We start from the raw sequence: 144179 nt of genomic DNA on the forward strand, positions 1-144179 counted from the left end.
TGAGGTGAGGTGAGGTGAGGTGAGGTGAGGTGAGGTAAAATAGGGTTTAACGCTGCGTCCAAGATTATTGCACTTATTTAGCGACGTGCATGCACGTGTGTGTGTGTGTGTTTGTGCTTGTACTAGTCCGGACTGATGCCGATTATTAGTGCTAGCCCACTGATATACCGTGTCGCAGTTTAACATGAATACCCCATTCAGACACAGTATACTGACTCAGAGCCGACCAGTCCTTGTTTTAGTCCCAGACAGGGTAACAACAAGTACCATCTTTTAACGTCTTTTGGTATGACGCCGCCGGGGATCGAGCCCCGGACCTCTCCGGTTGGACGCTCTACCACTAGACCACGGAGGCGGTCGCCTCTTCAAGAAGTGACCCTTGTTTTATCAAAGTGGAGAGGCGGTCGGGTGGCCTTGTGGGTGAAGCGTTCGCCGTGATATTGCTGGAATATTGCTAAAGGTGGCGTAAACTAAACTAAGTCAGATTATCTAAGTAGAGATCACATATAATGCCAGGTCAACACTTGAAACCTTATCTGCTCTGACGAGAGAGGAAACCGCATTCATGTGACGAGCGGAAGGTCGGTGGTTCGATTTCGGGTGTCACTCTAAAAATCGTCAAAAGATGGTACGCTTGTTGTAACCCTGCCTGGCGCTCGGCAATTAGGGGATAACACAAGGGCTGGTCGACTCGGAGTCAGTATGCTGTCTGAGTGGGCTATCCATGTTAAACTGCAGCCACACACACGTGCATGGAGGTCGCTTATATAAGCGCAGCAATCTTGAACGCGACGTTTCAGACCATTGCTCCTCACCTCACCCACCTTTGGAGTTATATCAACAAGCTTTGATCTCAACATTCCTGCATATTTGGTGGTAGCCTTGCACGATTCTTTATAGTCTATAACATCATGCACTGCGCCCCTCGGCCACATTACCTATCCAACTAAAAGTCACATGCATACCACTCAGAAATATTACCAATACGAGGGCAAAATGGGGATTTTATTGCACTTCATTCTGTTTGGCGATATGTGCAGTGAGAGGTTATCTCCCATGAAGACAGATATATTATTTGCCAAACAGGCCTGGTCCTAGTTTATATTGATGGGAATATACTGCTTGGCAAATATTTCTCTGCCTTTATTCGTGTTGGAATTGGCGACACCTTCAGAACTATTATTTTGAGCGAATTGAGCTAAAAGCCTATTTGAACAGTGAGTGAGTGAGTGAGTGAGTAGGTCTGAGTGTGTATGTGTGTGTGAGTAGATGTGCGTGTAGGTGAGTGAGTGAGATTCAAGCATCTATATCTGAAAGCACGAGAGATTGCCATTGCGTGGTGTAACGTACGCACTTACAAAAGTAATAGTCCAGACATTTCACGACAGAAGACACTAGAAACGGACGTAACACACTGGGTCCATGTGGGGAATTGAACCATGCAGGGTCTATAGGGCGTGGCGAGCAAGCACTTCAACCACGACGCTACCCAGCCTCGTTCATCCAAGAAACGAAGGGTGCATAATGACCACAAGAATGTAAGATGTCAGCATTAACCCCCGAGCTTGCCGCAGAGGGTAATCATTCATATACTTTTCACCGCTATTTTGCTTTTTACGCCCATTGGAATCTGTTTCAATCTCACTAAAATCAGACCTTAGTGCTCGCTACCGCTAAACAAAGCTTAGCGGTAGCGAGAACTGAGATCTGATTTTAATGAGAAATTAATTAATTCATAAACGTTTGTTAGACATGGGAAACATGTCTACACACGTCAAATCTCATGCATTGTAGCTCTATCAATCGTTTTGTATTATAATCGCATTTTGGTTGTTCTCCATCTCCGAACTTTGATTTATATATAGGCGCAGCCCCGAGTGGTGTTTTCTCGCTGTAGTGTTTTATTGTACGATAAACAACTCCCACTCGTCGTTTATTGCTTATATGAGATATCAACATTACGTACAGCCTCTTTAAGGATGTTAGTAAAAACTATACGCTTCAAAAACATTTACCCGTATTTATAAAAATGATGACTCACTGAATAGAATACCACCGCGGCAATAGGGGTGGGATGTTAGTTGGTTACATTTGGCCTTTCCCGCATTTTCTCCAAATTTTTACGTCGATTTTCTGTACTTTTTCTCCCAATACCGATTGTCATATCTCTCTCACTTTTGGATGCGATCGTTCGGCCATTGCGTTCATCTCCGTTGCCCAGATACATCTATGGGAACAAATTACTAGACACTTCCCTCCCCAAAACAACGTCGTCCAATGTTACGACGTCATCAAGTTGCGAGGGTATGTTCGAATCACCAGAAATGACGTCATGATAGAACGCACCGTTCTTTACGATTTATCGCGTTGCTATCTCTCTCACTCTTTCTATATTCTATATGTTTATATCGCTCTCTTTCTTATATATCTATGTCCTTATTATATATTGAATTATATATATCTCCATCTCTCTCTCTCTCTCTCTCTATATATATATAATGATTGAAGATAAAGTGAGAAGTTACTGATAAAAGAAATGGAAATGGGTTAAGGGCATTTACCATGATAAAAATGGCGATGAGATACATTTCAATACCTTGCAAAATCAAAAGCTTATACAATTCCCAATGATCACATTCTCTTGATAATGTTCAGTATTGAATGATCGTCATCTTAAAACATCTGTAACGAAACGATATTATTGAACAAGATGTCTGCGTACTACGTAAATGCTCTTAAAATAAAAAACCCTGACATATCTGTATTCAAACCCGCCGCCATTTCCACTCGTCAGCAAGGTGCGTTCAATATTGACCAATCAGCGCCTTTCTTGTTTTATGCTCGGAGATGCGGAGGGAAATAAAAATGGCCGACAATAACATGTCTGCCGATGGCTACACAGGAACAACGGGTGTTTCTGGGGATGATAGCGGAAATTTGGATGTCGGGGAGGATTTCGACCCAACCTCTGCTGATGTGGAATGCGTTGAAGAACAGGTCGACCAACTGACTGCCCCAGATGAGAATTTGTAAGTGTCGCATTGAGCTTCCGCGGAAAAGATTTGCAAACTTCAGTCGACATTATTTTAAAAATTATCCGGGTAGTCGAGGCCAAGATAATAATTATGAAAAATTCAGTTCCTGATATGGACTTGAGATTTTTATTTTATATGATTTCTGACTATATTAACATATAGTGTCGTTGTTATGCGTCAATAACGGTGGTTATTGACATGACTCGCAGCTCTTTAAATGAGTTGCCTGAGGTGCAAAGTAGACGATAGACATATCGTCTATGTATTCTCGTGCTTGGTAGCCTAGTGTTGCACTGTCATGACAAGTCATAGTATATTCGTAAGAAAATTCCCCTTTTGTTCTTACTTTGAGATGATAAACAATTGTATTCATGACATCTAGCTAATTACGGATAGGGGCTGAAAAACTCGCAACTTGGTCTTTCATTTTTATGGGGCATCAGACATACAACATCATCAGCCTTTAAGTAAAAACTGAATCACGTAGAAAAAAGCAGCATATATATTATGTTTTCACATGTTTCTTGTGGAATGTTTTGCCTAACACTGAATTAGCCCAGACATGATGAAGTACACTTATCAGGCTATGAACATGAGCAGGCTGATACCCTTGATTGTGCTTGGTGAACACTATTTATTCCAGTATAAGAATATGACTACAAACAAATCAAACACTATAGCAGAAGAAATAAATCATATCAAATCAATTCAGCAAATATATATTTAATTTGTGATATAGTTTAACTTTTGCAACATTCTAGATAAACATGATTAATACATTTCAATGAAATAGTTTGAGCTGTCATGAATCTTCGTTATGATTTATCAAAATTACCTCGATAACATTGATGATCTATCAATCTTTTGATGGATCTACATTTCTTTGGCGTATTTTACATAAACCATTCATCTTCTTCGTGTCCATTGATCATGTTGATTGCATGCCACTGCATACTGACAAACTCTTACTTCACTACAATCACAGTCTGAAACTTTAGCCACAAGTCATAGTCTAGTAAAATTCTGTTTGGTCTAGTAAGCTTAGTAAAGTTAGTAGTCAAGATAATAACTCTAAAATCTACTGATGCTAATAGGTTTGCACAGACAGCAATCAGGACCTCAATGTTTATTTATGGACATTTGATTCCATGTTGAGACATCATCCTTGAATATTCCTGCTTAATTATTTTTCTGGAGTTATGTTTTACTGCTAATTTGGGTGGTGGGCTCATTTGCTTTCTTAGTTTGCTGATCAAGCAGAAAACACATTTTACCACCTGTCTCTGCAGTGATATTGATGCAATAGCATCCATTCTCTCTAGTTATAATCATGATAATTATACAGTTTATTGATGTATGATTCTTATCCTAGTTCAGTGATTAGCAGGGATGACATATTACGTATTATGAAACATGCAGGCTTACGTAATTTTACATGTGATTGACTTACCAACATGACCAATATGTGGACTTATGAATATTAACATCTGTTGAGATTTGACTTTCATCTATCATACTGCAGGTGACGTTAGGAATTTTTTAGACAAGCTGTATATCATGTATATATTTGTAGATTATCTATTTTGCAAAATGTGTATATACAACACATCCAAACTGTGAGGTATATTTTGTGGTCATATATGATTTTATAGATAAGACACAATATAAACTTTTTAAACTCACCAGTTGTAAACATGGTGAAGGCACTGTCAATTTTATGTGATCTATTACAGCAGATTTTTGTTGCTAACCATACTATTTTTGTGAAAGTACAATATTCTTATACTGGGATGTCTTTGAATTCTTCGCCCTTTACCATGCTTACCATGCTACAACCCTATGGCATGTGTTTACTCCAAATTACAAATTGTTATTTCAATTTACCTATGTCGCATTGACAGTGTACTTTTATTTTTCTGTGCCTACTTTAGAATGTATAATCTGACTATTAATGAAGATGGGGTTAGCTTTGGTTTAGTACTTCTTTGTTCTTTCAGTGTGATGTTTCGGTATAGGTGCTATAATGATCACTGGCTTATTAGCAAACATGGGTGGCTGGGCCTACTGATTCTGTTTTTTAAAACATTATGTCCTCTCCTCATCCCCGTCTGGTAGCCTAGTGGTTAAACCATACGCTCGTCACACCAATGACCCGGGTTCGAATCCCAGACATGGGTACAATGTGTGAAGCCCATTTCTAGTGTCCCCCGCTGTGATATTGCTTGAATTGTGCTAAAAGCGGCGTAAAACCATACTAACTCACTCACTCTCCTCATCCCCAAGTATCTTGGAATGGTGTTTGTTGTTTGATGCAACACTCAGCAATATTCCAGCCATATGATGGCGGTCTGTAAGGAATTGAGTCTGGACCAGAAAATTCAGTGACTGACATCAAGAGCATTGATCTACTCAATTGGTATACAATGATATGCATCAACCAAGTCAGTGAGCCTGACCACCTGATCCCGTCAGTTGCCTCTTACGACAAGCATAGTCGCCTTTTACGGAAAGCATGGCTTGCTGAAGGCCTATTTTACCCCGAATCTTCACGAGTTGAAAGTTCAAAGTGCTGCAGCAATCCTGACCACCTGACAGCATTAGAAATTGAAGCTGGTCCTGTAGTCCTTGCCAAACTGACCAATAGTTAAGGTATCATAATGACCAGTAGAAATTTGACGTTTTTTAAGGGTTTTGTTTTATGTTATCATTATAAGGACTAGTGGACTAAAGATCATGAGATGTTAGTTTCTGTTGCTGATTTTGCATTAAACTTGATGGCAAAGATATCCCACTTCATATTTCTATTATGATATCACTGCAACCGCTGCCTAATCTGGTTAATCGCCTCTTACGACATAGTCGCCTCTGATATCATGCTTGGGTTGCTGAAGACCTTTTCTCTTCCCAGATCTTCATGGGTCGCTGGAACGTAATGGTTTTTGTTTCATCACATTTGAGAATATTGCTGTTACTGGTTATTTTTGGAGTCATTTGTTACACAGTAAGGATCTTGATCCAGGCTTGACATGTTATGTTGGACTTTACGCTGTGGCAGGTGCTACTCAACCCCAATGTTTCGTATATTTGACTTAGTTTGAGACTGAATGAACAGATGTGAATAATACCGGTACCCAGTTTATTGATGATAATGTTTTGATGATTTTGTATTTATTCAAGAATGATTTAGTGTTAGAAACTGGCACTAGTTCTGGCCAAACTGCCCAATAGTAAAGGTATCATAAAGACTTGTAGACATTTGCCATTTGTAAAGGTTTTGCTATATGTTATCGTTATAAGGACTAGTGGACTAAAACTGTTTGTTTCTAACGCTGTAATTCAGATATCTATGATCATGATGCTAGCAAATTCCATTGATATAGAAATAGGAATATGAGGAAGATATGTCAGTATCATGATTATCATATGTGGTCGTTTAACTTCCTTGGTACCTTGTGTATATATCTATATCAGCTGACACATACATAGTGTATGCAATGAATGATGTGTGTTGCCAATCTTACCTGCATATGGTGATGATCATATATCATGTCGATTTGTCACTTTATGAATGAGAGCGCCCCGATTCTCTGTGAAGAATTGCATCCCTCGGGCACGCCAGAAACCTATGATTTTGGGTTCGAATCCCGGTTCGCCCCGATTATGTTTCTAGGTTTGTCAGCACCATACCCGTGCTTGTGGGTTTCATTGAAGTGGTAAATGTCTGAGACCTGCATCACTTCAGGCTTTCCTCCCACATTAAGCTGACACGCTGTGATATAACTGGAATTCTGTTAAAAGCGGCGTTAAACCCAACTCACTCACTCACTCACAAAATCTCAGTGTAGCTAAAAATTATAACTCTTTGGCTCATTTCAGCAATCAGCCATTAGACATTGTGCATTATTTCGTACTTCCCATTGAAAAGTGGTTTAAATATTCCGCTAGTTACTCTAACATTCTCTCAAGAGCCAAATAGTTGGTTGTTAGAAAAGTAGTTGGAACTATGGGTTTTCTCATGAGGGCTATCAATGAAGTATCATGTTCGAGACAGCTAGTGGAGAAGTGTTTTGTTTGTTATCTTAGCTGGCCACAGTGAATCTTCAAGACCTAAGCTGTATCACAGAAGACTGGGAGGAAGGGATTGCCGACATGGCAACTTTATATTGCAGTGACCAACTGGTGTTGTGTACACTGAAAAGTTGGAAAATATATCTCTGCTCATACAAGACACATGAGATACATTCTCTGCCTCCCCAAGATGCACTTTTCCTTATCATTGCTTGTCAGCTGACAGGGTAAAGCTAGATGTTCAAAGATTGGTTGGAATTATTAAAAGTTTTGTGTTCTTCCTAACATGCCTAATGAAGGGTGGATGTTGTCAGTCTTACAGTCCATGAACCTCTTATTTTCCCTTCTACCCGCCCCTGCTGTAATGCATAGCCCCAGGTTCTGAAACTCCCATTGCACTGGAGCTCCTTTTCAATTTAAATGGATCTGCTTGTTCCTATCCAAATTATGTATTTTTCGAGACTAAGTGTTAGTCTAAGATGGATGAGGTTTGCTTCTGTTTGGGACTCACTTGAAGTAGCACATGGTCCCAGTTGTTGCTCGCCCAAGCCAGTTGCCGTGACAACAGCAGCACTTAGAAATTTCACCCCCCCCCCCCGAAGATCCGGGGTAGAAAAGGTCTTCAGCAAACCATGCTCTCAGTGGAAGGTGACTATGCTTGTCGTAAGAGGCAACTAACTGTATTGGGCTGACTTGGTTAATGCATGTCTTTGCATCCCAATTGCATCGATTGATTCTCATGATGTCAATCACTGAATTGTCTGGTCCAGATTCGATTATTTACAGACCGCCATCATATAGCTGGAATATTGCTGATTCCGACGTTAAACAACAAACAAACAAACAAACCAAACAAAGAAACTTTGAACTTTCATGGAGCATGAAGCTGAAACTTTAATTGATGATCAGCAATAAAGTATCATTAAATCTTTATGATAAAAATACAGTCTGATCTTGTAGCATGTGTCATGGTCATGGTAATACTGAGCATGTTATTTTGGATAGAACGACTAAGACCTGCATCACTTCGGGCTTTCCACCCACATTAAGCTGACACACCATGATATAACTGGAATAATGTTAAAAGCGGTGTTAAACCCAACTCACTCACTTACTCACTTATTTGGGATAGTGGGTAGGTCATTCATGCTAAGTTTGGTCAGGTATTAAGCAAGGGTTTTCAAACTATCTCTTTGCTTCATGATTTCATGTTTCCTGAGTTGCTGTGCAGCTGTGATGTACCTGATATTGCATCTAGGTTTCAGAACTGTTTGTTTGTGGTGATAGTAACATGATACTTCTGCCATCAATATGATTCATTCAGATTTGTTTTTGGTCATGAATAATTGATGAACAAATAGGAAAATAATTGATCATGTGGATGCGTTTCTGGACTAACTGGATTGGTTTGAAGCATCAACTGACCGAAAAGTAAAAAGCATTTGTTTCATTATGGAAGAGGGGTGGTCGGTTAGCCTAGTGGTTAAAGCGTTCGCTCGTCACGCCGAAAGACCCGAGTTCGATTCCCGACATGGGTACAATGTGTGAAGCCCATTTCTGGTGTCCCTCGCCGTGATATTGCTGGAATATTGCTAAAAGTTGCGTAAAACCATACTCACTCAATCACTCACTCACTCATTATTGAAGAAAATATTTGGTCCGTCATGTCAAAATGATAAACATGCTAAAAGTGTAAATGCACAGGTGTAAAATGGGGAGGGTGGACAATATTATTGATCAGCTGATTTCCTCGGACATGCAGAAGTGTGTCATATGCTGGAGAGGTGCTCTTGTTACTTTATAACATCTGATAGACAATAGGGAAGTAGTGTAAGTTTAAATGTTTATTGTGAAACCTGTCATCCTCGCATTATGGGTTTTCAGTTGCTGAAGAAACATTCCGAGTTTTCTTGGTAATCACATTTACAACAAAAACACCTCTCACCTGTAACAGACAACTTTATCTTAAAAACAAGCCATCATCCGAGTCTTTACATTGTCGGTCTGATGTCACACCCCTTGTTATAGTGCAAGAAATTGCCATAAACATGGCCGTCCGAAAACAAATGATGTCTGAAAAAGCCATAGCCACTGATATAATATTCTACAAGTAAAATTTCATATACATCCCAGACCCCAGGTTCTCCTTATGTTTCTTCAGACACGGAATAACTGAATACCACCTCCACCCCTCCCTCTCTCTATCTCATTCATCCATTCATTCATTTACCAGGGACAGATCATCTGTAATTTTGAGTAGCACATTGGCCATTGGTCATGTTGGTTATTCTCTCTTTCTTTTATCTCTCACTATTTCTCCTTCCTCCCATCTTCATTAAATAAAAAAAATAAAGTAGTTCATGATTGTGATAAAATATATATAAATTCTGGAATTTTAACAGTTCCTGACATTAATGATAGCTGTACAATGTTGTGTATTTAGGCAGTACATTTGTTACACAAACGTCATTCTGTAAATAGCAAATACCTGACGTGATTGGCAGATTTATATGAATGGACCCTGTCTGTTGCTTCATGTTATATATAAATATGTGTACCCTGCTTTCAATGGTTGAAATGTTCAGCAATGATTATCGGTAGACATAATAATAATGATAATGATAATAATAATGGGACATGAAAATATATATATATTGGGCTTTTGGAAGTATTCTACAGTTGCTATGCTACCCAGCAAGTAAATCTGTACATATCTCTGTGTGAATGAAATAACAGGTGAACAGTTTTTTCCTGGTGGAGTAACAGGTGCTTGCAATGAGTTGATGTAGTATTGTGTACTAGAGTGCTGGCTTCAATCCAAGGCTCCAACGCCCACTCAGTGGACTTCCTGTTGATCAGCTTCTATCTTCTCTCTGCCTTCCCAGATAACATATAACACAACCAGCACATTAAACCGCCACAGTTATCAGGTTACTGCTGAACCAACGGGGAACTAGCAGGACTCACATCCATAAACAGAGATAATGATAATACCAATGGTGTACACAAAAATAAGGAAAAAATAGACATTTGGTGCTGGAAAGGTGCTAGAATTTAAAGGGATCTTACTTTGTTATGGTTTTCGGGTCAACTGCAGTATTTGGGTCATCAGCAACTGTAAACGATGTAGTCGCAATGTTTTCAGAAAAACTTTAAATGATCATGTTAAATGTAAGACGCAAAATCTGGAATGATACGTATGTACTTGTTTTCAAGAGTGCCCAGGTCACACACAAAGATGTTTAGGTGTGCCGTACAGACATTTTAAAATGTAAAGAAGAAGAAATTCTTTTGATCCATATTAAACTCGTCCATTTTACTTTTGTGAAAGTACATTTATCACTGTCTTCATGTGATAAATAGCAGCAGCAGCACACCACACAGTATTTAAAAAAGACTGTATTGTAAGTGCTGTTCAGGTACAGAGAACCTTCTTGGACTGGACTGCCATTATGATTTTCATTGTGCCATTGGTGCTAGATCTTCTAACACTGGCAATTAATAAAGAATTTCTACGTTGTTTGATGTCCTGTCACTCCAAGACTTAATATCCTTAGACATGTTAATAAATGATTAATTTCCTTTGAAAGATAAAGCTAAAATATGTACATCCTTTCTTTACATGTTCGGAAATACAAAATAGGGGATAAGTCACACTTCGTATACTTCATGCTCATATTACAGTATTTTGAGATGAGGGTTATGACGACTATCCACAGACTTTTATTCTTAATTTTGAAGAGTGGACATGGAGATATGGTACAGTCCTCATGACTGACTGCTGACAAAGCCCTTTATGTCCCTTATCTTTAGCATTGTTTACAGAGCTCCAGATAACTTTTGGTGTTGTGGGTATTTTACCCATGCATTTTAAAATCATTGGGTGTCAGTAATTCTATCTGCGTATTCAAATTTCTGTTACCCACTAGTTTTTACACATGTGGGTATTTAAGTTAAATATTTAAAAACACTATTCATCTAGTCCCTGCAAACTGGTGTCATGTGGGTTCGAGAGCTTTATAGGACTCAAAAATACCACGATACTTCCACAAGAAAGTGTGATGGCAAATGATCATGTCATCGTCATCGTGGAGTTTGGCAAGGTTGACGGAATGCCCGTTTATAATTTCAAAATAAGTTGCTGATTTGCTAATTGAATACGCAGGGTTACTTCACAATATTTTGATGATACACACAAGTTTTATTTTTGTAGCGTATCTGTAATGTTCGTTGCGTATTTGATACGCTTGGATTATATTTTACTGTGTATTTCTGCATTTCTGATGCGTATTTCACGCAGATACGCAGCTTATCTGGAGCTCTGTTGTTTAGCAACAAGCCATAGGCCTCTAAGTTTAATTTTTTACCAAGTAGCCATATGGCTACAAGTATTTTTTTCCAGGTAGCCAGTGGTAAAATGAAAAAGTCAAGCTAATATTGTAGGTAGCCAAAAGCATTTGAAATTATCTATTATCAAATAGCTATTATAATATGTACAAGTCATATCACTAGTCTTGGAATTGTATATTAGTGGAAACTGTACTTGATTTTGTTACTTGTGACTCAAACAATGATGCAATTTATGTTACTCGATTATATAGATATATCCTAGCTTATCCAATGAGCATTGTCAACCAAAATAAAGTACTAATTACTTTAATATTTATGTATTTTGGTTCATTGTCGACTTTAGGAGGAATTATTTGCGAGTACAATTATAGGCAGATGTGTTCCCCAAGATCAGCTGTTATGTATTTTTGTGTCTACAGATGTGTAGCAAGAGAATTTAGTCAAGGTAGTCAATTGGCTACCTCTGAATTTAAGACAGTAGACAAACTGAAATTTAGGTCGCACAGGTGATCTTTTTAGTCGCAACTTTGAGGCCTGAGCCAAGGAGATATAATCTGAATATGGTAACCTTTAATTGATCCTTCAACCTGTTTAGGTCAATTATCAATATTTCCTACCGAAACATCAACACAGTCAATTACAATGTTCTTGTACAGGGAATTCCATTGTGATGGTTGATTGGGGTGGTGGGGTAGCAATATTCCAGATATATGACAGCTGTCTGTAAATAATCAAGTCTGGACCAGACAATCCAGTGATTAATATCATGATCATCAATCTACACAATTGGGATCGATGACATGCATCAACCAAGTCAGTGAGCCTGACCACCCGATCCCGTTAGTTGCCTCTTACGACAAGCATAGTAGCCTTTTGCAGCAAGCATGGGTTGCTGAAGACCTATTCTACCCTGGATCTTCACTTCACGATGACTGTGCTATTGACACTCAATACAAGTGACGTAGAACCCTGAAAATGTTTGGTGAATGTGACACAACAGATGCATTTCCTTCTTGCTGTTTTCCAGGAATTAGGAACCTTTTCTTGGATCATCCCTTTCAGACAGCGAAGTTTACTATTGATGCTACTATGATCAGAAGTATGCAACTCAAAAGAAGTTAATGAAAACCCCATCGTTATCCCCCCAGTTAAATAGTTCTTGTTTAACCTAGACCAGGCTAGTTGGGAGCTGGGGCTGTTTGATTATTTGGGATTTTTTATCCATTCATTTTGTTTTGTTTTCATGATTTTTCATGATGAAAACAAGTTGTTTTCCGTTTTCTGAGTGGAACTCCAAAACTGTTAAATATTTCTTGTTGAAACTTGCTATCTAGATCAGTCTCGTGGCGAACTCGTGCCTTTTGATGATTTGGGATTTTTACTTTTTATCTGAACTGAAGGTATCCAGTGGCAGTGAATCAAAAGTTGGGTACAAGTAGCCAAATATGTCATCTCCTGAGTGATGACTCTTGTTTCAGATTACTTAATGTGAAATCGTCTTGGATAATATTGTGTTTATTGGAATATTCATCTGTTGAATAGAATTACATCTTGTACATACGCTATTTAACATGTTTAAACTGTTAATTATCCTAACCATGTCATGTATATGTGAAATGGATTAATATTTCCTGTAGTTTTCATTTTTTGTTCTCATGCAAGGGGACCCGTAAAGATCCGGGGTAGAATAGGTCTTCAGCAACCCATGCTTGTCGTAAGAGGCGACTATCGGGATTGGGTGGTCAGGCTCGCTGACTTGGTTGAAAAATAAGGCAAATAAGCAGAAAAATTACTCCGTTTGCATTTATATGGTTTAACAATCTATAAACATAAAAAATTAGACATCAACATCCAAAAAGAACTCGAAGTTCGATGACATCTATAGGGGCCAGATTTCAACAAACACAGTATGAGTAGTAACTTTGGTAATTAATAATTACATGTACTTACTATGTTCAGGAAAGCATTCATTTCAAGCTGTTCCATGGCAAGCCCCACAAACCCCATGTTATTTTAGTAAGACGCCAAAAATGGCATCTGAAAAACTTAGATACCGTAACTGAGGAAGACGATCATGCACATCCATTACCAAAATGGCGGTAATATGTTGTAAAATATTTTAGAAATATTCCAGCAATATTACAACAGGGGACACCAGAAATGGGCTTCACACATTGTAACCATGTCGGGAATCGAACCCGGTCTTCGGTTTGATGAGCAAACGCTTTAACCACAAGGCTACCCGACTGCCCCTGGCATGCTTAGGCTGAATGCCTGTGATACATAATACCGTATTCGACGTAATAAGCCCCCAGTGCGCTCTCAAAATTAGAAATAGGGGGCTCTTATTGGAATATTATTTGGGTGAAAAAAACAGTGTTGAAAGATAAATTTCATGGTTTATTCTGACAGCCTGAAATGTTTATATACGACAGATATATTATTCCAGAATTTAATTGCCCATTATTAAGGGTGCATATAACACACAAGTGCGTATTATACGCGAATGAATAAGTCTTGTGTACATTGATCAATCGGAAGGGGTGCTAATTGGGATTGTTCACTTGTCAAAATATTAGCAAATATCGCCGTGGGGGCGTATTACGTTGAATACGGTACATGTAGAACTTGAACTCTAGGCTTCTCCATCATGACTATATGAAACATGTCATTTTAGAATATGTCTTATTGATTACCAGCAGAGCCTGTGACTATACCAAACCTCATGAAGGTACCGATAGGGAAGAGAAATACCCACCAAATAATTGGAAATCTTTCACTGTTCCTGTAATGTTTAAGTCTCTATCAACCAAGCGATTTTTCTGCTAAATCTTGCTGTGACTCAGGGTAGTTCAATACCAGGAAGTGAATAAACAGGGTGTGTTTTAATGTGATTGAGTATTATCAGTTAAAAATTGGATCTGACTGTAGAAGTGATAGAGGTAGATGAGGTTCACTTTTTCCTATGCTTGTGTGATGTTAGACATTCAATGGAGAACAGGTAGGATCAATGTCCCACTGAATATACTAGGGCCGGGATGGGTAACTCGGGTACCGGGGTCGGGTGAGTACTGAGAAGGACCCGGGTACCCACAGAACTACGAGGACCCGTGGTTGGTCTTTTGATATATTGTTTGATGACAAAAATGATCTTGAACTATATGATTACACTACAAGTCACTCATGTTCGCATTACTTTCTGACTATGCACCCAGACTTTTATTTTTATATGTTTGAATAAAGATAAAACTTCTGTCAACGTCAGTGTATGCATGACCAGATCGATTTATATATGTATCTAAATACATTTTGTCCAGGGCTACAGTTAAACTGTTCCCAATCGGACATTTTGTACCTATCTCTTGAGACCAACAGCGGTACCCGGGTAGGGTTGGTAATAGGTGAAGGGCATCCGGGTAATAAATTTGGACTTGTCTCAGCCCTAGAATATACACATGATAAATAACAGGAATGCAAATATAAGAATATTAGAGTTGAGGGAGTAATTATGGGTTTCACTCATTCTTATAATACTATTTTCTTCAAATTTAAGCCTTAGGCTTAAACACAAAATTACAAAGGTGCTAAAAAACAGATAATATTTTATGACCTATTTAGTAAATTCAGTCCTCCAACATTTAATTTGAACCAGCTTTGAGACGTTTTGTTTTGCCTTTTTTAAGAGTTGTGTCCCTTAGAGGTGCCAGACTCCTGTGATCATTGATTCAAATCCAGATTCACCCTGATGGTGATTATCATTATTGGCTTGTCAGCGCCATACCCGTGCTCGTTGTTTTCGCCAAACTGATAAACATCTGAGACCAGCATCACCAGAGTATACTATGTGAAGAAAAGTATTTGCTATCTCCCTGTAAACAAATATGTTGGAGTAAGTTAGTGTATTTGTGTTTTTGAACAAACTCAAAGGACTTATCTGTTACATTAAGTTACAGGTTCTATTTCATCAGATAGGGGGACGGTCGGGAAGCCTAGTGGTTAAAGCGTTCGCTCGTCACGCCAAAGACCCAGGTTCGATTCCCGACATGGGTACAATGTGTGAAGCCCATTTCTGGTGTCCCCTGCCGTGATATTGCTGGAATATTGCTAAAAGCGGCGTAAAACCATACTCACTCACTCACTCATCAGATTGGATTAGGACTGACCTGTCTCGGGACTTACAGTATTCGACGTAATAAGCGCCCCGCTCTAATAAGCGCCCACGGCGATACTTGCTAATATATTGGCCAGTGAACAATCCCAATTAGCACCCCTTCCGATTGATCAATGTACACAAGACTTATTTATTCAGGTATAATATGCACTAGTGTGCTATATGCACCCTTAATTGTGGGCAATTAAATTCTGGAAAAATATATCTGTCGTATATAAACATTTCAGGCTGTCAGCATAAACCACAATATTTATCTTTCAATTCTGTTTTTTCCCACCAAAATAATATTCTAATAAGAGCCCCCTATTTCTAATTTTGAGAGCACTCTGGGCGCTTATTACGTCGAATACGGTATATATTCTTTTTAGCAACTCAGGGCTGTGGTCATGACTCATGGATGGACGGACGGTCCAGTGGTAAATTCTCTACTCTAGAGGCCTGGGTACCATTGTACAAAACACCCTTAGCGCTACGACTCTCATAAGTCTATGTAAGGTGTGCGAGTTATGATCACCTTGCCCCTAAGATCACTTTGTACAACGGCACCCAAGAACCATCACCTGATTCATCATGTTGCCTCATGATTGGACCATGGGTGGCCCAGGGTGACAGGTCCTACTCTTGTGGTCATACCACACTGATAGTGACTCATACCATGACCTCATGATGAGGTGACAGATGGTTCTGTGGTACAGGTTCTGCTTCAGTGAACAGGATCTAGGTTTGGATCTGAATGTCTTTCAAGTAATGATCCTTGGTTTGTTGGTACAATACTCGTGTATCTGGGTTTTGAATAATTACTTGGATCTGTCCTTGCACATAAAGTGTAAATATTCCTGTCACTGTTGAGAATAAAGTATAGTTGCCCTTCACTGCAACCTGTTTTCCTGTTGACTTTGGTTCATGAGAGGTCGACTGTACACTAAATCTGCTACTTTCCTTCAGATTGGAGTGAAACATTCAGTGTTTAGTGAAATTATAAAAGATCTTATGTTCTATATACAATTGGTATAACCAAAAAAATGAAATGTAATTTTTGTTGTAGTTCAGGGAATTATTACCCTGATTACATGATAATATGAATTATGAACATGAAGATAGCAACTGAATTATTGAAAATATTGTTTCATTGTTTGATTTGACCATGTCGACTTGATCATGTTGATGAGTGATCATGGTGATTGTTTAGATGGTATTATGATAATATGTTTTCAAGTATATTTGAATGTCTGTGACTATAATGTAAACTTAGAGATGTCAAGAGTGGACTTTACATCAGTTTGTAATATTTACAGTGTAGTAAGGATGATATGTTTCTTATGATGGTCTCTGACGATGTTGACGGGACTGGAGTGTCAGAGTCGTCTTAGGATATGCAATTTTCTATGCAGAGTTGCTTCCCTTAGACACACCGGAAACCTATGATTGTGGGTTCGAATCCTGTTTTGCCCCGATTATGTTTCTTGGTTTGTCAGCACCATACCCATGCTCGTGGGTTTTACCAAAGTGGTAAAACGTCTGAGACCTGCATTACTTCAGGCTTTTCTCCCACATCAAGCAGACACGCCATGATATGACTGGAATACTGTTCAAATCGGCGCTAAACCCAAGTCACTCACTTTCTCACTCTGACAATGTTGACATATGCACCACCATTAAATCCCTTTCTTTCCTCTTTCCTAATGCAGCCCATGTGATTACAGAGAGTAAGTAATTTGTATTGTATATGCACTTTTTATGTCAGAGGCATACGTTTTGGTTTGTTTTATTTCCATTTTTGTTGCACAGTGATTTTGATGTTGTATAAACACTGATAAAGAATACTTTAATGTACTAAAACACAATTTTCTCTGTAAATTATTCAGCATGCATGTATTTGGTTTATTTAGCTTCCATGAAGCAAGCTTATTTCAAGTTTCAAATTATCCATGTCAAGCTGACTGAGCATCATTGTGATCATCGTCACCGCAGTTATCTGTCATGCCTATATTTCAGCTGTTATGTATGTTTTTTGTTTACGCCTTACTAAGCAATATTCCAGCTATGTGATGGCTGCCTGTATGTAATTTAATCTGGAACAGACAATCCAGTGATTGATATTTTAAGCAATGATTGACATCATCTGGATATGATGACACAATTAGATGTCACCTAACCTGACCACTCGATCCATTAAGTTTCTCCCAGCATAGGTAGCTTTAGACTATTCTAATCCAGAATACCAAGGAAGCCAGCTGTTCATAGTTTATCATGTTTATCTGCACTGTATAAGGTTGTCATCGTTTATCATGTTTATGATGTTTATTGTCGACAACATTGTAAGAAATCTGATTCTTCTCATGATACTTTTGGGGTCGTCTAGGCAATGCAATTCACTGTGCGGAGTCGTCTCCCTTAGCTGTGCCAGGCTCCGCTGTCGTGGGTTTGGATTCTAGATTATGATCGTGAGTCTGTCAGCACCATACCTGTACTTGTGGGTCACACCAAGATGGTAAACATCTGTGACCTGTGTTACTTGGTCATTCCTGTCTCACATTAAGCTGCCACCGTAATAGGACTGAAATACTGTTCAAAGCGGTTTTGACCTCAACTCACTCACTCACTCACTCAAAGCTTGTTAACAGAGGCATTGACATTAATTGAGATTTATTTTGTAGAATAGATTTACATTTTGAACTTGTGGAATGAAACTTAGTTTAGAGAAACTTTTACTAACCTATGTGAAAATGATGACTTAAAAATAAAGATTGTGTTTTAACACTAACTTGAAATAGAGTTATCATCGTGCTGTGAAGACAAGGATTCAAGAATGAAGTGCTTTTTAACATAAAGATGCATATTCAACCTTTGCAAGTTGCACCACTGCATGAGGAAACTGAAGATTCCACCTAACAAAAAAAGCATTTGAAAAGAAATCTGATATTGGAGCGATTGATTTGTACCAAGACACTGTCAGCATTTTGTGTGAGTTTTTGTCATGGTATGTAGTTACTTGTCAGCCCATCTTACCATGTTGGGCATATGTCGTCTGAAGCCACTTGGTTCTTGGAGCTGAAATTTTCTGAAATTATCCCTTGAAATAACCTTTGATAATATCTCTTAAGTTGAAGCAAACTTAAAATACCATTCTCTTTTTGTGTTTTGGCACCCATTTAGTAGAATTATTTAAATTTGAATAGTAATAAAATGTTGTACATCACCTGAATGGATGCTGGGGATGTAAGTGTACCCGTGAAGATCCGGGTAGAGAATAGGTCTTCAGCAACCCATGCTTGCCGTAAAAGGCAACTATACTTGTCGTTAGAGGTGACTAACGTGATGGGGTGGCCAGGCTCGCTGACTTGGTGATGCATGTCTTCGTATCCCAATTGCGTAGATCGATGCTCTTGATGTCTATGACTGGATGACTGCACTATTGCTGAGTGTGCCATTAAACAAACAAACTGTCTGCCTGTTAATACAGTTCTCCTTTCCAAAGGAAGTTTTCATTTTGGAAATTTAATAAAGCCTGCCGTGGCACTTGTCAGCAATAAAATGTGTGAAATTAGTGGAATATCCAATTTTATCGTTGTTACCATATTTATGATTGATATGAAGAAATGTGCTCCTTTATGTGTTTGCTTGTAATCTGAGATACTCCACCCCCACTGCAATTGGTTTTCTCAACCAAGAGCTCTGACAGATGTTAGAGACTTCATACCTGATAAACCTCCTATATATCCTTGGGGAATGCTTTTGACATATGATTGGATGACATTAAAGGTCAAGTTCACTCCGTATGAACTCGGTGTCAAAAAAGCTTGTGTACAAAATAATTTGAGTATTTATAAATAGAATTTTATGAAACTTAATATGCATGATCTCTAAGTGGTGTCTCGAATGCATCAACTTTTGGATCACTTCTGTTTGAGGTCAAATGATAAAATATGGTTAAAATTTCACAACATTTCGGAATGATTCTTAAAAAATCAACACATCTAGCAATAACTTCAGATAGACTTGTGAAGTAAATACTTGAATTCAGAAAGTACTCTTTTCATGGTATGGAGTCTTTACCTAAGTTTGCAACAAGTTCTTGCATGTGATTGGATGAAATTGAAGGTGATGGTCAGTGTGTGAAATATGTTGGTGGCCAGGTGAGCTAGCTTGCCATAGAAACGATTAGCCAGTTTCAAGTTTCACAAGCTTAAAAATGCTACAGTTTATTTTTTTTATCTAGTTTTGGGAGAACTTCTTAAAAATTGTAATCAACTAAGAGGTGTGCATGAAAGAAATCCTTGTTAAAATTTCAGTAGCCAGTTGGGCTATTTTGCACACTGGTCAAGGTGACACAGACAGTTCATGGTTGAGATTGTGAGTCAGGGTTATTATGCTGGAAGAGGTTATAGCTTGGTTAATAAGGTAGCTACAAGCATAGGACATTCTGTTCAAAGTTGATCTGCATTGGGCTCATGTTTTCCCCAATCAGAAGTGCTTACAACTGCTTAAAGGGCAAGTTCACACGGAAATGAACCTAATTTTCTTGTACTTTTTCCACTTTTTATCACAATTAATTAACATATGTTTCGCATTAAAACGATTAATATTTTTCACATTTACCAAGTGTTCTATTTCCATAACAAAAACACCATGGCTTATGCCCCTTGCAATATGACGTAATTGGTGCCAATTGATAAACATTATGACGTCATCATGCTTTGTTAGAGCCGCTTCACGTGGTGTAGGTACAGGTGTGTGATTCTAGCGTCTCAGATGCCAGCCAGCATAGTGTTATGCTGAGTCACCACTACGCCGGAGTGTGTCGTAGGCCATGTTGTTTTACCGAAAACTTGTACTTGATATCTTTTGTGTTCAGAATAGACAGGGACCCAGTTGAATTGGCACCAATTATGTCATAATCTAAGGGGGATAACTCAGGCCTGTTTAGCTCGAAAAACGAAGGCCTCATAACGGCATATCATTTTCACACTATTGTGAGCTTCCTACTTTCACTGTGAAAAAAATGAGTGTATATTTTCAAACACAGATACTAACTAATTCTAAAATTGCGTTTTGTTTAGAAAAAGAAAGAAAGTGATTATTGCGTGTACACTTCCCCTTTAAGTGTTTGTGGGTTTGAATCCTGGTTCGCCCCGATTATGTTTCTAGGTTTGTCAGCACCATACCCGTGCTGGACGGTTTCACTGAAGTGGTAAACATCTAAGACCTGTCACCACTTCGGGCCTCTCACATTTAAGCAGACACGCCGTGATATAACTGGAATACTGTTAAAAGTGGCTACAACTGCTTAAGCTGCATTGGGCATGTGCTTTCCAAAACAGGAAGTGATGTCATTAAACCGGAGTTGCTGATAACATTGTTGTTAAGGTAGCTTGTCATCGTATCCCAATTGCATGGATTGATGCTCATGATGTCCATCACTGGATTGTCTGGTCCAGACTTGATTATCTACAGATCGCCGTCATGTAGCTGGAATATTGCAGAGTGCGGCGTTAAACAAAAAACATGATGAGAAAGTTTGGGATTACTGGAGAAGGTGGATATGTGTCAACTAATTTGGCATGTAATGCAGACACCTGTCTAGTGGGGAATTGCTTCGTTTCTTTGTTGTTCAACACCGCTTCCAGCTCTATGATTGCCGTCTGTAAACAACCGAGTCTGGACAAGACAATCCAGTGATTGACATCATGAGCTTTGAGACCAAGGGAGGTAGAAAAGGGTGTCAGGCAATACACTAAGCTGAGTAACGGCAATGACAACCTCCCGCTGGATACTCTAACAGTCTGTTACCTCTATCCATTATGTTCTTACATAAATTGAAAGAAACATTATGACACAAACTTTTAATAAAAATCATAATCCATTCTATTTTCAATTTATGTTTTATGACAAATATTTGTTTGTTGTTTAACACCGCACACAGCAATATTCCATCTATTTGATGATCGTCTGTAAATAATAAGTCTGGACCAGACAATCCAGTGATTGACATCATGAGCATTGATCTAAGCAATTGGGACGCAATGATGTGCATCAACCAAGTCCCTGAGTCTGACCAGCCGATCCCTTGAGTCACCTCTTACAGCAAGCATGGGTTGCTAATAATCAATTCTAACAGTTATCTACACAGGTTAAAATATTTGTATGAACTTTGAGAAAGTGTTCAAATTCAGAGGAGATTGATGATAACCTCACCACACATACTTCCACTTGACATCTTCATCCACTTGATCTCACTTTCAGGAAATGAATAGTGATGAAATGCCGAGTAAGGCATATTCAAATGAGACAGGTCTAGTCAACCACTATGTTTGACTGTTGTGTTATCATTGCGATTCCAATGTGTCTTGTTTTTTTCAAACTGTCAAAATCCGCGATACAATTTGGTTGCCATGGTTACCACATGACACATGTTTTGGCACTTTTGTTCTACAGATGACTTGTGTTGGTGGGTAGTTTTGCACAAAATGTTAATGTAAAAAAGCATTTTGGGAAGGTATGGCAGTGGTAGAAACTAACATTTTTAGTCCACTGGTCTTTACAGTGATAAGATATAGCAAAACCCTTAAATATGCCATACTTGTGATACCATAAGTATTGTGCAGTTTGGCAAGGACTACAGGACTAGTGGAAAATTCTAACGCTGTATGGGCAGTCAGGTTGTCTGAAGTACACCCTTGGTTAACATGCTAAGAATCCATTTGACATTAATTTTGTGTACAGGATAAATGTAGCATGTCATTTCTAGTGCACTTGCTGAGGCATGTGATTGCATGTCAGTGAACATCTGAGTGGCTGATTTTGAAATAGTTTTCTTTTATCAATGACCATGTTTTGCCTAAGCCAATTTTCCAATTAAAAATGGGCTGGTGGGTAGCCTAGTTGCTGAAGCGGTTGCTCGTCATGCCAAAGACCCGTGCTCAATTCCCACATGGGTACAATGTGTGAAGCCACTGTGGTGTCCCCTGCCGTGATATTGCTTGAATACTGCTAAATGTGTATAAAACTATACTCAGTCAATGAAGCAAGATGTTGGCAATTGCCTTTTATATTATGTGCTGTTAGACTGTATTCTGTAGTTGTACATCATGTGCACTGTGTATGTTTAAATATGCCAGCTGCCACATTAAGTGATGTGATGTCAGGTGAGCTACAGGCTTGATAGCCAAGAGTTCAGTACGATGTGAGGTTTTTGAATTGCTTTCCCTAAGGGAGTTGAGGGCAGAATAGGCCTCCTGTAGACACTTGTAGACGAGGCATATCGACCCTTGAAGATTCCGGGGTAAATAGGTCTTCAGCAACCCAGGCTTGCCGCAAAAGGCGACGATGCTTGTCATAAGAGGCGACTTAAGGGATTGGGTGGTCAGGCTCACTGACTTGGTTGATGCATGTCATCGATCCAAATTGCGTGGGTCGATGCTCATGATGTCAATCACTGGATTGTCTGGTCCAGACTCGATTATTTACTGACCACTCTCATATAGCTGGAATATTGCTGAGTGAGGCATTAAACAACAAACAAACCAAACCAAATGAGGCATATCATAGGAGTTGACATTGATAATGATGTTGTACCTGGCTGATTATGTGTTTCCATAAACTGACAGTGTGGATTGTTGCTCATGCTGTCAACCATTATTCATTGATATCCAACCCTTGATATTAGTCCTTCTAGTGCGTAGCACAGATTGAGTTCATGAATTGTTTCATACACAATGATTTTGTTCCTTCATACATGAAATATAAAGTACACACACAAGTCCTGTGAAATGTTGAGTTTGGCGCTATGGGGTAAAAAATATCTTGTCCTGTAACTATAATGCTGGTAATAATTGTACACTGAGTTAGGTTTTTGCTTACCTGACCTGTTTGGAATTGTAATTTCAATATGGCTGCATGGTAGCCATCTTTGATTTAAAAACAATACAAAACTTCTCCTCCTAAACATAAACAAGATAAAGGTCCAGAAACCTGATAGATTGTTGGTGAGATGTGATTCACATCACCATCATGTCTGACTGATGGCAATCACTCTTCAGTATTTACAAAACTAGACATGAGATACAAGGAATTGGGCTCAAGTAATATATGACCCAGCGAGTGTCATTCATTGTTTGAAACAAATGTCCACAGACAGAATCAAAGTAACAAGATGCTTTGTCTTACCTTCTATTGAAATATTAGCTTCTGATTGGTTAAGGACTTGGCAATTATTTGCCATGTAGCCTACTAACAATAATGCCTGCTGAGAAGTCAACCTGAACACATCTTTGGTTGAGTTTCAGAAATGAATGATGTTTATCCGAGTGCATTGGGCAAAAGGAAGTAACTCAGTTTGTTTTCGCCATTTGCTGTTTTGCTAACTTGCCCGATGGGTACATCACACCATATGCCCCGAGAGACCGGTTGAAACTGATTATGTAATCAGAGTTAAAATACAGCCTGAAAGTTAAAATACCAAATTAAAAATAAGTACAACATAAATATGCTGTATTTCATGCAGTATGTTCATAATACATGAGAATCATTAATTCCCTGCTTCGATATCCATAATGCATTTGAACTGGCCAGTATATTCGTACAGCACTTGCATTTTGTGAGATATGATTGTTGCATCCAGTACATTCATAATGCACATGCTTAGAACTAATGCATGAGCTTAAAACTTGCATTGCAGAAAGTAGGTCAGTGAACTGTCAGTTTTTTACAGATAATCTACAGTTGAAACAATAGAGTGACCAGTGCCATCATAGTATTCTTTTGATGAGTACATTTAGCTATTTTCAGCTTGATTGTTAACCTGTTTGCCTGTGTGTCTTGTACAAGTGAAGCCTGACGGACGGGGCACTGCAGTGATGTCAATAACTGAAACAATGGTGGTTTAGAAAGAGAAGAAGAAAGCGTTCCTTTTTTTCAAAAGAATTATTCCCTGATTGAGTTTTACACTGTGACCTATCAATCTGAAAAAAATGACCAATTGACTAAAATTAACTCAAAATCACTGGTAGTTCCAAGGTTTTTTTTAGGCATCTTGATTGGAAATTGTGGCCCTCATGTCAGCCATGTTGAAAAACCCATCTATGTCAATAGGTCAGCCATTTTTGTTCAAAACGGTATACAGTGTTCCCTCGTTACTGCGCTCTTCAATATATAGCGCGCTGTAAAGCATGGCTCCCACAATTTACTAAGATTTTCAATAAACTCAAGTTTTCAAATGACGCGATGTTTTCCCCCATCTCAAAAACATTATGACGTAACACTGGAAATACCAGTCAACAAATCCGAACTGAAGCATGTTAAGTACGCAATTTGATCCTATTATTATAATATCTGGTAATTAAAAAAAAATTTCATTGTTTATCTGGACTAATGTTTGCAATATATTTTTTTAATTATATTCAAAATTTTATTCAATAATTATGATAATGTTTACAATAATTTCGGCAAAAACATGTGCGAAGTGATCGGTAGATCGCACAACTCACCGTTATTTACAGCAACCACGGTCAGATTACCGCTATTGACGCCCTTGAAATGAACTTTAGTTGCAACATGTGCAAGAGAATGGATACGCATATCATAAATGCCGTACCATGACTTGCTAAAAGCCATATTTGAGGCAGTTTGACTATTAAATGTCAACATAACATAACATTTTCGCAATCAAAATACATGTAGCAAGTCCCTACGGTGACTGGTCAAAATATCCTGCATACAATCTGTACCAAAGTGCTACGCTTATGGTTCTTATAATTTTAAGTGTATATGGTGGAAGCTGCAACTAAAAAACCACAATATTGGAATATATTATTCCTGATAAAATAATAATTTCAGATACAATTTCTTCCGACCATTGCATCAGATTTCTTTAAAGTGGTATCACTGGGTACGTTTTAACTGAATCACCGGTAGATTGGGAGGAAACGTGTGCACAGCTGATTGCTATTTCCGGCTTAGTTTATGAGAAAATACACATGGTAATCTTAATCTCTGCATATAATGCCTTTGAGAGCAGGAAATACATTTTAAATGGTAAATCATCATGTTTAATGACAGCGTTAGAAACTAACAGTTTTAGACCACTAGTCCTTATAATGATAACATATAGCAAAACCCTTAAAAAGGGCAAATTTCTACTGGTCCTTATGATACCTTAACTATTGGGCAGGTTGGCAAGGACTATAGGACTAGTGCCAATTTCTAACACTGAATGATGTTTTATATCAAATTTTATACTTTTATTGACCAAGTTTGTTATGCCTGTTTATTCACCTGAAGGGATACGATGTGTTTTGTATTTTTGAAAGCGCATATTAATGCTCGATAATTCTTTTTTTACACTATGAATCATAAATAACTTCTTTTCTAATCTTTTTTGAAACTCTGAAACGTGCAACATAGACCGTGTTAGGTAGGCAGAGCATGTATACTGTTTTGTTGGTCACCTACCACCTACGACTCGACCTTCATTAAACCGCTGATCATCTATAACGCTCATCAATTATTTGGACCCCGAAGGTAGCTTTGTAGCAAGGGATCACTGTATGTGTAGTTAGTAGTTCGACTCAACACATATTTTTCTGATTTTTTTTTTAAAGTTATATTTTTGACCCTGTTTGCTGATGCTCAATTTTTCTTTCAAAATGCATTTTCTCTGATGACATGAATGCTGAAGGTTGCATAGATTGTAAATGATTTCAACTAGACAAATGGTTTAAGCTAGGGCTGGGACGGGTAACTCGGGCACTTGGGTCGGGTGGGTCCTGAGTAGGACCCAGGTACCCATAGAACTACCTGGACCCATGGTTAGTCACATGATATATTGTTTAATGACAAAAATTATCTAGAACATCCACGGTTACACCAAAAGTCACTAATGTTCCCATTTCTTTCTGACTATGCACCCATTCCTTCTGATGTTTGAATTAAGATAAAACTTCATGCAGTAAACTTCAGTGTAGGCATGACCAGAATGTTTTACACATGTATCCAAATACATTTTGCCAGGGCCACGGTCAAACTTTTTCAAATTGGACAGTTGTACCTACCTCTTGAGACCTACAGCGGGTACCCAGGTAGGGTCGGGTAATAGGGTGGTGGGTACCAAGGTAGGGTCAGGTAATAGGGTGGTGGGTACCCGGGTAGGGTCAGGTAATAGGGTGGTGGGTACCCGGGTAGGGTCGGGTAATAGCGGTGTGGGTACCCGGGTAGTAAATTTAGACTCAACCCAGCCCTAGTTGAAGCACAGCAGCTAAAGTCCCACAACCCTTCTCATTGTTCTGTATCACCTGAGACCAGTTGGCCACCATGCCCCAAATTTGGTGGAGAATTAAGGCATAACACATGAGGCAAGAAGCTGATTTTTGGCCAAAACATGCAGGAATAAATATTTTAAGTGTGCAGATTTATTTCCATTTTAATTACCGTATTCGACGTAATAAGCGCCCCGTTCTAATAAGCACACAGCGATATTTGCTAAGATATTGGCTAGTGAACAATCCCAATTAGCACCTCTTCCGATTGATCAATGTACACAAGACTTATTTATTCGCGTATAATACCCTGGGCGCTTATTATGCCAAATACGGTATTTTTTTCTGACAATCAGTTGCCAGTCAAGTGGCTAGATTGTATGCCGAGTACTGATTGATACACTTCCTGTAGATTGGTGAATTATGGGATGCTGTTATGCAACAACTGATATGTGTGCAGTGAGTGAATGTCCTTTATCACTGCAGTCAGCAGCATTACAGCGATGTCACAGTGGTCTGTAAATAGTTGATTCTGGATAGGGTAAACCGATGGTGAATGAATGTAAAGTGACCCATGCAAATTAGGATGTGATAACGCACAGTCAAGTCGAAGAACCTCACCATGTGATCCCAACCCGTGGTGGTTCAGGGGGTCTAGAGGACCCCAGCTACCCATGCATGAGGTACTGCATGCTCAGTGACTTGGTTGATCACAGAGTGCCTCCGTGGTATAGTGGGAGAGCAGGAGGTCAGGGGTTGGATCCCCGGCTGCGTCATTCCAAAAGACGTTAAAAGATGGTACTTGTCGTTACCCTTCCTGGCGCTCTGCATTACTGGAGATCACAAGGATAACAAAGATTGGTCGGATCAGAGTCAGTATACTGTGTCTCATTGGGGTAGCATTATTAAATCAGTATTAGTCCAGACTAGTACAAAAACAAATGCTGATCTACAACTCCAAACAGAACACTCCTCAAGCTGTGGGGATCAATTCAGCCCTTAAGTCCCCACATGCTCATTTGGAGAACATTTGTTTCCCGGCTTAGATCATTCAGTACTGAGTGCTGTCATAACTTGTGTATAAGGGGTTTATATTCATTTGAGTTTATTGATTAAGTTGTCTGGTGGTAGATTTTCCTTAGTTTATAAAGATAATTGTTGTCATGTTATTTGACTTGCTGTGTTTTCATGGCGACCCTGCATGATTGCTGTTGTGAATGACAGGAATTTTGTTTGTGTCCTTCCTGGTAGGTGCTTCAGTATTTGTCTATAAATCATATTAGACCAGTCCGCTTGGTGTGATTGGTTGGTTTACACGGTTAAGGAAATAAGAACATACTCCAAACATTGATAAAGACTCATGGTAAAGAATCTTAGTTACATTCGATGAGGATGTCAAATAAACCTCCAAACACCCATTAATCTGAGTGCAGCTTTGAAATTTGCGTACACCTGCTCCTGGACCTGTGGAAAGTATGGGAGTTAAGAATTATAATGGCTTAGATATATGTGATATACACAGATACAACCATAATTTGTCATGGATATGCCTATGATAAAGTATTGGGGTTATAATTATTTAGATATACATCCGTACTCCAAGCATATGATTAAGTCTATGTCAAAAACATACTCACTCATTCTCTGTATAACGAGGGGCGGTCGGGTAGCCTAGTGGTTAAAGCATTCTCTCGTCACGCCGAAGACCCGGGTTCGATTCCCGACATGGGTACAATGTGTGAAGCCCATTTCTGGTGTCCCCCGCCGTGATATTGCTGGAATATTGCTAACAGCGGCGTAAAACCAAACTCACTCACTCACTCTGTATAACAAGCAGTAAAATCACCAGAAACACTGGATACCTAGCTGCATCATGATATGTGACTGTGGCCTTAGATAATTAGATCTGACCAGACAAGCCAGTGGTCTGTATTATGAGCAATGATCCACATCTTCGGGGTATGTTGTCAGCTATCACCCAAGTCACCAAGTCTGACCTCCCAACCTTTTGTGTTGCCATATTCCCCTTGTGTGTCTTAATCTGTGTGAAGAATTGGAAAAGATAAAACAAAGGTACAATGCACAGTTGTTAAAACATATGCTCTCTGTCAGTGAGAGCAGTATATTAATTTGCCTCTTATCTTCAACTTGGTACAATGTTTTATTCTGAGTGTACACAATATAAGGCTATTCCACTTCTGGGCCCACTTGCATAAAGCGATCTTAGCACTAAGATGATCATAACTCCCATTCTTTAACATAGGCTTACAATAGTCGTAGCGCTAAGATCGCTTTGTGCAAGTGGGCCCTGGTTAAACTGACGTTCTTAAGTGTAGAAAGGACAAAGTTTGACTGCATGATCGTTCACGAATATCTACGACCCATCTCAGTAAACAAAGCTAAGACATTCTGGCCATACTTGATGTTAATGTATTATGATGCGCGGTCATTGTGACTGACTTAATGAGGTAGTTCTTAACAGACCTTTCTCATCTAATGATGATGTTATTTAAATATATTTGAATATATTAGAAACTGCATAAGATGTCATTGCAGAACAAAGTGAGCATACATTCACTCATGTCACCTCTCAGTTTGAGGAGGGGTGGCCGGGTAGCCTAGTGGTTAAAGCATTCGCTCGTCACGCCGAAGACCCGGGTTCGATTCCCGACATGGGTGCAACGTGTGAATCCCATTTCGTGTGAATCCCATTTCTGGTCCCTCCCGCCCCCCTGAAATTGCTAGAATATTGATAAAAGTGGAGTAAAACCATACTCACTCACTCATTTTCCTTTTGAGGAACTACTTGATTCCGTGATACAGCTGGTTCTTGTATGGCCGCCCGTGTAAACATGAAGTCACACATACTAAAACAATATTTTGTATAGATCTAGATCCTTCGAGGTATAAAATAGTGATGTGAAAAGTTATGGGTATGGACTTTCCCTTTGTGTGAGTTCATTGGAGTATGAACCTTCATGGAGTGAGGGCCAAGCAAGCCCTGACATTCATACAGTTTGGCCCTCACTCTATGAAGGTTCATACTCCAATGAACTCACACAAAGTGAAAGCCTGTTCCTAAATATAGCTGGCCCAGTCGTCTAAGGCGCCGCAATTCGCTGTGCAGAGTTGCATCCCTTGGGCACGCCAGAAACCTATGATTGTGGGTTCGAATACCGGTTCGCCCTGATTATGTTTCTAGGTTTATCAGCACCATACCCGTGCTCGTGAGTTTGACTGAAGTGGTAAACGTCTGAGACCTGCATCACTTCGGGCTTTCCTCCCACATCAAGCTGACTTGCATGCCGTGATATGCTTGGAATACTGTTAAAAGCGGCGTTAAACCAAACTCACTCACTCACTCCTAAATATAGCAAACAATAAACCAGAATAACAAACTGATGAGCCGACTGGGACGCTAATTGTTCAGTTGGTTCCAACTGTTACTGGTCTGCTAGGCTGCACTCATCAAAGTTCCAACTATATGGCGGCAGTTTGAAAGTAATTGCGTCTGGACCAGACATTCTAGTCATTGACAATAGGAGTATCGATCGACACAATAGGATACAATGATATGCATCAACCAAGTCAGCAAGCCTGACCACCCACATCTTTCCTGGTCGGGGCTCACTGATCATGAGGATGTTTTTGCACATCGCGGGAAGGGCTTTATACCACAAGACAGCCATCTTTCCTCAACCAGACAAATAGGGGGTGGCTATCATTGAAAGCGCACGAGTTTGTACTGGGCCTGCTGTGAAGGGAATAAATCCACTGTTTTGGAGTCACATGACAGTGGGGGCGGTCGGGTAGCCTAGTGGTTAAAGCGTTCGCTCGTCACGCCGAAGACCCGGGTTCGATTCCCGGCATGGGTACAATGTGTGAAGCCCATTTCTGGTGTCCCCTGCCGTGATGTTGCTGGAATATTGCTAAAAGCGGCGTAAAACCATACTAACTCACTCACATGACAGTGATCCACATTTATTATATATCATCGAGTTTCTATATTTTCCTCCTCTGCACATCTGATATGTATCGGATAAGATAGATAAAACTGATGGTGATGCGTGCAGACAATATGAGTGGTTGAATTTATTGGTAACAGATTTACACCTGTGTGTATAACTAACTTATACCCGATCTGGGCGGTGAAAAACATATATTTACCTTTTACTCCAATTCATTTCAAATTCACTTTAATCAGTTGTAAACAGTAAGTGAACATGCCGAAACATACATAAAATATTCACACAAAAATTCATTGCAACAAAAGTTTTCCGACACAACTAACTTCATGTTGTTAGAGATAGTTGTTGGAATAACTTTTATTTTTAAGTATTTTTAGATACACATTCCTGTATTGCAATATGTTCTGTAATACTTTGCCAGCATGACAGGGAGTGCGGATCTGTAACTTTATCATAGAAAGAAATATGTCACATGTGACATCTTCTGTTCAAATTCAACATGTTCAAGAGACCTATGTAATGTGATAACTTTCTGATATTTGCACGTGCATTTTAGCAATTCTCAATTCTGAATGGTTGGCTGAAGCAATTTGATGTCACAGTGTTTCATTGTTGAGAACAATATGTATGTCTTTATCCATTGTTCATGACGTCACAAATTGATAACATTATAACTTTAGTTAAGTTTCTGGGTTGACAGTTGATATGTTTTTTTGTTTGTTTTAAATGACAAGGTATTTTTTGGTATTTAATGATTTTAATTTTATGTTTTATTTGTATATTTCTTTATCATGTTTATTGTTTATTTTTAAAATGTGTCAAATAGTGCATATATGATGAGTTTTAAGTACTGTCCTAGCTTGGTTTGTGAAAAATATGCTGGTAATAATAGATGTGTCTTTTCTGTGATGAGATATGTATTGACTTGATTAAGATGTTTGACAATTTGCTGTCAGATGGTACCATGGGCGTCTGGATCGTCAGACAGCGGAGGTGCGTCTCCAGGAGGCCAGTAAAGAGGGGAGCTACCTCATACGGGAGAGTGACCGCAAGCCTGGTTCCTTCGTCCTCTCCTATCTTGGCAAGGCCAATCTGCTGACACATTTTCGGTAAGTCCTCTCCTGTCTTGGCAAGGCCAATCGGCTGACACATTTTCGGTAAGTCCTCTCCTGTCTTGGCAAGGCCAGTCGGCTGACACATTTTCGGTAAGTCCACTCCTGTCTTGGCAAGGCCAATCTGCTGACACATTTTCGGTAAGTCCTCTCCTGTCTTGGCAAGGCCAATCTGCTGACACATTTTTGGTAAGTCCTCACCTGTCTTGGCAAGGCCAATCTGCTGACACATTTTCGGTAAGTCCTCTCCTGTCTTGGCAAGGCCAATCTGCTGACACATTTTCGGTAAGTCCTCACCTGTCTTGGCAAGGCCAATCTGCTGACACATTTTCGGTAAGTCCTCACCTGTCTTGGCAAGGCCAATCTGCTGACACATTTTTGGTAAGTCCTCACCTGTCTTGGCAAGGCCAATCTGCTGACACATTTTCGGTACGTCCTCTCCTATCTTGGCAAGGCCAATCTGCTGATACATTTTCGGTTTGCCACACTACAGTTGAACACATTTTAGAGTGAATCAACAATTGGTGTTTGTATGACAAGGTTATTTCAGTTAGAGGTAGCATATCTAAATTCTAACACTCTAATTTGAAAACACAGTAGATTTTATTTGTTTATCAAAGTTTGAGGTGAGGTGTAGTGAAATTGGATTTACAGCCCGTACAAGAATATTGCACTCATATGACTTGTTTAACAAAGTACATGCACGTGTGTGCTTTCAAAATACAGTGAGATGCCATGCTGCAGCCGAACATGGATACCCAACTGAGACACAGTAAACTGACTGAATGTATAATCTCCTTCTTGCCATGCACCAGGCAGGGTGACAAGTACTGTCTTTTAATGCCTCCGGCCATATGACACGGCCGGAGGTCATAGTCTGAAATATGTGTTTGTTATACATTTCCTTATGAACAATAATAAAGAGAAATGTTTCCTGATTGTTAGAATCATCGCCATGTGCGGAGACTACTACATTGGAGGCCGTCAGTTTGAGTCCCTGTCTGATCTGATCGGGTACTACACACAGTGGTCATGGCTCCTGAAGGAGGAACAGCTGCGCTACCCCGTACCCCCACCAGAGGTAGGCCACACCCACACAACCCTTTACCCTTATCAGAGGTAGGCCACACCCACACTACCCTGTACCCCCACCAGAGGTAGGCCACACCAACACAACCCTTTACCCTTATCAGAGGTAGGCCACACCCACACTACCCTGTACCCCCACCAGAGGTAGGCCACACCCACACAACCCTTTACCCTTATCAGAGGTAGGCCACACCCACACTACCCTGTACCCCCACCAGAGGTAGGCCACACCCACACAACCCTTTACCCTTATCAGAGGTAGGCCACACCCACACTACCCCGTACCCCCACCAGAGGTAGGCCACACCCACACAACCCTTTACCCTCATCAGAGGTGGGCCACACCCACACTACCCTGTACCCCCACCAGAGGTAGGCCACACCCACACAACCCTTTACTCTTATCAGAGGTAGGCCACACCCACACTACCCTGTACCCCCACAAGAGATAGGCCAAACCCACACTACCTTCCTCCCCCCCCCAGAGATAGGCTACACCCATGAGAGATAGGCCACACCCACACTACCCTGTACCCCCCCACAAGACATAGGCCACACCCACACTACCATGTACCCTCACCAGAGATAGGCCACACCTATGAAAGATAGGCCACACTCTCACAACCGTGTACCCCCAGCAAAGGAAGGACACTGTCTTTTGAGTTTATTTTGTGATTATCAGGGTGGAACAATGAAGGAAAAAGGGTATGTCATGTTATTTAATAGCTCAGGTAAGGAAAACTCAGAAATAGGTGACTAAATCAATAGGCTTTGTTAGAGCTTTTCAACGTCATAGTCTGTAATGCACATACTTGAGCCACTGTTATTTTGTAACCCATGAGGAATGTAGTATAATCACATAGCAGGCCTGGCCAAAGCTGGCCCAGTGGTGTATGGTGCAGCGTGCAGCGTGCAGCAATTCTCTGTGCAGAGTTGTGTCTCTTTGTTGTGTCAGGATCCTCTGACAGTGTATATGATTCCAGATTCACACTGATTATAGAAAACTATGTTTATAGCGAACACGCTTATTACGAACTGACCGATGAAACAAACTTAATTTAAGTCCCGGCCATTTGTTGTATATATGCTTTGTATATCCTTGTAACGAAGTATGGTCGTTACGAACTAAAATTGGTGGTCCCTTTGTGTTACTGTATGTGATCCATGGTTTCTCGACATCATATCTTTATTCCTGGGTTTTAGCAAAGTGGTACACATGCTCATCACACAGACATGAATGCCAAGTTAGTTTAATGTTATGTATGTTTCAGCCCGTGGATGATCGACGGCGAGTTGTCGCCATGTTGTCCTACAGGAAGATCCCGGACACAGATGAACTCAGGTCAGTTGTGTCACGGACTTTAGTCACCTCACCTGTCTGATACTGTTTCATATCTTCAAGACAGACGATGCAATACTGTCTGGTGTCTGTTTGCAGTCTAGGTTGAGTCATTGTAATTGGTTCTGCTTTGAAACTTGGACGATGCTTTTATGTACTGTTAAACCTTGTTATCTTGAAACACATTATCTGGAATGTATCGATATCTCGAACCCCGTTACTTCAAACATATCAATATCTCGAACCTATTATCCACACTGCCTCACTACATGCATGCATGCATCCATCCATCCATCCGTCCGTCCGTCCATCCATCCATCCATCCATCACATACATACATACATACATACATACATACATACATACATACATACATACATACATACATACATACATACATACATACATACATACATTGTTCTTTCATGACTTCATTTCTGGAGATTCGGACATGTGCTCTCAACTTGACAATCGGTCATGGGAAATACCCACCTGTGCATGAAATGGACTTGTCCAATATTGCTGAGGTCAGATTCTATAGAGGGAGTCATCATTATTAAAATACTGGTAATTATATGTAAAGCTTGTATATTTTATCATTATTCTTAGAGAGGCTGTACCTAGAATAGACATTTCATATACCTCATGGTTTATTCTCCCTGCAGTGTTTTATTGTATGATAAACAACTCAGTGATTGAAGTTCTGAAGTTTTTCATGTCCCTGCCTTGAATGTAGATTTGATCATTCCTTTGTGAAACTTCAGTTTTGAGAAAGGCGACACATTCATCGTGCAGAATGAGCTTGAGAATGGCTGGCTGTGGGTGACGTCAGTGAAAGATGAGGAGAGTGGTATCATCCCTGCCGCACTGGTTGAAGACCTGGTAGGTCCAGTCAATGTACTACAATTTCTTTATCAACAGGAAGTTGTCAAAGGTGTCAAATTTCAAATCTTTAATTCAACTGACCCGTTATATGACATAGTTTGGGAAAGGTCATAAGGATCTAATGTTAGTTGATAGGAGTTCCTTTCCAAATTGGGGGCACTGGTGGCCCAGTCGTCTAAGGCACCGCGATTCGCTGTGCAGATTTGTGTCCCTTTGGCACTCAAGAAACCTATGATTGTGCTTTCAAATCCCTGTTCGCCCCGATGATGTTTCTAGGTTTGTCAGCACCATACCTATGCTTGTGGGTTTCACCGAAGTGGTAAACGTCTGAGACCTGCATCACTTCAGGCTTTCCTCCCACATTAGGCTGACATGCCGTGATATAACTGGAATAATGTTTAAAGCGGTGTTAAACCCAACTCACCCACTCACCCTTCCAAATCTACTATATATAAAACCTCCTCGTGGGGACCTGGGTTAAAATAGTTTCTTAGCGGTCCATCGCTTGTTCTGAGTGGTGTCAAAATTAGATCAGGCTTGGTGACTTTGTTGGCTGCATATCACTCGAACCTGATGGGATTGAACAATGCTCCTAATATCAACCACTGGTTTGTTATTAGTTTGCCTTGTACTGGTAGAGTGTAAATCACAAACTACAGCCCCAAACTTCACTCACTCACTCACTCACTCACTCACTCACTCACTCACTCACTCACTCACTCACTCCGTGTGTTTCAGAATGGGACAGACGATCCAGTTGACAGGTGTCCATACTTCCACTGCAATATCACGAAAGATGAAGCCGTCACAAAACTGGGTCATGGTGAGTACTGGTTCACATACCATGTGTTGTCTTTGTGCAGGAATGTTTTTTGCATTTAAAATGTGTACAATAAAAATACAAATAATTGAGACCTGTGAAGATCATGCTTGCCATAAAAAGGTGACTCTGCTTGTTGTAAGAGGCGACTAAGAGCATCGGGTGGTCAGGCTCGCTGACTTGATTGATGCATGTCATTGTATCCCAATTGCGTGGATTGATGCTCATGATGTCTGGTCAAAACTTGATTATTTACAGACCGCTGTCATATAGCTGAAATATTGCTGAGTGTGGCTTTAAACAACAAACAAACAAACAAACAAACAACAAATAATTGAGAGCCATGCAATTTTCAATATTGATGGGATTGCCAGCTGTGTGTTGTAAAAACAGCACCTAGACTTACAATTTCTTTAACTTTTTTCAGATTATTATTTTTCATTTATATCAGGTGAATAGAAAGCACTGTAACAATACATTGTTCTGGTTACATAGTATGACACCATTGATGCTCATGAACAAACCACTAGTCTCAAGTCTAATTATATTTTGTTCATTCAGGTAAGTTAAGCCAGTAAATGTCCATATATAAACACTAAAGTCTGCTAAAATTGATGCCATGAGACCTATTCAGCCTGTGTAGAGTTCATGCTTATTGTGTTGACCTCTTGCTGGTGGCAGACATTGCTGAACGATGAGATCCGTCCCTTATTTCAGCGGGAGCTGGCAGCTACCTGGTGCGTCCGAGTGACAACTCTCCCGGGGCACTCTCGCTCTTCTTCCTCAGTGATATGGTCAGACGCTTTCGTATTGAAAAGAAGGGCAAGAAGTTGTTTGTAGGAGGGCGCTACTTTGATAGGTACATCTGTTTAGACTTTCTATTTTTTAGGTGAAATGTAAGAGGAGAGTCAAGAAATGGAAATTCATAATCCTTTTTTGATAGATTCTGTGGTATTGCTCATGTTATGTTTATTGTCTAAAACACAAAACAAGTAAAATATAGATTATTTTTTAATATTTGTATACTTATCCTGCATTACTCCTAAATAGGTTTACTGCTTGATCTTGACAGAGAATTCGATTCCAGACATGGGTAGAACGTGTGAAGCCCATTTCTGGTGTTCCCCGCCGTTTGCCAGGTGTTACAGGCAATGACTCCTTGTGCTATATCAGTCTAATCAATATGAAAATATCAGCTGCCAATGCGTGAAAACTGTCACATGAAAACTGTCACTAAATTTGTTGAAACTATTCTGATGTTCCCAACCTAATTCTGTTGTTTTCACTTCACTTAGCCTGGATGGTATTATTGAGCGGTACAGGACAGAGGAGATAGTGGAAGGGTACAAGCTGATCAACCCAGTATATAGGGTAAGTCTTGATGCCTACATCCAGGTACTCCTTTCCAACATTCCACCAACTTTTTCCAAAATCCCAGTACACCTTCTCAACATTCATCTAAATCTTTCAAACATCCAAGGTCACCTTTCCAACATCCCAGGACACCTTTCCAACATTCATCTAAATCTTTCCAACATCCCAGGACATCTTTCCAACATCCAAGGTCACCTTCCAACATCCAAGGACACCTTTCCAACATTCATCTAAATCTTTCCAACATCCCAGGTCACCTTTCCAACATCCCAGGACACCTTTCCAACATTCATCTAAATCTTTCCAACATCCCAAGACACCTTTCCAACATCCCAAGTCACCTTTCCAACATCCCAGGAATTCTTTCCAACATCCCAGGACACCTTTCCAACATTCATCTAAATCTTTCTAACATCCTAAGACATCTTTCCAACATTTATCTAAATCTTTCCAACATCACAGGACACCTTTCCAACATCCCAGGACACCTTTCCAACATCCCAGGATACCTTTCCAACATCCGAGGACACCTTTCCAACATCCTAGTACATTATTCCAACATTCATCTAAGACTTTCCAACATCCCAGGACACCTTTCCAACATCCCAGGATACTTTTCCAACATCCCAGGACACCTTTCCAACAAAACAAGTACATCATTCCAACATTCACCTAAATCTTTCCAACATCCAAGGTCACCTTTTCAACATTCATCTAAATCTTTCCAACATCCAAGGGCACCTTTCCAACATTCATCTAAATCTTTCTAACATCCCAGGACATTTTTCTAACATTCATCCAAATATTTCTAACATCCCAGGACATCTTTCCAACATTCATCTAAATCTTTCCAACATCCCAGGACATCTTTCCAACATTTATCTAAATCTTTCCAACATCACAGGACACCTTTCCAACATCCCAGGATACCTTTCCAACATCCCAGGACACCTTTCCAACATCCTAGTACATCATTCCAACATTAATCTAAATCTTTCCAACATCCAAGGACATCTTTCAAACTTCCCAGGATACCTTTCCAACATTCCAGGTCACCTTTCAAACATTCATCTAAATCTTTCAAACATTCCAGGACACCTTTCCAACATTCATCAAATCTTTCCAACATCCCAGGACACCTTTCCAACATCCCAGGACACCTGGCAGTGATTAAAAAAACCACCTGATTTATTTGTGTTGTTTTCAGGATAATATCGACGCATTTGATGGTCATCTGGACAAGCGGTTAACTCTGTCTGAGAGGAACACACTGTATGCATCTATCATGAGGTCAGGACCAAGTTTGCTGAACAATCGTGACGACCGCATTGAGATGACAGGTTACCTGTACAAGAGAAGTGAGTTGCCTCCCTTTGACTTAGCACCTCTGTGTCAGGTGAATACTGTATTTATATCATTTGATGTTTTTATTACATCAACACATATTTTCTATTCCTCAGTATTATCTTTGTATCATAGTACCAGTTGTTAACATTTAGGGATAATTTAGGACCTAACAAATGTTATATTTGGGATAACACTTTCTTAGTAAAGTACAGATTTACTAAGAAAGTGTTTTATCATCCCAAACTGGCTCCCACAGGAGATATCGCTTGTCATTATAAGTGACATCATTGGTTACCATGATGTCACAATCAAATGACTTCACTAATGGCTCTGCTACTGAAGCTGTTAGCAGTACTTTTTACACTTAAGACGCTGCTAATTACTGTCTACAAACTGAAAAAGTTGGAAGTAGGATGTTGGATGATAAATAATATCTCACCCCTGTGTCTTTTGATAGCAAATATATCAACACTCGTGGATAAAAGTGGAGTTTTTCAACTTTTATCAACTCGTGTGAGATATCCCAAATATAGCATTTGTTACATTTGACCACTTGTGTATTCATAGCTTTCGGCCATGGGAGCTGTGCCAATTTACGCTTGTCAGAAGGATACACAATCTAAGTGATCTAGACTACTAGTTGTTGGACTTTCATTTTTGTGGAAGCCTTGGTGGCTGAGTGGGTTAGATCGCTGACTTTGTGTGCTGGCGATTAGTTACCTCAATCTTGCAGTGTGGGTTCGAATCCCGGACGGCACTCAATACCCCATAAATACAAGAATCTATACTTTACAAAGAAAGCGTTATTACAAATATAACATTTGTTACATTTGATCACTTTCTAAAACGGCATTGTGTATTCATAATTTAGGACATTCCTTCATTGTTATTAAAGTATTGTTTACAACTTGCAGGTGAGAAGACGAAGAAGTGGAAGTACTTCTACACAATGTTGAATGGAACAGAGAAGCATCTATTCCTGTTTGAGAATGAACGAGTGAGTGTTACCATGGTTAAGGTTGAGACCAGTTGCTATAGTGGTTACTGACAAGGGCCTCATTTCTCGAAGCGGCCTTAGTACTCCAACTTTCAAAAGTATGATTATATATTGGAGTTACAACTGTCTCAGAGCTCAGGGAGCATTGTGGAACAGGGCCGATGTGTCTTGACCATGAGTTGTCTCCCCTTGTCCGAGTGAGTGAATTAATGCTGTTAATGCTGCAGTCAGCAATATTCTAGACATGTTATGGCAACTTGTAAATAATCATCCTTGGACCATGCAAACCAGTGACTGAAAGCATCACCAACGATCCACGATTTTGGTATGACATGCCTGATCCCTATTTTTATGTGAAGATCTGGGGTAGAACAGGTCTTCAGTAACCCACGCTTGCCGTAAAAGGCGACTGTGCTTGTCGTAAGAGTCGACAAACGGGACCGGTGGTCAGGCCGGTTGGTTGATGTATGTCATCTATACCAATTGTGTGGAATGATGCTCATGATGTCACTCATTGGATTGTCTGGTCCAGACTCGATTATCTACAGACCGCCATCATATAGCTGGAATATTGCTGAGTGCGGCGTTAAACAACAAATAAACAAACGAACAAATTTCATCATCTCTTATGAGCTGCATAGGACAAGCATAGGACTGTGATCATTGTAGTGTTGCTCTGTGTAATGAATTTCTCTTTTCCGGGAATGTTTCTCTGAGGAGTTTTATTTTGCTACTGTTAATTCTAATTTTGTCAGGGTGGTGGGGTAGCCTAGTGGTTAAAGTGTTCACTCCTCACACTGAAGGCCCGGGTTCGATTCCCCACATGGGTACAATGTGTGAAGCCCAGTTGTGGTGTCCCTTGCCGTGATATTGCTAAAAGCGGCGTAAAATCCAACTCACTCACACACTCTTATTTTGTCTCCAACTGTATAAATGAGGCCCTGTGGTTAATGTGTTTGTCTCACTGAACACTTGAGTTTGATTCCTAACATAAGCAGAGTTCGAAATAAGAGGGGGTCCTGGGGTCCTTAAGATTTGCTCCTATAGTATTTGAATCTAGGCACCCCTAAATCTTCAACGTTTATCATTATGTCTATCATAAGGATGCCTTGACATTCATGCTCAAGTTCGAACACTGATCACTATACCACGTTCATCCATCTTTGTCTTCCCAGCCGTGAAATAATTCTAACATGCTAATAGATACTCTCCATCCTAGCTAGTTTCAACTCTTGTTGACTATTTCAGCGCTCGAGACCAAAGGACTTGATAGAACTTCAATACAGCTGTTTGTATCCTGTCCATGACAGCTTCTTTGGAAGGTAAGTCAAGATTTATCTGGCCGTTCTCAGAGGGTTGTGGGTTCGAATCCCGGTTCACCACCATTATGTTTCTAGGTTTGTCAGCACCATACCCGTGCTCGTAGGTTTCACCAAAGTGGTAAACGTCTGAGACCTGCATCACTTCAGGCTTTTCTCCCACATTAAACTGACACGCCGTGATATAACTGGAATACTGTTAAAAGCGGTGTTAAACCCAACTCACTCACTCACTCACTCACTCAGAGGGTGATATTCGGCACTAAGTCTTCAGGAAATGTCAATGAAACTGTCAAATTAGAATTACTAATGATCCAAATCAGGTTATTATGGTTGTAACTTTGGCGAGGTCACTTATTTTTTACTGATATAGGGAATATGCTTGAATATTTACTTTTACATAATTGCAGTAAATACAGTATTGAAGTGTTTCTGAAAAGTAGCAAAAAGCTGCTCATGTTTTTTCTCTCAATTTGTCTTCCCTTGGCACTTGGGTAAGGATGTTTCACTGTTGTAGTAATGATTTGTGTAAGTGTATCAGGCAGATGGCATATGGGGATTTGATCAACGTACATCCGGAATTTGTTTCTGTCTGTGTATATTTCAAACCTGTGATCCATCGTAACACGTGACTGTGAGTTGCAACCTGCAGCTTTGACCCCTGAAGGATATGTGTGTTCCTCTTAAACACCCAACCCATGGGGACGCCAGGTTAGAATCCATCTCCTGCAACCTATACTAGTTGCGAGAGGCGACTTAATGAATCGGGCGGTCAGGCTCAGTGATTTGGTTGATTGTTTGTCATCATACCCCGATAGCATGAATGGTTGTTCATAGTATCAATCACTGGATTGTCTTGTTCAGTCTCAATTATTTACTGCTGTCATCAAGTTGGAAAAGTGACGAGACTTGGTTATTTATAGGCATCTGTGCTACAGTTGGAATAGTGACGAGACTTGGTTATTTATAGGCATCTGTGCTACAGTTGGAATAGTGCTAACTGTGGCTCTTTACCACCTTCTTTACCTCAGTCAATAGCAGATGGACCTCAGTGGTTGTACTAATGGGTTTCACTTTCCCACATGCATTTGTTTTTTTCTATTTCAGACCCTACTGTTTCCAACTGGTGTCCAACTACAACAATAACCACGTACAGACATGTTACCTCTGTGCTGACAGCGGGGATGTCGCACAGGTCTGTTGTTGTCATCAGTAGCAATGATTTAACCACTATCCAGTGTTGGATAGTACAGATGTATATATCAGCTTAATAGAATCATTAAGATATATAAAAACTTGATGCTTCCAAATTTACTACCCGGGTACCCAACCTCCAATTACCAGACCCTACCCGGGTACCCACTGTAGGTCTCAAGAGATAGGTAAAACATGTCCGATTGGGAATAGTTTGACCGTACTCCTGTCAAAATAAATTTTGATACACGTATAAACCGATCTGGTCATGCATTCACTGAAGTTGACTGATGGTTTATCATTATGCAAACATATAAAGTCAGAAGGAATGTGTGCATAGTCGGAAAGAAATGTGAACATTTATCACTTATAGTTTAACCATAGAGGGTAGTCCTGTGGGTACCCGGGTCCTACTCAGTACCCACCTGACCTGGGTACCCGATTTACCCGTCCTAGCCCTAGCTTCCATCATTAAATTAATGACCCAACCAAAACATCTGAAGTAAACTTGTATCAGTGAAACAAACAAGAATATGCACTATAAGAAAATAGCTTTATTTTGATGCCATATCACATGCCCTGCTTTTGAATACATACTGTTGAAAAGTAAGGGGTGTCCTTAAGTTTGCCCCTGTAGTGTTTTGAATCTGTAATTATAACTATTCAAAGTGATCGATTCGATTTTTTTTATATATTTTTATCTAGATATGGGGGCCATTTGTGGTATCCAGGGTTTGTCATTCAAGTTGATATGAAGTTTGACGGCCAATGGTGATCTTGTTGGCTTATGTTTTTCAAAAAGCTTCTCCTGACACTCAGTTGTGTTTACATTGTCAGTCATTGTTTGAAACTGAAACACCACCACCTTGCGGGCTATTTATGGTCAGGGTGGGGATTAAAGCCCAACTCACTTGCCCATACCTGTCCTGGTCATATGGATCATCATGGAGACTTTTTACCCACAGAGATGGATCCATGCCCTGAAGCCCTACTGTAATAACACACCTGTAAAACGGCCAAGGAGCCTGAAGGAGCTGCACAGTCTGTCAATCATCATATATGAAGCTCACAAACTTCACAACAAGTATCTTAACCACCCCTATGCCGTAGTCAGTCTCAACGAGGTGAAGGTCGGCAGAACAGAGGTCGGCGAGTCAACAAATCCTGTCTGGGAGCAAGAAATTGATCTGGAGTAAGTTGTGATGATTGGATATGGGAGTGATCAAATGATAGGTTTCTCTCTCACAGATCACAGAGCATATGTTTAATAAAACATCCAATCCCCATTCCATCCCTATTCCCATTCTCAACTATCAGCAAATATTCAACCCATTCTTAACTCTTGGAGACTGGAGGGTTCACTAATAGGTGAGGGGAAATTGGGTTTAACGTCGCGTCCAAGATTATTGTACCGGTACTTATATAGTGACGTGCATGCACATGTGTGTGTGTGTGGCTGCTCGTACTAGTCTGGACTGATGCCGATTTATAGTGCTAGCACACTGAGATACCATGCCGCAGTTTAACATGAATAGCCGACCACTCCTTGTTTTAGCCCCTTAAATCCGAGCGCCAGACAGGGTAACAATAAGTACCATCTTTTAACGACTTTTGGTATGACGCGGCCAGGGATTGAACACTGGACCTTCCGCTCTCCGGGCGGAGGGTCTACCTCTAGACCACAGATGCAGTCTACTAATACTTGGTGTTTCACTTACTAAATATTTTTTTAATTATACATATCTTCATATATGAAATACACACAAGACAATGTCTGGTCGACGCAGCTTCGCAAATGACCCAAAGGATAATCACCGCATCCACAGGCCTAGATTGCTGTTACAGGTCATATTTTAACACTCACCCTTTCAATGTGTCTGGTTGTATTTTCAGTGACATCCCGAATGATATCGAAACATTTTCTGTGACACTGTATAACAAGGTGAAGAGGGCAAAAGAAACAAAAGTTGGTGAGTATACTTATCCGGGTCCATCCCATAATATGGAGATTTCACTGCACAAGTGATCTACAACTGTATTGTAACATGTAGGTATAGACATTACCGTGAACTAAATGTGGGGGCGTTGTAGTGTCCTTTGTCACCCATATCTGTCAGCGTTATGATTGCATCCAAAAGTGGGAGAGATATGACAATTGGTATGAGGGAAAAGGTACAGTTAATCGACATAAGGATTGTGAAAATATGCAGGAAATACCAAACTGGACCTGTACGGAAAAAGGACTTGTCCGACATTTCCAGGTCGGACTCTATTTAGGGAGTCGTCATTATTAAAATTTTGGTAAATGTTTTTAAAACTTGTGCCTTTTATCAACATCCTTAAATAGGATGTACATGTCGTTGATATCACAAAAAGAAATAAACAACTCGTGGTTATTGTTTATCGTACAATAAAACATTGCAGGCAGCTCCCCTCTTGGTTTTTCTCCCTGCAGTGTTTTTTTGTACGATAAAAGACTCCCACTTGTCTTTTATTTCTTAATTAAACATGCTAAATGTATGGGTGTTGCTGTGACATATATCAGCGTGGGTGGTACTGTTATCTGTCAGTGTGGGTAGTACTGTTATCTGTCAGTGTGGGTAGTACTGTTATCTGTCAGTGTGGGTAGTACTGTTATCTGTCAGTGTGGGTAGTACTGTTATCTGTCAATGTGGGTAGTACTGTTATCTGTCAGTGTGGGTAGTACTGTTATCTGTCAGTGTGGGTAGTACTGTTATCTGTCAGCGTGGGTAGTACTGTTATCTGTCAGTGTGGGTAGTACTGTTATCTGTCAGTGTGGGTAGTACTGTTATCTGTATCCGATGTTGTGTGCAGCGGAAGTGCAGATCCGGCTGTCCCAGCTGGACACGCTGGACCAAGTGGACGACTGGTTCCCCCTCCAACCAGCTTCCCCCAGCATCAAGGGGGAGATGGGCAACATCAGACTGAAGGCGCACTACCTGCACGAGATCATCATGCCTTTAGAGGAGTACACAAGTCTCAAAGAGGTACCAACTTACTGCTGTATCTTGCTCTGATTGTAACAAGGGGGATCAAACAGATAACTGGCCATTGCCAAACCAAATGTAAACCCTGATCAGTGTTCATGTTAATATCACCACTAATACCATTTGAGGGTTTGTAAGATCCTAATTTAAGTGTACCGAGAGGACATGAGGCCATCCCATTAAGGGGCATGTCAGAATGACCTTTTGCAAACTTTGAAATGACTAACAAGAAGTCAGCATAAGCCAATCAGAAAGCAGCTTTCTCGAGCTATACCACACTAGTTTCAAACTGGTGACTCCCATTCCAGACTTTGCTCCGAAAAATATTTTTACAAATTTATCTTTTCAAAATTTGAAAACTGAACTAAAGAACATTCTGGAATGTCCGTTAGCTCATATATGACCTAGATTGTATGGCAGTACTACCCATGGGCAGAGCAAAGCCTCTTCCCTTCAAATGTTTATCCCGGTGAAGCGAGAGATAGACAATGATTTTGACAGAAACAGTTGTACAGCCTACTGTATCAACTTTTTTTAATTTAGATGATTAGAAAAAATACATTCTGACTGTCCCTTCCCTGATCTGGTAAGCGACGCTATGATTGTTCAGATGAAAGGTCATTCTGATGTGACATGGAATGGGATGTCCTCAGTTCTTTGTTCAGTGATGGAGAGAAATGAGAAATGTAAGTGTTGAGTTAATTATAATTGCATTCTTGTTTGGTTTTCAGCTGTTGTTGGGTGATAACTATGAAAATGTTATAACATTATCAAGAGTATGTGCCAAAAATGAATGGTTGGGTCTGTCCAAGTCCTTACTGAGGGTCTTCTGTCATGAGAAGAAGGAAGCCAGACTGCTGAGGACACTCAATGATTTAGAGATAGACAAGGAAGGTGAGCTTCTGTACCTGTCCATTGATTAACTTGGTAAAGTCAGTTTGTACAGTAGTCACATAGTGTGAGTTTGTTGGCCTCCTTATCATAGGTAATAACAAAATAGGTCACCTACAGGGGTACACGGGCCAACGGGCCGGCAGTTAAGTCAACAACTGACCTATCGGTCAGCCTAAGTTACTGAATTCCTGGTTTGTAAAGAAAACAATGATTGCCTATATAAACTTTAAAATAGAAAAAGCTCCCAGATTGATGATTTACAGGCCACCTTGATCATGTTGATATTACCCATGAAGATCTGGAGTAGAATAGGTCTTCAGCATCCCATGCTTGCCGTAAAAGGCAACTATGCTTGTCGTAAGAGGCGACTAACGGGATCAGGTGGTCAGGTGTTCTGACTTGGTTGATGCATGTCATCGTATCCCAATTGTGTAGATCAATGCTCATGATGTCATTGACTGACTAGTCTGGTCCAGACTAGATTATTTACAGACCTTCATATAGCTGGAATATTGCTGAGTGAAGCGTTAAACAAAAACAACACAAAAAAACAAACAAAGTCTGGTCCAGACTCGATTATCTACAGACTGCCATCATATACAGACTGCCATCATATAGCTGGAATATTGCTGAGTGTGGCGTTAAACAAAAAAAAACAAAACAATCAAACAAATTTCATCATCTCTTACATGATGCATAGGATAATCATAGGACTGTGATCATTGTAGTGTTGCTCTGTGTCTTGAATTTTGACTTTTCCGGGAATGTTTCTCTGAGGAGTTTTATTTTGCTACTGTTAATTCTAATTTTGCAATGTCGCAATGACTGTAATATTGCTGACAGCGTTGTAGAACAAAGAACAACAGACCAAGACAAGGTTCATCCGTAAAACAAAATAATAATGTAAAAATAAGATAAATGGAATAATAAGTGTTCATGTTGATCTTGAAAGAGAAATAATGAACTGTCATTCTCACTCAGTTATTATATGTTGCTTGCTGTGACCAGTTGAAGTGTCCCAGCTGTTCCGAGCGACGTCTCTAGCCACGGCCATGATGGACCAGTACATGAAGATGACTGCCACCACCTTCGTCCAGATTGCTGTCAAGGACTTGGTACAGAAGATAGTTGACAGCAAACAGTCATGTGAAGTAAGAACATTTCCTGAATAAATCTTGAAACATTCTTGTTTAGATGATGACGATGTGTAGAATTATCTTGACCTGAAGTGTTGCATGATGTAGAACAAGTGGATACATCATCACATAGGACACATAGAGGGGTGATTAGGTAGCCAAGTGGTTAAAGCATTCTCTTATCCAGGGACAGCCACTAGTCATTCTGTGACTAGCGAAAATCTTCAGGCACTTGTTGATTTCTCTTGAAAATCTATCTATTTTACATGAACTACTACATGTAGTCTGAAGTGAACTGTGGACTACCCGTAGTTGTATTTGACCAATGGGGTCTACCACTGTCTACCACAAAGGGAATGTATGACTAATACGACAGTTGGTTGGTTTGTTGTTTAACGCCGCACTCAGGAATATTCCAGCTATATGACAGCGGTCTGTAAATAATCGAGTCTGGACCAGACAACCCAGCGGTTGCTATCATGAGCATCGATCCACGTTTTTGGATTGATGACATGCATCAACCAAGTCAGCGAGCCTGACCACCTGATTCTGTTAGTCACCTTTTACGACAAGCATAGTCAGCTTTTACGGCAAGCATGGGTTGCTGAAGACCTATTCTACCCCGGAATCTTCACAGGTCAATATACGACAGTAATAAGTGGGTGTTGAGGCCTGGGAGTTACAACAGTCGTAGCACTGGGATTGCTCTATGTAACAAGGCCCTGGTTTTAATTCCCCAGATGGTTTCATTGTTTAAAGCCAATTTTGGGTGTCTCTGTCCTATGATTCTGTGGGAATACTGCTTAAAACAGCACAATATTAGGGACCCGTGAAGATTCCGGGGTAAAATAGGTCTTCAGCAACCCATGCTTGCCGTAAAAAGGCGACTGCTTGTCGTAAAAGGCGATTAACTGGATCGGGTGGTCAGGCTCGCTGACTTGGTTGATGCATGTCATCGATCCCAATTGCGTTGATTGATGCTCATGATATTAATCATTGGATTGTCTGGTCCATACTCGATTATTTACAGACCGCCGTCATATAGCTGGAATATTGCTAAGTACGGTGTTAAACAACCAACCAACCAACCAACCTATATTAGGACCCTATGTGAAGGGGCTGAAAAAATCACCAATAGAAACCCTTGATTACTATAGAAGTCAACTAATGAACATTGTTTTATTTCACTGTGTGACCTGGTTGACAATGCATTCGCTTTGCAGTTACGTCCCTTGGGCATGCCAGAGTCCTATGATCATGGGTTCGAACCCGGTTCACCCTGGTTGGTCAGGACTATATGTGCCCGTGGGTTTCACCAAAGTGGTAAATGTCTGTGACCTGCATCACTTCAGGATTTTCTCCCACATTAAGCTGACACACAGTGACATAATATGGATACTGTTCAAAGTGGTGTTAGACCCAAATCACTCACTCACTCACTCACTCACTCATGTACAATGCATCAACAGTGAGGAATCACAGTGTTTGATCGCAAAGGCTGCAAATAATATAGTGTATGCAGAAACAAGGAGAGTCTGTAGCATCTTCATCTTCGATATGTGCCGTTATGTCAGATAAGTGATTGAATGAGAATTATTTCGTTTTATCTTCATGAGTTGACTCGAGTCATCTATGACTTTCAGCTTAATCCAGCATTTCTAGAAAACCCGTCAGATGCCAAATCTAACCAGGAGTATTTTCTCAGCCTCCTCAACAATGTCATAGAATCCATCTTCAAGGCAACAGAGTACTGCCCCACGTAAGTTACTAGCAATATATTAACTCTTGTAATATAAAAAGTAAGTGATTACTTGAGGGTTTTTGCACTACATTAAGTAGTAAATTTAGATACTTTTCATAAAATATTTTCATTTGGTAGTAATGGGTTTTGTTTTAGAAAAGAGCTGATTTAAAGAATATACTTATTTATTGACCCGAGTGTGAGTCCTAGTATAGCGAGTAGGGAATATACCATCATGCTTTTCACAAGATCGGAATATAATGGGGATCTGGTGTAACATTATTATGGACTGGCTGATTGATAGTTGCTCATACTGTCAACCACTGGTTTGTATGGTCAGAGTAGATCATCTATAGGCTGTTGTGATATTGTCGTAATATTGCTAACTGCAGTGTAAAACAACATTTGCTGACTCGCTATTCAATGATAAAGTGTCGATTTAACCAGAGTGTCATGTTTCAGGGTGTTGAGGTAACCAGAGTGTATTGTTTCAGGGTGTCAAGGTAACCAGAGTGTAATGTTTCAGGGTGTCGATGTAACCAGAGTGTAATGTTTCAGGGTGTCGAGGTAACCAGAGTGTAATGTTTTAGGGTGTCGATGTAACCAAAGTGTAATGTTTCAGGGTGTCGAGGTCACCAGAGTTATGTTTCCGGGTGTCAATATAACCAGAGTGTAATGTTTCAGGGTGTTGAAGTAACCAGAGTGTAATGTTTCAGGGTGTTGAGGTAACCAGAGTGTCATGTTTCAGGGTGTTGAGGTAACCAGAGTGTAATGTTTCAGGGTGTCGAGGTTACCAGAGTGTAATGTTTCAGGGTGTCGATGTAACCAGAGAGTAATGTTTCAGGGTGTCGAGGTCACCAGAGTGTAATGTTTTAGGGTGTCGATGTAACCAAAGTGTAATGTTTCAGGGTGTCGAGGTCACCAGAGTTATGTTTCCGGGTGTCAATATAACCAGAGTGTAATGTTTCAGGGTGTCGTGGTAACCAGAGTGTAATGTTTCACGGTGTTGATGTAACCAGAGTGTAATGTTTCAGGGTTTTGAGGTAACCAGAGTGTCATGTTTCAGGGTGTTGAGGTCACCAGATAGTAATGTTTCAGGGTGTTGAGGTAACCAGAGTGTAATGTTTCAGGATGTTGAGGTCACCAGAGAGTAATGTTTCAGGGTGTCGAGGTAACCAGAGTGTAATGTTTCAGGGTGTTGATGTAAATAGAGTGTATTGTTTCAGGATGTCGTGGTAACCAGAGTGTAATGTTTCAGGGTGTCGATGTAACCAGAGTGTAATGTTTCAGGGTGTCGTGTTAACCAGAGTGTATTGTTTCACGGTGTTGATGTAACCAGAGTGTAATGTTTCAGGGTTTTGAGGTAACCAGAGTGTAATGTTTCAGGGTGTTGAGGTCACCAGAGAGTAATGTTTCAGGGTGATGAGGTAACCAGAATTAAATGTTTCACCAGAGTAATGTTTCAGGGTGTTGATGTAACCAGAGTAATGTTTCAGGGTGTTGATGTTACCAGAGTGTAATGTTTCAGGGTGTTGATGTAACCAGAGTAATGTTTCAGGGTGTTGATGTAACCAGAGTAATGTTTCAGGGTGTTGATGTAACCAGAGTGTAATGTCACCAGAGTAATGTTTCAGGGTGTTGATGTAACCAGAGTAATGTTTCAGGGTGTTGATGTAACCAGAGTGTAATGTTTCAGGGTGTTGATGTAAATAGAGTGTAATGTTTCAAGGTGTTGATGTAACCAGAGTGTAATGTTTCAGGGTGTCGATGTAACCAGAGTGTAATGTTTCAGGGTGTTGAGGTATATCTGTGGCTGCCTTCAGAGGAAAGCCCAGCAGAAGTGGCCTGATGATGAAACTGTCAAAACAAGGGCTGTCAGGTACGTGCATACACCAAGAAAATACCATTTCGTATGAACATGCTATTTATGTACAAGTGTCAGTTAGCAAACATCAGCAACTTTGGTCAGACACTGCATTCCTGATAACCTTTTGTTCTGTGGGGATTTTGGGTTAGAATTGATCCCTAGCAACAGATGCTGGTCGTAATCATAGACTGGGTTGTCTCAGGCTCCACTCTGTCATTTACATGTGCCATCATAGCTCGAATATTGCTGAGTGCGGCATTCACACAAAACAGCAACAGTTAGCCAACATGTAATCAGTAACTGAAGCCTACACTGTTGTTTTCAAAGATTGCAGGGACTTGTTGACAATAGTAGTCAGTAGTGTATCAGAGAAACTAGGTATCGAGGACGATGTTAAACAGTTGTCAACCTGAATGATCCACAACTTCTTTCATTATGAAGGGGCAGTCAGGTAGTCTAATGGTTACGGCATTTGCTCGTCACGCCAAAGACCCGGGTTTGATTCCCGACATCTGTACAATGTGTGAAGCCCATTTTTGGTGTCCCCCGCCATGATATTGCTAGAATATTGCTAAAATCGGCGTAAAACCCTACTCACTCACTCTTTCATTATGATGATTACTTTTACAGCGGTTTCATCTTCCTTCGGTTGTTGTGTCCTGCGATCCTGACCCCAAAGTCTTTCAATCTTGTCTCAGGTAATAAAACATTTTTTTGTGTTACGATAGTCACCGACTTACAGACAGGGAATAGTGCCAGGGTTGATTGTTTGCTTGTAATCATTGACAGAACTTTCAGTGCATTGCAATTGTCCCTGGCCCTGTGACGTCTATGCCACCTTTATACATCAGTAGTCCGCATCGAAAGGCTGCGGCTTGGAGTATGGAAAAAATAGGGCCCAATGCAATGGTGATCATGACTTACTTTAGCTGCCAGGATGATCTGCTGTTCATGGCTTTAAATCTCACACTCAGAATAGCTTGGTGACAATAGGTAATTCTACACCAAGTACCCATCCTTCGGAACTCACTAAACCAGCATCAATGTTCTGGTCCAGATTTCATTATTGCTGCGGGTGGTCGGGTAGCCTAGTGGTTAAAGCGTTCGCTCGTCATGCCGAAGACCCGGGTTCGAATCCCGACATGGGTACAATGTGTGAAGCCCATTTCTGGTGTCCCCCGCCGTGATATTGCTGGAATATTGCTAAAAGCGGCGTAAAACCAAACTCACTCACTCACTCATTATTGCTGCAATTTTGCTGAGTGCAGTGTTAAACAACAAACAAAACATATTTAGTACATTGTGAATTCGTATATTAGAATGTGTAATAGTTGTTCTTGTTCTCTGTTTTCTTTAGAAAATCCGTCAGAAACAGCTGCACGGAACTTAAAGTTGGTTGCCAAGGCAATACAGAACTTGGCCAACCTTGTGGAGTCCGGCACTAAGGTAGTGTATTGTCAGGCCAGGGCGTGATGTATTCCTGGGTCCAAACCACAACAGACAGCCTCCGTTGTCTAGTGGACAGGGCATCTGCCATTAGAGAGGAAGGTCGTGGGTTTGAACCCCGGCCGAGTCATAGTAAAAGACGTTAAGAGATGGTATTTGTTGTTATCCTGCCTGGTGCTCGGCATTAAAGAGCAAAAACAAGGATTGGATGGCTTAGAGTCAGTTTAGTGTGTGTCTGAGTGGGGTATTCATGTTAAACTGCAGCATTGTGGGCTAGCACTAAATAATTGGTAATAGTCCGGACAAGTACAAGAGCAAGCACAGACAGACAGACAGACAGTCAGACAGACTCTCTCTCTCTCTCTCTCTCTCACGCACACAACACACACACACACACACACATGCTGTAAAACACCATTTTAGTCTGTAAGCAGAGTTTAATATTAAAGTAATGTGTGCTTCAGAATCTATTTATTGTTCCATTACAAGTATAAAAGTATGGCATGTTTGATTTTATGATGAGTTGGAAGGTCTGATAACAGCCAGGTTTGTCCGCAGGAATCGTACATGGAATCGGTCCAGCCTTTCATCAAGAAGAACAAAGAGAGAGTGGTTCAGTTCTTGGAATCACTATCTGTAAGTCAGCTAATTTAACCAATCAGTATTAAGGCAAAACTTTCGAAGTGGAATAAGATAATCTAAAGTGAACTGTATTTACGTGCTCACCACAAAAATTTGTGAGTATAATAGGTTAATTGGCAAAACAGAAGGTTACTATAGATACTGTTGGAGGCAGCATTAAACCAACTCACTCTCTAATGTGTTTTCTTGTAAACTATTTTGAGCTCACCTGATTGAAAGTCAAGCAACCTATTTTAACTTTCAATCAGGTGAGCTCAAAATAGTTTACAAGAAAACACATTAGAGAGTGAGTTGGTTTAATGCTGCCTCCAACAGTGAAAGTCAAGCAACCTATTTTAAGCAATAAAAAAATAAAAAATAAAAATAAAAAATAAATAAAAATATTTGAAGCTCACCTGACAATGTTGTAGTGCATTGTCCGGTTGTCCATCCATTTTTAACTTTTGTATGTTTGACATCTCCTCTGAAACTACAAGACCCATGGATCTGAAACTTTGTTCAAATGATCCCAGCTGTGGTGTCTCTACATCGTCATCATGTATTTGAATTACATTTATAATGTCAATAATATTTTCATATCTATCCCTGCATCCCAAAAGGCCAATGGTAAAGTCTGGAACATTTTGATAAACTGTTGCCATGTATGAGAACATTATATCCAATTCATGTTCTATCCCAACTATGCCTGGCAGAATATCCCAGTGGACAACACAATTCCAGAGTGCCCTGAGGGAGACCCTGCCCGGGATCTGGCCACCATCCATCAGCTGTGTGCTGCCCATCTTGAAGACCTTCGTGCTCAAAGTGAAGCCCAGGTTTGTACTGAAGGGATAGGACAGTCGCTGACAACCACTGGTTTGTCAGGCCTAAATAGATTTACAGGCTACAGGTACAGATTAAATATGACTGAAATCAAGCAAATGACACCCAGGAAGATTTAACTGCATGATCTAGTGGTCAAGGTCTTCTTGTTTATTGTTTGTTTGTTTGTTGTTTAACGCTGCAATATTCCAGCTATATGACGGCATTCTGTAAACAATCTTGGCTGGACCAGACAATCCAGTGATTGACAACATCAGCATCGATATGTTGACATGCATCAACCAAGTCAGCAACTCTGACCTACCGATCCGGTTAGTTGCCTTTTACGGCAAGCATGGGTTCCTGAAAACCTACTGTATACTGTGTCTGAGTGAGGTATCCATGTTATACTGTGGCTAGTAGGCTAGCACTATATACACAGGACAAGGGTCAGCTGGCTTGGAGTCTGTATACTGTGTCTGAGTGAGGTATCCTTGTTATACTGTGGCTAGTAGGCTAGCACTATATACACAGGACAAGGGCCAGCTGGCTTGGAGTCTGTATACTGTGTCTGAGTGAGGTATCCTTGTTATACTGTGGCTAGTAGGCTAGCACTATATACACAGGACAAGGGTCAGCTGGCTTGGAGTCTGTATACTGTGTCTGAGTGAGGTATCCTTGTTATACTGTGGCTAGTAGGCTAGCACTATATACACAGGACAAGGGCCAGCTGGCTTGGAGTCTGTATACTGTGTCTGAGTGAGGTATCCATGTTATACTGTGGCTAGTAGGCTAGCACTATATACACAGGACAAGGGTCAGCTGGCTTGGAGTCTGTATACTGTGTCTGAGTGAGGTATCCTTGTTATACTGTGGCTAGTAGGCTAGCACTATATACACAGGACAAGGGTCAGCTGGCTTGGAGTCTGTATACTGTGTCTGAGTGAGGTATCCTTGTTATACTGTGGCTAGTAGGCTAGCACTATATACACATGACAAGGGCCAGCTGGCTTGGAGTCTGTATACTGTGTCTGAGTGAGGTATCCTTGTTATACTGTGGCTAGTAGGCTAGCACTATATACACAGGACAAGGGTCAGCTGGCTTGGAGTCTGTATACTGTGTCTGAGTGAGGTATCCTTGTTATACTGTGGCTAGTAGGCTAGCACTATATACACAGGACAAGGGTCAGCTGGCTTGGAGTCTGTATACTGTGTCTGAGTGAGGTATCCTTGTTATACTGTGGCTAGTAGGCTAGCACTATATACACATGACAAGGGCCAGCTGGCTTGGAGTCTGTATACTGTGTCTGAGTGAGGTATCCTTGTTATACTGTTGCTAGTGGGCTAGCACTATATACACAGGACAAGGGCCAGCTGGCTTGGAGTCTGTATACTACGTCTGAGTGACGTGTTGAGTATCCATGTTGTACTGTTGCTAGTGGGCTAGCACTATATACATGCAAGCATGTTGCTGTATGTGCCCAATAATATTTCATCTTACCTCAGGGGCGATGGGGTAGCCAAGTGGTTAAAGTGTTTGCTTGTCACGCCGAAGGCCTGGGTTCGATTTTCCACATGGATACAATGTGTAAAGCCCATTTCTGGTGTCCCTGGCCGTAATACTGCTGGAATATTGCTTCTTTGAACCACTTCTTGAAGAGGTTTGTGGTAGTAAGGCAGATACGTGTCAAACCACTGTACACCCATGAAGATCTGGGGTAGAATAGGTCTTCAGCAACCCATACTTACCGTAAAAGGTGACTGTGCTTGTCGTAAGAGGCGACTAACGGGATCGGGAGGTCAGGATAGCTAACTTAGTAAATGCATGTCATCATTGCGTGGATCAGTGCTCATGATGTCAATCACTGGATTGTCTGTACCAGACTCGATTATTTACAGACCACTGTCATATATCTGGAATATTGTTGAGTGCAGCTTTAAACAACAAACAAACAAAATGAACCACAGTAAAAGATTTTATTTAATTGAGATTGGAATTCTTCATTCTTGTTTCAGCCTGCCTTGAAGAGGTTCGTGGTTGTAACGGAGAAACTGACCAGCAAGAAAGAGTATATGTGCGGGTCATGACGTCAATCCCCTGCAGCTGACCACAGCGTGTGACAGACTTGAGACCAAACAAGCCAGCGGCCCATTTCATAGTCATGTGACCTGTCTCAATCATGTGACCAGCATTTCTAGATCATCCAATGATATAGGAATCCTCCACAATACAAGCATGTTGCCCAATGTTGAACCACATCACTTTACAACATTGGAGTACAGGTCAAACCACATGATCAGCCATTCAAGATGAAGTGTTTCATTCATCCAATAAGGGATCAGTTGGTTGATCACATGACAACAGACAAGGAGAAATGGAGTTGGCAAGTTCTGATTGGCTGGGAAGAAGTGCTAGCAGATTGTCTGCTGACAGACCAATGAATGCCGAAAGGAACATTGATGCATAATATCTTCAGGGACAAGTATTTTCTACTGCAGCAACAAGAAGAGCTGAATAATCTATGTATGAGTGTAGATTTCTTCTTCATCTAAGCATCATCAAACGGTGTATGATGTCAGATACGTTTGGTGACCGTGCCCGGGCAGGCCTGAGCATAGCTGCTGTATGAAATCTGCTTCCGTCACCTTTCTCTACTAGCCTCCAGTCATTCAGATGTAACACTTCATTCTATCTTTATCCTTTAAGTGCCAAATTTTTGTATAATTTTCTATATCAATTTTCTAATAATTCATATGTTTGTAGTAATATTTCTGCAATATGATCAAGTTGAAAAAAAATCAAAGATTTTCCAACATGACATGATATGTATTTTTGGATTGCATTATCAAGATATCAGGATAACAGTTTATCCTCGTTGATGATGAGGAATTGCTTGGATAACAACAGCATCTGAATCATAATGAGGGTGTTATCACGTATTTGGCAATAGTCAGTGTCAGATAAAACGTATTACATGCTATTTATTTGATTCAATATGTCATCTATATGATGTATAGTAGAATGCATCAATCTACTCACCAGTGCAATGTTGCATGTATCGACTTTGCTGTTTACAACGTCACTAGACATTTCATTGACCACAAGCTACAATTTACCATACTTCATTGCTATTCAAAAGTCATCATTTTAGTATTTTAGTACAAGCCTTAGGAGTCATTACAATTTTACCTGAGAAAACAATCAAACACTTGCTTTTAAGGATTTTATATTCATATTTTGATATCACAAATATTTACTTTAGATAATTTACATATTTTGTTCATGATAATGGGACAAAATTTTGTAAAGAAATATGCACTTTTTGAAATATTTATTCATGGTGTAATTATCCTCTGAATGTATCATGGTTGTGAAGTTTCTGGGATCGGAGATCTTTCTGGAGAAAATTCTTGGCAAACATTTAGTTTAAGTTTTAGTTCTTTAAGGGAGTACTGAGCTGTGACATTGTTGTGTATAACCGAGGCAGCAAGTCCATCTCTCTGACTTACTCCACTAGGAGGGTTCGAATCCCAGATTCGCCCAGATTATGTTTCAAGGTTTGTCAGCACCATACCCTTGTTTGTGGGTTTCACCACCAAAGTGTTTGATGTCTAAGACCTGCATCACTTTGAGCTTTCCCTCCACATCAAGCTGACGCGCCGTGATACAACTGAAATACTGTTCAAAGCGGCAACTCACTACAACTTGCCACTGTCTTTGATGAGTACAAATAGCATTGGAACGTGAATTTGTATTTTTTAATGATGTATGGTGAAACATGTCTGCGAAAATTTGGACAATACTTTTATCAAATGTTCACATTGACAGAAATGTTGAAAATAGTGCTATTATAACAGTGCTTAAAGGGTGATAACTCATTGGGAATTTCAGGGTAAATCGGTAGGATAAGTAGGTAATATATCGACATATACAATACCCAAATAGTCATGATTATAAACATTGTATGTATGCAGCCCCTTTGTTGCTGATGAAACAGTAGCACTACCAGGGCTGGTCACGGACAGATCCTCAACTCCTCATCCAGCTCTTTTCATAACTTGACCTGTAAATTTACAAAAGTTGGGTCTTATGAAAATCCAGGAAATATGATCAGTAATTTGACACTTAAATGACCCTCTCCTTCAGTTTGAACTTTTGTATAGTTATACTAAAGCCACCTCACAAAGACCGTGGAAAAGGTTACCAATAGCCATGCTTGTCACCTTGTGGGGATTCCTGGGTAAGAATAGCAACCAATGCTTGTCATAAAACCCTACAACTGAGGATCGGGCGGATAACCATTCAAACCATTATTTATCAGACTTGGGTGACAGTGGTTGGTTATGCAGGCCCACCAGTGAAAACCAACAGAGCAACCACACTATGGAACATCTACACACTTTAAATAGACGTAGCCACAAATTACAAACAAGACACAATGCTCATTAAGTGTACATCGTAATGATTAAAACCAGTCACATTTTGAAGGGAACCAAACACAGTAAACTACATGGACCACAACAAACTGAGTGTGTGCACATATGGTTTGTTGCAGACTCCATTGAAAATGTGGATGGTTTTAATCATTATGATGCAAACTTTTGTGGGTATTGGTTCTTGTTTTTGTTTCTATTGTAAGTATGTACATATTCCTTGCCGTAAAAGGTGACTATGCTTGTCGTAAAAGGCGACTAACGGGATTGGGTGGTCAGGCTTGCTGACTTGGTTGATGCATATTGATCCCAATTGTGTGGGTCGATGCTCATGATATTAATCACTGGATTGTCTGGTCCAGACTCGATTATTTACAGACTCACTCACTCACTCACTCACTCACTCACTCACTCATAAAGACCGAGACCGAGACCTGTTCCAGATAGCGATCGTAGTCCTAAGACTAACGTAACTCCCAATAGCTGAGATTGTGGAATGGGTACCTGTCCTAATTATTCCTAAATGTTTCCGCCTCTGTCTGTCCTGACCAAGCCCTGGTAGAGGGGCAAGTCATTGTGTTCACAAAGCTAAGTGCAATATGAGGGTGCTTCCTGAGTTCCCTGTGTACCTCATCATGACGTGTCTCGCCACCTGCTGTATCTGGAAGCAGTGTTCCAGTGTTCCAAATAAGTGTGTAGCTGGTCACTTGGCTAGGTAGCTCCTTCTGTCCCACAGCAAATGTGCAAGCCAACAATGGAAACATTGTGGAAACACAGCCGAATCTTGCAGTGAAGAAATTGGAAACATGGCTACTTTTTTTACCCCACGATATCTTTCTTCATTTATCGTCAGCTAAAACTAAACAACTATGACATATTTGTAAAAAAAATTAATATTTCCCTTTTCAGTCATGATATATAGGTGTGTTAATTTTTTAATTTTCAAGAAAGGTTTTATATATACACTCGGGCGGAAGATGTGTCACAGCAACTTATCAGCTTATCAAAACTTTCAAGGGACAATATGTGTACCTTTTTGGCACTGATTGTCTTTATCACTACTTGACATCAACTCAGGACCAATCTCTTTGTAAGGGGGGGGGGGGGGCACGGGTGGCACGGTTCACTCCGATTATGTTTCTAGGTTTGTCAGCACCATACCTGTGCTCGTGGGTTTCACCAAAGTGGTAAACGTCAAAGATCTGCATCATTTCGGGCTTTCCTCCCACATTAAGCTGACACGCGGTCATATAACTGGAATACTGTTAAAAGCGGCGTTAAACCTACAAGTTTAACTTGTGTATGGTTTTGATAAGCCTTCTGGACCCTGTCAAATTTCTACGCACCTGGAGTGCTACAACGACACCTATTACAAGTTATACAGTATGAGAAAAAATGTCTGACTAGACACTAGGATGGTCGGCTTGAAGTAGCCCACACAGGAAATTAGTAGCCGTGGGAAGATATGTAGGCAGTTATTTAGAACACTTGTTGGCAGTGTCGCCCGGCAGCAAGTGTGTGTTTTCAGCTGATGTCATGTGGTTAGCTACAGTTAGAAGCACGGGACTTGACTATGGACAATTCTAATCATGTGAAGTGTCCTATTTGGACATGGACCCTTGCTAGGAAAGATGGATAGATATTGTTAAAAATCAGGTGCACATTTCCTGCCAAGGTAAGGGCTTTTTAATTGATGTCCTGGATGCTGTTGTACAAAGCAATCTTAACGTTAAGGGGATCGTAACTCCCGTTCCTCAACATAGACTTACGGCAGTCGTAGCGCTGAGGTTGTTTTGTACAACGACACCCTGTTAGATACAGAAACATTGTTTCAATGTAATTGGGATAATAACTGCAAGGTTGATATACCCTACTCAAACATTTAAAGAACCCCACTTTCTTGTGACCATAGTTAACCTGATTGTACAGATTAACTATAGTCAAATAAAAAATTGGGTATTCTTTAACTTCTTGTGAGTAGTATGCGTAAGGAAATTTGAGCCAATTAGTGGTGTGTGAAGGACTGCCAATTGGCTGAACGTAGTTTCTCTTCAACATGTTTAAAATATATAAGCGTAAAAGGTTCCATGTGAACTTGTCAAGTCTTAAAGACTTGGATGGCAAGATAATAGTGTCATAGTTTCATATCTATAAGGTAGAATCAGCCGGTTCTGATACTAATATTAGATGATGTGTCATTTTGATTTATTATTCCTAACGACATACAGTCTTCCCATCATGTTATCACGTTTGATCTATGATCAAGTGTTTGATAGGCACTTAGATGTTAGAAGGACATGGAGACTTGTAACTTTTATAGATAACTACATGTACTGTTTGTGAATTCGTTTCAGGGCTACTCTATACCCCTTCATCAGTCGAGAGAGCCTGAAATGTTCATACAAACAATCAATGAGTACTTTATGCAGTGTCATGTCTTCATGTCTTTGTGATACACTCAGCTTTACTAGTTCCTTGTAGTTCAGGATCAAGAATGTTAAGACAACTGCTAAATCACCTTGTCAATGGAAGAGCCAAATTTTATTATGAATGAATATGTATTTTAAAAAGATGTATGGCTCTAAGCCAAAATATTAAGATATTGTAATAATTTTTTTTATTCATTGTATGTGGTTCATTATATTTTGGAAGGAAGTTTTTTTATGTACAGTGAAGTCTGGTTGTAATGGATGTAGGGGAATCGTACAAGGACAAGGAGATACCATGACATGCAAGATGAAGGTACTTTTAGGACTTGGGACCATTGCTATTTGGGCAGAAGGGGTCGCCGTGTAGGGTACTGAAGAAATGTACCCCAGGTACCATTCTGTATTCAGAAGTACGGAAATTTATACTGAACAAAACAAGTCTGGGATCATGCATATTTTGGAGGACATTCTTTTGTAGTGGAGACTGAGTACACAATTTCATGTAAATATCCCCCAAAATATTCCAGATCCCCAACTGTTTTGGTTCAGGATACATAACTCTGGAGCAGCTGTGTGAATCCAGTAAGTAGGTGTGAATCCCCTTCCAGAAACCTATGAATGTGGGTTCGAATCCATGTTCTCCCCGATTATGATTCTAGGTTTGTCAGCACCTGACCCGTGCTCGTGGGTTTCACCGAAGTGGTAAACATCTGAGACCTGCATCACTTCAGGCTTTCCTCCCACATTAAGCTGACACGCCGTGATATAACTGGAATACTGTGAAAAGCGGTGTTAAACCCAACTCACTCACTCACTTTACATGAAAGGTCAAACTGAAAAAGGTCTCTCCTAGAGTACAATTGTGTATTTTTGATTCAGCCAAGGTATATTTCGAGTACCCTACACGCCATAACCTTTTCAGTGTTACTCAGATGTATGTAAGAATTCAAGATTCGTGATTACTAAATTATTTTCACACTTAACAATTTCAAATGTTCAAAGGTAATAATTGAATAAAATGAATGATGTTTGTTTCTGATTCCTAGACAAAATGACCACCTATCCATGTGTTTAAGAATTGTATTAGTTTGTTGGTGGAAATTTACTGTGTTATGGTGATTAGTTAAAATTATTTGTTGAATTACAGGAAGTGGATTGCGTGTAGTATGACCAGTATTATTGAGATCTAACGAGTTGTGTGCCATCTCTTGTAAGGCGCCAGCTGGCTGCAGTAGTTGCTAGCAACAAAGGAGGGCAGTTTTCGAAGAATAGTTTATTTATAAAACAGAAATATATTTAATAATCTAGTACGGTTGTAAGACTCAGATCCACGAAGTTAGATTGTGTACATTGCACAATCCTAGACCTACAGAAATACATAACACTAGGCAGGGTACAGGGTGCCCAAAGCTAAGATCTTTGAGTTATTGGGGTGGGTGGGGTTGGGGGGGTTATCATTTGGATATAATGTCATGCAGAAGTGAATTGTGTTTCTCTGATAGCAGGTCCAATAGAGAGGAAGCGGTTTGATGCTCAATTTTACATTGTTGTTTCTGAATTTAAGAAAGTACAAGGATTAAGGTATCCCCAAAGTTTAGCAAATACTGTTTTCCTCCCAACTTACCTGCCTAGGATACTTATACTATTCAACTTTTGATAGGGATGATCAGATATGACAGTCTGTTTAAATATACACTTGGCTTGTTATGAGAATCAGATTTTTATATCATGATAAAAAAATCAAAAGCGGAGTCATATTTTGTGGAATCCCAGTATAAATATAGTCGTAAGAACAAATAGGGCGTCCTCTTTTTATTAATCTCGGTTTGAACATGAAGTAGTCTACCACAGAGATCCTTCATAGATCTGAGTCCTACAGAGTTTTTTTACTAGCAACAGTCATGCTCAGGATTTATTTGGTAAGAGTGTTTGTGAGGCATTTATATTCCATTACACAGACTCTAACTCTGTTTTCTTTGAAAGGAAAGTATTGTGTATCTCCTAGTGATCTGCTCGCCACATGTTGCTGTCTACATGTATAGCAAGTGTTTCAAAAGGCATGATGTGTATAATATTGTTATTGTTGATTGTTGTTGCTGCCAACCGAACACTAATTTTATGCCAAAATGTTAATTTTATCAAAGTGCTGATGAATTTTGTTTTGTTGGTATTGTTCTGATAACCGCCCTTGTGCCCTAAACACAGTCTCTGTAGATGAATCTATAATCATACAAGCTGTTGCCAGAAAGCTGCTCAGTGTTGCAAGCATGACTAACAAACACTGTACCGTATTCGACGTAATAAGCCCCCTGGACTTGAAAGATAAATTTCGTGGTTTATGCTGACAGCCTGAAATGTTTATGTACGACAGATATATTTTTCCAGAATTTAATTCCCCATAATTAACAGTGCATATAACACACGAGTGCGTATTATACGCGAATAAATAAGTCTTGTGTACATTGATCAATCGGAAGGGGTGCTATTTGGGATTGTTCACTAGCCAATATATTAGCAAATATCGCCATGGGCGCTTATTAGAGCGGGGCGCTTATTACGTCGAATACGGTATTTGATGTTATCCATTGCTTCATTGCAAAACAGCTGTTTTTCCAATGCTGTTTTTTATGCTGACAATAATCATTGTTTGCTGCATCATAATTTTTACTGTAGTCTTTCCACTGGATCAATGGATTATCTTACCTGTAAAATATGTAACTGCCAGGCAGTTTTTAAAAAAATCACTTGTTACCATGGTAACCAGAACATGCATTTTATAGGCTTCTGGGAATTGGAAATTTGGGTGCTTGAATGAAACAGTTGCAAACTGTCTTCTGGAAATTTTGTATGTTCTTTACGTTTTGTGGTGAGAAAAACAACTCTTCAAATACCTGGCGCAAGACTCCTGTAGTATGTGTATAATGCAGTGATGTCTCACAAGGATAGGTGATGTGGATCTATACACTGTCTTCTATAGAGGTGCATGTCAACCATGTCTAATGCTGTAGATTGGTTTATGCTGTCAGCTGTTTTAGGCTGGTTGGATTGACCTGACTGCCATAAGAGATCAGAATAGTTTTTTGCAATAACTGACTATGCACGGCGATACGCAAGACAATTGGGAGATTCTGTTAAACAGGATGTAGTTTTAGAACAGGAACATTTAATGTTATGAACACACATTACTGAGTGCAACCAAGTTGTGAGATACATGACTGTTGATTGCAAGCACCCTTCTGCTGTATGGCTGCCCCTGTGCTCTCTGTAGGATTCGTTATCACTGCCACTCCATAGCAATTTAACTTCCCCTTCTCAAAATGAACAGAAAAGCTGTTTAAAAGATATTTTATTTATTTCAGTATTAATATTATAAATAAGTATTTCAGATCTTTGACTGCTTGACAGAAAAAGAAAATCACCAGGGCTTTTCATGGTAATTATCTAATGATGTCAATTAACACTATAGATGTCTGTGGAGGTGTCAATCTATAGGTATAATATTGCCAACTACAGTCCTCTCTCACTGCAGTCACTTGCAAAGGGCTGTTGGACAAATCAGGAATTAGTGCACGACCTCTCCGACACAGCTTACCAAAGTTAACCTTCAGAAGGCTCCCATACTATGAAATCTGGACTCACTTTAAGTAGTAATAGCCTCACAATTACAAAGAAAGACAGAATCCCCCTAAAGTTAGCATCGTAATGATAAGAACCCAGCACATTTTCAGTGAAACAACACTGCAGGATTTACTGTGCCAGGGTCCATTGAAACTACGCTGGGGCCTCTTTTCGATGCAAACTCTATGGGGATTGTGTCTCTGTTTGTAATTTTTGTGGCTCTTTCTATTTAAAGGTGTACATATTTCCATAGTTTGGGAGCCTTCTGCAAGTTTTCTTTGGGAGGCCTGTTTTTGATGTTGAACAATTTTTCAGCTGTATTCAGGTTGTGAGCATTGTGAGGAAAGCTTTGACTAGGCTGTAGCTTGTTGGTACTGTAGATAGTAGTGGAGACACAATCATGGCTCACGGTCACAAGATGGGATCTTTACACAGTCACAATGTGCCTTATCCCCCTGTCTTTCAAGTTGTTACTTTCAGTTCCTACTAAAGTTAAGTTGCCATGTAACGTTTCAGTAAACAATGATATTTTAGGGTAAAGGGTTGTGTTGTCAGGCTGGGCTGTGTAGATAAAATAATAAGGCCATTTTTTCTTTTTGGACACACTGATGACCCAGTCGTCTAAATCGCTGCAATTTGCTGTGTAGAGTTGCATCATTTAGGCTCACCAGAAACATATTATTGTGGGTTCAAATCCTGGTTTGCCCCGATTATGTTTCTAGGTTTGTCCGCACCATATTTGTGCATGTGGGTTTCACCAAAGTGGTAAAACATCTAAAACCTGCATCACTTCTGGCAGTCCCTCCACATCATGCTGATACGCCATGATATAACTGGAATACTGTTCCAAGCGGCGTTAAACTCAACTCACTCAGTCACACACTCTTTTCTGTTTTGTTCTCTTTGTTTACAGAGGAATTTCCCCAAAATGAAATGTTAGATAAATGATTTAAGTGATATGTTAGGAAATTAGTTAGATTGGGTGATAACATTAATCTGTCATGGTTTCCTAATAAAGTTAAATTTATTTTGTTCTGTTGTGATACGTTGATCTGAAAAGAAAATTCATCAGTTAAGAAACAACACATAAGTGATTGACGTAGATTTGTTTATAGGAAGTTCATCACACTGAGACCAGATTTAGTCACTTTTTGGTCGGCTGCACAAAGAAGAAAAATTGTTGTCCTTAAAATATAAAATAAATTATATTTCTATGTGGGGGACAAATAACCAAGTATTAATGGTAAGAAATTAAACATTCTCAAATATCCAGGGTAGTATTTCCCAATTTTAATGATGAATACACTGGACCCATAAACTACCATAGCTTTGTTTTCAGTCTTATTCTGACACAATTATAAAAAGATGCTCCCAATATAGCACTATTCGTAGTAGTTTAATTTTAAGTGTCACACACACTTGAACATGGAATGAATATACACACAGTATATGCATGAAGCAGATAACCACAATTTGGCTAATGAGAATTTCCAAATGAATCTTTGCTAACAAATGTGTCTGGTTTATTATTGAACAGAGATATACTACACTGCATGATTGAGGATGGCTCTGCTAGGCTACAGGTTTACTGAAGTCTAGCACCTGTTGTGTCTTTTTTTCTTTCTGCGTATACTCCATCAGCTGTGTCTCCACTGACTACTTCCTTACCATGTCAGGGCCAGGAACAACTGAAGGATGGAATTACAATGTAATGCTGTGTTTGTGTAAAAGTTTTTTACAATGTAAGGAGAGCATAAATCTTTGGCCATACATAGTTTATACTTGGTTTACGAATCCGCCGGGAAATCTTTTTGAAAATTATTGATTTTTTTCATAATCTGTTGACTAGAAATAAGTAGAAGTTAATAAAAAAAGCCAACGCATTTACTGTCGCTACTAATATACTTCAATATACATTATTTAAAATAATATAGTTAAAACCTGTTTAAAATGTCTTAAAAACTTTAAAACACCACGAATTATAATGAATCACAACTGACCTGTGTCCATAATGGAAGGGAGATAAGTCTAAACATTTTTCTTTCCCTGTTTCCCCCCACCTCCACTTAACATTTTGAGGAAATAAAAAAAAATTGTTTGGAAATAATTTTTTATATATTTGTATACTTATACACGCCTGAATTTTTTGGCCAAAAATCGGTAAACCTAAGAAAAATAAAAATGTCTGGCCCTGATGTTTTAGCAACGTGGTGTTGCAAAACCATTGTTAACATGTTAGTCTCACAAACTTGAGATGATTTTGCAGAAGCAGACATTTCCCTGCATTAGGTAAGATGTATACAGTGACATGTTGTGTTCATGTAAGAGAGGTTGCCATGGGGTAGCCTCGTGGTTAAAGTGTTGGCTCATCACGCCCAAGACCCGGGTTCAATTGCCCACATGGGTACAATGTGTGAAGCCCATTTTCCGGTGTGCCCCGCTGTGATATTGCTTGAATATTCCTAAAAGCGGTGCAAAACCATATTCACTCACTCTTGTAAGAGATGCAATCAAAGTTCAGGGTGTCAGTGGTTGATTTTCTTTAATTTGACATTTTAACTCCCATTCTAAAATGTCATGTCTTCCAAGAATGTGCCATTATGTTACCAAACTAAAATTAGTGCTAGTTAAGTCCCCCATGTCCTCCCCAACCAGGGATCTGCATCTTCGTGACTTGGACCCCAAAATGTAATACTGAGTGTCAACTGGATTCATATAGAGACCCAAGGAAATCGGTGTTTTTGATACACACCAGCAGATATCCTTAAGATGTTTAAGCCAACATTTAGTAGATTGTTTACAAAAAAGAAAAAGAATTTGAAGCCCTCTGTCCTCATTAGGGAATAAATGCCTGTGGAGATGGTAGATGAGACCAACCTCTACTCTCTGAAATGAACATATCTTACAGAAAAAAAAACCAGTTAAATTATCTTAATGAAAATATAATAAAAAGGAGCCCAGAGACTCTCTTCACTTTCAGATACTGCAGTAATCTAGACTTGCCAAACATAGATTTGCAATGGCTGTATTGGATTTATTTGTATCAGGGTCTGTATGACAGACTAATGGTGGATAGACTTGAGGTTTTAACAGAAACACTAGATCTTCAACATGACATCTTGTCAGAACTGACTCTATCAAGAAAGTTGTAACAATGTTTTTTCCCATCCACAAGGTGTAGACGTTCTTGTTATAGAACAAGACTTTCTGTTTGTATTGTCTGCTGTGCTTGAAAATTATACTTAATATATTTATTCCCATACTAATTGTATCCATATAATGTGCTGCAGCCTTGGAATTAAGCTGCATGAATTGATATGAGTGATGTAGGCTTAAACGGCAATGAATATGTATATTACAACTTACACCGAACGTGAGGTATTTCAACCTTGTGGATTGTGTCTCTTTAAGTGCCAAATTAATGTCCTTGATTTTGATCTATGTTGTCTTGTAAAATTATGCATGTTTAATAATAATCATGTGTAATTTAAACCATTTGCTTAGATTATTAATACATTATATGCAACTATTTGAGTTAGTAAGGCCTTATGTACATACTCTATGCAGTAGGTGAGACAACAGTGTATTGTGCTATACAGACCACAGCTGTCTGTGATTGTAGTCAGCATTGGGAACATGTGTTGCGAAGGTACCTCGGATACAGGAGCAATATCACCTCATTTGTATTATTTATCGGTGAACAGCAGGAAATAGAAAAATAATAGTTAATGATATAAGAATTGACTAGGGACAGCAGGAGTTTGATAAATTACTCATTAATTTTTTAATATTTCATGTTTGTTTTCAAACATGAAAGTCAATTGGAAAAACACATCAATGACTGTGTAGAATATTTAAATTAGGCCAGTCATAAATAATTCTTGTTTGACTTTCTTTTTTTTACAAAACTGACTGGTTAGGGAAAGGGGATTTTTTAATTTTTTAATTTTTTAATTATTATTATTATTATTATTATTATTATTATTATTATTATTATTATTATATATTAAAGTGAACTTGAATCCTCTACAACAATTTCAGATGTATGTGAATTTATTTTTGTTATCCAGTGAATAAAATATGAACTTAGTAACGTTTCCCTCTGCTGACAAGCATCATGGACCGCACTGTGGTGAGTGCTTGAAATAACAGTCTCTCCATTTACAATAAACCATCATCCTTCATCTTCATTTCAGCACATATTTTGTAAAATATTCATTTGTGATCATTTTCTTAATCATCGTTACCTGTAAATGTACTTTTAAGATACAATAAAAATAAGTCAACTTGTCGTCGTTTGTTTGTTGTTTAATGCTGCACTCAGTAATATTCCAGCTAAAATGATGGCGATCTCTAAATAATCGAGTCCAGACCAGACAATCCAGTGATTGACATCATGAGCTTCGATCCACGCAATTGGGATACGATGACATGCATCAACCAAGTCAGCGAGTCTGACCACCTGATCCAGTTAGTCGCCTCTTACGACAAGCATAGTCGCCTTTTATGGCAAGCATGGGTTGCTGAATACCTATTTTATCCCGGATCTTTACGGGTCACTAGTCGTTGTAATTTCATTTATCAACATGACCAAGTTATGGTTTCTGCACAGTCATTGGGAAATTTTCTGCATTGGTGAAATGTGAGGAAGAAACAATGCAAAGAGTGTCTACCTCGAGAATGGAAGGTCAGTGGTTTGATCCTCTGGCCACGTCATGTCAAAAGACGTCACAAGATTATGGTACTTGTTGTTACCCTGGCTGGCCCTTGACATTAAAGGGACAAAACAAGAACTACCGTAGTCTGCTCAATATACTGTATTAACTCGGGGTATCCCTGTTAAACAGCAATCTAGTTATTATCTAATCTAAGTTTTCGCTGCAGCTAAACAAGGATCTGAGGACATCCAATTACGGGTCACATCAGAACGACCTTTCTCGAACTTTGACCGACCACGGAAACGACTAACAAAAAATCAACATCAGCCAAATAGAAAGCAGTTTCCTCGGGCTTTACGGTACTCATGTCAACCTGGTGACTTCCATTTCAGACTACGCTTGAAAAAAATGTTGACACAGTTCTTGATTCAAATTCTGAAAACTGAACAAAAGAACATTCCAGAATGTCTAATATATGGTTGAGATTGTATGGCAGTGGTTCCCACGTACTGTGCAATGGCTCCTCCATTCAAATGTTTATCCCCCGAAAGCGAGAAATAGACGATAATTTTGATTGAATCAGTCTTACCGGCCGTAACTGCCTTCGGAATACCCCGTGTTAACGTTTTCGAGTTTGCATAATTAGAAAACACATTCCGACTGTCAGTTTCATGATTTGGTAAGCGACGCTTTGATTGGTCAGATGAAAGGTCGTTCTGACGTCACCCATAATGGGATGTCCTCTGATCTTTGTTAAGCGATAGCATGGCATCTGACTGGGTTAGCAGCATAAAACCATCCTAAGTCTGGACAAGTACTAACAGCCACACATGTGCATGCGTATTGCTATATAAGTGTCAATCGTGAATGTCTCGTAGAACCCCATTTCAACTCACCTCACAGCAGGTGCAGGATTGTGGATGCGTTTAGTATGGCTGTGAATCCCAGAAATCAATAGCAACAAAACACAGATTTGGCTTTTGAGGTTTATTCAGCTAGATTCCTTCTGCTCAGGAAACAAAACACAGAAATTGATTTCAACATCAGAACATAAAAACACCATACAAACATGTAGACCAGAGCATGAAAACAACAACTGTTTGATTATCTATACACTGGTTGTCTCCTCAGTCTAAACAAACAGCAGCAAATGCATTCTTCATAAACATTTTTGCAAGATTATGAATTGGGTGTTAAATAAATGTGACAAAACCCTTTCAATAATCTTAAGAAACTGTACGATTCTGACTATACCAAAAACATGTATTTATGAATAACTATCAAATAGTGATGATCCTAGGTATCTTCCGAGCACCACGCAACCAACTGACATTTCATTAGGTGAGCATTTATCAAAACAATCAAATAAATATATATTATTCTGACAAAAGGAATAAAACAACTGGTTCCATTCAGCATGACAGATAGACACCATTGATCGTATCCAACTTGGCCACAGCCCATGGTTATCACAAGTGGTTAATGTGGAAAGAGAGGTGACAACTACGAGTCCTTGTCCTGCTGGAACTTCAATCGTCTCCAACTAACCAACTAGCGGCCATGTCGGACCCATTTTATCAAAGTCTTGTTTCCACCCTTGCCACATCAAGCCCACGTTCCTGTGCTAAAAATCAATAGTCCAATTAGAGAACGGTTCACAAAACCAACATCCATGACTAGTACACTGTATGAAAGTGAGTTACCGCTGCCTGTCTTTTACATCTTTTAAAGCACACCACCCAGGGCTTAAATACAGGAAGTCCCGGTATGTATTACAAGAATGAAACTACCCATGGTAAATCTGTTTAAAAACTGTGACGATGAAATTCCTATGATTGGTTGGTCCCCAGCCATGTTAACAATGGTTCACACAAACACACACACACAGAGATTATTATCCATTCTCAGTCCACTAGGTATTGTTTCTGGGCATTGATTAGCCTAGTGCTGACTTGCCTAAGACCAATGGTTTGATTCCCCACATGGGTACAATGTTTAAATCCTAAGTTGTTATTACTGGAATATTGCAAGAAGCATCATTAATCCCAACTCATGCACTCATTCAAAGACATAACAGTAGACGATGACATCACAATCTGTCTGTCTAAGAAATGCTGACTCAATCAATGACATGCACCAACCAAGTCAGCGAGCCTGACCACCCGATCCCATTAGTTGCCTCTAACAACAAGCATAGTCGCCTTTTACAGCAAACATGGGATGAGGTATACCATATTTCTCGATAATACCCTCAGTTACCAGGCTGAATCATATCCTGGACAGTTCTTCCACGGGAAAGGTTTGGCCTGGGCCAGTTCTGCCCCAACCCATAGCCAGATCCTGAAGGTTGAGACATGGCCCCGTAAAATTGTTTCCCCATGTCAATAGATGTTTGAAAAATAGGAAAGAATGAAAAGTAGAAAAGAACTGATCCATTACTAGATAGAACTGGCGTGGGCTGAACCTTCCCCAGTTCTTAACACCCCTGGATTGAGGTGGGGGATGTTCAGGGGTGTGGAGGAACAGGCCTAGGCTATTACTTCCCCAGGGAAGACATGGCCAGGGGGGAATGTTTCAGTCTGTTACACAAGACATACATTTCTTTCACTCTTTATCCATTGCGTTTAATTGCAAAGATACTAATTGGTAGAATTCCCTGCTTAAAAAGTATCAACTTCATAATCGATTTCCAGCATTTAATTGAGATCCCTGGGATTATTCACATGAATAAAACAGACAACACTCAGAAGTCATGATTGTACGTTTGACCGATTTTGATTGCCGCCGATCAGTGTGCGAGAGTGATATGTGGGTATATCTGAGCGCCTGGTACCAACACATGAATATCTACCGGTCCCTTCAGGGATAACTTGAAGTTAAGATAGGTGTGGATCCAGTGATGAGTAGTAAACGCATATTTGTCCGATCTTTCAACACCTTTCAGTTTAAGATGCATGCAAGCCTTCTTCTGCAAGGTGCTGATCTTATCAAAGTTGACACACTGCTGTCTCATCCAGAAATGTTTGGCTGGATCTATGGAGGGGAAGAAGTATTCCGCTGGTGCCAGGTATGTTCCATCCATGTGATTATCAGGATAATGGTGTGCGCTTAGAAACTGCCGATATGCAAACGTCATAAAATGGGGACCAGTAGAATCCAGAACGTTCCACATGTGGGAGAAAGAAGGGAGATAATCAATGACCATTTTCAAAAATGGATGTCCCTTACGACACGCGATAAAGGCATTGATGATTAGATGTTCGAAGTTGGAATCAAGAATGGAATGTTCGTATGGTTCCTGTGCAAGGATACATGAATACTTGAAGGTGATTGGATTTAACGGTTTTAAACTCTCTAGATCCATGTCCGCATAAACTCCCCCGTACTCATACAGAATGAAGTAACGTAATGCGTCTGCTCTACGAATTCCTTCCGAGTAGCTGTCAAACACTGGAAGAAAGGAAGGATACTTATCGGAAATGAGTTGCCGTGCACTCTCATCAGTCCACAGAATGTACGTCCATCCTGGGTGGTTACGTTGCCAGGTTCTCACCCATTTTTCAAACTTCCGGGGTATTTGGGTATCCCTCCATGTCTGATGGATGATTTTTGGAAATCGAGGTTGGCCACTGACGGGAAAAGTTTCCATTTCTTTGATACCGAGTGGTACGAAGTCATCGGAGATTGGGATTGAGAGGTCAGCAAAGTCTCCATGTTCTCGAATTTGTTCGAATTTAACGAGCCAGTGGAGGATGAATATCAATGTGAATCCAAACACGAGAGTCTTACAGGTAGACCGCCTTTTGTCTTCTCGGAGGAAGAGGCTGCAGCAAAGATTCAGCATCCTCAGGAGGCGATGTCGTGCTGGAACATAAACAAGTGAGTGAGTGAGTGAGTAATACACTATTTCAAGCAGTCATATCACGGGGATCAGCCTAATGTGGGAGGAAAGCATGAAGTGATGCAGGTCTTAGCCGAATATCTCTTTGATGAAACTCATAAGCACAGGAATGGTGCTGACAAACCCCGAAACATAATCAGGCGAATCTGATATTCAAACAAAGGATTACAGGTTTCTGTTGCAACTCTGGTCACCGAAATCAGAGACCATGTCATAGAGGCCCTCCATTATATGGTCTCTGCCGAAATGCAGCGCCTTTAAATTGATGGAGGAGCTCCCCCCTAAGTGGTTATCAAATAATGAAAACATGAAGCCATTTGGTTCTGTTTTGATTGAACTAGTTTTTAAACTAATATAATTAATTGAGACATTGATGATCATAGACGTTCGAAATGTTGTCAAAATTGCTTTCCATCATCTCTGATCTCTTCATACTGATTTGGGTTGTATTTATTTATTAGTTTAATTTGGTTCAAATGCAACAGCAAATGTCTTGGTTATTGTGAGTGAGTATTGTTTTACTGCACTTTTAGAAATTTCCCAGCAATATCACAGCAGGGCAGACAGTTGTCACATATTGTAACTACCGTATTTGACGTAATAAGCGCCCTGCTCTAATAAGCGCCCACGGCCATAATTGCTAATATATTGACTAGTGAACAATCCCAATTAGCACCCCTTCCGATTGATCAATGACTTATTTATTCGCGTATAATACACACTCGTGTGTTATATGCACCCTTAATTATGGGCAATGAAATTCTGGAAAAATATATTTGTCGTACATAAACATTTCAGGCTGTCAGCATAAACCACGAAATTTATCTCAACTCTGTTTTTTCCACCAAAATAATATTCTAATAAGAGCCCCCTATTTCTAATTTTGAGAGCGCCCTAGGCGCTTTTTACGTCGAATATGGTATGTGGTGATTTGAACCCAGGCCTTCGTTATGATGAATGAAGGTCTAAACCACCAGGCTACCAGGCAATTTTTATTATCGTCACATGAACCTCAATATTGACCAATTTGGCTGGTGATAAAAGTTGACCTGTTTACACAAGCCCTGTATACAAACAATATCATGTCAAGTTATTGTCAGAAAACAATCTAAATCCAAGGCTTATCACAGCCCTGATAGACTTGGGCTGGCTATCTGAAGCAAGCCTAAAGTACACATCACATGTCTCCCACCAGAGGACAAACTTAGGCTCCTTTAGATCCACAATATTTCTTATCTCGAGTGAATGACTTTTGACTTCGTTAATACTGACCAATGGCTATCAGACTTGACCAACAAATTGTATATGCCAACATGCAACATTTTTTTACATTTGTTGCATTTATGGCATGGAAAGTCCCGTTTTAGCACCATTGTCACACGACCTTGACCTACATGATATAGACATGTTGGAACCCATAATGCAACAAAATGAGTGCGAGTGAAAGTTATTACCATTGATTACTGGGAAACTAAGTCCACATTAACTTGCTTGTGACTACTTCGGCTGGTTATTGAACTAGACCTGCCTTTTGTGATTCATTAACGATTCCGAAAGAGAAATCTGGAAAAATCCATCAACATCTGGAATCCTAGAATATAACTGGTGTTGTCACCAGTGTATCTGATCCATAGGGGTATTACCAGTTGAGCTAATACTCTGATAAAGTGTCTGAGGGTGTTGGTAGGGTTTACCTTGTGTATATACATAGATCTATCTATCTATCTATCTATCTATCTATCAATTAGGGCTTCAACGAATACACTATGATGCGAATACAATTGGTTTCACGAATATTGGGAAATGAATACGAATATTAATTCACGAATACAATAACAAGTCAGCAGTTGATGTGTTGATTGTTATGTTCAGTGAAGCAAACTATTTGACATGGTTTGTTAATTATTAATATATTATAAATTTCTATACAGCACTTATCCAGGTGCTAGTATCTGCTCAAATGCGACAATGACCAGTGACCACAATACTGTACGATTGCATGTTCATAAATATTCGATTCTAGTGGCCACGAATAACGAATTCAATTCATGAATGGATACAGTTTGATTCACCGAATGCACAAGTGAATCGTAACAGCCCTACTATCTACTCCTCAGAAGAAGTTAAAGAAAACCTGATTCCTTCATATGAACTACATATTAACTATCGTCATATGAACAAATCGGGTGGTCTTTAACTTCTTTTGAGTAGTATATTTGCTGGGGACTCTCGGTGACACATTTTGGGGATTCAAGAACAGCAATTGGGATTCCAGGGTGCCCAAAATCCTTGTCTTTATACATGGGGATTTTCTTGTCTGTATACATAGGGATTTCCTTGTCTGTATTCATGGGGATTTCCTTGTCTTTGTATATGGGGTTTTCCTTGTCTATATACATAGGGATTTCCTTGTCTGTATACATGGGGGTTTCCTTGTCTTTGTACGTGGGGTTTTCCTTGTCTTTGTACATGGGGATTTCCTTGTCTGTATACATGGGGATTTCCTTGTGTGTATACATGGGGTTTTCCTTGTCTTTGTATATAGGGATTTCCTTGTCTGTATACATGGGGTTTTCCTTGTCTATATACATAGGGATTTCCTTGTCTTTGTACATGGGGTTTTCCTTGTCTTTGTATATAGGGATTTCCTTGTCTGTATACATGGGGTTTTCCTTGTCTATATACATAGGGATTTCCTTGTCTTTGTACATGGGGATTTCCTTGTCTGTAATACATGGGGTTTTCCTTGTCTGTATACATGGGGTTTTCCTTGTCTTTGTATATAGGGATTTCCTTGTCTGTATACATGGGGTTTTCCTTGTCTATATACATAGGGATTTCCTTGTCTTTGTACATGGGGTTTTCCTTGTCTTTGTATATAGGGATTTCCTTGTCTGTATACATGGGGTTTTCCTTGTCTATATACATAGGGATTTCCTTGTCTTTGTACATGGGGATTTCCTTGTCTGTAATACATGGGGTTTTCCTTGTCTGTATACATGGGGTTTTCCTTGTCTATATACATAGGGATTTCCTTGTCTGTATACATGGGGTTTTCCTTGCCTTTGTACATGGGGATTTCCTTGTCTGTAATACATGGGGATTTCCTTGTCTGTATACATGGGGTTTTCCTTGTCTGTATACATGGGGTTTTCCTTGTCTATATACATAGGGATTTCCTTGTCTGTATACATGGGGATTTCCTTGTCTGTATACATGGGGTTTTCCTTGTCTGTATACATGGGGTTTTCCTTGTCTGTATACATGGGGATTTCCTTGTCTGTATACATGGGGATTTCCTTGTCTGTATACATGGGGTTTTCCTTGTCTATATACATAGGGATTTCCTTGTCTGTATACATGGGGACTTTTTTGTCTGTATACATGGGGACTTTTTTGTCTGTATACACAGGGTTTTCCTTGTCTGTATACATGGGGATTTCCTTGTCTGTATACATGGGGATTTCCTTGTCTGTATACATGGGGACTTTTTTGTCTGTATACATAGGGATTTCCTTGTCTGTATACATGGGGACTTTTTTGTCTGTATACATAGGGTTTTCCTTGATAGTGTTGAAACTTAATGACTGAGTGAAGAAAATCTGACATGGCCTGTCCAAACATTTATTGCACTTCTGATAAGAACAGAAATTGTAGATAAATCTTAAATACATGTTTCAATATAACAAGCTTCAATCATTACAACGATACCCTTTCATCCCCTCTTTTTTTTCATTGCCTCTTATAAACCCTGCTTATAAACCCTGTACTTTTACGTGTAAGGGACACAATATTTTGTATCCAGTTAAGACCCTGGATTTTGGCTTGGTGCTGTTTTGAACAGTATTTCAGTCACATATAACATTGTGGGGCTAAATTATAAAAAAAGCTTTGTCGGTTGATTTATTGAAGAAGTAAGATCAGACACTTCCAACATTATTTTGGGACAAACCTTTAGAGTGTCACAAGAGCTGGTGCAAAGGATTCTAGGAAAAAGAAAAAAGGGAGTATTTTTGCAACATTGTTCACAACAACAATGTTAAGTGCAAACAGTAATGTCATGAACAAACTTCATACAGTCTTTACATTCACACACAGTTTAACCCTGTACCCTGTGGTTCTTAAGAAGATGATTTAAAATTTGCTTAAAACAATTTTTTAACACAAAAACTTTTGTAAAATCACCGACCTGAACAAAATGCCCCCAAATGAAGGAACCAGTCTGCCAGATTTCTGCTTGGTCAGTCAAGCAGTATCAGAGGAGGATGGTTAAATACAAAGGGCTTTTAACGACAAAGGTCAGATTCAGGGTTACTGGGGGTTAGTGGTGGGTCATATCTTAAAGTATTATGTCACAAGAAAGAGACCTAGCTCTTTTTGAAGTGGTGAATGTCCCTAGGCAAGTGGTGGGTGAATGTCCCTAGCCAAGTGATGGAGAATGTCCCTAGCCAAGTGGTGGGTGAATGTCCCTAGCCAAGTGATGGAGAATGTCCCTAGCCAAGTGGTGGGTGAATGTCCCTAGCCAAGTGATGGAGGAATGTCCCTAGCCAAGTGGTGGGTGAATGTCCCTAGCCAAGTGATGGAGGAATGTCCCTAGCCAAGTGATGGAGGAATGTCCCTAGCCAAGTGGTGGGTGAATGTCCCTAGCCAAGTGACGGAGGAATGTCCCTAGCCAAGTCGTGGGTGAATGTCCCTAGCCAAGTGATGGAGGAATGTCCCTAGCCAAGTGGTGGAGGAATGTCCCTAGCCAAGTGGTGGGTGAATGTCCCTAGCCAAGTGATGGAGGAATGTCCCTAGCCAAGTGATGGAGGAATGTCCCTAGCCAAGTGGTGGGTGAATGTCCCTAGCCAAGTGATGGAGGAATGTCCCTAGCCAAGTGGTGGAGGAATGTCCCTAGCCAAGTGATGGAGGAATGTCCCTAGCCAAGTGGGGGAGGAATGTCCCTAGCCAAGTGGTGGAGGAATGTCCCTAGCCAAGTGGTGGAGGAATGTTCCTAGCCAAGTGGTGGAGGAATGTCCCTAGCCAAGTGATGGTTGAATGTCCCTAGCCAAGTGGTGGAGGAATGTCCCTAGCCAAGTGGTGGAGGAATGTCCCTAGCCAAGTGGTGGAGAATGTCCCTAGCCAAGTGGTGGGTGAATGTCCCTAGCCAAGTGGTGGAGAATGTCCCTAGCCAAGTGGGGGAGGAATGTCCCTAGCCAAGTGGTGGATGAATGTCCCTAGCAAAGTGGGGGAGGGATGTCCCTAGCCAAGTGGTGGATGAATGTCCCTAGCCAAGTGGTGGGCGAATGTCCCTAGCTAAGTGGTGGAGGAATGTCCCTAGCCAAGTGGTGGGTGAATGTCCCTAGCCAAGTGGTGGAGGAATGTCCCTAGCCAAGTGGTGGAGGAATATCCCTAGCCAAGTGGGGGAGGGATGTCCCTAGCCAAGTGGTGGAGGAATGTCCCTAGCCAAGTGGTGGAGGAATGTCCCTAGCCAAGTGATGGTTGAATGTCCCTAGCCAAGTGGTGGAGGAATGTCCCTAGCCAAGTGGTGGAGGAATGTCCCTAGCCAAGTGGTGGAGGAATATCCCTAGCCAAGTGGTGGAGGAATGTCCCTAGCCAAGTGGGGGAGGAATGTCCCTAGCCAAGTGGTGGAGGAATGTCCCTTGCCAAGTGGGGGAGGAATGTCCCTAGCCCTACCTAGACAGAGGTAAATACATGTCACCTCTGTAAAGCCATAATGTAATAACAATAACACAAATTTGGACTTTAGAAGCAGACTTGGGGCCACAGATCCTCCTCTGAGCAGGTCCAGACAGAACGTTGACCTGCACATAGCCACAATCCCAAATCCTTCACAAAATACACATCTAAGAAACACTGTGGCAAGTAGATGGTTGTTTGTTGTTTAATGCCACACTCAGCAATATTCCAGCTATATGAAAGCGGTCTGTAAATAATCGAGTCTGGACCAGACAATCAAGTGACTGACATCGTGAGCATCGATCCACGCAATTGGGATACGATGACATGCATCAACCAAGTCAGCGAGTCTGACCACCCGATCCCGTTAGTCGCCTCTTACGACAAGCATAGTCGCCTTTTACGGCAAGCATGGGTTGCTGAAGACCTATTCTACCCCGGATCTTCACGGGGCGTAGACATATACATGATATAATTCCAACATGTGAGAAAATATCATACAAAAACACCAATATGACACATTACTTTAAAACAATATTTCTTCACTTCAACATGCTCAAAATTGGAAATACTGACAACAATAAAACGGAAATCAAAAACTTCATGAGATAGGTGTCGTGTTTTTGTGTTTTATGAGAAGATGGGATAGTGCATTTGCACTCAAGGAGGTGAATAGAAATACCGTACATCGTGATCTGTCCAAAAATCATTAATTCTAAAAAAGAAACCAAACTAGCTACAAAGACCAGATGCTCTGCTAGGACATCACCAATAGCGCTATATTACAGTCATTAATATACATTACATAGAACTAGTATGTGACATGTTAGATAGTTCTGACGGTTGCCGATCTCCCATAGGGTAGCAACTGTAATAACAAAGGAGTTTGAGTGAATTTGGTTTAATGCGCTGTAAACAGTATTTCAGTCGTATCATGACACCAGTTTGATGTGGGAGAAAAGCCCAAAGTGATGCAAGTCTGCATCAGGTGAAACACACTTGTTTGGATATGGTGTAGAACATATTAGCGAACCGGGACGCAAGCCCGTGATCATAGGTTACTGGCACACCTATAGGACACAATACTCAACAGCGAAATTCTGGAACCTCAAACAACTTGGACAGCTGTGCCAGCTGTGCCTGCTTAAATCATGGGAAATATAAGCTGTGTATAAGTATCGATATTGCTAGTAGTGCTTTACATATTGTGATACTTTATAATGCAGTTCATAAATAATACATGCATTCTCTCCAATATGACAACATAAATCAATATCATGCATGTTTGCTTGTTGTTTAACACCTCACTCAGCAATATTCCAGCTATATGACGGCAGTCTGTAAATAATCAAGTCTGGACCAGACAATCCAGAGATTGACATCATAAGCATCGATCCACGCAATTGGGATACGATGACATGCATCAATCAAGTCAGCGAGCCTGACCACCCGATCCCATTAGTCGCCTTTCAGCATGGGTTGCTGGAGACCTATTCTACCCCGGATATTCACAGGTCTGTAACAAAATGCAACAGGCATACAGATATTTTCAAGATGAAACAGAACATGCAAAACAAATTATTGATTAATCTGATGTGTACTAACAGAACAAACAAAGCCAACAAAACAATCACAGTTTGGCAGTACACTGCAATTTACCTTGAGAGCCCTTCTTAGCCAAGTCATGTAAGGCTGCCTGCAAAGTAAGCCGGTTCGTTTACTTTCTATATGGTTGCGACAGCTTTATGGTGGCCCTGTTTTCTTATCAGATATATATGGCATGCTTAATTTATGAAAATGCAGATGTGATAACGTTACCACAGTGAAAGTACTTAAAGTGTAATTATTCTTATCGGATTGTGGAGATGAGTTACATAAAGTGTATCACTGCACCTGGTGTCAACGATGTCCATTGGGGTTCTGTATAACTCGTTACAGGTGAGAGTATTTCACATACTCAATTCAATTCAATTCAGTTTATTTCCTAAGTGTATGCCAACGGCCCATAGTTACATTTGTATTACAATGGACGTGATGTACACAGCTGTTATTGTTGTGACAATAATGTACTACGAAGTGACATCGCTTGATAGATAAAGATAGCTAGACGTTCAATTAATTTACAATCAGTTGTAGACATAATGATATTAAATTTTTGTATGGTCGGATATTCATAAAATGTTTGTGGTAAGTGATCCATGCGTAGCTTGCAAACTAACAAAAATGATACTCGTCCTCCACATACCCAGCATTACAAACACAACATAGTCTTCTGTTAAGTGGGATATCAGCATATATCCCAGTTTCAACACACAGCTGATGCGAAAAACATCTAAACCGAGCTAGCGCCACTCTCAATTTACTGACGGTCACACAGCTAAGATACAACTCTGTACCAAACGATACCTTGAATAGAGAATACGAGAAAGATTTACTACCCTTTACCAGAAGACTATGCCAATCCTGTTCATAACTACATTTCAGACGCGACATAAATTCTGTCAAAAACGAATGAGGATGACTTATACACTGGTTTTCCCATACAGAGCCAAAACCCAAGCAGAACAATAAAGATTTACATTTTGATACCCAATTAATTTAACCCTTACTTTCTGCCTGAAGCATCATATAATAACATTTCTTTGGAAAGCGACAATCGAACATACTCAATAACCTTATCCAATAACCAATAACTCTTTAGTATGCATAAAGATATAATGGATACCGCCCACATTCACCTCGAACCATGTTGTTGGGTGTTGACGATTTGACACCCAGAAAGCACTTGCATGCCAATGTATGTGTAGTTTCCATTTCATCATTCTTGTGTAGACCCCAGACTTCGGAACCATAGAGCAAAATTGGGACTATTTTCATATCAAATATTTTAAAAGATAAGTCATATCGAAGAGGATGTAATTTTATCAATGACTTTAAAATTCCAAACATTGCTTTTTTCCCCTGTAGACCAGCATTAGAAAAATGACTTGACCAGGACAGGCTTCTCGTAAAAGTAACGCCCAAATATTTATAGGAGGACACACACTCCAACTTTAGACCTTTATAGTACCAAATCTCTTTTCTTGACAACACTCCACCTTTCTTAAAAACAACAACCTTGGTTTTATCCAAATTGACATCTAGATCATAATCATTACAATATTTTTCTAGAACATCAATACGCTTCTGAAGTCCACCTATAGTATCTGCAATTAAAATAATATCGTCTGCAAATAATAACAGGAATATCTCTGTAATATCAGGATGAAGTTGTATTCCTGGTCCAGAATTCTGTTCAACTTCAGCAGCTAGATTGTTAATAAACATCGAGAATAAAAGGGGGCTTAACACACAACCCTGACGTACTCCTCTTGGACACTGAAACATTTCAGAAAATGTATGTTTAAATTTAACACTGGCCTTAACAGCTGTATAAACAGACCGTATAGCTTTTATCATTTTGCCAGCGACACCTTTATTAGCTAGTACTGACCATAATTTCATCCGGTTTACACTGTCGAAGGCTTTTGCAAAATCGACAAACAAACCATATACCCTACCCTTACGCTTACTGATATATCTCTGGATAATACACTGTAATATAAAGATATTATCTATGGTGGAGTAATCATGACGAAAACCAGCCTGGGACTCTGCAATTTTACCATAGACCTCACACCAAGATGTGACCCTTCTGTTCAAAATAGAAGCATACAACTTACTCAGTGCACTAAGGACTGATATACCCCTATAGTTGGATGGGGAATGGATGTCTCCTCGCTTATGTATCGGAACAATAATTCCCAAAGACCAAGATTCAGGAAAGTATGCATTATCAAACAACTTATTAAACAACACTGTAAGATACGGGACATAAATATCATTCGCATATTTAAAAAATTCTGAAATGAGGTGGTCAATTCCTCCGGATTTATCAATTTTCAAAGAGTTGATGGCACAAAGCACCTCCTTTTGTGAAATGGGGGAGTCCAGAATATAGCAACTCATATCATCATGACTATCATTAATAGTCGTATCGGTGTTAACCATATCTTCATCTCTCGGATTGTCAAACACATCTTTAAAATGATCGACCCATTGTTCTAGTGATATGTTAGGTACACGAGTTGCCGCACTCTGAGATAATCCTCTTATGGTAGACCAGAAACATTTACTATTTGGAAGACTAGATAAAACCTTATTACGCATACATTCATTATAACTTTTCTTTTTATCACGTAATAAACTTGTATAAGTATTTCTTGATTTTAACTAACTAACTAAGGTGCTATCATTTTTAAGATGTCTATATATTCTGAGACACCTCTCTCTCTCCCACCTGTAGTACCGACACACGCTATCAAACCAGGGTTGTGTGTGACTGTCGCGAGACTTACAAGTCCTTTTCATGCACTGAGCAGCTGTACAAATGGCGTCCGTGAATGAGTTAATAGCACCATCTATATTATCTGGTAGTAACAGAGTACATTGTTCAAAACAATCTACCACATGTGGCAGTACAAGATTATCTCTGAACTGTTGTAGTTTCACCATGTCCCACACATAGTGGTAGTTTTCACCGCTGTCTCAACGGGAATCTCCGGGTCACGTGCTTGAAATGAACAAGATAGTGGAAGGTGTGAGGATTCTGCCCTCGACACAATATCAAATGTGTTACAGTGGAAGAATAGACTGTTGGATACAATAATGTAGTCAATTACACTGAAGCCTGAGTGACCGATGTAAGTATAATCACCTATACCTAAATCCGTAATTTCACATACTCATCACCTGGACATTCACAAATCAGAATCTGTTGTTTTCACCATTCAATTTTGTATTTATCTTCTTTCTAAAACCAAACCTGCTATCTTGAGTATTTAGGTTTCAACAAAAGGGTCCTCAATATAGTCTGTCACATCAAACACATCTCCACATTACACAAGATGTCTCGCTTATACCGATACTGTCGGTACAACCAGAGGTGTAAGGTGACCTAGGGTCATGCATGCAACAAGCATGTTTAACACTGCTATGTCACTGTTGTGAAACCGTAAATAGTTTGTTCTTACCCCCACTACAGAGCCATGTCAGTGGTCACAAAATTACATGCTAACAATGAAGCAAATATTTTTATTCGGACATGAAAAAGGATAAACTTGGTATTTTTAGGTGATTATTATTTGATAATAACCAACTATCATCATATGATTGTGTGTTCAATGAAAATAATTGTGAAAAACCAGGTGCCAAAATGATGGTTGACTGACTAAGCATGCTAAGCAGGTCTAAGGCTAACATTAGAATAATTTTAAAATAAATGTGAAAAACTCCCCAAATAAAAAATGATTTTGCATCAGTTATACCTGCCCCCAAAGGCATTTCCATCAACAGCTGCAGACTTTCAACAACGTCCACAAAACGAACAGGTACAGCCAGCCATGACCTTGATATAGTTCATGTCAGGTACATGTTTATTGCTTCAGTGCCCATGGATACGAAGTACAGGGTGTGGTGTCAACTATGCAGTGAATGTTAATGAACAATATCCTGCTCCCGTGAACAACACCTGCCTACTGTCAGAACAGGACTGTTTCCCAGGCTCACTAAGCTACAATAATAACGTTTTTAGTTTGGTGACAATGAGATGTAGCACCTAGGTACTCAATCAAACAGGAACACTTGCAACATCACTACCCACACTTCTCCACATTATTTGAGGACTATTTTGGGGAGTTTTTTTGTTTTGTCTCACACGATATCGTTGCTGATCAGGACATATTTCAGTTTTCCTGTAAGCAGATCCAAGTTGAAGCACACCTATCATGTTGGACGAAAGACAATGGACTCATTTTGGGCTAACAAATGCAAATTGTTTCCCGAATTGTGCTACATCTTTTGTATTACAAGTGGCCTATGACTGGGACAGGTAACTCGGGTGGTTCCTGAGTAGCTCATGGTTAGTCATGTGATATATATAATGACAAAAACTCACAATAGCTCAGTGGTTACACTACAAGTCGCTAATATTTGCATTTCTTTCTAACGATGCACACATTCCTTTTGACTTGTATATAGTTAAGTAAAGATAAAGCTTCAGTCAACTTCAGTGAACGCATGATCTGATCGTTTGATATATGGATGTAAATGGTTTTAGCCAGGGCTGCGGTAAAACAATCCCCTTTCAGACATTTTTGTTCCCAACTCTTGAGACCTGCAGTGAGTAGAGTCGGGTAATAGGGGGTGAGGTACCCGGGTAGTAAATTTGGACTCGTCCCAGCACTAAAGTGGCCCCTACCTTTTCCAATACGTTGCATTTGAGCTCGCACTAATTCCTGAATCATAGCTGTATATGAAGTACACACAGAGGCTAAACTAACTGTTATGTTCTTATTTGTCACATCATAAAACTTTGGAAGTACAGAGCTTGAAACTCCTATCTTCTTCTTTAAAGATTGTTTAATTTGTTTGTTGTTTAACGTCGCACGCAGCAATATTCCAACTACATGACTGGCTGAGATTGTTAAGTCCAGACTTGATTATTTACAGGCCACCTTCATATAACTGGAATATCACTGACAGTGGTGTAAAACAACCCATTAATGTGGCTCAATATTCTTTCTATGAATTTCTAATTCTTTAAAATAAAAACATAAACAAATAAAAATCATCAGCATGTCAATTCTCGCCATAAAAACTGAAATGTCATCTAAGAGATGAACTGCAGTTTCATAAAGAATGGAAACAAGATTTCTTTCTTTCTCTTTCTCCCCCTGACACACATCAAAGATTTCTTTCTCTTTCTCCCCAACATACATCAAGCTCCCTTGTCTATCCAGACAATTGCCATGCTTAATCAGTCTGCCATGTACGGTGCTATCATTGTAATCATAATATATTTCAGGTATCAATAAATTTATATGATCACAGTAATTGCTGCCTTTGAATATATTCTAGTCTGTCATACAGACCCTGAAACAAACATATCCAATACAGCCCATGCAAGTCTATAATGTTTGGCAAGTCTAGATTACTGCAGTATCAGACAATGAAGAAAGTCTCTCGGCTCCTTTTTATTATATTTATAACTATAAGTTAACAACTGGTTTTTTTCTGTAAAATATGTTCATTTCAGAGACTAGATGTTCGTCTAAATATCTTCATAAATTCATATTACTGAATTAGAATTGAATTGAATTTGTTAGAAAGGCTCCACACAATAAATGTATAACAACCTGTTTGATATACTATTATGTCTCTTGATGGAGAAAGGCATATGGATCTATACCAAAATGTCACTATAATAGTATATTATAGAAGTTGTTACCCATAAAGTGTGTCTGTTCTGAGATAAGTTCTACATGATGATGAAATACATCAATTTTCATTAGCTATTTAAAACTGTTAATGAAATATATAAACCATAACTGATTCAATACTGTAAATTGTCAGTTACTATGTCAGTCTTCAATACAAAGGTACATGGTAATACAAGTGACACACTTCATGGACAGCTACAAATTCGTCAAATTCAATGTACACGTACACGTGGACAAAAAGGTATTGACAGCATTCTTAATGAGACAAAAATAAGTAATAGATATTTTGACAGATACGTTATGGGGAGAGAGCAAGCTACCACCCAATGGTTTTGTCTTCATTCTCCATTTAAAACATGCTCACCCACTGCTGATCAACACGCACTCCTGAATGATGCCTGTGTTAGTCAATGAATGAGATTTTATAACTGTCCTGTTGCAAGCTGACAGTCATGTAATCCGTATTGCATGTAACACACACTGCTGAGGAATGTTGGTGATCAATACCCACAGATCCAGCAACTCCAAACCTGTACATCGAATAACAAAAAGAAGAGGGTCCCTACCCTGTAGATCAGTAATGAGGGTCTGTACAGGTGGCCACTCTAGGCAGATTTACAATACTGATTGTTGAAAGCGTGCGTTTGTATTTGTTGTTTAACGCTACGCTCAGCAATATTCCAGTTATACGACTTCAGCCTGTAAATAATAGGGTCTGGATAGATAATGCAGCGATTGACATCGGTGTACCGTTTTGGGATATGATGACATGCATAAACCAAATCCAGTCAGTATCTAGTCATGGTTACTCAACCACACCCAAACCTGTATCTTTGAAAGGGTTTTAATGTGTGCAGCTACTTGAACACTGTCTGCCTTTACTGTAGAATGACCTAGCAGGGGGTTACAGGGTGAACTACAAGGTAGAAATCAGTGTACCCAAGCAAGCGTTAACTTAGTGTGATTTATTACTATAGTATAATACAGCAGGATGGAGATTATACTGTTGGTGTACACACAACACAACACATAGAATTCAACTATTGTTTTCAAATAATAGTTTTTTTAAACTTAATCACCAGTTTATTCAGGTGAGGCCCTGAAATTAAAAGGATGAAAACAGACTGGGCACAGATCGAGGCCTCGAACATGTCGTGGAAGGAGAAGACTGCAAGCTGAAACAAATCCTTCCATGTTTCCCCAGCTGTATTTGAGATGGCATGCAACATGGTAAGTGGAGCTTTGGAAAAGCATCAAATTTTGGTAATATGCTTTTTAACATTTTTTCAACTGTTAATTTGTCCCATCAAAATATCTCAAGAGTCTATTAAAGGATTAATTCGCTCACATTCATTTGAATGTTTTAGGTCAGACAATTGTATTGACAAGCCTGTCATGCCTACAGTTTGAAAGAAAAGTAACAATCAGAAAGAGAGAAAAAGGGTGCCAGTAAGTGTGTGTGTGATTGTGTGTGATTGTGTGGTGTTTGTGTGTGGTGTGATTTTTGTGCATGGTGTGTGTGTGCATGTGCATGTGGTATGTGCATGTGTGTGTGTGTGCGTGTGTGTGGTTCTTGTGTGCGATGTGTAGTCTGTGTGTTGCATATGTGTGTCTGTGCATGCGGACGTGCGCGCGTGCGTGCATGCTTGTGGTGTGTAATTGAGCAGTGTGTGTGATGGTGTGGAGTGTGTGTGTGGTGTGATTGAGTGTGTGTGTGCGTGCATGCATGTGGTGTGTGATTGTTGGGTGTTTGTGAGTTGGGTGATTGTTGTGTGTGTGCATGTTTGTTTTCAACTGTTAATTTGCCAAATCAAATATCTCAATAGTGTGTGTGTGTGTGAGAGAGATTTTGTGCAGTGTGTGTGATTACACTGTGTGTTAATGTGGTGTGATTGTTGTGTGTGTGTGTGTGTGTGTGTGTGTGTGTGTGTGTGTGTGTGTGTGTGTGTGTGTGTGTGTGTGTGAGTGTTTGGTGTGTAGCTTGTGTATGCGGTGTGTGTGTGTTCATGTGTGTGAGATATGTTTGTTCGTGTTGTGTGTGAGTGTTTGTGAAGTATCATGGTTGTTGTTGTGTGTGTCTGTGTGTAGCATGTGTGGTGTGTGTATGTGGTGTTTGTGTGTCATGTGAATGTTATGTGTGTGCACGTGTGTGGTATGTAGTGTGTGTGTGAGTATATGCGTGCATGTGTGTGTGTGTATATGCGTGCATATGTGTGTGTGTGTGTGTGTGTGTGTGTATGCGTGTGTGCGTGTGTGTGTGTGGTATGTATGTGTGTGTGTGTGTGTGTGTGTGTGTGTGTGTGTGTGTGTGTGTGTGTGTGTGTGTGTGTGTGTGTGTGTGTGTGTGTGTGTGTGCGTGCGTGTGTGTGTGTGTGTGTGCACACCACCATCCTACAGCAGTAACATTCCTGAATGTGGTGTAAAATAACAAACAAATGGTAAGGTAAATAAAGACCGTCGCCAGATGGAAAGCTAAACATGCATACATGCCATGTACAGGACAAGACGACTTCCATATAAAGCCAGCCACCGAGCAACTACCAACACCAGGTTTGTGGCTTCAAAGAGATCATGTCAGGTACATATACTTATTTGTTTGTTGTCTTACTTGGCACTCGGCAATATTCCAGCTACATGACGGCAGTCTGTAAATAAGCGAGTCTGGACCAGACAATCCAGTGACTGACATTATGAACATCGATGACATGCACCAACCCAGTCGCTGTGCCTTTCAGCTCACCACAGCTTTTCAAAACAATAGGAAATACTCTTCTCGATTGTTGAGCAGTATATTATCAAGAAGACTGAATACTATAATGGTCTGACTGGCCATAACAAACACTTTCTGTGCTGGTGAAGATCAGTGCTTACAAAACACTAATTAAACATGTTAGTAGAAACAGGAGAACACAACCGAAAACATGACATACAATGCTTGTAATAATATGCTACATAGGCAGGGAGGGATGTACATAGCACTCATAGTCATAGCACTCAGGGGTTTCGTAACAGACAATACATGACAAATCCTCTGTTAATTATTACCATTTCTAGAATCAGAATTTTATTTGTTTACCCATTTCAGAAAAATATATTCTTAGAACATTGTGGGCAGAGGTTTTACCTAAGGGCCAATATGGATCCCTGAGCACAACTATGTCAGATATGATTTGTTTCTTAATGAACTGTCAAGGTCAAGGCCGGTTTATAATGAAGGAGCAACACCCCCAACCATACCCAAGATATCGTGCAGAGGATGAGCCTGAGGTCTGCTTACAAGTCAGTGACGTGAGCGATGAACCCATTTCTGGTGTCCCCCGCCGTGATATTGCTGGAATATTGTTAAAAGCGGCGTAAAACCAAACTCACTCACTCACCTGAGTGATGAAGATGCAATGTTGACAACAGCCTTAGAAATTCTTTTTAAAGACAAGTCCAGAGAACAAAAAGAAACTTTATTTCGCTAGTCCTCAGAGTTTGTAACTGGCCTTTTTGAACGAGACAAAAATGTCAACTATGTTTACATTTTCTATCAGTTTTATTCAGTTCCAATTTGTAGGAAAATCAAGCATTGAGAAATGGACAGGGGTTGATTATTGGTCAAATCTAGCTAGTACAGAGCTCATTTCAAACCAGCGTTTTTTGTTAAAATCCCTCTGGATTTTCACTAGTCTCTGCAAATAGTCAAGTATAGATCAGACAATCCAGTGATTGACATCATGAGCATTGATCTACCCTCGGATACTATGACATGCATCAAGTCTGACCACCCGATCCCGTTAGTGGCCACATTAGACAAGCATGCATTACTGAAGACACAATTTAGTGGTCTGGGCAAGCGAACGAGCATGAATTTTCAAAGGCTGTGACAATGCATGTTATCTAAGGCTCCATGAATATTTGCATCTATTGAAAACTCAAGACGCACTGAAATGTGTTAAATAGTAGAATGAACTGAACTGAACCAGTGTGAACTGAACTGAACTGAATCCTGGAAATTTCAGAAGTTTACTATATCACATCCACCTATAAAATCACCTTAAACCATACATTCAACCAATCTGTGAAATCCCTGGACATGGGTTAATGTTAGGGGGCTACTCCAAGTGCAGGTTATGTCTCCAAAGTCACAAACACTACCAGTCAGCATGCCATGACAAAACAAAGTGTACCTTTCACGGCCATGGTGGTCACTACCTCTCTTGCTACTACACTGCAATAGAGAAACCCAAGACAATCAACAAGTAGGACCTCATTCTATATACTGATGTATATCACGGCCATGGTGGTCACTACCGCTCTTGCTACTACACTGCAATAGAAAAATCCAAGACAATCAACAAGTAGGACCCCATTCTATATACTGATGTATATCACGGCCATGGTGGTCGCTACCGCTCTTGCTACTACACTGCAATAAAAAAATCCAAGACAATCAACAAGTAGGACCTCATTCTATATACTGATGTCAGCCCCAGGGCTAAGCTGAATGTACGTATGGAAGTTCCAACACCTGCGAGTGAGTTGGGTTTTACGCCACTTTCAACAATATTCCAGTTAGATCATGGTGTTTCAGCTTGATGTGGGAGCACAGCCTGAAGTGATTCAGGTCTCAGACATTTACAACTTTGGTGAAACCCGCAAGCATGGGTATGGTGCTGACAAACCTAGAAACATAAATAACGGCACAGTTTTCTGGCACTCCGAAGGGATGCAACTCTGCACAGTGAATTGCAGCACCTTAAATTCACGCTAAAGATACATTACAGTGGAACATGGATCTAACGAACTACAAGGAACCAGACAAATCAGTTCGTTATATACGTTTTCCCTCGGAAACGTCCGCCATCTTGGATAAAACAAAACACAATACATGTAATTGCAGCATTGACTTGTATTAGCAGTGATCACTTCATAGCACTCAATTGATAACATTTTATAACATTCATTTAATAACATTAAATTCATAACATTTTTCAAATATTGTTATCAAACTCTTCTTTCTATTGCCTGCCATGTTAGCATATGCAAGTGAACTGACACATGGACACAATCTCGTAAAATTTATATGTTTAATGATTGTTTTACAGACAAGATTACATGTACAGGTAAAATTAACACAATGCAAGTTTAACAAGGGCGATCCGTTACCGCTGATTGTGTTGATTCGCCACGATTGCGTACAGCCAATGGACACTGAGTGAGATTTCTCAGTTCGCTATACACATCACTAATTAGTGGTAGATGGGCTTGTCAGTGATCAGATATCAGTTCGCTGTATCCATTAGTTCACCGTAGTGAGTTTGTTATATACGTAAATTTTATATGATATTATACAGGAGATAAATCGGGTATTTTTTAACAGTTCGTTGTATCCGTTTGTTCGCTATATCCATGTTCGACTGTATTCTAATTTCTTTCTTTCATAAATTTAAAACATGGCGTAAGAAACATAGAAATTGAATCTCAAGAACTATGAATACTTTGGTGTGTAAAGTGCATTAGATTGGATTTAAACATTTTGTTGGTAGGAGGACAATACTGAATAACATCCTTGGTCCAAAGTTCAAAGGGTTTACAACAATACACATTATTGATTAGTATCTGACAATAAAGGTATGAGGAAAACAGGCAATGATGAATAGGGTTGCGACCAGGTACGAAAACTGAACTCGAGTACCCGGCAGACAATACCCGAACCGGACTCGAGTACCCGTAGTTCAATGTTGTCCCACTTGTTTGTAATGCTTTTGCGAATAAAAGGTCATCAAACATCTATTGATCTATTCTAAGGTTTTATGTTTTTTTATTAAATGCCTGCATGGCTTACCTAAAACATTTGAACGTTTGTCCGCTTTGTTGTCCATTTAGAAGTGACTTACGAGTTACAAAAAAGTTACTGAAAATTGGACTCGAGTCCTAAGCTACCCAACCGGTTATCGGGTACTCGAGTACCCGTCGCAACCCTAATGATGAATAATAATCAACACTAGCAATAGGAGATAAACAAACTTGGTTTTCAATGTAGAGCTGGGTTACCTTTAGCATGTTTAGAATTATCCTTGTTAATTGAATTTGGAACGGAACGCGCTGTTAAATTTTTGTCTCCTTAGGGCACAGGTAAAACATTTAGTCCAATGGGTGGTCAATACAGCGGTCAGGTGAAATACATTTATATGCTAATGAAATACAATATTTAGGTTAAGTCTAACTTGTCGCTGAGAAAACAGCAAAATACACCAGTTCAGCATGCGTTTGATGCAAATCTCAAACTGTAATATTTTTTACAAAGAGGATTTTATCTGAAAACTTTAATGTTGTATATACATGTAACACGTTTATTTTTATATATAATATAGCTACGCGATAAATCGCAAAGAACAATGAAGAACGAAGCAAGGTTTATTTCACGATAAAACATTGTTCTTTCATGGCGTCAATTCTGGAGATTCGAACATGAGTTCAAATCTTGAAGACATCATAAATTGGACGATGTTATTTTTGAGAGTGAAGTATCTGGTGACTTGTTCCCCATAGGTGTAGTTGGGCAACGCAGACAAACACAATGGCCGAACGATTGCATCCATAAGTGGGACAGCTATGAGATCGGTTTTGGGAGAACAAGTACAGACAACCAATGTGAAAATTGTGAGAATCTAGGGGAAATACCAAACCTAACCCCCCTGTTCATAAAATAGACTTGTCCGACATTGTCGAGGTCAGATTGTATTCAGGGAGTCATTATTTAAAAACAGGTGAATATTTTTAAGCTTGTACATTTAATCAATATCCGTAAAGATGGTGCACATACTGTTGATATCTCATATGAGAAATAAAAGACTCGTTGTCATTGTTTATCGTACAATAAACACTGCTCGGAGAATAAAAAATGAGGGGCACAGCGAGTCGTTTATTTCTGAAAAAGAGTTCAAAAGCTAAATTAACAGTAATCAATTACTCTCGACAAGCATGTGTAGTTCATGCAATCATACATTGTCAGTGTTCTCGCTGGCTCTTGATACTGCCAGTCCCGGTGGACGTTTAGAGTTACCAGTCCCCTTAATTTTCGTCAGTCTCAACTTTCAACAAATTAAAAAACATATGAAAATTACCTGGTTATAAATCTTTCACCATCATGTTCAATGCAATGATCCCAATTGCGTGGATCGAAGCGCATGATGTCAATCACTGGATTGTCTGGTCCAGACTTGATTATTTACAGATCGCCGACTTATAGCTGGAATATTGCTGAGTGCGGTGTTAAACAAACAAACTTCATCTCTGAAGAAACTTAGTTAAATCTACACGTCATTAACATAAAGTTCAGTCACAATTTTCAGTTCTTTTTTTTAAGATTTCAAGATGAAGTCACTACACATATGTTTTTAACCTTGAAGCAAAGCGAAATGTTATTTCCTTGCACTAAAACTCGACAAGAGGAACCATGATGGAAACTGACAAACTGACTTCATTCGAAAAATATACTTCTATGAATTATACAGATTTATAAGCATGATAAGGTACTTTATTTGCCGGTCCACAGGGACTGGCAGTCACATGAATTACCGTCCAAGCCTAATTTTACCAGTAAAAAAATGGTAATATTACAATTAAACGAGAACACTGTTTGTCAGTATTATTGAAACACCCCATGCAAAGTAACCTGCCTTGTCAAAGTTGACAAGGCAAGAGAAATAAGAAAGGCATATGTTGGGTTCAAGGTCATAGGTGTGGCAGGACTTGTGGGCTGCCCTAAGCTATTATTATAATGAATTATATTTGGCAACTTGAGTTACCAGCAAGCAGCAGCAGCAGCAGCAATGGGCAACTATGTTGCCAGCAGCAAAATACTAAGTTTCTGCTGAAAAGCAGACATGAATTAAGTTAAGCCTAAAGGTTCCCATCCGCTGAGAAGCAGAGGGACTGAACAGATTCCCGCTGATGAGCAGGGACCTGATAATTTTGATGATTACTTGGTGATTAAGTAAGTATTTACATTTGTAGCCCACAAGAACCACGCCCACCTATAACATTTATTGAATAAATAAGCAATATACATAGTTTTCCCTGAGCCATATATGTACACAAGATTGATTAGAGAGAATATGAATGTGGCAGGCTAGGGGTAGGGTGGGTGGGAACCAAAAGTTGAGAATTGCTGTACAAAATTGGGTACATAAAATTTTGACAGAACTAACGGATGATGGTGATGAAGCAAGAGAAAGTTTGATGACATCATAGGAAGTAGAATTATGACGTAAGTGGCGGGAGATTGTAAGAGGAAATGACGTAAGGAGATAAACAAAGAGGTGCATTATGGTTTCAATAAACCCATTAAGTGAGAAGCACTAAATGAAATTATGGGCCCTTAGCCTTTTAACTGTCTGTTTGATCACTGTAGACGTGCCTACAGTTATTACCCTCTGTCCTGTGATGACAGAAGAGTTGATACTGGATATTGGAGAACTTCTCGCACAAGTTTGTTTGTTTGTTTCAACGCTGCACTCAGCAATGTTCCAGCTGTAGTATGGAAGTTAATTTAAGGTACCGACGTTACTACAATATCTGAAACACTATTGGACCTACTCCAGTCAAAGTTGGTATGAGATTATTAAACAGTCATACATAACTGGATATTACATTTAAAAACAATCGGTGCATGAATAAAAAATCTGTCTATATAGCTGTCAATATATTTCACCAACAACCAGACCTGTTCGTCACGGGTGGAACGAGCATTCATTGTAACAGCCATTTGCGTAATGCTATCCCTGCGTCACAAGGCCATATGACACAGTTGAACCAGTCCATAACCACCCAGGATTTATCAGGCAGTGCTAAGAAGAGCTGCTCCTCAACATACGCAGTGAAAACCTGACTATTCATCTTGGTACGGTAGTCTCTGCCATCTGTAGATCTGGATCTGAACACTAGATCACACCCAGGGAGTACACCTCTGTGGGAGCCTGCATGGAGGACAATCAGGCGCTCCCCTTTACCAGGGGGGATCTTGCGCTGTGTCTCTCTGGTATCTGGGTGAGACCATTGGTAAGTTAACCCAGGCTCATAGCCTTCTTCTCGTTTCTTTTTAATAGTGCGCAAATAATTGATACGCAAACGAATGATATCTGGTCGTTCACACATTGCTAGTTTCGACTCTTTCGTCTTATTGTAATGATATCCAAATTTGGAAAGGAGTTTACAAATGGTCCATTTGGAAATATCTAAGTCATGCTTTGTAAGGAGAATTTGTTTTAGTTTTCGTGTTGAAATAAATTCATTTTCTCGTGTTAACTGCCGAATCACGTCCCTGACAACTTTCTTATCACAGGAATCTAACTTTAATTTCCTATCCTGTTTTGAGATACCCCCTAAAGGATATGCAGGGGAGCATGTGTTTTTATGAGAGTTCAAAATGTTAACTACGGTTTGTTTTGGAAGCTGTAACGCATGAATTGTTCTTTTCATGTACTTTGAAATGTCAAAGAAGGGCGAACGTCTTTCACTTTCAGCCTTAAAGTATTCAAATATTTTAACAACGAAACATTTCGCATCAGCGGAAAGATGCTTGCGCTGAGACATGAAATCTAATGCTAACACCGTATTCGTACGTGCGTGATTCCCGTGCAACCTTTCGAGGTGAGTTGATTGGTTCAACTGTGTCATATGGCCCTGTGACACAGTGTTAGCATTATGCAGATGGCTGTTACAATGAATGCTCGTTCCACCCGTGACGAACAGGTCTGGTTGTTGATGAAATATAGGCCTAGTGATAGCTCAATAGACAGATTTTTTATTCATGCAGTGATTGTCTTTAAATGTAATATCCAGTTATGTATGACTGTTTACCAACTTTGACTGGAGTAGGTCCATTAGTGTTTCAGATATTGTAGTAAACGTCGGTACCTTAATTAACTTCCAGACTATATATGACGTCGGTCTTTAAATAATTGAGTCTGGGTCAGACAATTCAGTGATCGATGTCAAGAGCACCGATCCACGCAGAGACCATTTATATTTATCGGTATATGGTCTCTGATCTACGCAATTGGGATACGATGACATGCATCAACCAAGTCAACGATCCTGACCATCCGAACCCGTTAGTCGCCTCTTACGACAAGCATGGGTTGTGGAAGTCATATTCCAACACGGATCTTCACGGGTGTCTCGCATAAGTCGCTGTCAAACGAGGCCTATTCTCCGATGAATCAGAATCAAACTGTTTTTCTATCTTGTGTAATTGCGTGGAAGATATATAAATCAATTAATTACCAGTATCAGCGGACCGCATTGTGAAATGTCAAATCAAAATACAACGTTGAATGTATTCTTCATGTTCCAGCTTAGCAACATGTTCCGGAAGTGCCCCACGATGTTCTGTACCGAAACGGCAAAGTGCCAAAACGGCATATAGATTAAAACGGTCCCAAGCAATGACTAAAACGGAATGTTCTATGCACAATACTTCTCAACAAGCAAGAACCCATTTAAACTTTAAAACAAAACACGCCGCTGATTACTTTCTCCAACATGTACATAATATCTATTTGCAAGTATAATTATATTTTTTGGTTGAAAAATTAGATTCCCTCGGCAAGCCTAAGAGTTTAAACTTTTATCGACTCGTGTCATTGAAAGAATGATTTTGGGTGATAAATACTGATTGAAACAACTGATTTACATCTAACACAAATACCAAGTGGTAAGATGAGTTTTATCCGCTTCAAAAACATTATGTTAGTACATACACAGTTACATGAGCTATGACGACAACGATGACCTCAAAGCTGCAGTGAATGGGTATTTCAGGGTGGCTTTAGAAAATTTCTTCCTGACTGGAATTGAAAAGCTTCACTATTGATATAGAAGTGTCTTGAAAAGCAGAGAGATTATGTTGGAAATTAAAATTGGAAACACTTTCACATTTGTTGATTTGCATAACACGTGACCGGACTTTTCTCTTGTTTGTTTTCCTAGATGTGTAGTGTGGTAGACGTGTCAAAAATGAAACAGAAGAAAAACATATGCAATATCCTGAATGGACTGTGTGAGATGTGACGAATCGCCACATGGTGCTGGCCTGTGGCAGAGGTATATTCGGACCCCGTGGTACCGCGGCATTCATCGTATCGCGGCATTTGTGATTTCCGATAGTTCACGCGGGACACGCCTAGCTCTTAGCGGCTGTCTATTAATGCAAATCAGTAACCAGGAAGTGCTCACTTCGTGCACAATTTCAATTTCCTCGGAATGTTCCGTCTGCTGTAAGTAAGGAGTTATTAATGCGTTGATACTTACTTCTGGCATCATTTTTGATATTGCCTTACCCCCATCTATCAATGGCCAACGATATAACCCGCCGTTCCCCAGTAAACTTTCTCTATCGACCTGAACTAGATCATCTGCATATTCATGGCGACTAATAAGGTAACGGAAGTTACGTAGTCTGCACATTTTTTCCCGCTCAGTGCCCAGAATCTATTGGAAGATCATAAGGGCCATAATGCCAAACTTAGAAATACGTTCTTCACTAGTTGCCAAAAGATAAATACATACTTTGGGCATACTAGGAGTGCTTTTTATATAGTTATTGTTGACTCTTGACATTTTTCCATTTTGTGAAAAATCATGTCATCCAATTTTTTTTATGACCAATCTTAGAATATCATTTCTGATATTTTGTTGTTGACTTTAAATACCTATTACTGATAACACATTTAGAATTTTACTTGTGCTGTCTTTGCACTTGTCTGGACAAATCACTGATGTCTGGCATGATCATACCAAGTGGTTGGTAGAATTATGTCCTCTTTTTGTCCAATTCGGACCTCCATACACAACTTTTCTCTGTGCCGCGATACGATGGAGTTCTCTCCCTTGTCAAACAGAGCCCGGCTTTTACACGGAGCTACTGATGTAAATAATGAACTTTTATCAGTAAAATATGCATTGTTTGATGAAAAAATAAATGATATCTGATATAGAGAACACGAATAATCATAAAGGTGAGTGAGTGCATTTTGTTCCGTTTAGCGTACATGACAAGTACCGCGATACCCGGACACACTGGGTAGGAAAAGAACGTCAAAATGTGTCGCTCTTTTACCATTATGAACGTCAGTTTAGCGGTCAGGTGATCGGCCTCTCGTGCAATGGAAAACTCGTATATCATGTAAACTTCACATTAACAGTTTGCAGGCAAGTACAATACTACCCATGCTTACAGGCTGCATTTGAACCAAATACACAACATGGCAGCATATTTCTGCAGGCATCCAAGTGAGTAGGTATTATCTGTTGTTGAATGGACACAACCCGCTACCGTGGTGTCGTCAAATATTTCCGTCTGAAACTCCAACAGCCATCCATATGGACATGGAAGCGACTGGAGGGAATGGTGCTCCTTTCATTTGCCAACGTAAGAGGCGGAGTTCAAGTAGAGACGAGAGAGCCTCCAAGATGATCCAAGATAAGAGTGAGTGAGTTGGGTTTAATTAACGGCGATTTTAACCGTATTCCCGTTATATAACGGCGTGTCAGCTTAATGTGGGAGGAAAGAAAGCCCGAAGTGATGCAGGTCTTATAATTATCAAATGATAAGTTAACTCCATTAACGCGCAGTCCATCATATGCGTTTCAGAGCTAATAAGCCGCCTCTCGTGTTGGCTGTGAATGGCGAGGTGCTTGTGCGTGCATACATGTAAGACTATTTGGTGCACGCCTGTATTTGGTGCTCATTATTTTATGGTCTCCGGGGGACCGTATCAATGCTCAAGGAACTCTGGGTACTTGCAATGTATTTTGTGTTTTTGTCAATTCCAAACAATATCATAATAATGAAATGAAATGTGTATACATATGTGAAGAATGTGAAATACGTACATGGTGATGTCGAATTACTTGTATATCTACGTAATAGTAGACATGTCCTCGTATTTGGATTTTCGGACGCTTAAATAAACATTCGTAGTTTTCTCGCCATTCACATGAACATCTGTAAAACATCTTGCTCACTTATGAAAGACAACTTTATCTCAAAACAGGCCATCAACCGAGTATATACAAAGTCACTATGACACCACACCTCTCGTTATAGCGCGAGTAATAACATGGCCGCCAGAAAACATACGACGTCAGACGATATAGATCTAGTGCTGACAACGAAAGACAGTTTTGACGGGGTCCCGTTTTAGTCTTTTCCTCTCTAGGGGAGGTAACTCTAAATATTCCCGATCAAAACAGTTGTTCTCCAAAACCATTGGCATTAAAATCAGATCTTAGTTCTCGCTACGGCTAAACAATGCTTTGTTTAGCGGTAGCGAGAACGGAGGTCTGATTTTAATGAGATTGTCTCCAAACTGAATAACCAATGTACTTCTCTGTAAAGAATACCCTGGCAAAATCAAAGTACCTTTTTTGGTGGAACACACCCCAACTCTCTTTCGCATATAAAGGTCATTTCTGGTGTTCCCCTCCGTAATACTGGAGATAGACTGTCGTTCTAAAGCGGCGTAAAAACATACCCACATACAGTGATCAGCGGTTTCCCAAGTAACCGGTTGTCTACGTTCTTGTGCTTTCAAACCTCAGACGTTTTTTTCGCGATAATGAACAAGAATAGGCTATCATGACGACGTCTTCAAGCGCGTGCACCTGTATTTCGGCCAGGAGACAAATTTGATTGGTTTGTTTGTTGTTTAACGCCACACTCAGCAATATTCCAGCTATAAGATCGTGCTATGTAATCGAGTCTGGACCAGACAGTCCAGTGACGTCAGGATATCATGCTTGATATTAATTGGGATACGATGACATGCATCAACCAAGCGAGCCTGACTACCCGATCCCGTGCATTTGTCGCCTCTTAAGACAAGCATGAGTTGCTGAAGACCAATTCGAACAAATCTAAATGCAGAAACAGCCAGGAAGGTATATCGGGTACATTTCTTTAGTACCCTACTAGATCTATAAGATAATAATCTCCAAAAAGCAAAGTAACTGTAAATAACTAGCCTTTTAACTACGCTCAAAAAACAATAAATTCATCTTCATTTTGCCTCTTCAAGAAAACTCGTATTGTATGATGTAAATACAGTGAGTTGCCGTGGTTACGACAGACATCCTTCTCCTATGACTGTTCTGTTCCTATATTCTTTATCACCAGAACATGTAGACTAATGACTGCAAATCACCAGGAAGTTGATCAGCATGATTTATTTGATGAAAACATACAATTTAAGCAATACATGCAATACATGGCTCCTGAGAGGAATTACTACCATTGAACAAAGGTGAAAGTTAATTACAGCATTACATAGAGCGTCATGCTCAATACTGATAATAAACTTTTCTACATCGAGATATTTGTATTTCAATCCTTATTTGTAACAAGATATATATACCAACCATATATTTGAGTAAACTGATTAGAAATACGTTTTCTGACGTTATGACAAAGCACAGATTCAAATGAAAAGAATCACCATCTTAATGTATTTGAGAAATATATTTTTCGTTGTGCAAAAAAATAAATAGAAGCGCTTCATGTAAACTACAGCAAGTCCACGTAGGTAGATGATCATATCTGAATAAACCTGATTATCGCATGATCCAAACACCCAGGGCAAACATGCATACACACTTGTATGACATGCTCCCTGAAGTAAGAAGCACCACATCCACACCTTAATAAAGATCGTCCAGATACCCAAATACATATTGTCATGGAATCATTGTAGTTTACAACCTGTGCTACGTGATGAACACCGTCACCGTCCCAAGTATTGTTTTCTTGCACACGATGCATTCATTCACTTTAGGTGCGCAAGCAGAGCACGTGACCAGATGGCCACAGGGAAGGAACAGTTCACTGACAATCTCCTTCTCGCATACCCTGCACGTGCGTCTCTGTTTCAGAAGCTTGTTCTCCTCCGCCAACCGCCGAGACGAGGGTCTCATTGGAGGATCAGTGCGGGAAGTCGACGATGTTGTGGCTAGTTTTGTATCCGAAGAAGTTAGAGTTGTAAGAGTGGAAGGAGTGTTTTTCTTTCTTGCCCCTTGTTTTGAAGATGGAACATTGTCTCCTGAAGTGTACGTTCTGTCAGCCTGTGTAGATGGCGTTGTTGCAGCCCACAGTAAAGGAAGGGTCACGCTTTTTTCCGTTGTCTGACTTGTTAGGTTATTAGCTTTTTCAGGTACTCGTCTTTGGTTAGATGCACCAGTAGATGTCGTATCCTGTATGTGGTTTGTAGCACCAGTGGCTTCTTGGCATGCACCAGATGGTTCACAAGGGTTCTGTCTGCCCGCGTCATTTGTCAGAGAACCTTCAGATTGTTCGGTCTTCTCTCCTTCAACTGTCCTCGTAGCAACTCCGAGTTGGTTCAGGTCTGTCTTGTTGATGAACTGACAGTGTTCCGAGTATCTCTGATGTTCGACCACAGGATCATGTTCTTCCTCCCAGTCTCTCAGAGTTATCCCACACTGGAAACACGTGACCCGGTCAGCTGACCCGATGTAAAAGAAGCCAGCTGCTGCCAACTCCTCGGGAGTTTTGGGCACATATCTTCTCGGCCAATCAACGAAGGAGTCTAGACGTGCCCGCAAATGTTGGTACTGGGGATGTTTTGGGGGCGGAGTCTGTCCCAGCTTCCGGTACAAGGAGACGATGAAGGGGCAGTGAGTCCTCCTGGTGGCGTGTTCGTGTAGGGCGTCATCTGTGTCCGTCCAGTTGAGGAGCTTCAGACCACAGCGTTCACACTCCACCTTGTCACCGATACCTATAAAGTTCACGGACAATGCAAGGCGATGAAAGTTGTACAAGATAAGGCAAATATTGCGATTTGGGGCTTGATTGCGCATTTTAACAGTACAGATATTTCAATTACATGAAGACATGCAAGCTTAATGCTTGAGAAGAAGCCTAAAAACGTCACTTGTGTAGTGAGACCCATTAGCAGAGGGATTGTGCTGACAACGAATCTGGGATTCGAACCTAGCATCAAAATATCCTCAAATTGCTAAGAAGAGCATTAAAATTTTTTAACCTATGCTGGTCCTAAGAGGCGACCAAATGGATATGGTGGTCATGCTTGCTTGATGGCGTGTCATCGTACTTGGCTGTCTGGCTCAGACTCGACTATTTCCAGGCCGCCGTCATATTATTGCGGCCTTAAACCAACCAACCAACAAACAATCTTTATAACCAGTATTTGTTCTTGTGTAAATACTACGTTGAGTACTTAAGAGTCCTATCGTCTGGAAGACGACTGGAAGATGCATTTGGAGGTGTATTAACACATATATCTAACAGCTTGTATTTAATGTCTTTTCAAAATTCAAGCAAGGGTATAGAAATACAGTCTAACCTGGTTATAACGCCCAAGGTTGCCAGAACGGATTTCCCACCATTAAAATTCCCTGGATATATAACTGGTTATACCGCCAACCTTCCTCAGAACAAATGTTCCAATGCCTTTGCAAGGTGGTCAACTTCAGCACACCAGCTGCTATGATCAGGTGATACAAATTACTTTGCTATGTCCACTCAGTACACAAATAATATATACGTTATATTTTTTCTGTTACATATGCATGTACTGATTAAAAGTCTCGTTACATTACACTGAATTTAATTAATGTACATGTAATCATGTATGCTTGTTTTTGACCGAGTAGAAGGTCTTTCCTGGTTATAAAGCCACCCAGGTTATAACGCCAAACTCTTCCTGGAAAATATTGGCACCAGGGTAGACTGCATTGCAAAGGTAGTTCCTCTTACCATTTCAGCAAAAGTGAAGACGTCTCGGTTCCTGATCAGCCTAACGTCTTTCTGTCTAACAAATTCTTGTACTTGATTGTAAACAGAAGGATTAACAGCCAGGCGCTGCAGGGTAGCCATGCATGATACAATGTGTGAAACCAATCTTTTTAGTTCAACGCTCTGATACTGCTTGAGCACTATTAAACGCAGCGGGAGAACACAGTCTCCCACTTTATTCTCTGAACCACACTAATACAACACCATTCGACATTCCACACAACTTACTGTGAATATCTGGCGTGTTGAGTCTATTGTACGTTTTCGACAGTGTCAAGACAATGATATAGTGTTTCTGAAATACTGTCAAATAGGGATGATACCAGGGCCCACTTGCACAAAGCAATCTTAGCGCTAAGACTGTTGTAAGCCTATGCTGAAGTATGGGAGTTACGATCATCTTAGCGCTAAGATCGCTTTGTGCAAGTGGGCCCAGGTGTTCATGAACAGGTGAGTATATCCTGCCTCACCGATGGCACCCGCAACAAGCACAAGCAGGGGCAAGTCAATTAAAAAAACACGGGAACATATAAAAGTCGAAATAGGGAATTGCATCGGATATAATTTTTGTCATTGATGCGTCACTGAAACGCCTTCCACATATCTTCCATAAAACGTTTTGAAGGCTTTGCTGAGGCCTTGAATGTTGATACCCTACTCAACAACTATTGAGCAAGAGTCGTATGAGGCTATTTGAAATCCATTTGAGCATGCTCAAAAGTTGGAATATTGCTCGACAGAATGTTGGCTATTGGAAAGTTGAAGTCATACTTTTTGTCATACAGTCTTCTGGAGAGTCTCTTTATCCCTCCGAGTCTTTATGCATAGATCAAAATGTGAAACAGATGAGACGGTCCCACTTGTGTCTTTTATTTCTATATCAGGTGCTATATCAGTGGAAGGGACTTAGCTTGTTGGCCATAACTGAACGATTCCAGATCATCGGTATACCCGAAGATCAAGTTAAACCTCTTCTGATTTTTTCCAAATAAGCAGAAATTCCTATTTATATGCATACAGAAACAGATCAGCAAGAAGAGGGAGACAGTTGGTGCCTCAAGGGATGCCTACTTCTTGACCAGATGTCTAATCCTCAAATTTCACACAGATGTTATCAATGGGAAAGTACAAACATCGACAAATGACATCTCCTACCACTTTTGACAAATTGTCCTGATCCTCTGAAGATAGAGATGTAACTTTATCTATGATCATAGCGTTTGGTAATATATGTTCCATGGATCAAGGAATAAATATCGGTTTGTCGTGTGCGATAGTGATGTAAAGAGTTGAAAAATCAAATGTTTTGACAGAATTGAACTTGGTTGCTTTCTGAGATTGTGAAAGTTCAAGGAAATCCTTTGAGGTTTTGAGAATCCACATGGTTTTAATTCCACTAGTGTCAAATAATTTCTGGAAGTATAAAGAAGTCCTTCCTTGGTTTTATTAAATATCGTTGTTAATATTTGAGACGGGGATTTGGTGGTACATTTGCTGGACCCAGTAATATATCTTTCTTCGTGTGGACTTTTATGGAGCATTGTAATCAAGTACAAATTGGACATGTCTTTAGATGTTAGAATAAGTCAAAAGGTGATACCCTGATGCATGGTTTGTGCAGATTTCTTTTCCAGTTAACATACGGACCAAATAATGTGGCATTATTTGATATGTCTTTTGTGCCAAGTTATACCATGTCAATTACTGCATTATTTTTAGCAGTGGGTTTCAAGCCGTTGTCATCATCATTTCAACTCAAACACCGCAGCCTGCAGAATGAACCCAAACAAGGCTATGTAGCTCACCTGCATTTTTCTGGAATATCATTTTATATAAGAACGGTCATACGAGTGCAAAGGAGGATACGCCGAAGAAATAACATGATCCCCTAGTACATAGCGTCCCCTAACAGTGCATTACATCAGAGAAGTCACAGGTTGTAGTTTGGACAAATATCACAACATATAGCAAAAACATAATGTGAGCGCCTGGTGTCGCCACCAAGTTTAAGTGATCTAATAATATAATTTCCACGGCTATTTTCTCTTACTAATAATTTTGACAGTCGTTTTTTTCCATTTTCTTAGCTACAACATTGATTGAATAAGAAACAAACGTTCAGCTTAATAAATGGGGTTTTAAAGAGATGTCAAAAATGCAGTAAAACTATGGATAAATGGTGTTATTTGATGGTTCAAAACCAAAGATCATGCACAAACAAACGCACATTGAATGCTATTTTCTATATGTACCTGTCATAAAAAAATGACCCTTTTATAAAATTCAATGACACTTGCAGCGACCATATCTCTCGCCGCTAATGTTTGAGTTACCAGATCCTGTTGATTACGTTTTTTGATTTGCCAGCACCATACCACTGCTTGTGAATTTCACCAAATAGTTAAACGCATGCTTCTCTTCGGGTTCCCCTCTAACATTAAGCTGACAAGCCTTGATCTAACTGTAATACTGTTCAAAGTATAGCAGTAAGCCCGACCTAGTCGCTCACTCACTCACTCACTCACTGTAGGGGTGTGATCCGCTGCGTACCCTTCTTCCCCTACTCTCGTCTGGGGTGCGTCTGGGGAAGGGACAGCGGTCTCGTACATCAAGCTTGGTAGACATCGCATCCGTACGATCATACTAAATCAGAAATTGAGTAGCATATGGAACCACATAACATGTTCTCCCCAAATAATCACCTTGCACCACTGAATACCAAATATAATAAACAAGGGAGATAACTATGGATATACAACTATATTACAAAGACTGCGACGTTTCGGTGTAAATACTAACACTGTTATCAAGCTAGTGATGAACATCAATGTGAAGTAGAAGGTTATGTGGATAATTGATGTCCATACAAGGTAATATTTATACAACAGATAATGTATATAAGTATAAAGCCTGGTCGATGTCCATCAATAGGATTAACAAGGCACGGTGGGTAAAACAATACAGGGATTGATATGGACAAGTTGATTGGAGAGAGGAGATACGATTATATACGTCGCAGTCATTGTAATAAAGAAGTTGTATATCCATAGAATTATCTCCCTTGTTCATCATACCAAGTTCTAAATTCGAGGCTATTTTCGCCCCACTGGAAAAGTGAAATTTTAAAGATATTGAAATGTTTTTTTCTCTTTTGCACTACTCCAAACTTTGCCACGAACATAAGAATGCTAAAGTAAGTGGACAAACAAAGGCCTTCAAGATGCAACCTACGCATGAGTATTTCCCTGGGCCAAGGTGATATTTTTAATTTTTGTTTGTTTGTTGCTTGAAGACGCACTCAGCAATATTCCACCTATATGACGGCGGTCTGTTAATAATTGAGTCTGGACCAGACAATCCAGTAATTGATGTCATGAGCATCGATCCACGCAATTGGGATATGATGACATGCATCAACCAAGTCAGAGAGCATGACCACCCGATCCCGTTAGTCGCGTCTTACGACAAGCATAGTCACCTTTTACGATATGTCACCTCTTGGGTATTCATATAAAATCTCTTGGCCTTTACATTACGTATTATAATAATTTCCATGCACACAGGTTAAAAAGCCTGTTTTATCTGTTTCACATGAAGACATCAGCTAACTTTCATAACGATTTGTAATTTCTTTGCTGATTTCTGAATTATGAGGGGCGCGGGGAAATTCCATTTCGCCCCGATCATGTTTCTAGGGTTTTCAGCACCATACCCATGCTCGGGGGTTTAACCATTGCGGTAATTAAACGATTTTAACGTCTTAGACCTGCACCAATTCGGGTTTTTCTTCCACATCATGCTGACACGCCGTGATTTAACATGAATACTGTTTAAATCGGTATTAAACCCAGCCCACTCACTCACTCTGAATTATTCAGTCCCTGTGTTCCAAATGGTCATTCAGAAATTGTAATTCTGTCTGTGTTACAGCCTACACATGGAGAATCAATAGACACATTCACGATGTCTTTAGGTAACGGGAATGGATTTGGAGGCAGTTCAGGTCAAGTTGTCATTAGGTATACTGATGAATACCTGTGTAGATGAAGCCTGCTTTCGCCAAGGTGTCCCTGTCTTTTCTTCCCGTCCACGCAGCATATGTCCCGAGACGTCGCGAGAAATCACCCTCCCTGGAAATCCCGCTCCAAGCACAAGCTGTCCAGCTGTCTGTCAGTGTAACGGTAGTGTCGGTACCGGCCATTGATGCAGTATTTAAGCTTACAATGTATGCACACGCTCACTTCTCCAGATGAAGCGAACTGTCATATGTAACTGGTTATCTTTACGAAAGCCTCAGACTGTGACGTGGCGTTATATCGAATACTGAACGCGTGGCGCTATTTATAGAAGCAGTTCGTTGGCACATTTACTATACTGGTTTCGTGTTAACTGATTTGGTAAACGGTGTTATTCTCCGCCCCCCCCCCCCCCCCTCTTATTTATCCAGGGCTGTCTAGGTAGATGTTAGTAACACAAAAGGTGCATACAATACGTCAATCAGTAACCAGTATCTTAATCACTGGTTAACACGTAGACCCTGAAGGAAATATGTCCAATACAGCCCATGTAAGCCTCTAATGTTTGGCAAGTCTAGATTACTACAGTATGAAAGTGAAGAAAGTTTCGGGGCTCCTTTTTATTATATTTTATAACTACAACTTAACAACTGTTCTTTTTCTGTAAAATATGTTTATTTCAGAGACTAGATGTTGGTCTAATTAACGCGGTGTGGGTGACGAGGGCAGTGTATGACCCGTGGAGTAAGGTCACAGCCATTGACAGTGTAAACACACATTGTATAAACGATCTAGACAAAACGTTGCATTTCAACATCCGGCAAACTATTTACTTACAAAAACATACGACTAATGAGAGTTGTCGATTAAACATATGAAAGACGTTTGTATTAAACCTGAAACATCTAGGCTTTCTGTATAGGTGCATGCAGTATTCAGCTAACAATGTCACAGGCCTGTATTTAGTCACATCTGATCCGTAAGTTATAACTCTTACCATACAAGCGCAGGGGTCGATAAATGCCGCAAGGATTACATTAATGTACACGGCATGTGCTTAGGTCCAACGTAAATGGGTTTAACAAAGTGTGATATTTCTTTACTATTTTTATACATGTTTGCTGTACATCATTTTACACGTTTTAGTCTCTCTTAACTCTGTATTGAGTGGGCTAAGTAATAATTTATGTTGTTTTATATATGTTTGTAAATTTTATACTATATTACTGGGGTGTGACTCAAATAAACAATTGTCTGTCTGTCTGTCCAAAAAAGAGGCTCATGTCAAGATAACGTTTGGGAGACTCGACTCTGCAGTGCTCTGTCATGATGTGGTGAGATGAGTTTGGTAAACACCGCGGTCACACTGACCTTGAGGTGACTTCGGTATATAGAAGGAAGGTAGATTGTCGCCCTTACACCGTAACGAGTTTCCAGCTAGATGCTTTGAAATGAAGTGAAAACTCTTAGTGTAATTCCACAAAACTATTGATTGTATTAAAAAATGAATATGGACTGAAAGCATGTAGGTTGTGTTTTGACACCCACTGTTAGCAGCATTCCACAATATAAGGTAGGGACGCGATGAAATGACTTCATTTACCGTTGTACCGATGTTGGCAATCAATCACGGTTCCTCTGCATGAGGAGCGAGCTTTACGACCAAGCAGCTCGACCAACATAGTATTATTAGTCATGGTGTCTTTAGTTGCCGTTTACGGTGTCATATTAGGTCAGCAGAAAGGCCGAGCCCAATATTTCTTCTGCTAACCTAATATGACACCGTATACGGCAACGAAAGACACCATAACGAATTTATTATGTCGAAAGTTTACACTCTTTGGCATCCATATCGCACGTGTCTTGTCAAAATGAAAACTTGACACTTACAACTGAACGTTGACATGAAGGGTCAAAGGGAGACTACTCTTCAAACCTTGGAGGCCAAACCTTGTTGAATTTTTTAACTATAATCTTTATCAATAAAGTAAAGAACCTGATCTAAAAAACAGATCAATGTCCTTGCGCCATTAATGATAGTAAAACACAAAACAGTGTCAAATAATGAATTTCAGTACCAGAATTTCCATGTGAAATATGTGAGGCGGGTGTTGGAAAATCCAAGATGGCTGTTACTGACGGTATATGGTCTCATATTAGGACAGTATCAACCATCTTGGATTTTTACTGACGGTATACGGGCTCACGTGGGGGGTCAGTAGATCTGCTCTCTGATTGGTCAATCTTACTTTGAGGCATAATAAATAATAATACAAGCACGGATACATTTTTTTTGGTAATAGGGGATGTGCCCTTTGGGATGAGAATTTAATATACAAGTGCCTTAATGGGCATAATCCGCGAAGCAATTCGTGTTTGTAGTCATGTTATGAGTCTTATCACTAAATGAGTAATAGTTTTTTTAATCATCAACTGGAGATATTGGGTGAGATCAAGCGATATCCCCTAGCATATCATAAAATTCCATCACAATGGTGACTATGCTTGTCGTAAGAGGCGACTAACGGGATCTGGTGGTCAGGCTCGCTAAGTTGGTTGATGCATGTCATCGATCCCAATTGTGTGGATCGATGCTCATGATATCAATCACTGGATTGTCTGGTCCAGACTCGATTATTTACAGACCGCCGTCACATAGCTGGAATATTACTGAGTGCGACGTTAAACAACAAACAAACAAAAAACAAATCTCTCTTCCACTGAAGTTAGCTGTATTTTTTACATTCAATGATTATACACTGGTTATTACTGAATTATTACAAGCTAAAAAGTTGGAAGATGAAGTTTAAAATTCCTCGGTAAGCCTCAGAGTTTTAAATTTGTATCAACCCGTGTTGATACAGTTGATATCAAACGACACAAGGGGGGGATTCTCTATGTAATACATTAAATGTTACACTTAGGACACCTCTAACACTCTATATGCATAAATCTGCACAGTGTTTGTAAAAATATACAGCTATTCATGTCAATAATGTCTTGTGATCAATATACTTGAGTGAGTGAATGAGTCGGGTTGAACGCCGCTAAAAACAGGACTTCAGTTATATCTCGGTGTGTCAGCTCAATGTGAGAGGACAGCCTAAAGTCACGCAGGTGTTAGACTTTCCCTTTTAGTGACAACCAGGAGCACGAGCATTGTCTTCCCGTGGAAATAACAGTTAATGTCAACAAGGCGAACACGACAGTAAACACGTATTACTGACTGACAATAACAACATGCGTTGTCACGGGCCATGGTGTACAGCAGGTAGTGGGGAAAACTGACGTGCAGGGCACATCGTAGCAGATAAGAAACCCGGGAAGTCAACTTCCGGGTCATGGACGTCGGTACAATCTGTATGACGTGGGGCTTACGCCATGAATACGTCAACTGTTTATAACAGGAAGACCGCAGGGCACTGATTGAGTATAGGGTGACAACAGTGCAGTTGGGATTGGGAAAGCGTGTTTGTAATGCCATGATTAAGTTGGTTACCGTTATCCCGACAGGATGTTATGCTGTCACGTAGATCCGTGTTGATAAACAACTATTTGATATAAGCAGGGACTCTTTTCTAGCTTCTGTCTACACCCCACCTGCCTCTACAAGATTTGCTAGAGATAATACTTTTTACAATTTCATCACTGATATATTACGTTTTCGTACTATGAGCAATTAATTTATATTATTTGGATATTTCAGTTCAAAAACTGGCTCAATCAAACGATATTTGTGAATTTAACTCGTGTGCTGCCAACAATATATATTGGACTTGCCTATAGGAGTCGGAGGTTGGTGATGTGAATAAAATATGTGCTGACAGGTTTTAAGGAGGTTTTCTGAGACATCTGAGTTAATAAATATGGCCAAATTCTTATTGATTTATGCTAATCAACATCTGTGTTCATGTTAAATGGTAAAGCATCTTGTGATGGATGGAGAGTAGGCGCTATATAAATCAATTATGATTATGATTAAAAAATGCAGCAAAGAGGTTTTGGGTGATTCTGGCACAGTCAGGCTGGTAAGGCTCATTGTCAGCTCAGGGCCCTTGCCCCCTCTACACGAAGCCTAGACAGCGAATGGGACTTCTCCCAGGAAGCGCTGCCAAGTCAAACCCACCCAGAACTTTTCGGAGAATGTGAAGACTCCCCAGAACTGCAGCCTTCTGCATTACCCAGATATTGTCAGAAGGGCTGTATTCCTGGTAGCAAACCGGGGTACTCTCCCGATGTCAGTTAACAGATTGGGAGGTACCAAACCTTAGGCACCGAGAACAATGGGGAGTCGGACAAGGTGGTACTTGGGATGCAAGCGTGACATTTCAAAAAGCGAGTTCTGCATATTTGCCATGTTTTTTCCTGAATCATATTACTGTCAAAAGGGACAGAAAATTCAATGATATATAAGATTTCATTGGATTTATCAAATAGGAAAGATTAGGTTTGTTTTCCTGGATACGTCTGAGGCTGTAAATGGGCCTATTTATCATTTTCCATGACGCCCTCTACATATTCCGGGTCGTACCATGGATTTCCTGTGAGGTAGCCCCAAGTATCCGTAAGTTTATTATTATTCTCTAATTTTCAGATTGTAACAGTAATCCTCTTCAGACTGTTATTGAAAAAAAGGAAGTAATGTATTACTACTCTCTGAAATGATAAACTAACTGCCAAATACTCAAATGTCCATTGCCCCTCTGCTTTGATCGAATCTGGACCAGACAATCCAGTGAGCGTCAACGCAATTGGGATACGATGATATGCATCAATCAAGTCAGCGAGCCTAACCACCCGATCCCGTTAGTCGCCTCTTACGACACGTATCAGTTGCTGAAGGTTAATTCTAACCCGGATCTTTATGGGTCTGACGACAGCAACATCGCTGAAAAAAACGCTACCTTATGCACGTGCAGTACATGACGACCCGGAACACTGCGTTAACAGTGGGGTCACAAAACTGATACATCATTTTGAACATTCTGAGTGGTACAGAAAGGAGTGTCTTCTAATCAAAAAAACACTTTTAAAAGCGAAACGTTTATACTAGCTTCCAAAAACTAGAACGTGATAAACAATATTTTCCTAAGAGAGATAAAGAAACAGTCAAAGAAAGCCGCGAATAACAACAACAGTTACAACCTGTCAATACTCAAATCCGTTTCAAGAAGATTGCAAAAAAGAACATTTTGGAAAGAATGAACTAAAGACCGATAACGATGTATCAATAGATATTCTGTATCGATATTTTACAAGTAATCATTCTTTACCTCTTGAGAAAAGTCGATGGATAAAGTTGGCTTATAAAGATAGAATATTCAGTAACAGATGCTTGCGGTAAAAGGCGACTATGCTTGTGATAAAAGGCTACTATGTTTGTCGCAAGAGGCGACTAACGGGATCGGATGGTCAGGCTCGCTGACTTGGTTGATGCATATCATCGTATCCCACTGGCGTGGATCGATGCTCATGATGTCAATCTCTGGATTGTCTGGTCCAGACTCGATTATTTTTACCCCCATCACACCAAACTAGTTCTCAATACGTTCGTGAAAATGTTGTCGAACGGGCTTCAACTGTATATGGACGTAGTAGCAACTATTGACAGTCTTTTTACGAACTTCATGGACGGGGAGAGTGCTCTAGAACTTTGAGTCTGCTCAAAATGTTATCTAGCCAGGGTGTAGGGGCGGCTTCGAACCGTTGTTGGGATGAGGTGAACGGGCACTTTTACACGAACTGAACTGGATACAAACGGACTGCAGACTGGCCAAGAACGAGATAAGAACGAGATAGACGTATTGAGGACTGCTTGTGAACGAACTATCGTCGTATTTTACGCCAAACTACCCGTTCTACCGTGATCACAGCCCGTTCTAGTATTTTGTTTAGAACGGGATAGAACTACTTTGGTGTGATGGTAGCATTACAGACCGCCGTCGTATCGCTGGAATATTGCTGAGTGCGGCGTAAAACAACAAACATGATAGAATCTGCCCTTGTGTAAAATGCCAGTTGGCGTTTAATTTCAATATATATACATTTTGTAAACGAACGCTAACACTATTTAAAGACATATTTCTTCAATAATATTTATCATATTTATCGAAAGATATTGTCCCGGAAATAGTCATCTTCCCGAGGCATGGGCGATAACTCCAGTGGAAACGGGACGTTTATAATCAGTTAACTCCCCTTGCCTCGGGCAGATGGGAAATTGTTAAAAAACTAATAATTGCTTCATACTGTTGAAGGAAGGAAATTGTCTGCCACAAATTTTACATTTATGCAATATGTTGTTTTTTAAAAAAAAGAGTTCGGCTCATAGTTCTAGTGTCAATATATATCTGTTTTTGAAGTGTACCTAAAACAAATATGTCGTCTTCATACAAAATCCCAGAGCGCCACATCTCCCCGCCCGCTGTGGTGACGGATGCGTCCAACTCCCAAAATCGGCTCTGTCATCAAAGAAATGAAAACTGATGTGGTACAAACATAAATCTTTTCATTGCATTAAACATTAAATGCCATAAATATAAATACATATAAATAAATATGAGGTAAAAAATATGTCAATAAAACCACATTTGTATATAAATAGATCAACAGCATATTTGAATCAGTATTTCAATAAGAGTTTAAAACCATGCTATTAATTATTCAACATAATTTATAACACCATGTTTCTGAAAACCGGAAGCTTATTGAAGTAAGTCAACAAAACTGGCGACTTCTCCTCGTGAACTTGAGATCTCTGGATACACATATACGGGAGCCCTGACCTTTGGCACAATCTGACATTCTCAACTGAACGATGAGCGGACCTTCCAGCCCAGACACACGAGGTGAGCGGATTCCCGCTCAACCCCAGGGTCCCGTTCCACAAAGCGATCGTAGCGCTACGATTGTCGTAAGTCTATGTTAAAGTGTGTGAGTTACGATTGTCTTAGTGCTACGATCGCTTTGTGGAACGGGGCCCAGGGCGTTTTCGTCGTCCGTACACCAGCATTCGGAATACCAAACTGACTGACACTGTAAATGTAACACATATAAAGTGATGGACAACAATGGACAGACGAAGAGACAATGACGTTGCCCTGGACATGGGCGTGACTACCGACACAGTCCAGGGGACAATGGATCAAGGCTATATATGTCAATATGGAGCTTAACAATGGTGTAAGCAGAAATTGCAACTAAGTGGTTCAAAACATATGCATGTTATGGCTAAGGGGTTATTAGACAAAGCTTGTCCAAAATCGTCCGCTGTGACTACATTTTACCCCCAGTGCTATGAGAAAAAAACTTTCACCGTTCCAAGTATTGTCTTTCCACACACACAACATTTAGTCACTTTGGGTGCGCAAGCAGAGCACGTGACCAGATGACCACAGGGCAGGAAAAGCTCACTGACAATCTCTGTCTTGCACACCCTGCACGTGCGTCTGTCTTTCAGAAGTTTGTTCTCATTGGCCAATCTCTGAGAAGCCGGAAATATAGTGCCTTTAGAAGATGTTAGGACCAGATTTGTATCTGAACAAGTTGCTGTAGTGGGAACATGAAGTGCAGAAGATTGGTTCTGTCCCTCAGCTTGTGTCGATGTTGTTGCAGCGCACAGTGAAGTGGTCACGTCATCTGTCGTTGTCTGACTTGTTAAGTTATTGTCTGTTTCATATTTATCTTGCTTAGTTGCACAAGTAGATGTTGTATCCTGTATGAGGTTTGTAGCAACGGTGGCGTCTTGGCTTGCACCTGTTGATGTCGTATCCTGTATGTGGTCTGTAGCAACGGTGGCGTCTTGGCTTGCACCTGTTGATGTCGTATCCTGTATGTGGTTTGTAGCACCAGTGGCGTCTTGGCTTACACCAGATGGTTCACCAGGCTTCTGTCTGCCCGCGTCACTTGTTGGAGAACCACCAGATTGTTCGGTCTTCTTTTCTTCCACTATCCTCGAAGCAACTCCGAGTTGGTTGAGGTCTGTCTTGTTGATGAACTGACAGTGTTCCGAGTATCTCTGATGTTCGGCAACTGGATCATGTTCTTCCTCCCAGTCTCTCAGAGTTATCCCACACTGGAAACACGTGACCCGGTCAGCTGACCCGATGTAAAAGAAGCCAGCTGCTGCCAACTCCTCGGGAGTTTTGGGCACATATCTTCTCGGCCAATCAACGAAGGAGTCTAGACGTGCCTGTAGATGTTGGTACTGGGGATGTTTTGGAGGCGGAGTCTGTCCCAGCTTCCGGTACAAGGAGACGATGAATGGGCAGTGAGTCCTCCTGGTGGCGTGTTCGTGTAGGGCGTCATCTGTGTCCGTCCAGTTGAGGAGCTTCAGACCACAGCGTTCACACTCCACCTTGTCACCGATACCTTAAAGGTGGTACATATGACTCAAATTAAGATCGTAATATTTATATCGCAAGCAATTAAACAAACAAACAAAACAATAGGCAGCAACAATAAGGATTCGATATATTGCATAACAGTTATTGGATAGGGAGTCTCTTTAGCGAAAAAATAATAACTGGGATGTTTTAAATCCATTTGTGTAAAACGTGTTTTGGAAACAAAACCGCTTTCAGTCTTGGTAGTAGCAACTGTCACCCGCCCAACATATATCCTCAGTTAATACAAGGGGTTTCTATGTCGTTTGCATCGAGTTTTTATAACTGAGGCCTTTTTATTTATTATGGTGAGGTCACAACCACCGGAGATAGTATTATCTGGTACAGGTTTACAACATAACTCTGAGATCAACCGAAAAATAAATCAATTCTTTCGAGGACATGGAATTGATGATACAAAACAAACTCGTTTGATGTAATTATCACAAGGAAACATAAGGTTTGTAAAGCTGCTAACAATCGTTGTCTTCGCTTCAAATATCTGAACTCTCAAGACTGAATGTAGTATTAAGCCGTTTTCTTTGTAATATTGAAGCAATGTCACGACCGAACTCCAAATGCAATGTGTTTCACAAATTATACCGATTGGTGGGAATCGAACCCATGCCTTCGTCATGAGGAGTTAATGTAAGGCTACCCTGGCTTAGCTTCTCAAGAGTGATTGGGTTAGGCCTCTTTGAACTCATTGGAGGAGACTCGAGAGAAAGTATATACAATTTACCATCTCACATTTCTGAGGCATGCGGTAAGCGATTTAGTCAAGTATCATCCGTGCCTACCAAATTTGTATTTATGTAGAAAATGATTCATTAATAGCAGATATACTTACCTTATTGGCAGCACTTCCACGTCATCCCGTCATCCCGTAGACAAGCTCCATCCCTGTGGTGGCTTAGAGTAACTGTTATCTGATTTGTAAGGTCATTACAAACTGATATACGTGACAATGACATGCATATAGTGAGTGAGTATGGTTTTACGCCGCTTTTAGCAATATTCAAGCAATATCACGGCGGGGGACGCCAGAAATGGGCTTCACACATTGTACCCATGTCGGGAATCGAACCCGGGTCTTCGGCGTGACGAGCGAACGCTTTACCCACTAGGCTACCCGACCGCCCCGACATGCATATAGGTGTTGATAGTGTAATGCATGGTTAAATGGAAAACAATCATATTTCATCATGCCAGAGTGTCTACATAGAGCAATATATTTGATTATTGATTCTTTTGTTTGGGAGTTTTAAGGCTGATTATAATATACAAAATCAGTGTGAGGGGTGATAACACCACAATGGTGGATTATTGACTCCAAAAAATGCGACAGGACGTGACGTGGTTCTTGTAGTGCTGCCGTGGGATCAATACTGTTGATGACAAAAAACACTTATTGCACGGATGATATGTTCATTTAATGAAAATCGTGACGTCAATACATATATAAACACCATAAACAAACTATGAACAGATGATGTGTTAAACATATCCTGGTTACGTGCCTGTGTACGTGTATATTACTATTGAGTCCGGTTTTATTGATACAGAGTTCGGTTTTATCCGCTTTTATCGCCACTTTGAACACTCACCTCACTTCAGTGATACGACGCTTGCTGAAAAGCTGTTTGATCAAGGTTATAACATTCAAGGTCTCATTAAAGCTGCCAAAAGTTCTATGGTAGACATGTGGAGGACATTTCCAAATTTGACGCGTCAGTGACAAGAATGATGTCAGATATAATTCCCTATTTTGACTTGTACAATATGTTCCCGTGCTTTTTGAGGGGAACAGTTGACTTGCCTTGGCATGATTTTGTGACGGGTGCTACCGTAGGGGCAGGATACGTTCACCTTTTTGCGAACACCTGGTATCATCACTATTTGATAGTGATTCATAAACACATGCTCATGATATAGTCGGAATCGAACAATCGACTCAGATATTTGTTATGAATGTGGAAAGGGTCTTATCGCTTTTATTAAGTGTTATCACAACTATACTCTTAGCCAAACCGACGATCACAGTTTGGTGCCGACCGTCCAAGGATGATAATCGGGTCGGATCTTTGATTCGAACCGATGATCAACGGACACTACCGCTCAGCCAACCGTGTCTCCTTAAGCGGTTAGACAATTTGAATGCCAATTTACAGCTTTGATAGTGAGTGAGTGAGTGTGGCTTTACGCCGCTTTAAGAAATATTCCAGCAATATGACGGCGGGGGCACCAGAAATAGGCTTCACATTTTGTACCCATGTGGGGAATCGAACCCGGACATTTGGTGTGACGAGCGAACGCTTTAACCACTGGGCTACACCAGCTTTGGTTCAATGACAGATGAGATATCTGATTTGGAAGAGAAACGATTGAAAACGTTTGTCAGGTTTGGTATATTTTCAGAATTCATATTTCGAACACGATAGGGGAATCAATTCCGGAGCTTCTGAGTAACAAGCGATTACACTAACCGTGTGGCCATCCAATAAATGTGATTTCTCCCTGAGTAGGTTACACATAAGCTCCTCCGACAAAACAAACTGATCGTTCTTGAGAAAAGTGCAGCTGGGACCATAACAAATCACTGTGGTGGATTGTCAAAAGCCTGAAGAAAATATATGTTGTTTCTCATATAACCCCGATTAACACAATTCTCCCTCTCAAATATCAGTAGCTATATTAAAACAATAATATTTTCATTTCTAACGAAGCAGATATATCAGTATTAAAATATGGCGAGAAACAATCATATATTTTATTTAGGCGCGAGGGTTAAAAAACAGTTCACATGTACCTGTGAATGCGAATCCTGCCCTTGCTAAAATATGTCTGTCTTTTCTTCCTACCCATCTATCATCATACGTTCCGAGAAGTCGCGCGAAGCTGTCATTCTCATCGTATGTCCCGCCCCCGTCGCGCGCTGCCCAGGTGTCAGACAGTGTCACTGTTCTGTTTGAGCTAGCCATGGTTGTGATTATGTTTCCGATCACAGTAGCGGTTCTGATGATGTAAGTCTGCTAGATGTTATATATAATACCACGCAAGTGCTTCGAGCTTCGTATACTAACCAATGGAAATACTTCGATTAGAACACGTGATGTTGACAGACGCAACACGCCGAGTCATAACAAGATGTTGACTGTCCTGGAAATTACCCGACTGTTCGCGAGGCATATAAATAGATTTCACCGTCATGCAACCACTCCATTCAACACCACTAACACGTAACCTTCGGCTTGTCCCGGAATATGCCCAAGATCACGTGATTATGACGCAATTGATAATGATTGGCTGAGCCATGAGTTTGGTTATGAATGAGACTTTTCCAGTTGCGAATGGGATTTTACGCATGATGGAAATTTTGGCGAACGTTTCTTTAATAAATATTGGTGCCAATGTGGAATTAGAGATTCCAGTGGAATTATAATCTGTAGGGAATGAAAGGACATCGATGGAGAAAGCATTATACAACTGACTACTAAATTATCAGCAATATTTAGTTTTTCGTACACAAAAAGTATAATTAAGGATAGTTATATGCTGAAAACAATGTAATAGTGTTTACATTTTTAAAATACCAATCGCGTCTGTTCAAAGGTCGCGACAAATATCCCAAAACTATCGGTTGATATTTCCATACGTTTTTAATCATTTAAAACACTTGTGAATCCTCTATGTCCTGGCTTTATACTCTTATCGGTTGAAGGTCTGGTATGCGCACGATCAAAACACTACAGTTACAACACACATCCGATCTTGGATGTAATTTAAGCTGAGACAAATCATACAAAATAACTTTCATAATTTGGGCTGTATGTTCAATATTTGTGTTAAACTTATTGTAATACTAGTACTAGTAATGATTGTGTAGCGCTTAACTTCAACACAAAGTGCAAGAAATGTTACATGAGTGAGTGAGTGAGTTGGGTTTAACGCCGCTTTTAACAGTATTCCAGTTATATCACGGCGTGTCAGCTTAATGTGGGAGGAAAGCCCGAAGTGATGCAGGTCTCAGACGTTTACCACTTCGGTGAAACCCACGAGCACGGGTATGGTGCTGACAAACCTAGAAAACATAATCGTGGCGAACCGGGATTCGAACCCACAATCATCGGTTTCTGGCGTGCCCAAGGGACGCGACTCTGCACAGCGAATCGCGGCGCCTTAGACGACTGGGCCACCCGTGCCCCCAAATGTTACATGAGTGTTTATGTCGATGTTACGTCTTCACATTTCGCTTTTCACTGTCAATAGATTTGTCCATGATTGTTCAGCACGCACAGAGGCGCCTGTTTCAATTACTGATTTATCCCTTCATTTAAAGTTATGTTTCCGATTACGTGCAGCGTATATTCTCTATAGTGGTGCTCAAATGTCGTAGTGTATATGTATCCTCGTGCTATGGGTTTTGGATGATGAAATGACCATGTCTTGTTAATTGTAAAGTGATAATGCCTCGCCGAGCGAGTCGAGTCGATCAGGCGCCATCTTGTTTCCGTCACATGATTTCGAGCCCCTCCATAACAGTGAGGTGAGGTCAAATGGGGTTTAACGTCGCGTCCATGATTATTGCACTTATATAGCGACGTGCATGTACGTGTTTGTGTTTGTGTGGCTGCTTGATGCCGATTTATAGTGCTAGCTCACTGAGATACCATGCCGCAGTTTAACATGAATACCCCACTGATACACAGTATACTGACTCCGAGCCGACCAGTCCTTGTTTTAGCCCCTTAATGCCGAGCGCCAGACAGGGTAACAACAAGTACCATCTTTTAACGTCTTTTGGTATGACGCGGCCGGGGATCGAACCCCGGACCTTCCGCTCTCCGGGCGGACGCTCTACCACTAGACCACGGAGGCGGTCCCAAAACAGTGAAGTTAAAAACAGATGCAATAAAAGGTGAAATAACATGCCATTATACACGGGATTGATTGATTGAGTTGGTTTATTTACGCCGCTTTTAGCAATATTCCAGCAACATCACGGCGTGGGACACCAGAAATGGGCTTCACGCATTGTACCCATGAGGGGAATCGAACCCGGGTCTTCGCTTTAACCACTAGACTCACCGCCCCTACACACAGGAAGCTTACAAACAGCGGCCGATACATCATACGATCTTTCTTATGCAACATTATCATCAGACCAAGCTTGATTAAAATGTGCATTAGTGAAAAAGTAACTTTTGAGGTACGTTTACATTGCCATATCTAAATTTGTAACAGGGGCAAGTGGCGAACACTTTGATGTCTTCAGTGCGCTTTGAAGCGTTTACCTTGATTACGTCATAAAGCGCGTGTATACGTTTGTTTCGGGGATCGAAAATAGGTGAGTATCAGACGTACGGATGTGTACATACATGCACATACTTCCCAACAAGGGAGCACTGTACTACATATATTGGCTTTGATACCTCGTGACGAATATCACATTGTGGATGTCCGTTAATGTCCATATCTACATCCTTCATTGAACGTGTTAACTAACCTGCATCGTATCATAGGCCCAGCAATTTTATACACAAAAACACGTTGCTATAACTAGGTTCTTTCTTTTTACCTTTTTTAAAGACCGGGTATAATTACAGTTGCAGCCCGACTTTCAGGAGAAAAAAACTGTTGAAGATACACAATGTTTTTTTCTGTACAATATATGAACTAAATATGTTTTATATTCAATAAAATACACATTTATTACATAATCTTGGAATAAATTACTCGCTGCATCCCACACCTACATCCCTAAATAACGAAAACATCGATGACATAACACCATTCTTAACACCCGTATTGCCTTTGGAATATTTCGAAAATTCAAATTCAAAATATGGCCTCTTTTGCGTTTGGAAAATTTGTCATGGAATTGTTCGATCTCGTCTTTTACCTACGAAATCCTTAAGGTGACACTTTGGAAGCATCTATATTTTTTTAAAATGGAAATCTCTCGTTATTTCAATTTATTCAAGTTTCTTTAAAAAAATCGAAAATTGAAATTACGAGTAAATTATTAAAATTGCGAAAATATTATTGTAGTAACCTCGAAATAAGGAGAAAGTCATAGAAACAAAGATAAAAAAAGATTTTAGAGAAATGAATTGAAATAACGAAGAAAAATTCCAAATTTCGAGTTTTTGAGATAATTTTTCGAAGTAACGGTAAAAAAAATGTAATATCGAGAGAAAAAAAATCAAATAAAGAAACAATAATCGAGGCAACGAGAAAATAATTGAAATAACGCGAAAGTAATCGAAATGCCAAGAAAATAATCGAAGCAACGAGAACAAATTCTGAATTTGGAAATTCTTTTTGAAATAACTCGAAGCAACGAGAAAATAATCCAAATAACAAGAAAAAAATATACAAAGTAACGAGAAAACAATTCGAAACCGAGTTTTTGAAATAATTTTTCGAAGTAACGGTAAAAAAATGTAATATCGAGAGAGAAAAATCAAATAACGAAAAAATAATCGAAGCAACGAGAAAATAATTGAAATAACGCGAAAGTAATCGAAATGCCAAGAAAATAATGGAAGCAACGAGAACAAATTCTGAATTTGGAAATTCTTTTTGAAATAACGAGATAAACTTGAAATAACGAGAAAATATTCGAAGTAACCAAAACAACTTGCGATCGTAATTTCCCGAAAATAATCGAAACGAGAAAATAACTGAAGCAACAAGAAATAACTCGAAGCAACGAGAAAATAAAACAAATAACAAGAAAAAAATATACAAAGCAACGAGAAAACAATTCGAATATTGCGTTTTTGAAATAAATTTGAAATAACGAGAAAATAATCGAAATAACGAGAAAAAACTCGAATTTTCGAAAACGTAAGTAAATAATTGAAATAAAAAGAAACATTGATTTAAGATAAAATAATAATTATGCTACCAAAGTGGCACTATTTGGCTTTCGAACATAAGTGTAATCAGTGTAACACGTTTTTTAAGTGTCATCAAAACACCTCTTGTCATCAACCCTTGCACGTGGTTGTGGATTATGAATGTTGACATCAAGCCGCACAGGATTGACACGTGACCCATGTCTATTGCATGTTTTGAAAAACGGTGACCAACATCTACTCACATTGATATGAAACTATCAGTACTACTTTCCATGCACATTTGACATGTAACCGGGGCTGTGGGGTAGCCCGGTGGTTAAAGTGTTCACTCGTCACGACGAAGACTCGGGTTCGATTCCCCACATGGGTACAATGTGTGAGGTCCATTTGTGTTGTCACAAGCCGGGATTTTTCTGGAATATTGATCAAAGCGGTTCAAAATCATACTCACTCAGTTAAATGTAACTTTTCCTGGATCAGAACATATTTAAACCTATCTGTATTAACAAGAGTTTCTTTCTTCAAGAAAGTCTGCACTCCAACGATGAATACAGCAGCTTGCCAAGGCGAGTGACAAGGCGTTCGATCTCAGGTTAGAAAGACAATGTAGGTTGGGAACATTTCAAACATCACAAATACACATCAAATAGCCCATAACACTTAATCCATGTAAACAATTAAATGTAAATAAATTATTTATTATTTATATATATAAATATTTAGTATTAATAATAACCAAATAAAAATGGCTTGGAAAAAAGCATGTCGTTCTCTTTCATCACAGGACAGGAAAGCTCTCGAAATACCGAGATTTACACAAAGAAAAAAATGTCGAAGTTGTCCACCGACAATATTGTAAATTTGAACTAAATAAAAGTTCCCAGTTACCAAATCTTGTCACCTATGACTGTGGGAGAGTCCCTTTATATATCACACTTTATGGGAATTGCATCCGATATTGACTCCGTCCGATTTCAATGCCACGTGACAAGTATCTATTTCAATCTCAATGACATGCACAAACAAACCTGCAATAGAACTTACCCAAATTGGAATACACCTATTGGAAATCTGCTTTTGCTGTATGGCTTTGGCGAGGTGTGGATAGCTCAAGATGTTAGTAACATATTAGTCTGTCAAACAGACCATGAAACAAATATATCCAATATAAGCAAGAGAATATACAGATGTCAACTCCTCTATTATGAGGAACACAACGTTTCTTACCCCTTCATCAGGTGAATGAATGGCATGAGGCAGAGAGCATATGTATGTACATGTCAGGACAACAAAATTAATAAATAACAAAGGGTGGACAATAATAAAGGGTAGAAACTAACAAGGGAAGCGTGAGACGATTGCCGCTGATAGGTGATTAGCAATAGATCTATAGAAGCCAGCACTTTACAGTAATTGGCGCTGATGGTATGGAAGCCAGTACTTAAGTTATCATAGATAAGTAATAGGTAATGGACAGTGGGCCAACGGGAGGCCGGGGGTAATTAGCACTGATAGGTGAAAGAGTGGACATAGCCAGCTGGGTAATTAGGAATAAGTCCCAAGCACTAGGCAGATATGTTCCCTGGTCACGGTTCATGGCTGGCTGGTGTCTCCTGACGTCAATGGCGTCTTGTAGTTTTCTTTGTCGCCAGCAGTTGTTGTTGGTAGACAGGACTTTGGTGTCTTCCCACATGATGTTATGGTTTTGGTTCTTCAGGATGTGTTCGGAAATAGCGGATTTCAGGTCAAGTTTGTTAACAGAGGTCCAGTATTCTTTGAGTCTGGTGTTGAGGGGTCTGAGGGTTTATCAAATGTACTGGTGGCCACAGTTGCAGGGGGTCTGGTATATACATCCTCGGGGTTGGGATTGCGCTGCTTGTGCCTCTGCCATTGGCTTGTAGATGGACGCTAGCGAAGGTGACATCTATGTTGGCTTTGTTCTTGAAGAGGCGGCAAATCTGGGTGACAGGGCCTGGGTAGGGTATGGTGATTCTGATGGGCGAATGAGCTTGTTTGGGCCTAGGGTCGGAGTTCTTGAGGGTCTTGCGGATGGTGAAGAATTGACTTTCCTTTGCATGTGTTTGTGAAGGGTGCCACCAGTGGTGTAGGATACCCTCACCTTTTCGTAAACACCTGCTGAAGATATAGTCGGAATCGAAAAATGGACTCTGCTTTTAGCAACGATTTCAGCAACTAAATATACTAAATATACTAAATATACTGAGTCAACTACAAAATGAAATGTTAGTGTAAGTCTGTATAAAATACATAAACAGATGTTGGGTGATATTCACATTCGCGACATTTCTCAGTTACCATATTTCTTACGTGAGAAACGTTTTAACTGTTCCAAGGATTGTCTTCCCGCACGCGCTACATTCCGACACCTTGGGCGCGCAGTCAGAGCAGGTGACAAGATGCCCACAGGGCAAGAAAAGCACGCTGACAGCCTCCATCCGGCATACCCTGCATGTGCGTTTTGCCTTCAAACGCCTGTTTTCCTGAGCCAATCGCTGAGAAGTTACTGGGCTTGTATTTGGAAGGGATTTTGAATGAGGTGGTTGTATTTTGTCATCTTCGGAGTGATGTTCCCAAGCAGAATGCTCACTTCCAAGGGTCAAGGTGTGTGCCGCAAAGGATGAATGATCTCTGTCGGGTCTCCTCAATGATGTTAAGACATCGGTCGATGCATTTTTTGATCTGGTATGACATGCTCCACCAATGTCTCTATTTTGTGTTTGTATGTTATCTGTGGTATTTAGATGTGGACTTGCTCCAACCACCTCACTGGGAATACAAGTGTCCAATAGCTGTGTTCTTTTTTCCGTGGCTATTGCTTCCACTGTCCTCGTAGCAACTCCGAGTTGGTTCAGGTCTGTCGTGTTGATGAACTGACAGTGTTCCGAGTATCTCTGATGTTCCGCCACAGGATCATGTTCTTCCTCCCAGTCTCTCAGAGTTATCCCACACTGGAAACACGTGACCCGGTCAGCTGACCCGATGTAAAAGAAGCCAGCTGCTGCCAACTCCTCGGGAGTTTTGGGCACATATCTTCTCGGCCAATCAACGAAGGAGTCTAGACGTGTCTGTAGATGTTGGTACTGGGGATGTTTTGGGGGCGGAGTCTGTCCCAGCTTCCGGTACAAGGAGACGATGAATGGGCAGTGAGTCCTCCTGGTGGCGTGTTCGTGTAGGGCGTCATCTGCGTCCGTCCAGTTGAGGAGCTTCAGACCACAGCGTTCACACTCGACTTTGTCATCGATACCTGGGCAATGATATTTATTAATCATATTTTGAATACTAATAATTATTTGGGCCCGACATAATTTCAAAACCAATTCAAAAGACCTTGCTGTTCAATAATTATGATTTTTTTAAATGAAAAATATAAAAATCCCCATATCGCCATTGACCTCCTCAATTGAAACACTTATAAGCCACATTACTTATGTGCGCAAATAATCATTATGTAGACGCATTATATTTTTCTTTGGCGGCAGCTTTGGGCACCACATGTCACCCGTCCCGCCTGTGATTCTTACAGGAGCAACTCATGACAAACAGTACTTCTATGTAATTGTCATCAGGAGGACAAAAGGAATATTTTTTTTATCTTGTATTTATACCACCAGGGGGAGTTGCTGAACTGGATCCATATCCAGAGAGGTTCGACTTAACCCCACCATGAGGGAAACTGAAACGACCCTTTGCATCTTTTAGTACACGCCGCTATTATGACGCCATAATGTGTTCGGGACAAGGATGCACAAGCAGTGTGACGAAGTAATATATGACGTCACAGTACTGATGGCGTGGAGGCAAATGTAAAACTGATAGTGATGTTAATGAATTTCAGTTTAGTAGTATGTGTTTTATTCTTTAATATCAATTCTCTAATGTTATGCCTCACCATAATTGCGATTTTTGAGAGAATCTCATTCATGTCTCAAATGGATGAGATGCTCTAAAATTGTTGATACGAGTGTGAGATTCTTTTTATCATCCAAAATCATTCTTAAATCTTTTGCACGTTGTAAACAGTAATACCCAGGGCAAGAGGTAAAATATTACTAGCTTTACAGGCAGAAATTAGTGATGTCATCTAATTGTGACGTCATGGTAATCGATTGTGACGTTTCAATTTAATCTGTAAGAAGATTTAATTTGATTTGCACCTAAGCGATATCTCTCAAGGGTGGGTGATAAACTCTTTTATCGATCGTTCGTCGGGGTTCCGTCCGAAATGTATTGCCACCCTTGTTTTAAAAATAATCTAGGATCCGTTTATTCATAAAAAACATTATTTGAAATTGCCTATCGGTTGGTGTTTATGGAAGGAGTGCTGGCAAACAATTTCGCGTTCATAATGATGCGATTGTATATGAAATAAATCTAGATTCGATCGCTAGCGGACAAATCGGATTGCACCTAAAATGTCGTTGTAGAATTATGAATAATTGAATTCTCATGTTTACCTGTAAAGGCAAACCCTGCCCTCGCTAAGGTGTGTCTGTCTTTTCTTCCCGCCCATCTGTCATCATATGTCTCGAGAAGTCGCGTGAAGCTGTCAATCTCACCGAATGTCCCGCCTCCATCACGTGCTGCCCAGGAATCTGACAGTCTCACTGTCGTGTCGGTGCTTGCCATTGAAGCTGTATTTTGTTCACTGTAAAACATGTGCGACGAACATTAAAACGATGAATTTATGACAATGTTTACCACACGACAGCTATAACTATATGACGGATAAACATGCCTTTCCCAACAGTTAAATATAGATTGCCGGGCACTGCACAAGATCACACAATTCGATTGGCTGAATAACGTGTAAGGTTGCTTGAATGGGATTTTTATGAATGGCGAATTTTATTGGCGATCATTTGGTTAATAAATATTACTGCCATTGTATAAATATAGAATACTAAACGAGCTCCCGTGTAATACCAATTTTATGAAACGAGTGAATAGTTGTGGTATCTGACGAGCGAAAGCGAGTCAGATACCACAACTATTCATGAGTTTCATAAAGTTGGTTTTACACGGGAGCGAGTTTAGTATTTTATTTATTACTTGCCATTCATAACGTTTTTAGATTTTTACTGTTGAGTATGAGTAGGCTGACACCTACACGATCCACGGCATAGTGCAATTGAGTTTAACAGAATAATACTTCAAACACGTCAAAAGTTGAAACGTATGAATTCAATACCATACAACGGTCCACCTTTAGAATTCACAAAATTATCGTAGGGCTTAGACTATCGCAACTCACATACTTTAACTTAGACTAACAACTGTCGTTGCGCTACAATACGATCGCCTTGTGGAACGGACCTTGCACCTCAAAGTTTACAATAACGTCACAATACCCGATGACGTAATTTGTGAAATTTTGTTGCAAGATCCATCGGCGAAACAATGCCATGTGACGTCAGCCTAGCAGCAAGGTTGCTGGGGTCATCGGGTGTGCATAAGCTCCTCTCAGTGATCTATCAACTCCACACGCAATGTCGTTGAATAAGCCAAGGGATGTTGAGAGCTTTCAATATTTGTTCGTGAAACGTGTTCCGAGAGTGCATAAGCACGCGTTTTGGTATTACACAATGTGTAATACAGCTGTATGTTTATTAAAGGGTTGATCTCTTCACGGGCAAGTAATAATCATAGATAACCAAGCTAGCTAGAGGGTTTTTAAGAATATCTTTATCTGACCTGAGAATGTCAACGAGGAATTGGATATTGGCCAATCTCATTCAAATCAGATCTTAGTTCTCACTATCGCTAAACAAAGATCTGAGGACATCCCATTACGGGTCACTTCAGAACGACCTTTCATCCAACCAATCAGAGCGTCACTTACCAGATCATGAACGTGACAGTCGGAATGTGTTTTCTTATAATGCAACCACGAAATATTTAACACGGGGTATTCCGAACGACAGTTACGGGTTTTATGATTATATCCTTACAATTTAGGTCATCTTTTAGCCGTTCCAGAATGTTCTTTTTTTAAAAAATCTCTTAATCGAGAAAACGTCAAAATATGTTTCGAAGCGTAGTCGCCAGTTTGAAACTAGTGTCGTAAAGCTCGAGAAAGCTGCCTTCTGATTGGCTAATTTCGATTACTTGTCAGTCATTTCATTGGTCGGTCAAAATTCGCGAAAGGTCGTTCTGACGTGACCCGTAGTAAGATGTCCTCAGATCTTTGTTTTGCGGTAGCGAAACTAAGATCTGATTTTAATAGATTGGATATTGGCTGTCCCCAAGTGGACTTATGGTTGGAAATTTATCGACTGAACGACCCCTTACTCATTAGCCAATCATGCTCTTCCACATTTACATTATAGCAAATCAGGTTGTCCCACAAAAACATAATCGGGGCGAGCCGGGATTCGAACCCACGATCATAGGTGTCTGGTGAACTCAAGGGACGCAACTCTGCACAAAGAATTGCCTTTACTTAATTTAAAGTAATACATGTTTTTTTCCCTGAAGCCATTTCAAACTAACGTTTCCATAGAGTTCAATTTACATTTGTATGTTCATGTTTATGTTTATATTGATATTTGTAATAATCACAATGTGGTGTCCTCTTGGACTCGGTTGGTATTCACAAATTACAAACCAACACTCGTGATGAATCATTTATGTATCAGTTTCTCCCCATCTAACTCCGAATATAGAACGTAAATTGTATTAAAGTTTTTAAGTTGTACCATAATTTTCTTTTGCTCGTTTTTATACTTTTCGCGAACAATTACAAACAATGAAAAAAACCCGTCTTCATGACTTAAAACTTTTGTTTAGAAAAAGTCAAAACTATCTCAGAACAACAAACGTAATCGAATTTATTACATGACTGCAGCTGAAGCCTCGGGTAAATATTTCTTTGGTTTGGCGTAACAGGTAAATGCCATCAGAATGAATTGACAATTTAAAGGTCTCGCTATTCAAGCCAATGTTATTTGAATCATCAGCCACATTCAATGCATCATTCCGTATTCATACTCTCAAAAAAGCGAATCTTTATCACAATGAAAAGTAAATTAACATCCCTCGTATTAAAATGTTGATACCTGTACAACCGGGTCAAGCTGAAGTGAGTTTGTCCTTTCTCCCCTCCCGTCTGTCATGTTATGTCTCGAGACGGCGCGTGAATCTGTCAATATCCCCAACATCTACGTCACGTGCTGCCCAGGAATCGGTCAGTCACTGTGGTGACTGTGCCATCCGTATCTGAACTGTCAGCAGATTTTATGGCAAACGACCTAAAAATATGTCTTAGTAATTTCTATATTAAATAGTCCAAGTCTAAGAGTTGTTGTTCTTTAAATATTTTTGTTTCCAAAATTAATGTCTGACATATTAAATGAAACGAAACGAATTTCCAATTAAATAAATTCACAAATTAAACAAATTCACAACAATATAATCAAATTTCTGTCGGGTTGCGTTTGCATTGTGAAACCGCAAGAGTTTCATAAGCATGACGGGACAAAACGACCACTTCCGGTACGCAAAAAGGTTCAGAAACTCGTCCGAAAAACACATTTTTGTTGACGCAAAGTTTTCAATATGTTCGTAAAGTCACAGCACGACCTGCCAAATTTATCGATTTCCCCAGCGGATTTTAAGGTCACGAGTACAACACGAGTTGCTCCCCTTGTCTTCTCTTTCGTCACTGTGAAGTAAGTTGACCTTCCACAAGAGAAACAACACGTTGTTTATACCATGTTTATCATTTGAATGGGAATATGTTTGTTTGTTGCTGTACAGATCAGAGTCAGCTTTATATCAGCCACCTATCTATCTATCTATCTATCTATCTATCTATCTATCTATCTATCTATCTATCTATGTACTCCTTATTTTATTATTTGAATAATTCATTTATTAATATCACAAAACAATTTTTAGGTATTAGTAAAACTGATGTATTTTTCAGTTCAGATTTATGAGATAATAATCTATTTGGATATATATTTGGGGATGAAAAATTATCAAAAATAGGTCTAAAACTTTATCCTGTTTAATTAAGCTTAAGTTATGACATTCTGACATAAGTGAAACCCCAAACACTCCTTGTCTGCAACCTATTGATGGTATATTGATATCTAATATTCGATATCAATAATTCATTTTCTGATATCTAAAAAAATATTTCTTGATATCAATATTTAATTTTTTGACATCTAAAAATCAGCTTATACTGCTGATACAGACAAGGACAGCTTGTTGGTAATGGCTTGTGAAGCATAAACTGACTTTATCTTGTAAAATGATAGATACTTAATCGATTACTTCATTAGCAGGAGATGTTAATTCAATCATACAGTGTCTGTATAATGGGGCAATGACCTTTTTTACTGAATAGTCTGATAGATACCAGGGTTTGTATATGCATATCGATTTCTGGAAATGCCGGTGAATTTGCCCAGTGTCCTCCAGTAATGGGATTGAGTTAATCGTTCATCAGTGACGTTGTCTTGGTTCCTTCTGCCATTAATGGCAGCATATTAATGTCCTGCGTATTCTTACTTCCGCCATTTTCACCCAGTTCAGATTCGTTATTTGACGTGAAGCCAGGGGAGCAGATGGGGAAAGGGGAATAAATGATATCACAAATTGAATTTACTGATGTCTAAAATTCACCATTTTAAAATCACAAAATTGAAGAATTGATATCGCAAAGTCGATTATAACATATCCAAAAATGAGTTATTGATTTATTTTAATTCACATATCACGTTCAAGTTCTAATAAGTGATATCATAAATATATTTAAAAAATGATATCTAAACTTATTTATTTATGATATCAGTTTTATTATATCATAATATCGAATTTGTGATATCCATGGTTTATTTTATTTTTATCACCCCACGCCACACCACTACCCGCGCCGATACGATGACACCCAATCAATCAAGTGAGTGAGTGAGTGAATTGTGTTAAACGCCGCTTTTAACATTTTTCAAGTTATATCACGGCGTGTCAGCTTAATGTGGGAGGAAAGCCCGAAGTGATGCAGGTCTCAGATGTTTACCACTTCGGTGAAACCCACGAGCACGGGTATGGTGCTGACAAACCTAGAACCGGGATTCGAACCCACAATCATAAGTTTCTAGCATGCTCAAGGGACGCAACTCTGCACAGCGAATCGCGGCGCCTCAGACGACTGGGCCACCCGCGCAACCCGCCAGTAAGGAAGGTGTGAAAACACTAAATATAGTTATATCATAGTATTGGATGGCATCGGACATCAAGTTGGTTAGCGACGCGTCAATTTTCGTAAATTCCTATGAATGTCTACCATAACAATTCTGGAATGACTTAACAGGCCTTTGGTATCTTCCTAAGGCAAGGGAGCTAACTGACTATACCAGTGGAAGCTGGACTTTTACAGTCAGTTAACTCCCTTGCCTCGGGAGATGGTCTTTGGTGATGAATCCAAGGCTGAAAAGGTTTCGTGGGGGTGGAAGTCAAGGCAAGGTGCTATATGTGCTTGTGTGTCTCCTTGTGTGTCTCCTTGTGTTATTATAACATCCGTGCGAGGGCTTTTATGATATTTGCAACCCTCATCCGAGGGTTTAAAATCTTATAAAAAACCCGAATTGAAGTGTTTATCTTTAAGTTACTCATAAACCGAAAATAAATCTGAAAGAACACTTATCAACAATATTGTGTTTCCATCACACTTTCCCGAACGTCAGGAAATGGACGTAAAATATCTCTTGCACATAAAATTTAAAGCATTGTGGGTTATTAGAAGTTCGAGCCACTGCATATGAATAGATATTTGTCGTTCGATGTTACATCATTGCAAAATAAATTACTGTCTATAGAATATCCATGGTCCTAAGGCACTTTTTATTTAATACCCCTGGGACAGAGGGGTAAAGTCCCTGCTGGATGGTTCGTCTTTGAAACAATAGCATGAGTTGTGTTTAACCCCACTTTTAACAGTGTTCCAGTGGCGTGTCAGCTTAATGTCAAAGGATAGCATGAAGTGATGCAGGTCTCAGTAGAGTGTATGTTGACAAACCTAGAAACATAATCGGCGCGAACTGGGATTCGAACCTTCATTCATAGGTTTCTGGCCTGCACAAGGGACAACTATAAGCTAATGGACACTATCTTAAGTAGCTTTGCTCACATTATCTAAATGTACAAATTCAAAATATATTCATCTGGAAGACCAAAATGTAATCAATGAATGAATGGCAAAAATCTTCCCAAGTTTAGATTAATCTGTACACCAGTATATGTGGAAGACTTGACTTCCGGGGTAGGACTTTATATTTATCATTCGGAGCCTCTCGGTTTATTCCATTACCTGTTTACTACCTCTTTTCAGCCATGGTTTAACGGAACTATGTGACAGATATCTGACACCTTATCATTACTTGTACATGCAAATCACAATTTGATATTGCGTCAAGACAGTAATATGTCATAACTGTTTGAGACCCTTGAAGATCCTTGGTAGAAAAGGTCTTCAGCAACCCATGCTTGCCGTAAAAGGCGACTATGCTTGTCGTAAGAGGCGACTAACGGTTTCGGGTGGTCAGGCTCGCTGACTTGTTTGATGCATGTCATCGTATCCCAATTGCGTGGATCGATGCTCATGATGTCAATCACTGGATTGTCTTGTCCAGACTCGATTATTTAGACCGCCGTCATATAGCTGGAATACTGTTTGAGTGAGTGAGTGAGTGAGTGAGTGAGTTGGATTAAACGCCGTTCTGAACAGTATTCCAGTTATTTCAGCTTGATATGGGAGGAAAGCCCGAAGGTGATGAAGGTTTACACGTAGACTTTTACCACTTTGTTGAAACCCACAAGCACGGGTATACTGATGGCAAACCTGGAAACAGAATCGGGATTTGAGCCCGATATCATAGGTATCTGGCGTGCCCAAAGGACACCTTAGGTGACCGGGCCATCCGTGCCGCCCCCCTTTAAATTGAAAAAAAACACCACAGAAACTGTCTCCCCCGTGTACACATACATGTAATACTGTACAACATTACATTTTTCACAGTGGACGGCCAGGATTATTTATAAGCGACAAAATGCAGGTTAACTGACGGGCAAAAGAAAGTATACATCGATTTTTGATGTTGACTAAAATGAAACAAACAAGAAAAGGTTACTGTATTTGATTGTGATGTATTTCATACGGGTATCATATATAATAGTTATGTTTTGGACCTTAAGTTTGCAGCGACTGTTTTGGCGACAGATTTCAACTAAGTTTTGATAGAATTCGTAATGTTTTGGTCAAATGCAATCTTCAAGTGTATACTTTCTTTTGCCCATCAGTTTATCATTGCAGGAAAGGGCAGCGTTTTCTTCTTTGGGCTTTTTAGTAAATTAAGCTTCATGCCACAAGAATTTTGTTGGACACTCTAAAACGACACCATCATGACTGACACATTCTTATAACTCGTACCTTTTGAAATTAGAAATAACTTACTTCGCAGGGTTTTAATCGAGTTTTAATATGTGAAACTGAATCATTTCATACATATCACTATTAGGTGAAAAACGTTTTGACTGTTCCAAGTAGGGTTTTGCCACAAATTATACAATCTGTTATCGTTGGCGCACAGCCAGAGCACGTGACCAGATGACCGCACGGCAAGAAGAGTACACCAACAGCCTCGTTCCGACACATCCTGCACGCGCTTTTCTCACGGAGACGTTTGTTCTCGACAACCAATCGCTGAGAGGTAGGCGTGACAAGTGAACCTTCTCGTCCTGGCTGCGATGCCTGTGGATCTGTGGAACATGAAACAGATGGGTGAGTCTTTGGCAAACTGTCAGTTCCTCCAGCCGTCGGTTGTATAGGTGATGATCTTGATACAGAGGAATCCGCTTCAAGTATTTGACAAGCTGAAAAATTCAGACCTCCAACCATTGGTCTGAGACGTTCATTGGTCGAAGATGATGTCCTTTGTATTGAGCAAGCCTCAGGGGTGTTGGTAACGTGATTGTTATTAACTGAATTCTGCCTGTCTGTGTCAGTTCGTCCATTGTGTTCGGTCTTCTTTTCTTCCACTGTCCTCGTAGCAACTCCGAGTTGGTTCAGGTCTGTCTTGTTGATGAACTGACAGTGTTCAGAGTATCTCTGATGTTCGGCCACAGGATCATGTTCTTCCTCCCAGTCTCTCAGAGTTATCCCACACTGGAAACACGTGACCCGGTCAGCTGACCCGATGTAAAAGAAGCCAGCTGCTGCCAACTCCTCGGGAGTTTTGGGCACATATCTTCTCGGCCAATCAGCGAAGGAGTCTAGACGTGCCCGCATATGTTGGTACTGGGGATGTTTTGGGGGCGGAGTCTGTCCCAGCTTCCGGTACAAGGAGACGATGAAGGGGCAGTGAGTCCTCCTGGTGGCGTGTTCGTGTAGGGCGTCATCTGTGTCCGTCCAGTTGAGGAGCTTCAGACCACAGCGTTCACACTCCACCTTGTCACCGATACCTGGGTAATAAATAAATTAATATCAGAAAAGTAAATTGATTAAAAGCCAAAAAAGCGACAAAACCCTTTCAAAAAGAAATCAGAGTCGATGGGACGATTCCGACTATATCATGAGCATGGATTTATGAATCACTATCAAATAGTGCTGACACCTGATGTTCGCCACAGGTGGCACCCATCACGAACACATGCTAATCCAATAAATGTACACCGTTGATAGCTTCAGAAGTCATTGAGTTACAAGCGATAATTTGTTAGTTTTCTAACATCATTATAAGACATAATATATTGTTATATTTCGCTGTCTCCAAGTCTCCAACTACGCTCATTGGCCTGTATTATTACTCGGTCAACGGATCAGTCTGCGTGCACATCTATATTACTTCCTCCCCGGGGAGTATTAACCCGATAAAACAACCTCCTAGCTTTCTTCCCACATGCAGCCGACACGACGTGGTATAACTGGAATACTGTTCAAAGCGGCGTTAAACCCAACTCACTCACGTGCACGAGAGTGAGTGAGTGAGTATGGTTGAACGCCGCTTTTAGCAATGTTCCAGCAATATCACGGCGGGGTACACCAGAAATGGGCTTCACACATTGTACCCATGTCGGGAATCGAACCCGGGTCTTCGGCGTGACGAGCGAACGCTTTAACCACTAGGCTACCCGACCGCCCCCTCACGTGATTTTGCATTTCCATTTCATCCAACCGAATACTTATTTGCATTTCTGTTGCTTGAATAGAAGCATCTTTCGAATAAAGTCACTTCCCTCCGAAGAAGACAACGTACGTCTTTATTTTGTTCATTCAGAGGGGCGGTCGGGTAGCCTAGTGGGTAAGCGTGCGCTTGTTACGCCAAGGACCCGTGTTCGGGTCCGACATGGGTACAATGTGTGAAGCCCATTTCTTGTGTCCCCCGCCATGAAATTGCTGGAATATTGCTAAAAGCGGCGTAAAACCATACTCACTCACTATTCATTCATAATGACGGAGGGCCGAAACTCGAGAAGAAAACCCAGAAATAAAGTCTGCCAAGTGTGGTCACCCAGGCACCAAACATGATATGGATATTTGTGATTAATGTGACAGAATTGTGACATTATCACATCATATCATTATCAACATGATATCGATATATATGATTCACAGTCAGACAGATTATTTTATTAACATCCCACTCATGAGACATCAGATATATAATACTAAGTTAGTGAAATATTTATATTTACAGATTGATCATGACCAATTGCACAACGATTTTTGAGAGACAATAACATGCTACAAATGAAAACATATAAATATGTAATAAAAACAAACTTCAAATCATTAATATAAAACAGCTCTTCTTTTGAGTACAATGTTTAGGCAGGTTGTAAAAATATAGCACATATTTCATATGAATAAAATGTGGTGATAATAAAACACATGATTGATGTTTCTCTCTAATATCCGTACATTAAGGACATATTATAGCTAAAATGGATAGAATTATCATAAAACCGCCCGCACGTTATCAGAAATGAGCGGGCCACTGTAACTTGATAATGCCCTCATATTGCTTGACGACGGTCCATTATCAAGCCCGTTGTGAGGTGACGTCATAGGGTAGAGAAAGTGACGTCACGTATTATAGTGACGTCATCTGGTTTGTTTTATGACGTTTCCATGTTTGTAAAATGGGGTCAGTGACATTCGTGTTGATTGCAGTAAATGTTTCAAAACCGATGTTGTTGTTTCTTTATATTTGATAACAAATTCCATCCGTTTTAGCTATAATAATGATAACGCTATTTTTCAGGGCATTATCATTTGCAGAAGCCCTCGGTCTTTTCAACTGCCCTCCTTCGTCGGGCAGTTAATGGAAAACCTCGGGCTTCTGCAAATGATAATGCCCTGAAAAATAGCGTTATCCTTATAACAATAAAACATGCATTAAGCAGGTAAGACCAGGCAGTGATACTGGTTACACTATTCACGGACGTGTCTGATAATTGGCACATCAGACAACTGGGGCTTCTGGAGGAGAGAACCCTGTGAGATGAGCTCTGAAAGGACCGGGGCGGTGGGGCAGCCTAGTGGTTAAAGCGTTCGCTGGTCACGCCTAGGGCCCGGTTCTATTCCCCACATGGGCAGAATGTGTGAAGCCCATTTCTGGTGTCCCCCGCCGTGACATTGCTGGAATATTGCTAAAAGTGGCGTAAAACAATACTCAGTCAATCATTCAGAAAGGACCACGAGCAATCGCGTGTATCCATTGCCATTATACAATAAAACCCCACATAAAATACACCGGAATTAGTTAAAGCATAACCGATGATTGAGTTAGTTGTTGTTGTTGTTGTTGATAAAATATGAATTTAATCATGATTCGAAAAAAGAGAGTTTTGTTTGAGAATTCATAATAAAATTCTACTTACATATATTGCATCTACCTACTTTTGAAATAGTAAGAGGCAACTAACGGGATCAGGTGGTCGGGCTCGCTGACTTGGTTGATGCATGTCATCGATCCCAATTGCGTGGATTGATGCTCATGATATCAATTACTTCACTGTCTAGTCCAGACTGGATTATTATATTATAGCTGGAATACTGCTGAGTGCGGCGTTAAACAACAAACCAACCAACCAACTTGTCAAACAATTATATTTGAGATATAGACTATTTGCGATCCAGTGAAGATGAACTGGTATCCGAATCGATAGATCAATAGCTATATAATGTAATTATACCGTACATATACAATATTTATTATAAAATATTAATATTAGAAATAATTTAAGTACAAGTTGGATACTGAAATACATTTTACATGTAAGCATTGAGTGTACATGTACATATCGAGGTCCTACGTCGCTTCCTTCTAGTGTCAAAACGTCTCATTGTTTTTGTGATTCTACAATGTTCATGTGTTCCGCAACAGTTAATCTAATCTAATCAAAACGCGCAGTCACTGTCTAAAACAGATGACGCATTCTGAATGTCATACTCAGCTAGTTTACTGATGTACCCGGTAGTAACGAAGACAAGGCGGATCTACCCGACATCCTGGTCATTTGAGGAATGCCCTGTTGTGACATGCGATTGAAGAGTTTTGAAAACCCATGCACGTGTTTGTAAATTACGTTTGTACATTGATTAAATAGGAGAGGCGTCACATACACCAGGAAGGGGGTCACAGAAGAGTATACACAGTAAGTTATTCTTGTATTCTTATCAGATTTGTTTACCTTTATCCAGTTACTTTCTTCCTGCTAACCCAACTCCCGAAATTGCCATACATATGCAGCCTTGAAATGAACCCCCCCCCGTGATGATTGTTGGGAGGAGTAGGTCCCGAGTATCCATCCTTGAAAAAGCCAATCGGACCCGAGGATCTCGCTCACTGACTTGGCTGATTGCATGTCATCGTGACCCGATGTTGTTGGTCGTTGCTCAAGCTATCAGTCACTGGTTTGCTTGGTCCAGATTCGATAATTTCAAGGTGCCGTTATATATAAGGAATATTTCTGGATGACGTTCTGGATAGTTCCAGCACAGACACGTTCTATACTTGTTCAGAGTAAGTGACTGAACTGGCTTTTCGAGTGAGTGAGTGAGTGAGTGAGTGAGTGGGTGGGTGGGTGGGTTTTACGCAGCTTTTAGCAATAGTCAAGCAATATCCAGGAAAATGGGCTTCACATATTGTGCCCATGTGGGGAATCGGACCCGGGTCTTTGACGTGACGAGCCAACGCTTTAGCCACTAGGTACCAGACCGCCCCACATGTCACATGCATTATCTGTGATGTTTGTTAATGTAGAAACACATGTTATGACTGAGCAATGGGTCAGTGCCAGTTTTTAAATATGATATTGTTTGTGTAAATTATTAACTATGACATGCATGACCATATATGTTCTGGTGCAGGCAACAATATTTTCTGAAGAGTAATTTCCAAATTAAGAAAAAACACACCATATTATGAAAATAATTTGGATCTTAATGCCGCTTTTCACATGCGTATTCAGCACCACGATTCAGGTTTTCTGTGCAAGGAAACCAATGGTTGCATGTGTTTTGCACATTGGTGGATAAGAACCATGAATATGGTGCCGAGAGACCAAGATCACGATAAGAAAGAATGAAGGATTCGAACACACCGCAGGGACACAGTTTTAACGCGTTAGACACGTCGACCACCAGCACCCCACGGATTAATAACGGAGTCATTTTAATATTAAAACCCCTCAAAGTAAGGAGTGAGTGAGTTGGTTCTCCATCACTTTCAACATTATTCCAGCCATATCACGGTAGGGTCACCAAGTATTGGCTTGACACATTTACCCTTGTAGAGAAATAAACCTGGGCTTTCGGCGCGACGAGCCAACGCTTTCACCACTAGGCTACCCTACCGTCTCCTAGAAGTTTCTTACACCATAATAGACGAGAATGTCATTCACATACCAGTAAACGTAAAACCTGCTCTCGCTAGCACTGCCTTGTCCTTCTTCCCTGACCATCTGTGTCCATCGGCTCCGTAGGTCTGACGTCGGTGTTGGACATTCTCCCCGATTTCAGCTGACCCCCACAGCGTGTCATCAAAGTCCGAGAGACGTCTTGTACCATCGGACATCTAATATACGTCGTATCTCTGTGGATTCAGATACAACCAGGTCGTATTAGTTTACTTATTAGTCGGGGGGCACGGGTGGCCCAGTCGATTCGCTGTGCAGAGTTGCGTCCCTTGGGCACACCAGAAACCTATGATTGTGGGTTCGAATCCCGTTTCGCCCCGATTATGTTTCTAGGTTTGTCAGCACCATACCCGTGTTAGTGGGTTTCACCAAAGTGGTAATATTCTGGACCTGCATCACTTTGGGTTTCCCTCACACATTAAGCTGACAGGCCGTGATATAACTGCAATACTGTTCAAAGTGGCGTTAAACCCTACTCACTCACTCACTTATTAGTCACACATTTACACCATTTAAAATGTCTCTCGACAGGCGATAAAAACACGATAAGGCTACCGGATTATCATTGTTAGTTATTAATACTTTACAGTTATTATTCTTTATTTTCATAGATCGGTTTAACTATTTATGAGCATCGATCTTGGCCGCTCTTCCTGTTCGTGGGTAAGTGAGTGAGTTGGGTGTGTCGCCAATTTGAACATTATTCCAGTTATATCACGGCGTTTCGGGTTGATGTTGGAGGAAAGCTGGGAGTGATGCAGATCTTAGACGTTTATCACTTTATTAAAGGTTCTGACAAGCCTGGAACCACTATCCGGGGAATTCGAGCTATCAATCACAGGGTTTTGGTGTGCTAAGGGCGCAACTCTGTACAGTGAAATTGGGTCTCAAAGACTTCCATGTATAGACTAATGTTTAACGCGGCGCTCAGCAATATTCCAGTTGTATGACGGCGGTCTGACAGACAATCAACCAAGTCAGCGAGCTTGACCACCCGATCTCGTTAGTCGCCTCATGCGACAAGCATAGTCGCCTTTAACAGCAAGCATGGGTTGCTGAAGACCCGGATCTATTAGTATTATAACCCGGAAGTTCACGGGTCTTCCATGCATAAAAGGTTAGATCTAATTATATGTCAAACATGGTACACAATAACATTCACCATCAGTTAAAGGAAAAGAAAATTATACATGTACATGATCACCTTTCACAGGACTTACGGTGTGTAGAGGATGGAACGAATGCCTCAACCCTTGGGCGGGAAGCTGGTGCTGCTGAGTCGAACAACCGGAGAGACTCCTGCCCAAGCCGGCACAAACGTGATTTCATATCCAGTGACGTCACGGAGTTTTCCTGTATCTATTTATAGGGTGCGTTGCAAAGCGCCAATCGCTCGTAAGCGATGTTCAGCGATTCGCCTTACTATGGTGGCTGAGAGGGGACATCGCTTTCTCGCTTTCTCGCTTTCTCGCTCTATCGCTTTCTCGCTTTATCGCTTTCTCGCTCTATCGCTTTCTCGCTTTATCGCTTTCTCGCTCTATCGCTTTCTCACTTTATCGCTTTATCGCTTTATCGCTCTATCGCTTTCTCGCTCTATCGCGGTACAGCGATATTCCCTTTTGGCCACGATATGGGTCGCATGCGTCATGTGTTTCTATACGATAAAAAGTATATACGTAAAACAACATTAATGAATTGTCCTCAGTGTGTGTGTGTGAGGGGGGGGGGGCTGAGATTTTTTTCCAAGTCGCATTTCCAATTATACTTATGGACGGAGAATGTTGAAATTTTCTCACTATCTACTTAAAAATAATTTAACAGTACAGACATAGGTGCTTTTATAACAATCCACGTATTTCTGCGTACAAAAGGATTTGATTGATTTATGCCCCTATTTAGCTATTGGATCCCCCGCCCCCAGGCCAAGGTATCGAAACAAATAGCAAATAACACCGCTCAACAGCGCTGAGTAGTACGTACTTCCTAAAAGGCAATAGTGTTTTCCTAAAAACAACGCTTATATCAATGCTTATTCTGTTTGCGGAGTAGATTTCATCAAAGTGGAAGTCCTCACCCAAGCAATGGTAATACTACCGGATATTCATTATGTAATTTCTAGTTTTGGGATGACATATTGTTCTCAGTAACCGTAATGTGGAAATAGATAGTTGATTGGTTTTATATTCAAGTTGGTATTTCCGCTATTCAAAGTGTTCAGTGAGGCCGTCTTATCAACAGTCATTTCTGAGACATAAATGCTAAGTTTAATTGCCGCATTCGACGTACATGTAATAAGCGCCCCGCTCTAATAAACGCCCACGGCGTTATTTGCTAATATATTGGCTAGTGAAAAATCCCTGCACCCCTTCCGATTGATTAATGTACACAAGACTTATTTATTCGCGTATAATAAGCACTCGTTATATGCACACTTAATTATGGGCAATTAAATTCGGGAAAAATATATCTGTCGTACATAAACATTTCAGGCTGTCAGCATAAACCCAGAAATTCATCTTTCAACTCAACTTTTTTTACACCAAAATAATATTCTAATTTTGAGAGCGCCCTGTGCGCTTATCACGTCGAATGCGGTAATTAAGTCTACGCTAATTTGTTTGCATTTATTATTAACTCTAACGTTAATTTCAAGATTTACAGTACATACTATTCAAAAGAAGTTAAAGAACACCCGATTCCTTCATATGACTAGTCATTAGAGGAAGCGATAGAGCGATAGAGCGATAGAGCGATAAAGCGATAGAGCGATAGAGCGATAGAGCGAGAAAGCGATAGAGCGATAGAGCGATAAAGCGATAGAGCGAGAAAGCGATAGAGCGATAAAGCGATAGAGCGAGAAAGCGATAGAGCGATAGAGCGAGAAAGCGATAGAGCGAGAAAGCGATATTTCCCATAATGCCGTTCATTAAAACGGTTTTGCTGACATTTAGTGATCCATTCCTGTAATTCTCACCGCTATTTTGCCTCTTATGATTAGATTTTTTAAACATCTTGTAGTAGATAGATATGTTACAAAATACACACGTAATTGTTTCTCGTTTAGCTTGTATATTTTCTTGTAGTGTAATAAATAAGCAAGATTCACAGAATACAGATAGTCACTGTTCATATTTTCATTTTTTTCATAGTATCCTCCCCTCATTCCTCCATCAATCTTAAAACTGATAATATATTGACAAATAATTGTCAGTTTTATTAGCCAGTTTGTATTGTTTTACAACGTCCAAAGAATTATTTTTTTCGGTCATTAGATTTGGAATTGAAGCCGAATATATGCTCGTCCGATTTCGGGATCACAATTATGTTCATGCAGTTAAGTTGCATGCACATTAAGCAAACAAAAGATGTACATGTACACAGTTATGTTTCCCTTACAAAATACAGATGAATTAGATATATGTCTCTATCTTAAGTCATATATACGACTTTCGAGAGCGTCATTAACCCGTAACCCCATTCCTTGGACAACAGAAATGAAATGCGTCGTAGATATTTTTTAAAAACAACTCGTTTCTTATAATGACTTTCGATCAAACTGTCTTCGGGAATTAAATTTAATGCTAAAGTGCTTGTAAAATATAGTTTAACTTTCCCGCCAGGAGAGACTAGATATCCAATTATAGTATAGGCTCAGACAGGAATATACATATTTATGTAGCAATTCTCTATCCATTTTAACTGTATGGTTAACAATTGTGCGTTCTGATGTGAGTTCTGTAGTTATCTACTACCGGACACACACACAAACACATACACACACATAATTTTGACAAAACTATACTTAAGATATACATAGCATATTATAATGATAGCTGATTTAATATATGTTATAGATAATTATAGTAATGCATTTCGTATTGTTATCAACCTTAACTATGTGGCCACACTAATTATGTCTCTCCATATGTGTAGTTAACACAAGTACACATATCAACTGTGGTAACGCCACAGCGATGGGGGCAGTGGGGTAGCCAAGTGGTTAAAGCGTTCGATCGTCAACCCGAGGACCCAGTTCGATTCCCCACATGGGTACAATGTGTGAAGCCCATTTCTGGTGTTCCCCGTGATATTACTGGATTATTGTTAAAAGCGACGTGAAACCATTCCCACTCACTTACTCACAGCGGTGTTTATCAAATTACTATATGCAAGTACATATATTTGTAGATTTGCACAAGACAAGAAACACAATTCAAGTTAAATGTCAAAAAGAACATTTACGGAGAACCAAATTATGACACACTGTAACATCATATACTACCGAAAACTAGTTATAGAACATCCAAAATTATAAGATTGTATTTTTGCAAAACAATCAGCCATGACTAATTAACCAAAGTCTTCTTAACTTTTATATATAGTATATATTAAGATTTTAACCTGATTTATTTAGAACGTATTGCCATGATCTGCCACGCGCTTACGGCGAGATGGTCACATACAACTGAAAAGGGCTATAAATAAATCAATTATATTATACGCAAAATTCGGTGGATTGTTTTAAAATCACCGACGTCTCTACAGTTAAATTATGTTTTAAGTAAATAGTGAGAAAAGTTCAACATTACCTCCCAATTGCAGCAGATATCACATGCGGCCCCTATAGTGGTCAAGAGGGGATATTGCTTAACCGCGAGAAAGCGATAGAGCGAGAAAGCGAGAAAGCGAGAAAGCGATAGAGCGAGAAAGCGATAAAGCGAGAAAGCGATAGAGCGAGAAAGCGAGAAAGCGATGTCCCCTCTCAGCCACCATACCTTACAACAGTGCGCTAACTTTCAGCCGCTTGCAAGCGAAACAATCGCTGACTGAGGTCGCTTCGTTCTCAAACCAAAATGGCGGCTTACTTTGACAGCGGAACAATGAAATCTTGACTGGATCAACGAGAAAATGAGCAAAGGTAGCTAACACCCCATCATCCTCAGTCTGCTCCACATCTTCAAAGTAGTCATAAATTTCATCAGCTCGTCATCGAGCCTCATCTATTACGTTCTTTATTACGCGGATGGTCAGACTCGCTGACATGGTTGATGCATGTCATCGTATCCCAATTACGTGGATAGATGCTCATGATGTCAATCACTGGATTGTCTGGTCCATACTCGATTATTTACCAACAGCCGTCATATAGCTTGAAGATTGCTGAGTGCGGCGTTAAACATCAAACAAACGTCAAGGAAATCAAGCGGTAGTTGTGCCGCCATTTTGGAAGAGTGCGCAAGCGCTTCGAACTGTT

At 40.0% G+C, this 144179-nt stretch overlaps 6 protein-coding genes across 18 annotated transcripts; 1 reads left to right on the forward strand and 5 right to left on the reverse strand.

The window, feature by feature from the left end:
• The first annotated feature begins 2856 nt into the window (after nucleotides 1–2856).
• Nucleotides 2857–61346, forward strand: LOC124134111 (ras GTPase-activating protein 1-like). 3 transcript variants are annotated; one of them, XM_046498775.2, is made up of 25 exons: nucleotides 2857–3029; nucleotides 17313–17330; nucleotides 31801–31953; nucleotides 32902–33037; nucleotides 34317–34387; nucleotides 35149–35266; nucleotides 36008–36092; nucleotides 36807–36948; nucleotides 37385–37460; nucleotides 38671–38821; nucleotides 39725–39807; nucleotides 41056–41129; nucleotides 42234–42321; nucleotides 43286–43512; nucleotides 44214–44290; nucleotides 45156–45328; nucleotides 46060–46222; nucleotides 47231–47373; nucleotides 49002–49117; nucleotides 50892–50978; nucleotides 51597–51664; nucleotides 52324–52412; nucleotides 52971–53048; nucleotides 53747–53869; nucleotides 55872–61346. In XM_046498775.2, exons 1-25 carry the CDS (start codon nucleotides 2866–2868, stop codon nucleotides 55941–55943), a joined length of 2775 nt encoding a protein of 924 aa, XP_046354731.2. In that variant the 5' UTR covers nucleotides 2857–2865; the 3' UTR covers nucleotides 55944–61346. The 3 variants fall into 3 exon arrangements, with proteins under 3 accessions (XP_046354731.2, XP_046354732.2, XP_048255781.1); XM_046498776.2 differs by lacking the exon at nucleotides 17313–17330; XM_048399824.1 differs by lacking the exons at nucleotides 2857–3029; nucleotides 17313–17330; nucleotides 31801–31953 and adding an exon at nucleotides 32341–32385.
• An 8620-nt stretch (nucleotides 61347–69966) lies between these two features.
• LOC124134110 (inositol phosphoceramide mannosyltransferase 1-like) lies at nucleotides 69967–97254 on the reverse strand. Of its 8 annotated transcripts, none has more exons than XM_046498769.2 (3): nucleotides 97195–97209; nucleotides 90066–90106; nucleotides 69967–72858 (listed from the first exon to the last, which is right to left on the reverse strand). In XM_046498769.2, the coding sequence occupies exons 2-3, from the start codon at nucleotides 90076–90078 to the stop codon at nucleotides 71783–71785; spliced, it is 1089 nt and encodes a 362-aa protein (XP_046354725.1). In that variant the 5' UTR covers nucleotides 90079–90106; nucleotides 97195–97209; the 3' UTR covers nucleotides 69967–71782. The 8 variants fall into 8 exon arrangements, with proteins under 8 accessions (XP_046354725.1, XP_046354724.1, XP_046354728.1 ...); XM_046498768.2 differs by lacking the exon at nucleotides 97195–97209 and adding an exon at nucleotides 96169–96279; XM_046498772.2 differs by lacking the exons at nucleotides 90066–90106; nucleotides 97195–97209 and adding exons at nucleotides 80234–80270; nucleotides 96169–96277.
• Nucleotides 97255–100095: 2841 nt separating this feature from the next.
• LOC124134108 (baculoviral IAP repeat-containing protein 7-like) lies at nucleotides 100096–107008 on the reverse strand. Of its 3 annotated transcripts, none has more exons than XM_046498765.2 (3): nucleotides 106748–106939; nucleotides 105238–105355; nucleotides 100096–101672 (listed from the first exon to the last, which is right to left on the reverse strand). In XM_046498765.2, the coding sequence occupies exons 1-3, from the start codon at nucleotides 106808–106810 to the stop codon at nucleotides 100648–100650; spliced, it is 1206 nt and encodes a 401-aa protein (XP_046354721.2). In that variant the 5' UTR covers nucleotides 106811–106939; the 3' UTR covers nucleotides 100096–100647. The 3 variants fall into 3 exon arrangements, 2 of the variants coding, with proteins under 2 accessions (XP_046354721.2, XP_046354722.2); XR_006861058.2 differs by lacking the exon at nucleotides 106748–106939 and adding an exon at nucleotides 102674–102728 and having other exon boundaries at nucleotides 101539–101672; nucleotides 105238–106050; XM_046498766.2 differs by lacking the exon at nucleotides 105238–105355 and having other exon boundaries at nucleotides 106748–107008.
• A 6029-nt stretch (nucleotides 107009–113037) lies between these two features.
• Nucleotides 113038–115875, reverse strand: LOC124134145 (baculoviral IAP repeat-containing protein 2-like). Its single transcript, XM_048380875.1, has 3 exons — nucleotides 115863–115875; nucleotides 113714–115098; nucleotides 113038–113603 (listed from the first exon to the last, which is right to left on the reverse strand). The coding sequence occupies exons 1-2, from the start codon at nucleotides 115873–115875 to the stop codon at nucleotides 114023–114025; spliced, it is 1089 nt and encodes a 362-aa protein (XP_048236832.1). The 3' UTR covers nucleotides 113038–113603; nucleotides 113714–114022.
• An 8333-nt stretch (nucleotides 115876–124208) lies between these two features.
• On the reverse strand, nucleotides 124209–129183 carry LOC124134144 (baculoviral IAP repeat-containing protein 7-B-like). The gene is made up of 3 exons (XM_046498823.2): nucleotides 129055–129183; nucleotides 126454–126644; nucleotides 124209–125243 (listed from the first exon to the last, which is right to left on the reverse strand). The coding sequence occupies exons 2-3, from the start codon at nucleotides 126623–126625 to the stop codon at nucleotides 124303–124305; spliced, it is 1113 nt and encodes a 370-aa protein (XP_046354779.1). The 5' UTR covers nucleotides 126626–126644; nucleotides 129055–129183; the 3' UTR covers nucleotides 124209–124302.
• A 4278-nt stretch (nucleotides 129184–133461) lies between these two features.
• LOC125382060 (baculoviral IAP repeat-containing protein 7-B-like) lies at nucleotides 133462–140258 on the reverse strand. Of its 2 annotated transcripts, none has more exons than XM_048399848.1 (3): nucleotides 140146–140258; nucleotides 138915–139101; nucleotides 133462–134464 (listed from the first exon to the last, which is right to left on the reverse strand). In XM_048399848.1, the coding sequence occupies exons 2-3, from the start codon at nucleotides 139081–139083 to the stop codon at nucleotides 133518–133520; spliced, it is 1116 nt and encodes a 371-aa protein (XP_048255805.1). In that variant the 5' UTR covers nucleotides 139084–139101; nucleotides 140146–140258; the 3' UTR covers nucleotides 133462–133517. The 2 variants fall into 2 exon arrangements, with proteins under 2 accessions (XP_048255805.1, XP_048255811.1); XM_048399854.1 differs by having other exon boundaries at nucleotides 140130–140258.
• Between the last annotated feature and the right edge of the window lie 3921 nt (nucleotides 140259–144179).

This window comes from Haliotis rufescens, unplaced genomic scaffold, assembly GCF_023055435.1.
Source record: "Haliotis rufescens isolate VD_foot unplaced genomic scaffold, xgHalRufe1.0.p SCAF_1, whole genome shotgun sequence".
Classification (NCBI taxonomy): domain Eukaryota; kingdom Metazoa; phylum Mollusca; class Gastropoda; order Lepetellida; family Haliotidae; genus Haliotis; species Haliotis rufescens.

Bases quoted from the DNA above. Each gene is read 5' to 3' on its own strand.
- LOC125382060 (XM_048399848.1), bottom strand. From the start codon at position 139,083: ATGTCCGATGGTACAAGACGTCTCTCGGACTTTGATGACACGCTGTGG. The intron at 134,465-138,914 runs GTATGTGAATGA...TTTATTACCCAG, and splicing joins AGCAGGTTTTACGTTTACTG to GTATCGGTGACAAGGTGGAG.
- LOC124134110 (XM_048399828.1), bottom strand. From the start codon at position 83,962: ATGGAAATGCCTTTGGGGGCAG. The intron at 72,859-83,940 runs GTATAACTGATG...TTTATGTTCCAG, and splicing joins GGAAATGCCTTTGGGGGCAG to CACGACATCGCCTCCTGAGG.
- LOC124134108 (XM_046498765.2), bottom strand. From the start codon at position 106,810: ATGCTGCGTGGACGGGAAGAAAAGACAGGGACACCTTGGCGAAAGCAG. The intron at 105,356-106,747 runs GTATTCATCAGT...TTTCTGATTTAG, and splicing joins AGCAGGCTTCATCTACACAG to TATGATCGTACGGATGCGAT. The intron at 101,673-105,237 runs GTGAGTGAGTGA...TGAACTTTATAG, and splicing joins CAGCGGATCACACCCCTACA to GTATCGGTGACAAGGTGGAG.
- LOC124134111 (XM_046498775.2), top strand. From the start codon at position 2,866: ATGGCCGACAATAACATGTCTGCCGATGGCTACACAGGAACAACGGGT. The intron at 31,954-32,901 runs GTAAGTCCTCTC...CCTGATTGTTAG, and splicing joins AATCTGCTGACACATTTTCG to AATCATCGCCATGTGCGGAG. The intron at 44,291-45,155 runs GTGAGTATACTT...TGTTGTGTGCAG, and splicing joins GGCAAAAGAAACAAAAGTTG to CGGAAGTGCAGATCCGGCTG.
- LOC124134144 (XM_046498823.2), bottom strand. From the start codon at position 126,625: ATGGCAAGCACCGACACGACAGTGAGACTGTCAGATTCCTGGGCAGCA. The intron at 125,244-126,453 runs GTAAACATGAGA...ATCATTGCCCAG, and splicing joins GGCAGGGTTTGCCTTTACAG to GTATCGATGACAAAGTCGAG.